This window comes from Mauremys reevesii, linkage group 1, assembly GCF_016161935.1.
Source record: "Mauremys reevesii isolate NIE-2019 linkage group 1, ASM1616193v1, whole genome shotgun sequence".
Lineage (NCBI taxonomy): Eukaryota > Metazoa > Chordata > Testudines > Geoemydidae > Mauremys > Mauremys reevesii.
The window spans coordinates 356,167,183-356,308,489 of record NC_052623.1 but is presented as its reverse complement, the minus strand read 5'-3'; the positions used below and the strand labels follow the sequence as shown (position 1 = coordinate 356,308,489).

General features: G+C 51.2%; 5 protein-coding genes across 9 annotated transcripts; 3 read left to right on the top strand and 2 right to left on the bottom strand.

Annotated features, from left to right (window-relative positions):
* Nucleotides 1–7,750: 7,750 nt before the first annotated feature.
* Nucleotides 7,751–10,058, bottom strand: LOC120380477 (interferon-induced protein with tetratricopeptide repeats 5-like). Its single transcript, XM_039498227.1, has 2 exons — nucleotides 10,054–10,058; nucleotides 7,751–9,113 (listed from the first exon to the last, which is right to left on the bottom strand). Exons 1-2 carry the CDS (start codon nucleotides 10,056–10,058, stop codon nucleotides 7,751–7,753), a joined length of 1,368 nt encoding a protein of 455 aa, XP_039354161.1.
* A 21,750-nt stretch (nucleotides 10,059–31,808) lies between these two features.
* LOC120396485 (regenerating islet-derived protein 4-like) lies at nucleotides 31,809–44,241 on the bottom strand. Of its 2 annotated transcripts, XM_039521419.1 has the most exons (6): nucleotides 44,024–44,241; nucleotides 42,803–42,882; nucleotides 38,718–38,851; nucleotides 38,296–38,433; nucleotides 34,791–34,905; nucleotides 31,809–32,154 (listed from the first exon to the last, which is right to left on the bottom strand). In XM_039521419.1, the coding sequence occupies exons 2-5, from the start codon at nucleotides 42,867–42,869 to the stop codon at nucleotides 34,870–34,872; spliced, it is 375 nt and encodes a 124-aa protein (XP_039377353.1). In that variant the 5' UTR covers nucleotides 42,870–42,882; nucleotides 44,024–44,241; the 3' UTR covers nucleotides 31,809–32,154; nucleotides 34,791–34,869. The 2 variants fall into 2 exon arrangements, with proteins under 2 accessions (XP_039377353.1, XP_039377360.1); XM_039521426.1 differs by lacking the exons at nucleotides 31,809–32,154; nucleotides 34,791–34,905 and adding an exon at nucleotides 36,239–37,044.
* A 21,173-nt stretch (nucleotides 44,242–65,414) lies between these two features.
* LOC120396474 (C-type lectin-like) lies at nucleotides 65,415–84,448 on the top strand. Of its 2 annotated transcripts, XM_039521410.1 has the most exons (6): nucleotides 65,415–65,537; nucleotides 66,851–66,929; nucleotides 80,843–80,937; nucleotides 81,222–81,359; nucleotides 82,836–82,950; nucleotides 84,103–84,448. In XM_039521410.1, the coding sequence occupies exons 2-6, from the start codon at nucleotides 66,863–66,865 to the stop codon at nucleotides 84,168–84,170; spliced, it is 483 nt and encodes a 160-aa protein (XP_039377344.1). In that variant the 5' UTR covers nucleotides 65,415–65,537; nucleotides 66,851–66,862; the 3' UTR covers nucleotides 84,171–84,448. The 2 variants fall into 2 exon arrangements, with proteins under 2 accessions (XP_039377344.1, XP_039377336.1); XM_039521402.1 differs by lacking the exons at nucleotides 65,415–65,537; nucleotides 66,851–66,929 and having other exon boundaries at nucleotides 80,749–80,937.
* An 8,053-nt stretch (nucleotides 84,449–92,501) lies between these two features.
* LOC120395538 (interferon-induced protein with tetratricopeptide repeats 5-like) lies at nucleotides 92,502–140,888 on the top strand. 3 transcript variants are annotated; one of them, XM_039520008.1, is made up of 3 exons: nucleotides 92,502–92,586; nucleotides 106,003–106,070; nucleotides 138,473–140,888. In XM_039520008.1, the coding sequence occupies exons 2-3, from the start codon at nucleotides 106,066–106,068 to the stop codon at nucleotides 139,776–139,778; spliced, it is 1,311 nt and encodes a 436-aa protein (XP_039375942.1). In that variant the 5' UTR covers nucleotides 92,502–92,586; nucleotides 106,003–106,065; the 3' UTR covers nucleotides 139,779–140,888. The 3 variants fall into 3 exon arrangements, with proteins under 3 accessions (XP_039375942.1, XP_039375941.1, XP_039375940.1); XM_039520007.1 differs by lacking the exon at nucleotides 92,502–92,586 and having other exon boundaries at nucleotides 105,864–106,070; XM_039520006.1 differs by lacking the exons at nucleotides 92,502–92,586; nucleotides 106,003–106,070 and adding an exon at nucleotides 137,309–137,512.
* Nucleotides 92,524–95,651, top strand: LOC120395539 (interferon-induced protein with tetratricopeptide repeats 2-like). Its single transcript, XM_039520009.1, has 2 exons — nucleotides 92,524–92,654; nucleotides 93,578–95,651. The coding sequence occupies exons 1-2, from the start codon at nucleotides 92,650–92,652 to the stop codon at nucleotides 94,938–94,940; spliced, it is 1,368 nt and encodes a 455-aa protein (XP_039375943.1). The 5' UTR covers nucleotides 92,524–92,649; the 3' UTR covers nucleotides 94,941–95,651.
* Nucleotides 140,889–141,307: the final 419 nt, after the last annotated feature.

Sequence of the window (141,307 nt, the reverse complement as noted above, 5' to 3'; positions counted from 1 at the left end):
GTGCGTTAGCTGGTATGTTGTGAGGTCCATGGTAGATCAGGGCTCTCTGGATAGACAAAGGCTAAAGGTGCCACCACAGGGATTCTGGTTGTACCGGCTGGCTCTGAACTCCTCCTGGACCATCAGGAGTCAAAGGTTATTGCCATGGCCATGGGAATGGTAACTAGGTGCCTTGGTACCATGGTGATGGATACTAGAGAGAGATTCTTCCCTTAGTGTCTGCCCAGAAGCACTCTGGTCCTGTGGTGACACTGGCTGTATAAATACCTGCTTAGGTACAGGTTAGTATAATAAGGATTTGTCCAGCAACCTCTAGGTCATGGGATGTTCCAGATCTCCCTCTGCAAACATACAACCTTGAGTACATTTTCTGGAATATCCGATGTAAGTGGTGACAGTTCTGTTCCTGGGATCGGGGATGGATCCGGTGGCCAAATAGGTCTTTGTCATCCATCATGTAATGAGTTAAGGTTTGTCAGCCCCATCTGAAATGTACAACACACAAGTGCCAAGCATTGTGATTATTGTTACTGGATAAAACGCAGAGAGTGCCCATCTCCTATATTTCCTGCAGAGACTCCCGTTTCAAAACAATAGTGTCAGTTCCCCCCTCTTTTTTTGAGTGACTAAGGAACATCTCCTCTGACACCAGTGGAATTTGACTAGTGTAAATTGGTGCAAGCAAAAGGAGAACCAGGCCCTCCATTCCCTCTGTCAGTCAGTAGGTGGCGCTGTGCCCCCAAGTGCTCATGGTTCATCTTATGCTGCGAAGGGCCCCAGGACGATCAGAGCTGTAGCAATCTGCTGGCTCTGGGCACCCCACTGTATTGTGATGTTTCTTGTGCCTTTAAAGTTTACCAGCTGTCCCAGAAATCGAAGCAACCCCTGGAGGTCATGGAAGTGGAAAATATAGTTCTGTCAGACACCGTGGAGCAGCTGATGACTGGCCTGGGGTAAAGAACCACAGCTAGAGCCTCTGAGGGTGTGTTATAATAACCATGGGGGGGGGGGGGAAGACTCCACCCACCCATTCATGCCCCTCTCCATCAGAGCCTTAGCTAAGCTCTCTCCCTGTATCCTTATCTGTTTCTGTCAATCCATCTATCCATCCCTAGCTGCTTAGCTAATCTCTCACTCTCTCCATATCCTTCTCTTTGTTTCCATCCATCCATCCCTAGCTTCCTACCTATTCATCCATCCCTAGCTTCCTACCTGTTCTCTTTATTCCAGATCTTTAGCTGATCTGTCTGCCTTTCTTCCTTGTACTGTGCTCATCCCTGTGACATCTCAGTGCCTACTATTCTTGTCTCCATCTTCCTATAACTCCTGTTCTCCCAGATGGGCTATAACTGTCCCTCACTCCCTGACTCGCCCTCCCCACTGAGATGAGAACTCAGGGTACCAATTTACTGTGCATCCTACTTGTTGCTTGAAGAAAGGAACTGGTGGTCAAAGGCAGTAGGGCCAGCCACAGCTCTCAGTGTGAGCAGAAGGCGGGTTTTGTGCGATCACACAGGGCTGCATCTTGCCAGAGCCCACGGTCCTCCTGAAACCCCTCACCACTCTTGGCTCACCCAGGCGCCATTTCAGATTTTGGGGGGCGGGAGGAAACTTTAACCGTGATTCCAGGGACTACTTAGGTACCTGAAAACTCTAGGGTTTTTGGCAGATAATAACTTAGGAATTAGCTGACAAGAGCTCTGTATCTAATTGTTATATAAGGAAAGAAAAAATATATTCAAACTCCAGTTAAAGCCATGTTTAAAGTGTGTATGTAAATTTAGAACAATCGGGAGATAATACAGTAAAATATTCCCAATCCCAAACCTTGAGGTATCAGTTCTGGAGCTTTAACACAGATCTCAGAAACACACGTTTGATACTTTGTACACTCTCTTCAGTAGAGATAGATAAAAATAATTAAAATCTTCTTACTTTCTCTAACAGACACACTCTATGTTACTGCCATTATCGACTCTATTTTAGTCAATTGTTTTTCACGCCACATACTTAATTTTAATCATGTGTGATTAAGGTTTTCTCGTTTATGAAGAAGGGAAATGTATTTTTCTAATTATTTTGGCATTTACGTTTACCGATCACAATCATGTATGTCCCTCATTAACATTTGGACTCCACCATTGCTCTTGGTACCACCGTTGGAACGGCATTTATTTTCATGCACATTTTGAGTTATTTTACAGCTATAACTAAAAATACAATTTGACTTTCCTCTGCCCAGCAACTTTCCTCTGCCCAGTGTCTAAAGTTCTGTGTTTAGCTAATGTTTTGTAACTGGCACCGCTATGGTTAGTACAAACTAAAGTTACATTCTAGAAGGATACGATTATTTGATTGTACCGCTTTAAATAATGAATGACAAAGCACAGTATGATAATAAAAGTCATAATGATCATTGCTCCAGTCAGGACAGGCTGGGCATTTTAGAATTCACTACTCAAAGAGTTAAATCTAAGCATAAGAGAGAAATAAAAATTGTGAAATGCACAGACCAGTCAAAAAACTAAAATAACAACACTGTGAAAGAATAAAATTACAGAGAAGATATGTGCACTGCAGGAAGTACCAACCAATAACAACCACAACAATAATACAAGTATGTGTTGGGGGGTGAGTATGAACGAGACAGTGTGTATGTGTGTCTGTGTGTGAGACAGTGAATATATGTGTGTGAGAGAGAGAGAGAGACAGAGTGTATGTGTGAGACCAAGACAGCGTGTGTGTGTATATGTGTGTGGGAGACAGTGTGTGTGTGTGCTGGGGAGTGTATGAGAGACAGCGCACTGCCCCTTCAAGCAGAGTGACACTCACCAGTCTGAAGGCTTGTTCAGACACCGCAGCAGCCGCCAGCAGCTCCATCCCCTTCCTGAACCCCCTTCTCCCCTGCTCTGCGGAGATGGGGTACATGGGCAGGGGGACACTCTGACATCAGTGTCCCCCTACTCTGCACAGCAAACAGGAAGCTCCCGGGAGCAGCTGGCCAGGGGTGGCTCCAGAGGGCAGGAGCTGCCAGTTCGCCCAGTTCACCCACATCTAAGGTCAGCCCTCGAGGGGAGCCAGCCCAGGGGCTGTGCAGAGGGGGAAGCTGGGTAGGAGCCCCCCAAGAAAGGGGAGGCCAGCCAAGGACCCCCCAAGAAAGGAGAACCCAGGCAAGAGGCCCCCAAGATTGAAGAAGCCGGGGGGCCGTTCTGCAAGAAGCCAGACGTCTTTGGCAATACGTGTGCGAGGAGCAGAGGACTGCGTGTCACAGCAGGGGCTCCCACAGTAATGGGAGCAGGTGGGGGGCTGGTCCAGGGGATCCTCAAGCATTAGCCCCAAATACTGTGTTGAGGGGGCTGCGAATGGCCACGTGATTCTGGGGGTCCCAATGAGGAGAGTCGCAGGAACGCGGCGCCGGGTGTTCTTTCAGGGTCCATGTGGTTCACGGAATGGCACCAATGTCTGCGTGTTCCCCTGGTGCGCACTGGGCACACGCGCTGAACCGCCCTGTGTGGAAAAGGGGCCTGGCTCTGATGGTAACAGCTGCCATCCCAGCCCTGGCCTTTCACAGCCAGCAGCCATTCCCCAGCCTCCCAGTGCTCTAGGTAAGCTGGGTGTGAACGAGCTCTCCCCTGACATCTAGTCATGGGCTGGGGCACAAGACTTCAGGAGCAGCAGACATTTGCTTGGAGACACCTACTCTGCCCAGGTGTTCAGCAGACAGAGCTGCGTTGCCAAAGTGATCAGTGTTGTCTGGTTTGTGGTTATAGCTCACGGCCGACACCCTAAGAGTGAAAGGCTACGAGGTGCAGATGGACGCCCAGATCATTGGAGCCCTGGGTGCCTGGGACCCCTGCAACGAGCGTGTGCTGTAGACCTGCGGGATCGGCCGATGCTACGCACGGCTCATGAGGCGCCTCATGGTCTCAGACACCATCCGATGGTCCAGGGACATCTACATCGAACACACCACTGGCCACCGACAGTACCAGGAAGCGTGAGCTGGAGCGACATCGTTCTTCAACTATGAGAAAGGGACCAAGAGACTTTCTCCATTGGATCATACGAACTGGACCCATAAACTCCCTGAATATTAAATCTCACCAAATGAGGGTCAGTCCATCCTCATCATCATATCCACTCATTATACTCCACACCCGAACATAGCGATTCTATGAACATCATTACCTCATATCTCAGTGTCTGCACTTTGACCCATCAACCTTTTACTTCCAATCGGGGATATTGCGGATTATGTATTCTTTATGACACCTGATCTTAAACCGAACTTCGCACCCTCGATAATCTGTATGTTATTCTCTGATAACCAGAAACTTCTATGCTTAACCTCTGTACCGTTCACTTTTTTTAAACATCATCTTAATAAAATTTTGAATGCCGGGGGAATGACAGGTTGTTATCCTGCTTGTACTCCACCATGTCTTCTGGAGAAGTTCGCAGCTCCATCAGGTTCTGTTTTGTATTGTCATCTGCAGCTTCATGAGCAGTACAGGACTAATTACGTGTGTGTGTGTGTGTCTGTGTGTGTGTGTTAGGGTGACCAGACGTCCCGATTTTATCGGGACTATCCCGATATTTACTGCTTGAGACTGTGTTCCTGTCGTCTAATAAACCTTCTGTTTTCCTGGCTGGCTGAGAGTCACGGTGAATCTCAGGAAGAGGGGTGCAGGGCCCTGACTCCCCCACACTCCGTGACACGAGGCTAAGAGACAAGAAGCAGGGTGGGCCTGGAGCGCGAGGTCATGGAAAGGAGCTTGGGGCAATGTGGGGGGGAGACAGTGTGGGCTGGGGCAATGGCGGTGGGGTAGGGAGCCTGGGGAGGCAGCTGGGGACAGGGCCACCAAAATACACATTGGCCCAGGGTGCTGTTTTGGGCCACACCTGGGCAATTTATTGAAAGGGGAAGCAAAGCCACTGTTGGTTTTTGTTTGTCGGTGCCTGAGGCCTGGGCGTGCGAGGGTTAACAGGCCCTGACCAGCTCCCAGCTGAGAGCCCCTTGCTGGAGATGCACAAAAGGCTCCTTAAAGGCACAAATCCCATCATGTCCCGTGTGCTCCCCAGCCGGGGTCACGTGAGGCTCTCAGAGCAGCCTGAGGCTTTCATTTCTCTGAGTTTCAGCTTCCTGATCCACTGCAAGAAGAGCTGGCAGGAGCCCAGGATGGGGAAGGGGGGGCAGCAGCAGAGGCATCAGCCCCCTCCCCCACTGAACACCCTTCCGCCCCCCCCACACCCTGCGAACACTTGCACAACTCACATGCATGCCCCTGTGAACACATCCCCCCCGCCCCCCTCCCCACACACACTGCTGTGGTGGGGCTGGTCCTGGCTCTGTGGGGCCCTGCAGAGGGTTGCAGGGGTTTGGGGGGATAGAGGCAGGGCTGCGTCTGCCCCTCATGCCTGGTCTCTGCAGGCTCCTGCAGGGTTCAGTCACTGGGGGCCTGGCTGGTGGGAGGGAGCCGCGTTCCCCACAGGCCTGTTAACCCTCCGAACCCCTCCCTGTTGTCCCGGGGGTGGGGGGTGCTGGAGCCGGAGCAGCCAGAGGGGCCAGGGGTGCTGGAGCCGGAGCAGCCTGGGGGGGGGGCGCTGGAGCCGGAGCAGCCAGAGGGGCCGGGGGCGCTGGAGCCGGAGCAGCCCGGGGGTGGGGGCACTTACACAGGGGAGGAGCAGTTAGGGCTGGGAGAGGAATACCCCATAGCTGCTAGGTTGAGGGTCGCTGGACTGGCACCCGGGGCAGAGGGCGGGCCGGGTTCCCCTTCCAGTCCCTGCTGGGGTGACACACTCGGGAGAACCCCTTGGGGCGGCGGGGGCCGTCTGGAGCAGACTGCAGTGACACCTGGCAGGGGGCAGAACGTTAACAGGACGTGGTCGGGGGGCTCAGGGAGAGGGAAGCGCTGCTGCTCCCGGCGCGCCAGAGGCCAGAGCGTGACCCAGGGGCTCGACGGGCGGAGTAACCGCGGGAAGGGGCGTCCGAGCTAATTCCCCAGGTGAGCCAGAAGAAGGTGCCGCCGATGGGTGAGTAGTGCCGACCCCATCACGCCACCTCAGCTCTCCACTGTGCCCACAAAATGGCTCCTTTCCGGCTCTCACTGGCGACACATCCAGCCGCAAACAGCTGCTGGGAGGGGCCCCCAATCCTGGGCAGCCCCAGGGCAGGTGCCTGCTCACTGCCCGTGTTTGCTGTGGAACAGGATTGCGGCTGGAAGCAGGGCACCTGCTCTGCGTGTGAAGCAGCCCCCAACCCGCTAAGAGCTTTCTTCTGTTTTGCCCCTTCCCCCACTCCCTGTGGATGTATGCCTCGTCCCCTCCAGCGCCCCCGACAGGGCAAACCTGCCACTTCCCACCCCTCTCTCACTCCCACCCGGCCCGCCCTGGCTGTCTGCCGATCCCTTCATCGCAGCACAGAGGGGCCGGTGGTGTTTGGCCGTGTCTGGCCAATCGGCAGCGCTGGGGCAAGCGTCTTCCCCTGCACCTGATGGGGTCCCTGTGCCTGAGGGGTTGGAGCACACAGGACCTCTGGGAGGGCTATTGAACATGCCAGGTAAGGAGCATTTACCCACGCCCCTGCCCCACCCCTTTGTCCACTTCACCCACCTGGGAGCTTAGGGTCCTTTATGGTAATCTCTGGAGTGCCCAGCAGACCTCAAAGATACTCCCTTAGCTGTCTAAGCGTCTGTGGCTGCTTTTCAAAAGTGCTAGCAGTGTCCACTGAGCCCAATGGAGACTCTTCCTCACCCCACCTCCATTGAGAACAACAGAGGATTCCACCGCACCCCACTCCCCTGAGAATACTGCAGGCGGCTTGGACCCCAGATGAGAACAACGGGAGCTGCTGGGTGCTGAGCTATCTGGTAAATCTGGACACTCATTTCCACCAAGTGAGCTTCTGAAACGCCAGCCTTGGCTCCTGCTCTATTAGTGACCGTCCTGGTGCTTTACTGTGAGCTCGACGTGCCCGTGGGGTCTTGTGGGGCTGCTCACCCCGATGCAATCGAAGGGCAGGGAAAGGAACGTTCCAAGATGGTGTCATTGATTTATTTCTGTTTTCTCAGTTACTTCTATTGTAAATGAAATAAAAAACATAGCAGATCCCTGACAAGCTGGGGGTGAAGGTGCCATGTAAATGTGAGTCATTGTCAGTGAGAGGTGCTGAAAGCAAAGATGGGAATCATGATATAGACACACTACAGGCACTCGGCTATACAAATACAAAAGTGCAACGCTGCTGGAAGAAACTCCACACCTATTTGCTGTGTGGATGTTAGAAGGCAGCAGAGCTGGGAGGTAGGTTTGCTTAGAGACAAGGATGGTCGCACTGTCCCCTCTGAGTAGAAACAGCTGCTCAGTATCAGAAGCTAAACTCTCCTCTGCGGTGTTGCTTACAAAACACTTGACAGTGGCTGGGTAGCTGGTGGGCTGGGACCAGTGTCCATTTTGCTGACCAGTATTGTCTGCTTGTGCTCCCCCGTCTGTCTGCTGGTTCCCTCCTGTTCTCTCATGTCACAGACTGTAGACTCGTTGAGGCCAGACACAATGGGGTCCTGCTCCATGTCTGGGTTTCTAGGCACTATCACAATACAGGTAGCTAATAATAATTCTAAGAAGCAGCAGCAGCATATGCCGTGGTCTGAACTATTCAGGGGACCCAGAATCATTTGCAACATGAATGTCATTGTTACACACGTGAGGAAAGTGACTCGCTTCACAAAGTGTGTCCAGGGAAGGGAAAGGATCACACATTTTCTCTACGTCTCCAGTCTCCTGCTCTGTTGCTGCTACCAGTGGATCTCCTCATGTACTGTGATGTTTCATTCTGTTGAATGAAGTCATGTATGTCCTCAGCCTCGGTGGTCTGGGAGCTCTGCTGGAATTCTCCTGCCACCTCTTCCAACCTTTTTTTCAGTTGTTGCCTCTCCAGGTAGTTGTCTGGAATGGCGAAACCTGCTCTGTACATCTGAGCTGCCTCCCACGGTGACTTCTGCTTGTAGAAGAGGAAATCCCCCCAGTGAAGGGAGACTGCCTGCTGACACTTCTTGCTGAGGCTGGGCATTTCACTCACGAGATTGAGATAAATCTCTTCTTGGTAGTGAGGTGTATTTTCTCCATACATTTCAGCTAAAGCCAGTTTTGAAAATACAGACACTGGATCTTTCTGCACAGCTTTTTTGAAGGCCTCAATAGCTGCTGCCACTATTTCTTCTCTTCTGCCTGATTTGGCCTCCTCCAGTTGTTTCTTGTAGCAGACGCCAAGGTCGTAGTGAAGGAGATGATAATTGGGGTTCAGAGCTATTGCTCGCTCTAGAATAGAAACTGCTTTTTCTAGGAATTCTGGTAGAAAGAACTTGGCTGCATATCTCAGGACCTCAGGGTCCAGGCTATTCTGGACAACATCTTCTAGGAGGGCTTCGGCTTGCTGTCTATCCGTCCTCTTAAGGATCTTGGCTAAATACACCTTAGCTTCATAGTTTTGCTGCTGTTCATGGACAATGGCGCCCAACTTCTTTTTGGCTGCTTCCCAAAATACAGGCTTGTGTGAGTGAGTCCATGCTGCAAAGACCGCGATTGCCAACCCAGCAAGAAATTCCCCATTTGCTTCATCTTCTCTTAATGCCATTTGGAAACACTTTGTGGCTTCTCCGCCATTGCGGAAGCCTGCTGCCAGGAGAGACCAGCCTTTCTGTGCATGTATCTCAGGGATCTGAGCTGCATATGGAGAGCGGCTCTTCAGGGAGCTGCAGATCTTTCTAACCTTCTCCAGGTAAAGCTCAACCAAATCATAGTGGGCCAAGTGATAATAGATCCAGGCGTAGTTTCCGTAAATGACCAGGACCTGCCGGGGGAAGTTATCTGGGTGATCTCTTTGCAGAATCTCCTCGGCTTCTCTAAGGCTTTGCAGAGCGTCTTCATATTGCCCTTGAAGGTGGCAGAGATAAGCCTGCATGGCAAGGAGCGTGGCCTGGTTCTGGTAGTGAGTGTGGGCAATCCTGAGAGCCAGAGTTTGGAGGATGTGAGCTGCATCTACCTTGTCTTTGATTTCAAAGTTCCAGGTGAAGTGGCACTGGAGGGCCTGCAGGTTCTCCTTCAGGGACAGGGGGCTGCAAAGAGAGGGGGAAATGAGACTCCATCTGGGCTGAATGAATTTCCACTGCACACTACAATCATCCTCACCACCCTGACAGGGAGCGACACTGCCCCCACCTCCAGTGAGTACCCCGCTGCAGGTACCCCTCCAGCCCCACTATACCCCCCCGGTTCCTCCCCCTCCCCACCCGGCAGTGTCCTCTTTCTGGGAACAAGCACCGCACTGAACAATAGAACAACCCCCCCCCCGCGCCTTGCTAGACACACCGACCCCCCCCCGCTCCCTCCCTCCCTCCAAGCTGCCCCGCTCTCTGGTCTGGGGCCCTGCGCTGGGGGGGAGGGGTTACGTGGTCTCAGTCCAGGCTGAGCGTTCACAAGAGCCCCCCCCTTCTGCAAACAGCTGGTTCCCCTCCCTGCAGGCTCCCCCGCGCTGTCGCTACGGGCTCCTGCTCCTGCTGCTGCCTTTTCTCTCTGCATGTCCCGGGCAGGTCCCGTCCTGTCCCCCGGCTGCCCCTTGGCTCCAGCTCCCCGGGGACCGGAGTTAATCCCCCCCCCCGGGTTTGTGCGGAGGGGAGCCGGGGTTAAGGCCAGTGACTAGTCTGGTCACAGCCACAGGGAGAGGGGGCGGGGCGGGGGCGGGGCTCTCTCGCGGCTCCTGGGTTGATGCGGAGTGAAGCCGGAGTGACAGCTGGCCCGAGTGGGGAGTTCTCCGGAAAGTGGCGGCCAGGTGAGCCCGCAGGGTGAGGTGTAAACAGTGACATGCTCTAGCCCTGTGAGTCACCAGCCTGGAGCGTCAACGGGATGCAAAATTACCGCAGATTCACCCCGCCCCGGAGGTCTAAACGCTGGAGATTCACAGCCCCAGAAACGCGCAGAGGGGGTGGGAAGGTGTCTGGACTGAGCCCTTGCTGGAAATGCCCCCCCACCCCCGCCCTGCGACCCCAAAACTCCTACCTCATTGCGCTCCGCTGAGTCCCCGGCCCAGCCAGGGGGGTGACGGCTCCTTTCCCCGCACTGGTTTCCTGCCCAAGCTGGAGAAGTGCCCGGTTCTGGGAGAGACCCGAGTTCTGTCGGGGGCCAGAACGGACTGTGTCTGCTGGGACCCGCCTGCCCCTTTATAGCCAGCCTGGGCTGCGAGCCGGGGAGCCCCCCGGGCTGGCTGGGGAACTGCATTGCCACAGAAAGGGGGGGAGAGCCGGAGAAAAGGAAACTGAAACTTAACTTTCACTTCCACTTGTCATCTGCAGCCTGCACTCTGCCTGAACTGCTATCTGCAGCCCCATGGGTGATATGGGACTAGTTACGGGGTGTGTGTGTGTCTATGCACACACACGTTTGCACATGTACAATCCTGGAAATTTATATGATGAGGTATTGAAACAAGGATTAGTTTTTAATTAAAAGCAATCTTTCTGGCTTTTTTGGCTGCAAAATCAGTAATAATGTCATCGTATGACAAAGACAAAGTGTTGTCTTGTTTGATTGCAAGAATAGCAAGACCAGTCAAGTGTTCCTGACTCCTTGTAGAGCAGAGATAGTTTTTAATGAGCTTTAGTTTTGAGAAACTCCATTCCCCTGATGCTACTGTTACAGGAATTTGTCCCTGCCAGCAGGTAGGCGATCTTGGGGGACAGTTACTGCACTGGTGGGGTGCAAAATAAACTTTATTAAGCAAATGCAAAAACAGAGAAAATTCAATAGTGGGGGGTATGGGGTTTGTTAAGGTAGACAATTGGGGAGGGGTTTCTTTTGGTGAACAGTAAGGGGGTTTCAATAGTGGGGTACAATATAGTGGAGTACAATGCAGTTGGTAACCAATTAACACTGAAGTATAAATGCAACAGGTAGCTAACAATTTCTATGTAAAGGGTGTGTCACAGCAGCATATAACCAACTAACAGTTATGGATAAAATATGTTAAATAGCAAACAGTTTTAGGTAAAAATGTGTCACAGTGGTGTAAATGTAGAATGTGGGGAGTGTCAGAGAGGAAGAGAGTAACCAATGGGGTTTTATGCTAAACTTTAGCAATACAATTGAGGTTTGGCATCTGGGGCTGACAGTGGGAAGACAGACTTAATCACAATTATACAGAACACAGCAAAATCTTATCTATGATCTAACTTAACCAAGACTACACAAATTAGCAAGTAACAAAACACAATGCACCAATTCTCTAAGCCTAACTTACAGAGTACAATGCTAAACCTAACCATAGGCGGCAGGTTCGTATAATTTTTGGTGGGGCCCAAAATGGTGCCCCCCCCCCGGCTCTCACCCTGTAAGCCGATATAAAATGAAGCTACAATGCATCAGCACCACAAGATTACAAGGGTCAATTAAAAGTGGAAAGTCAGAAGCAGCACTTGCCTGCTTCAATATACGGTATTATATTTTGTTGCACCTGTTGTGACAAAGTGGGACTGTTCTTAATGTTTTCTCTGAATACTGTCTGGGTGCCTCAGTTTCCCCTGCAAGGTGCCAACTGACGGTGTTGGGGACAAAGAGATCAGGTGGCCTCCTTGTCCGGAAGAGACACAAAGGCCAGATGAGGGAGTGTCAGTTTGGAGCTGGCTGGGGAAATGGGGAGAGGCCCAGAACTTGGGTCTGGGCTCCCCACCCCCCAAGATGGACTTGACTGAGGGGTCCTGTTTTCTGTACCTACAAGCTCTGTTTTAGACTGTGATCCTGTCGTCTAATAAACCTTCTGTTTTACCAGCTGGCTGAGAGTCAGGTTTACTGCAGAGTTGGGGTGCAGGGACCTCTGGTTGCCCCAGGACCCGCCTGGGCAGACTCGCTGTGGAAAGTGCATGATGTGGAAGGGCTGAATGCTCCGAGGTCAGACCCAGGAAGGTGTAAGCTTCTTGCCCTGGAGACAGTCTGCTCCAAGAGAGGAGGCTCCCCCAGAGTCCTGACTGGCTTTGTATGGAGTTGTTCCAAAGCATCCCAGCATCCCCTTCCACACCATGCGCTTCCCGGAAGTCCGCACAGGCACCGACACTCCCTCCTCTGGCCTTTGTCTCTTTTCCAGGCATTAGAAGGCCACCCGATCTCTTTGTTCTCCAACACCTTCAGTTGGCAGCTTGCAGGAGAGTGGCCCAGGCTATCAGTTGCCTGGAGACAGGGTTTCGGCCATTCTCTGTGCAGACGGCATCACACTGGCCCCCTAGGGCTCTACAACAATCACACCCCCTTATCCCACCATCTAGATCCTTGAGAAATGCATAGGGGAAACTGAGGCACCCACACAGTATTCAGAGAAGAACATTCCCACTTTGTAACACCTGTATACGACTAGTTATATACTTTAAAGGGGTGTAAAATAATCAAGTATTGTGCTAAACACAATGATACTCCAAACTGACCACCAAATGTAAGTTGCACGTTTTTCCCCTCAGGTGAGGGCTCTGGGGTGGGGCTGTGGATGAGGGGTTCACAGTGCAGGAGGGTGCTCAGGGTTAGGGTGCTGGGGGCACAAGGCTGGGGATAAGGAATTTGGGATGCAGACAGGCTGCCCCAGGGCTAGGGCCAGAGAGGACTCCCCCCCACCCCACCCCGTACCCGGCAGCAGCAAGCTCCAGGGGAGGGACCCCTCCTCTCCCCCCTCCCTGCAGCACACTCAGGGTACGTCTACACTACGGGACTATTCCGAATTTGCATAAACCGGTTTTGTAAAACAGATTTTATAAAATCGATTGCGCGCGGCCACACTAAGCCCATTAATTCGGTGGTGTGCGTCCATGGTCCGTGGCTAGCGTCGATTTCTGGAGCGTTGCACTGTGGGTAGCTATTCCCTAGCTATCCCATAGTTCCCGCAGCCTCCCCCACCCCTTGGAACTTCCGGGTTGAGATCCCAGTGCCTGATGGGGCAAAAATCATTGTCGCGGGTGGTTCTGGGTAAATGTCGTCAGTCACTCCTTCGTCTGGGAAAGCAACGGCAGACAAGCATTTCGCGCCTTTTTCCCCTGGATTGCCCTGGCAGATGCCATAGCATGGCAATCATGGAGCTTGTTTTGCCGTTTGTGACTCTCACCGTATGTGTACTAGATGCCGCTCACAGAGGCGATTCAGCAGCGCTACACAGAAGCATGCTTTTGCTTTTGCATGACAGCAGAGATAGTTACTAGCCATATTGCACCATCCAAACCCTTCTATAAATTGGAACTGAGGATGATCATGGCTACCAGTCCTTTTGTACCATTTGCTGCTAGTGCCCCTGGCTGATCAGCCAGGGGCGCAAAAGCCAAGATTGGTTACTAGCCATATTGCACCTTCCATCGCTTTGTACCATTTGCTGCTGTCATAAGTGCCCCTGGCCGATCATCCAGGGGCGCAAAAGCAAAAATTGGGAATGACTCCCTGAGTCAATCCCTCCTTTTTGGTATCTAAAAATAGAATCAGTGCTGCCTAATATAGGCAAGTGTACTAGAGAACCACCGTATCATAGAACCAGAGAGCACAGCTGCTCTGTGTCAGAGCCTGCAGAAATTATGATCTGTATGCTATTCACAGGGGGTGCTCCTGTAACAACCCCACCTGTTGATTCCGTTCTTCCCAGCCTTTCTTGGCTACTGTAGCATTGTCCCCACTTGTGTGATGAATTAATAAAGAATGCAGGAATAAGACACACTGACTTGTTAGTGAGAAATGAGTGGAAGGCAGCCTCCAGCTGCTATGATAGTCCAGACAGGACATTAAGCAGTGTGTAGGAGAGAAGCCCAGCATCCCACTGCTAGTCCAGGGACAACTGAATCTTTTCTTTACACATGAAGGGTGGGGGCTGATGGAGCTCAGCCCCCTGTTGCTATGATGAGGATGGTTACCAGCCATATTGCACCATCCATCCACCAGAAAAAATTAGGGCCAATAGGCTGATGACGAGGACGGCTACCAGTCCTTTTGTACCATCAGCTGAGGCTGATGATGAGGATGGATTTCCATCATATTGTACCATCAGCCACCCATGGCGGGGGGGGGGAGCAAGGATGTTGGTGTTGAGTGCTGCACTATCGCGTCTATCTGCAGCATTCAGTAAAGATAGGGTGACATGTAAAAGAGTCAGAGGATTGTTTTACCTTTCGCTTCTGGGGGTGGGTGGGGGGTGGGTGAGTAGATTGCCAAGCTATGCCCTGACCCGCGGACACTGTGTTTGACCCTAGAAGCCAAGAGTGCAAATACTTTTCGGAGGCTGCAGGAACTGTGGGATAGCTTCAGTCCTCCAGTCCATGAGCATCCATTTGATTCTTTGGCTTTCCGTTACGCTTGTCACGCTGCAGTGCGCTGAGTCCCTGCTATGGCGTCTGTCTGGAGATTTTTAAAAAAGGATTCTGAATTTCATCTTCTGTAACGGAGCGCTGATAGAACGGATTTGCCTGCCCTTACAGCGATCACATCCGCATGGTCCATGCGGGAGCTCTTTTTTTATTTTGATTTCGGACTGCATCGCCACCCGTGCTGATCGGAGCTCCACGCTGGGCAAACAGGAAATATTCAAAAGTTCGCGGGGCTTTTCCTGTTTACCTGACCACTGCATCCGAGTTCAGATTGCGGTCCAGAGCGGTCACTGGTGCACTGTGGGATAGCTCCCGGAGGCCAATACCGTCGATCAGCGTCCACACTAACCCTAATCCGATATGTTAATACCGATACTAGCGTTACTCCTCTCGTTAGGGAGGAGTACAGAAACCGGTTTAAAGAGCCATTAAAATCGATATAAGGTGCCTCCTAGTGTGGACGGTTTTGGCGTTAAATCGGTTTTACGCTCCTAAAACCGATTTAAACGCCTAGTGTAGACCAGGCCTCACTCTGCACCACAGTCACTGCACATGCTCCTAGGGACTCTCTCAGGTCCAGAAAGCCCACTCACCTCTCCTACGGTGGGAACCGGGTGTCACGGAGTCCCTGGGCGATGCTCTGGAACTGCTCCCCACAAAGCCAGGCAGGACTCTGGGGAGCCTCCTCTCCCTCGGAGCAGCCTGTCTCCAGGGCAAGAAGCTCACACGGCTTCACCTCCTGGGTCTCTCCTTGGAGCATTCAGCATCCTCTGCCCCTCCGTGCGCTTCCCACAGCGAGCCCGCCCCAGCGGGGTCCTGGGGAAGCCACAGGGTCCTGCCCCCCCACTGCGCAGCCAGACGTGACTCTCAGCCAGCCAGTAACACAGAGGTTTATTCAATGACAGGAACAGGGTCTAAAACAGAGCTTATAGGTACAGCGAACCAGACCCCTCGGCCGGGTCCATTCTGGGGGGCAGTGAGGCAGGACCCCCCCCATCTGCACTTCACTCCTCGTCCCCAGCCAGCTCCAGACTAACCACCCCCTCCAGCCCCTCCTCCTCTGCTCAGCCCCTTTCTGGGCCAGGAGGTCACCTGACCTCTTTGTCTACACCATCTTCCGCTGGCACCATTGCAGAGGAGAGGCCCAGGCCATCAGTTGCTAGGATACAGAGTGCCAGGCATTTAGGTGCACTGGCCTTTTGCTCTGCAGCAAAGAACTGCATAGGGGACACTGAGGCACCAACACAGTATTCAGAGAAAACATTAAGAACATTCCCAGTTCATCACACCGGGGCGGGGGCGGGGGTTGCCATCATGTGTGGCCTCCCCACCCCTGCTGCTGCCCCGGGGGAGCAGGGGAGAGAGCTCCCAAGTACCTGTGTGCCTCCTTCCTTCTCCTCTCTCCCTCTTCCCCTCCCCCGGTGCTCCAAGGGGCTGCCGGCTGCTGATCTCTATAGCCTTAGGCAGAAGCAGCACAAAGAAAGGAGAGAGTCACTGGCTGTTTTCTTTCAGGCAGGGAAGCTCTGAGGTGGGGCAGGGGAGAAAGCCAGCTCCAAATATTGGTGGAGCAGAGCCCTCAGCCTTGAATATTCCTGGGGCTTAAGCCCCTTGAGCCCATATAAGTTGGCACCCCTGATACCTAACTTAACCACAGCTGTGCAAAATTAAATTACAATTTATCTAGACTAAAGGCTAAACCTAACCTAATGGGTGCACCTTATACTAGGGGTAGTTCCAGAGGGCAGAGTGGTGTGTGCCCAGGATAGAGTTCAGGGAGTTACAGCTTAGCAGCGGCACAGGCTTATTTTTAGCAGCACAGACCACGGAGTTAGCTTAGGTCTGTCTGCTGGGGAAACAGAGCCAGCAGCCAGGACAGGGGGAGTTTGCAAGAGGGAGTTCTTACCAATCCCCAAAGCAGCAGCAGCAGGAAGAGCAGTTTCAGCATCAGAGGACGCAGAGAGGACTCGATTCACTCACAATAATCAGGAGATCTCCAGGCAAAATTTGTTGTTCGTGGGAGGGGAGTTTAAAAACGGGGGTACGCTCAAAAACAAACAAGAGCGGAGAAAGGACCCCCCAGAACCCCTGGCTGATCAGAGCAGGCAGCCATGCAGGAACCTTTCTGAGGTCTGATCAGAAAATGTCTGGTTATAAAGGCAAACTTAGGCAGTTTCCCGCCAGTAAGTTTGATTGGTTCCCCTTCTTACAGGGGAGGAGAGAAGACTTCAGGTGAGCACAGACATGTCCGGGCAAGTTCTAAGCCACAGGCATGACTCATATGCTCAGCTATTTGGCCATTTTAGGTCTTGCATACCTGGGCAGAGCACCCTACACCGAGCCCAGGTCTGAACAAAGGAGCCAAAAGCCCCCCTCCCTGAGCAGAGCAATGGCTCCAGTTAGTCTGCACAAGCCATTTCCATGAACAGCAGGGCCAGGCTGTGACTTTTGTTAGCCCATGGCCGGGAGGGGCAGCCACACAGAACAACAGAAAGGAGAGGAAAAAAAGGGAATGCAGCACGGGGGACAGCTGTAACAGACAGAATTGTCGGTAGAATACGAGTGGCAAGGTACACATTAGGATATATGTCAACACATTTGCTGGTATGAGTAAACTGTACAATGTCTATTATCGATTTTGCATGTGGCAACATTGATGACAGTGTACTTAATTCTTCGTACAGTTCAAGTCCATTTAAATCAAAACAATCGCCGTGCTTCAGGAGGCTCTCTAGGTCAGGGGTCCACAATGCGCGCCCGCAGGGGCCTCTCAGTGCACCTGCGTACTGGCTGGCGGACGAGCATCCGCCGAAATGCTGCCAAAATTCGATGGCATTTTGGCGGCGACGCCTCTGGATGACGCCGTTTGCCACCGATAAGCAGCATCATCCAGAGGCATCGCCGCTGAAATGCCGCCGAATTTCGGCGGATGCTCATCCACTGCCACGGTAAAAGGTTGGGGATCACTGCTCTAGGTTCTTGCACTTTGTCATTAGTTGCTCTTGTTTTCCTATTTCGTTGAATTTAGTCCTGCTCAGCCCGCTACCAGCTAAGTGAATGGAACCCCAGGCCGACAGCGGGTTGAGTGGCTCAGCCAGGGTCTCAGCTGCCGGCCTGCTCAGCCTGCTGCCAGCCTGGGGTTCCTTGGGGGTCCCCAGGCCAGCAGTGGGTGCTGAGTGGGGCCGGCGGCCGGGACCCCAGGTGGCAATGGGGCAGCAGCCAGAACCCCAGAGCAGCGGCGGGCTGAGCCACTCAGCCCGCCGCTGCGTGCCATCGAAAATCAGCTCGTGTGGCACCTTTGGCACGTGTGCCATAGGTTGCCGACCCCTGCTCTATACATTAGTAAGGAGATGAGAATATTACAGTTGTTGGAGGGCTCTATTTAGGAGTAACAGGGCTATAGGAAAGTCAGTCAACATTTTTTGTTTCTCTGATGAAAACTGGCCCACTCCCTGCCCCATACCAAACTTGTCACTAATAATTGTCAACAACTTAATTTTCTGTTTTTGGCTAAGATATTGATTTTTTTTTTAAATTGAAATTTAATTCAGGATTGTTAGCAAGCTCTTTTGGCAAACAAAGTTGTTAAATGACAATCTAAATGGCAACTCAGTACTGCTTTCATGCTTGGCTCACCCCCCAGCCTGCTGGTCCAACAGCTGCAGTAGAGGAGGAGATAAGTGGAAAACTGCAGGACCCCAAAATCCACCTCTTGGGGTGCAGAGTGGCAACAGCAGCAGCAAACCCTCATCTCTGATCACACGCAAATGGGCACCACCGCCAGCGCAACGACCATGGTGAAGTTAGCACAGCATCTCATCTCAGGGATGGAGCACCCATGGTGCCACAGCAGCGCATCCTGCCCTGTGCAGCTCCCCCTGGATGAGATGGATCGCTGCCAGCCTGGGGGATAGACGCGCTCCCCAGCTAGGGTGACCAGACAGCAAATGTGAAACATCGGGATGGGGGTGGGGGGGAATAGGAGCCTATATAAGAAAAAGACCCAAAAACCGGGACTGTCCCTATAAAATCGGGACATCTGGTCACCCTACAGGTAAGTTCCTTCCCCCACCCCTTCCCAGAGACCCCAGCAGCCAATCCCCTCCCTCAGACTGTGCTGCATTCGGCTCTCTCTAGGACCCAGCAGCCCTGCTCTTACATGCTCCACTGCTTCGCGTCTGTCCGGGCTCCCGGCAGAGCGGTGCCCCCAGACCTAGTGGTGCCCTAGGCGGCTGCCTGTTCTGCCTATGGCTAAGGACGGCCCTGCTGGCTGGGTGCATTCGCCCCAGAGTGAGGCAGGCTGGCAGAGGACGTGGGCTCACCACGGCCTGCTGCATTTCCCAGCCCGGCTCTTTCTGTTTCCCCGCGGTCCCTTTAGGTTTCATTTCTCTGAGTTTCAGCTTCCTGATCCACTGCAAGAAGAGCTGGCAGGCGCCCAGGCTGGGGAAGGGGGGGGAGCAGCAGAGACGTCACCCCCCTCCCCTCTGTGAACTCCCCCCGCCCCCTGTGAATTCTCACCACGCACACGCATGCTCCCTCCCCCCCCCCCCCACACTGCTGTGGTGGGGCTGACCCTGGCTCTGTGGGGCCCTGCAGAGGGTTGCAGGGGTTTGGGGGGATAGAGGCAGGGCTGCATCTGCCCCTCATGCCTGGTCTCTGCAGGCTCCTGCAGGGTTCAGTCACTGGGGGCCTGGCTGGTGGGAGGGAGCCGCGTTCCCCACAGGCCTGTTAACCCTCCGAACCCCTCCCTGTTGGCAGCGCCCAGGGGTTATGTAAGCAGGGAGTGAAGGAGCTCTCCCCTGACATCTAGTGATGGGCGTCGGGAAAAGACTCCTGTGTTTACATGAGACAGAAAAGGTTGTTACAAGGAGGAGGGAGAACATTTTTTTTTCTTAACCTCCGAGGACAGGACAAGAAGCAATGGGCTTAAATTGCAGCAAGGGCGGTTTAGGCTGGACATGAGGAAAAACTTCCTAACTGTCAGGGTGGTTAAGCACTGGAATAAATTGCCCAGGGAGGTTGTGGAATCCCTGTCGTTGGAGATTTTTCAGAGCAGGTTGGACAAACACCTGTCAGGGATGAGCTAGATGATACTTAATCCTGCCCTGAGTGCAGGGGACTGGACTAGAGACCTCTCAAGGTCCCTTCCAGTTCTGTGATTCTATGAACTCACCTTCTCTGCCTCGGTATCCAGCAGACAGAGCTGTGGTGCCAAAGGGAGCGCCTCTGGCTGGTGCTGGGTTACAAATCACTTTGGTAACTTTTAAACCAAACTTTGTGCTTTTGGATACTTTAAGCATTGTACCCAGGTGTACAGACACTCTCTGTAACCTGTGCATTAGAACATTTTAACACTGGCTTTAATACAAATATTTAAATTTGAATGCAGGTTAATGACAGGTGGTTACCTTGTGCGAGTAAAGGGCAGCAGAAGTGGGCTTTGCCTGCCCTGCTTGAGGGGGACACCCTCCAGTGGAGTGCACTTACTGAGCAGGGGGTTGGATGTCAATGCCCAGTGGGGGTAGGTGTGTCTGTGTGGGGTTTGCTTAGGGAGTCCTAGACACCATATGAGGAGGTTTCTCTGCATGGTTTAAAGGCAGAGCTAATTAGGCTCAGTTGAGAGCAGTTGTTCTGTTAAGGGGTCACTAGGGCTGAACTCACGGATAATGAGCTCTAGCTGCCGAGCCATTGACCTGGTGCCAGACGGTGGTGCAGGGAAAGAGAGTGCCTGAGCAGTGAGGTTTCCTGCTACCCACTGAGCGCTGGGTGGAACCTCAGGCCGTGGCATCGCAGAGAGCGGCGGGCGGCAGCAGAAGTGTTCAGAGACCTCACCCTGCTTAGCGCCGTGGCAAATACATTATAAAATTCCTAGCAGAGCTTAGAAATGGATGGACTGAAACAGAAAAACGAGAAAAAACAAAACAGGGCCCGGAGCATTGAAATGTGAAGTGTTCAGAGAGGCTTTTATCTTCACAACATCCCTTCTTCCCTTTCCTCTTAGCTGGAGAGAGGGTTTAAAAGGTCCCTTCTCCCCTTGTGTGACAGTCTCTGCGGCGGGATGAAAGATGGTAATAACTGTCCTTTTGGGGAAGAAGTCGTTAGTTACAATGGGTTGGAGCTGGCATTGGTGCTGTTGTCAAAGTCTGATCCTGTTTCAAATCCAGGTGGTATTTGGGATTCAGCTGAAGCCCGTGAAGGTGGCGATGTCACCTGGGTCCCTCTCTCCTACCAACTCTGGCCAGAACATCGCTCAGGATCAAGATAACGAAGGTCCAGGGTCTGGTGATTTGCAGTTACAGAGCACACTCTTAATTACCTTATCACACAGGGTACAGAGATGATAAGTGAGATTAACGCAGGCAGCAATTTACAAGCATTTCACAGAGACCAAAACACTAACCACATTCTTAATTCTAATCCCCATTGTAAACATACCAACACACGGGTGACCAGATTGGCTCCAGCTCTGTATCACCAGTGTTCAGCTGAGACCTAGGGGCCTTGGCATGAGCTGGCGCCTGGCCTGCCGGTCGCACAAGGTTGTTGACATAGTCCCATATTCTCACAAAGAAACTAGAAAAATTTGGGTGAGATGAAATTACTATAAGGTGCGGGGTGCACTGGTTGAAAGACTGTATTCCCAGTGTAGTTATCAATGGTTCGCCGTCAAACTGGGAGGGTGTATTTAGTGGGGCCAATTGGGGGTAGTCCTGGATCCAGTCAATATTTTCCTTTATGACCTGGATAATGGAGGTGGGGGATACTTAGAAAACTAGCAGATGAAACCAAGCTGGGAAGGGCTGCAAGCACTTGGGAGGGCGGGATTAGAATTCAAAACGATCTTGACCAATTGGAGGATTGGTCTGAAGTCAGCAAGATGAAATTCAGCAAAGACAAGTACAAAGTAGAGCACTTAGGAAGGAAAAATAAAATGTGTGACTATAAAAGGGGGGAGAGCAGCGAGGTGGCGGTGCTGCTGACAAAGATCTGAGGGTTTTAGTGGATCTCAAATAGAACGTGATATACTTGTGAAAAAGGCTGTCGTTGTGGGGTTTATTGTGACAACCGGGCCTATAACTTTTTGCCTGCTTGGAAATTAACCACGAAGAGCATGTGCTTCTGTTCCCATCGACAGTTGTTGTCAGAGGTTACTGCAGGGGCAACCTATGGCACGGGTGCCGAAGGCGGCACGCGAGCTGATTTTCAGTGGCACTCACACTGCCCGGGTCCTGGCCACTGGTCTGGGGGGCTCTGCATTTTAATTTCATTTTAAAGGAAGCTTCTTAAATATTTTTAAAACCTTATTTACTTTACATACATAGTTTAGTTCTATATTATAGACTTATAGAAAGAGACCTTCTAAAAACATTAAAATGTATGACCGGCACATGAAACCTTAAATCAGAGTGAATAAATGAAGACTTGGCACAGCACTTCTGAAAGGCTGCCGACCCCTGGGTTATTGTGACACTTTACGAGCTCACCCTCACTTTTCACAGTGGAGCTGACAATGAGGGTAAAGGTGGAGGCCCAGTTATCACACCAGGCCCCACGGTGCTCAGTGCCGTGCAGACCCTGTGACAGTGTCAGCCCCGAAGACACAAGCGGGGCCGGGGTGTGGGCTCCGCACTCACCCTCGTTGTCTGGGGAAGGAGCGGAGGGCAGGCCAGGATGTGATGAACGCACAGCTGGGAGGAGCTGGTGTGAAGTGCTCCCGGAGAAGGGCCAGGCTCTGAGCCCTGTGTGTGTCCGTGGGCAGAGGGGGTTAGTGCCCACAGGAGGCTGGGACTCTCAGCAGCCATTTCACTGGTACAGGTGCCCATGCCCACCTAAGCCCCTTCAGACAGGGATGAGCACAAGACCCTCAGCCTCTCCCTGCTCAGGGGGTCAGTCCCCCAGGGACAGGGACCACTCCCACACCCCCTAGGGCACAGCTGGCTAAAGCCCCCTCCAACCAGTGAGCTCCAGGGCCTGCGTATCACCAACGCTTGCTGGTGGCTGCTCTGACACATTTTCCTAAAATACTTAATTAACTTTGGGAAAAACAAATAAACATGCGTATAGCTACATCCAAGTGTCCTCCCGTTTCTCTGCCTCTGCCTCCTATGGCCCTTCAGCGAGAGCTCACCCTGGGGAAGGTGGGTTGGAAACTCACCTGCTACCTGCGGAGTCCCAGGGTCCCCATGCCCTGGCCAGAAGGGAGCGGGGGTGCTGCCCAGGGCAGCGAATAGCACAGCTGCCTCCGCTGACGAGCTGCCTCTGGCGCCATGCACCACGTTTCTCCAGAAGTTGTGCCCGGAGCCCCGCGGGGGTTGCGCGGTGCAGGCTGCTGACCCCTGCTGGCAGCGCCAGTGCAAAACACTATGGCAGCTCTCCCTGCCCTTGGGAACAGCTATTCAGGAGCAACAGGTGGGCACCGCAGGGAGGGGGCCGCTGCTTTCTGGGAGGGGAGACAGGGTAAGGGAGGGGACTGCCCGCGGGGGGCACCGTAACTCAAGCTGCTCGGGGGCAGACAAACCTTTAAACTGTGCCCCTCCCACTATGAACATATACAGTTTGTGGGGCAACCCCCCTCCCCCCCATGCTCCCCAATCTCTGCCCATTCTTTGGTGGCAGTCGTGGCTGCAAAAAATCCACTGGTGGCTGCATTTGAGAAATCCTGCCCTGGCCTAGGGCACCATCCCGTGACGTTGCACTCCATAGGATTTTATGAAAATATGCTAATGTAACTGGAATATATATGTAATATATAAAAGCAACAAAGAATCCTGTGGCACCTTATAGACTAACAGACGTTCTGCAGCATGAGCTTTCGTGGGTGAATACCCACTTCATCAGATGCAGTTCTTTTGCATCCCAGGCGCTGAGCTCCCCCTTCAGACACAGGCGAGTGACTCCCCTCAGTAGAGTTCATACTTGCAAACATAGGTGTTTTTCGATGCTCAGCTAACATCGTTCCATTCCTTGAAACCTAGAAGGTAAAACAGAAATCACTGGGGTGGGGGAAGGGCGATTGGGGCCATTCCTGCCCTTACAGTGACCCCCCCAATGCACCCTGCTGAGAGAAGACCCCCCCCCCAGCTCCTGGGCATGAGGCTGTGAGGATGAGGAGGCTGGAGACGAAGCCCCATGTGCCTCAGACAGGGACAGGCTCCATCGCTCTCTGAGGGACGCTGTGTCAGCGGGAAACCCTCTTCTATTGTGCTGGAATATGTCTGATGAGAGCACGACGGGGCCCCTTGGTGCTAGATGTGGTGCATGCACACACTGACAGACAGTCCCTGCCCCAGAGAATGCACAGTCTAAACAGACAAGAGGTGTGTAGGGAAACTGAGGCCCAGAGCGGGGAAGGTCACCCAGCAGATCAATGGCAGGTCCAGGAATAGAAGCCAGGTCTCTAGAGTCACAGCCCCGTACCTGTCCACTGGACCAGGCTGCCCCTTGATCTGCGACTGCTGTTACCTCCCCTCCCTGCCAACGCCCCTCAAAAGGCACCACTTGCATCTGAAGAAGTGGGTATTCACCCACAAAAGCTCATGCTGCAGAACGTCTGTTAGTCTATAAGGTGCCACAGGATTCTTTGTTGCTTTTACAGATCCAGACTAACACGGCTACCCCTCTGATACTATGTAATATATAATGTCACTGGAATATGCTTTATACAAAAGGTCTCTTGTAAGGTATCATTGCAAAGCTTATAATCTACTGAGTGTGACCATCCTATTTCTATAAATGTACCACGCTTGTATATGAAACCAGGAATATGAAATATAACTCTGAGGGCCTATTGTAGTTATGCAAAATGTGGGCCATTAATGGTGGTTTGGAAACTTGATGGCTCCCATTAACCAGGACAAGTGACTGCGGATGGCTCTGTTTGCAGGCAGCCTTCCTGTGGGTCAGGCAGGGAGACTGGAGGCTTGGGGGTATCGCAGGACATGTGACCATTGTTGGAAAAATCATAGTGCTAATGAAGCCTTTCCGTATTAGGCCTGAGTAAACCAAAGTTATGTTATGCTTGTCCAAACTGTGTTGGAAAGCTTACAGAACTCATTAGACTGAAGGCCGTGTATCTACCTAAGTCAGCTATTTCGCTTATCAGTTTTGTTTGGCTCCCCAAGTATATGTTGGCTCCCCAAGTGTATGCAGCTGCGTTCACATGTATGCATCCAAAGTATCTAGTACAAAGGGTCAACGGATGTATCTTGTGTCCCCTTCATAATGACAAATGTATCCTCAACAGATGTATCTTGTAGCCCCCACAAAATGATATATATATCCTGCATATCCAATTATCCCCTAACAGATGCATGTACAGGTTCTACAGGTCAACCAAATGACGTAGACAAACGTAGGCTAAGTTGTTTGTTTCGGGGTATAAAGGTAAGCCCATCTGGCCATGTAAGGTGTGTCTCTTTCTCTGGCACTAGCCGAGAGGAACACCCGCTCAGCTGACCGATCAATAAAGGGTGTGGTACTCGTCTTCCTGTCTCCGTGCCTCCTTGGTGTAATTAGGTAAGCTCCAGGGGGAAACGAGGCCCTTTGGCTAACAAATGGCGACTCCACGCCGACTTCTCTCCCTGTTGGGGGCGCTGACCGGCGGCCGAGGACGGCTCAGGAGAGTGGCCACCTTGAGCTATTGGTTTGCTCGAGCTCCGGGTCGCCGCAATCGGCCGGGACGGCTACGCCCCCTCCATAGAGAACTCCAAACGACACGGAGGCAAGACAGTACCAGAAGAGGGGAGTCCACCTGCCAGACGTGGCCACTCCGGGCGTGGTAAGTGCGTTACCTCCTGGGTTTGAGGATTAACGCCCCCGAAGAGTGAGGGTTGGGACCTTGGGCCCCTAATGGTAAAGGAACCCACAAATAGGAAGGTGTGTGTGGGTAAAAGCTTTCTGGTTAAGGTACCTAGGTTCAGACACGGCTAATGAATAATTCCATTAACTCCACAAGTCCGTGGGCTGTGCTGAACAATTACTGGGACTTAGAGCAGCCCCAGGGCTGGCTTTTCTTTTTGGTAGGGGTACTTTTGTTTCTTGTTCTATTGGTATGCTGGAAGCCAAAACTGTAACCGGGTCTAGGAGCGTGTGAACCCATATTCTCTCCCCCCCCCCTTCTTTTCCATGTGGGTAAGGGACAGTCTAAACATTCCACCTCACCCCCTAAGGGTACCCCAGCATATTATATGTACGTACATTATGGTTCTAAAACCTGCAGGTATTTAGAGAATTGGAATCTTTATACGCGTGAAGATCCATCTAAACAATGCCCATTAAAAGGTACCTTTAATCTAGATAGGATCATATATCTCAGAGGAGCTTTTAATCACCAAAGAAAAGCCTCTGACACAGTGTGAGCAATTTGTCTAGAAACGGGTTAATTTAAAACTCAGCTTCGCCCAGAGATAAAAAGAGAAAGTTGTTTTATGCTCAAGGTCAAGCAAACCAAAGGCAGTACAAGTTACAGAACTGAGATTACATTTGCAAAGCTTAACTGTTTGGTGAGATCCAACAGTCTGACTTTGTGACGGATGCCGGTGCTGGTGTGGCTTGGTGACACTGGAGAAGCCACAGGTAGCTGACCTGGACTAGAATCTCTGAAAGAGACACCGCAGGAGATTCCAGGGTGTAAAAGAACAGCCTTCCCAAGAGCGAAAGCATGTTGGAAATTCTGAACAAGCTGTATACAGGATAATCTCCGTCCACCTATTCCCTTTTCTGAATGTTATATACAGACGTGGCCAGTCTGGATATGTGTAAGTATGGGGCATTTATATCTTTCTTGAGTGATGTGGGAGCATTCCCAACACTCTCCATTGTTGTTTTATCATTTTAATGAAGCTTTAAAATTTGGTTATATGGTGTATTTTCTCTATCCTCCTGCAACGTCCTGCAGTGTCAGTTTGATCACCTGACATGAGGCATAAATTGGTAACAGAAATTTGTCACAGTTTGGTGAGCAATAGAGAATGGGGGAACCCTGTAGAATTTACACCATCTATTTGTTTTACCCTTGTTGTTTTATGTTTGTTTTATTTGGTTCTGTTGGTGTTATATGTTGAGGATTGCATAATTAAAGATGTGCCCATTCTCAGCTGCAGTAAGTCTGAGAACTGGAGAAGGGTTTAGCATTCCTCTCTCCACCCTGGTTGACCAGGAAGGGTGGCAGGTGAAAGGATCTACCCCAGTCGTAGCAGGACTGGGCAATAGAGTAGTTGGAGAAAAGGAAGCCTGGCTAAGCAAGTACCAGTCCTTCAGGGACTTGTTAAAATGTAACCATTCGTGCTCAGCATACGCTGTAACAGCAGTGTGTTTGCTACAAGAGGCAATTAAATAGTTAACGCCAGTGGGCCATGCGTTTTGCCCAGGTGGCAAGCCTCACGAGGGAGGACTCGGGTGGTCTTGTGAATAAAATGTTTTAGGAAAAAAAACCAGAAGGGTGGGGGCAGAAGCCCATGAAAGAAACGGTTCAGTGCAAAAAAAAAAAAAAAAAAGGATCGGGCCCAGGCGGGCGGGCAACAGACAGAGAGCTTGGAGAACAGGTTGGAAACTTTTGAGGGTCTCGTGGAAGGAAGAAGTAAGTGAGTATAAGCATGGGGATTTCAAATACTCAGGAGGATATTTGGAATGGCGATTTGAATTGGTAAGTGGCTGTTGAAAGACAAAGCAAGTGATATAAGGAAAGAGCAAGTGATTTGAAGGAGAGTGAAGAGTTAACTCTGTAGTTGCTGGAAGGAATAGTAGTTGAACTTTGTAAAAATGCTAAAGAGAAAAGTTCTTGGTGTTTTTTTAAAATGTTTGTAAATAAATTCAGGCAAAGAAATTATTAGATTGCAATCATTTGGCTATGAACAATTTTGTTGAATTAGCTGAAGAATGTATACAGTGCTATGTAAATGAAAATTTATTAGGCTCTAAGGCACTATAAGTGGTGATGTTTTCTTTCAGTGTTTAAAAGCAGGAGTTAAAAGTAAAAAGCAAGCCAGAAAGCATCTGTATTAATGCAAATTATCTAACTGATAAGGTAAAAGCCACTGAAACCTGGGCTGCCTATAAAACATATACAAGAAAATATGGGGTAATTCCCTTGTTTTGCCTGAAATTAACAAGGGTATTTGTATATTTTAAGCAATAATTGACTGCCCAGAAGGGGGAGACCTCTGTTTTGGTCTTTCAGATAATCAAAGAAAACTAATGCCAGCTGAACAGCATTCAACGTATCGTGATTTACTGGCAGAGTAAAAATTAAGTTTTGTGTTCTATGTTCTGTCTTGTGGTCAAATTGTTGTGATTAATATTTTCATGGGATGGTCTGGTTTGAAATAAAGCAGAAAGCTTGAATTGAAATGCAGATATTTGTTTTGTTCAACTTAAAATACAAAGTGTTTGGATACATCAGAAAAATGTGATATACTAAAGTCTTATGTATTTTCTTAAGTAAAAGAAAAAAACTGCATTGGCCAAATTGCATACTAACAGTCTTTGGAAGCAAGGACATAAAAAGTTAACCCACTCCCCATATTGTACATGGGATCCTTCTGGCTACCTCAGATTTCTAGCCAGAGGGCTGGGGAGGGTGGGAAGCTATTGAACTAGAGCTTGTATTAAATGAACTCATCAAAGTGGGTGTGCTTGTCCTGGCTTGTTGTTCCAAAGCTCTCTAATAAGGTTATTTTAGTAGAAGGGTATATGTGGCATACATTAAATAATAAGACTAATGTACTGTATAACAGCAATGTGTATGTGTTCATTGTTAACAAAAGGTGTATAAGTAAAAAGTAAAAGTTTCCTTTGTAGGTTAAAAAGGAAGCCAAAAAGGGGAAAAGGAAAAAGAACGAGTTAAATGAGAAAAACTTTAACTAGCAAGCTTAGTCCAAAAAAAAAAAAAAAAAAAAAGAAAAAGAAAAATACACTGTCTTCGTTCAAGGACACTTGGCTAACAACCAGAAAAGGGGGGCTGTACAATCTGCAAAGACACTAATGCAATGTGTTAGGTTTCCTTTTTACACAGGTAAAGACGCACTACCCGAAGACCCTAGCAGCCCTGCCACTCCATGGAACCTGGAGACCGGATCAATGTACAGGTCCACCAATGAAAGACTGCTTTGGCTCCACGCTGGAAAGGCCCTTATTGAGTCCTGCTGATTACCAACACCGCTGTGAAGTGCCAAAGACTGACTGCTTGGACACATGATTCTCACTGCAAAAAGACCCGTCCACATAAGGAGAACTCTCCTATATGATTAGCCTATTCCTTCTTCTAGCTCCACTGTGCCTTCTGGACAGCAGGGAAAAGGACAAGGTGACGTGCTAGCTAACCTCTCCCTTGTCCGCTGACAGACCTACTGTGCCTTTGAACTTTCTAGAAGAATCAAAAACCATTACAGGCTGGTGTATTCCTAATCCCTCCCCTGTAGAATGCTGAACTACAACTGTTTGGGGAAAGAAGAAAAAACACTCACTCCACTGACATTGCCAAAGTCCAGGAATTCCTGACTAAAAAGGACATTGAGAACTGACCCTGGTGAAGAAACCCGAGGAATTATACACTGGCAGAAAAAAAACTTGTGGGAACCATGTTTGGGAATGTGGAATTACTTGGATTTTGGGGTTTATTCTACAGGCTGCGCCCTGTGTTTTGGATAAATCCTTTAGTATGTATTGCCCTTCCTAATTGGATTTTAAATGACATTGTCTTTATCCAGTTTTCAGATCACTTTTACATACCCAGATTGCTCACAAGGGGCTGCCATTAGCTTAGCACAACAAAGAGCCTGGGTTATTTCCTCTGGAGAAAGGGGAATTGACCAGATCCCTGTGGGCTGGGGCCAATAGTGTTGCAGTCATCTGAATTATTTTTCAAAGCCAAGAATATGCTAAGAAATTGGGCCAACTAGAAAAGGCCACTAGCCTTATTTTTGAAGACAGAGATGGTATTAAATATCACTAAGACTGGGAAGGCATTGCAGTGGGATCTAGTATGTTTAGAAATCCAGGATTTCCTGAATGACCAGCTGATGGCCATTTGGAGTAATCTTGAGTACCAGACTTGGCCCACTGCCCTTACAGACACATCTGAAGTACCATCTGATCTGTGGTCATGGAAACATATTCGGACACTTTCTGGATGAAAGTGTGTACATTTACAGTGCTCCTTCCAAGCATATGGACCGGTTAGGGTGGGTGTGGCTCCCACATACCGAATCCTGCCGGGTCCATGGGGAGGATGCATATGGGACTAAATTATTCACTGAGACATCTGGGAAATTAAACCATTAGGTATACCTACCTGAGTTATAGTCAGTGCCCCAATCCCTTAGTTGTTCAATGAACAAGGTTCCACTCTTTTGTCCATGCATTCATTCCTGGGTTGGGGTGACTAAGCTTAAAAGAGCAGTTGTAAATATTTCTGCAGAGCTTCATTGCTTTTTGGCCTCAAAGTGTGAGAAAACTCAGCCAAAAGGTTTGGTGAGTATTCTCAAAGGGGAGTTGTTGGAAAAATCATAGTGCTAATGAAGCCTTTCCGTATTAGGCCTGAGTAAACCAAAGTTATGTTATGCTTGTCCAAACTGTGTTGGAAAGCTTACAGAACTCATTAGACTGAAGGCCGTGTATCTACCTAAGTCAGCTATTTCGCTTATCAGTTTTGTTTGGCTCCCCAAGTATATGTTGGCTCCCCAAGTGTATGCAGCTGCGTTCACATGTATGCATCCAAAGTATCTAGTACAAAGGGTCAACGGATGTATCTTGTGTCCCCTTCATAATGACAAATGTATCCTCAACAGATGTATCTTGTAGCCCCCACAAAATGATATATATATCCTGCATATCCAATTATCCCCTAACAGATGCATGTACAGGTTCTACAGGTCAACCAAATGACGTAGACAAACGTAGGCTAAGTTGTTTGTTTCGGGGTATAAAGGTAAGCCCATCTGGCCATGTAAGGTGTGTCTCTTTCTCTGGCACTAGCCGAGAGGAACACCCGCTCAGCTGACCGATCAATAAAGGGTGTGGTACTCGTCTTCCTGTCTCCGTGCCTCCTTGGTGTAATTAGGTAAGCTCCAGGGGGAAACGAGCCCTTTTGGCTAACACCATGTCACCCGGTGCTGGAATCCAGCTTAAACCTGGGGCTTTTCCATTCAGAAGGAGGGGTGGGGACCCAGAGAGAGACAAAGGATTCCTGCCTTGCGCCAAAGGTATATAAGGGGGTGGACCAGAGCAAAGGGGGCTGCGGTCATAAGAAATCCCCGAGCTACCACCTGAGCTGGAACAAGGGCTGGACGGGGAAGGGTTGGGCCCAGACTAGGGAGGAGGCTAGTCTGGGAAAGAAGCTCATTGGAACATCTCTGGGGTGAGATTTACCTGGAACCAGTTTCTTCATGTATTAGGCTTAGATTTGCGTGTTTTTGTTTTATTTTGCTTGGTAATTTACTTTGCTCTGTCTGTTATTACTTATAAATTAAACCAGAGGAAGTGATTAATACCTGGGGGAGCAAACAGCTGTGCATCTCTCTCATGCAGTGTTATAGAGGGTGGACAATTTATGACTTTACCCTGCATAAGCTTTGTACAGGGCAAAACGGATTCATTAGGGGTTTGGACCCCATTGGGAGCTGGTTCAGACCCTGGGTCTGTGTTGCAGCAGATTGGTGGGTCTGGCTCAACAAGGCAGGGTTCTGAAGTCTCAAGCTGGCAGAGAAAACAGGCTCAGAGGTAGTCTCAGCACATCAGGTGACAGTCCCAAGGGGATCTCTGTGACCGAACTCATCACACGTCCATCCAACGATCCCCAAGTGCATCACAGACACTCCTGGTGTTACCCTCTCCCCCTCCCTTAGCGGCAGGTCAGGGTCATTAGCTCCATTGCATAGTTTGAGATGGAGAAGGGCTTTCCCCAGGGATGCTTACACAGGAAGCCAATGGTGGCCAAGCCAGGAATGGAACCCAGGAGTCCTGACTCAGTCTCTTGCTCTATTCATGAAGTTTGATTTCTGTAGCACCATACGGTAGATGGAGCCCGTGTACCCACTGGTACGTGTGGGCTGGCTGATCCCAGGAGTCTGCTACAGCTCTCAGCTACGGGCGCTGAGTCCTTTAGCTCCGGCGGTGCAGGGTCACGCTCCCAGCTCTGAAGGACAATGATGTTTACACAACAGCTAGTCACGTCCCTGCTTTGAGGAGCTCAGGGTCTGAGTGGAGATGAGACCAGGAGGAGATGGGTGGCCAGAAGAGAGAGGAAACTCTGGGTATTGCAGATATCTGGAGGGAAACCATGTCCTGTCCCTTAGCCAAAAGGTCTGACCCATCCTGCCTCTCTCTGGGGGTCCCAGTCCTCTCCTCCACTGGGATCTGGGCGGGTCAGGACACAGTCGGGGGTGGCCGGATGGACGCCTCTACCTGGGGCCAGGAATGGGACAGAGGAGACACACACAGAACTGCATGCTCAGGAGAGTTTATTCTTGTCGTGGGCTGCAGCCACTGAGGGGAAGGGAGAAAAGGGGCAGGCATGTAACTAGAACAGAGACACTTGGGGGAAGAGGGTTTGCAGGTGGGGAAGTGAGATCTGGTCTCTCAGGGAGGGAGGGGACTGGCCCTCCATGCAGCAAAGGCATCGGAAAGTCTGGGACGTTGCCTGATCATGCCCAAGGAGCCCAGTTCTCTTGCATCCCAGGCGCTGAGCTCCCCCTTCAGACACAGGCGAGTGACTCCCCTCAGTAGAGTTCATACTTGCAAACATAGGTGTTTTTCGATGCACAGCTAACATCGTTCCATTCCTTAAAACCTAGAAGGTAAAACAGAAATCACTGGGGTGGGGGAAGGGCAATTGGGGCCATTCCTGCCCTTACAGCGACCCCTCCCATGCACCCTGCTGAGAGAAGACTGCCCCCCAGCTCCTGGGCATGAGGCTGTGAGGATGAGGAGGCTGGAGACGAAGCCCCATGTGCCTCAGACAGGGACAGGCTCCATCGCTCTCTGAGGGACGCTGTGTCAGCGGGAGACCCTCTTCTATTGTGCTGGAATATGTCTGATGAGAGCACGACGGGGCCCCTTGGTGCTAGATGTGGTGCATGCACACACTGACAGACAGTCCCTGCCCCAGAGAATGCACAGTCTAAACAGACAAGAGGTGTGTAGGGAAACTGAGGCCCAGAGCGGGGAAGGTCACCCAGCAGATCAATGGCAGGTCCAGGAATAGAAGCCAGGTCTCTAGAGTCACAGCCCCGTACCTGTCCACTGGACCAGGCTGCCCCTTGATCTGCGACTGCTGTTACCTCCCCTCCCTGCCAACGCCCCTCAAAAGGCCAGAAAGGAGAGCACAGAGCCCTGGCTAGGTGCCCGCGGGGAGACAAGCTCAGGAAGAGGGAAGCCGGCTCGCTCTGTGCTGAATGAGCCGGCCCCACCTCCAGCTCCTACACATCAGGGTTTGGGCAGGGCCCAGAGGCAGCATCTCCCCCCAGGGGACAGCACTACGGATTCGGGTTGATGAATTGCTGTGAATTTCACCCTCTTTCCCATTCGCAGAGCCACACAGCCCCAGGAGCATTGTTCAGAAACGGTTTCCGTACTTGTCTGGCAAATTTTTCACTTCAACTATTAGCTGTGGGTGTGATTGGTCGTGCAGGTCACATGGCATTGTTCCCGCTCCAGGATTGGATGAGTGACACTTTTAAGTAGTCAAGTATCAGAGGGGTAGCCGTGTTAGTCTGGATCTGTAAAAGCAGCAAAGAATCCTGTGGCACCTTATAGACTAACAGACGTATTGGAGCACGAGCTATCGTGGATGGATGCATCCGACGAAGTGGGTATTCACCCACGAAAGCTCATGCTCCAAAACATCTGTTAGTCTATAAGGTGCCACAGGACTCTCTGCTGCTTTTAAGTAGGAGACAGTGGAGGGAAATCTCCTGCCCAGTGTGAGTTTGTGAGGGAAGGAGCATTCGTGCCAACGCTGCTGAACACTCAGACTCAGGAGCGTCGGAGGGTGGGCGAGGCCGTGTGACTAGCATGGCCCATGAAGAATGAGTCACTCATGAAATAGCGAGTGAGCTTTCCCTGTTCACCCAGCTCCATGTCCTATTGCCAGCCAAGGGGATGAGGCCTTCAGCCCCGCTCCACCCCCCTACACCACTCCAGCAACACGGACAGCAGGAAGCTGGCTTAATGGCCAGCTGGGGGTTCCTCTTGCATAGAGGAACCCAGCAGAGACAGCTGCCCTGCCCAGTCCTGGTTCCCCAGCATAGGGGACAGGCTGGGATGTGGCTGAAGCCCTGTGCTCTGGCTGTCCAGTTTGTTACTGCCACTGTCAGAACAGCCCTGAGGTTGCTCTAAATTGCCCTGGGAGCCAAAATAGCCCCCTGACTGCCTCCAGTGCATCAACCAAAGAATCCATACCCCGCCTGCATATCAACAAAGTGGGCAATAGTTATAGAATCATAGAACTGGAAGGGACCTTGAGAGGTCTCTAGTCCAGTCCCCTGCATTCAAGGCAGGACTAAGTATTATCTAGATCATCCCTGACAGGTGTTTGTCTAATCTGCACTTAAAAAACTCTACTGATGGAGATTCCACCACCTCCCTGGGCAATTTATTCCAGTCCTTAACCACCTGACAGTGAGGAAGTTTTTCTTAATGTCCAACCTAAACCTCCCTTGCTCAATTTAAGCCCATTGCTTCTTGTCCTGTCCTCAGAGGTTAATGAGAACAATTTTTGTCTCTCCACCTTGTAACAACATTTTATGTACTTGAAAACTGCTATCATGTCCCCACTCAGTCTTCTCTTCTCCAGACTAAACAAATTCAATTTTTTCAATCTTCCCTCAGGTTATATTTTCTAGGCCTTTAATAATTTTTGTTGCTCTTCTCTGGACTTTCTCCAATTTGTCCATAACCTTCCTGAAATGTGGCTCCCAGACCTGGACACGATACTCCAGTTGAGACTGTATCAGAGCGGAGTAGAGCGGAAGAATTACTTCTTGTGTCTTGCTCACAACACTCCTGCTAATACATCCCAGAGTGATGTTTGCTTTTTTTGCAATGGTGTTACACTTGTTGACTCTTATTTAGCTTGTGATGCACTCTGACCCCCAAGATCCCTTTCCCCAGTACTCCTGCCCAGGCAGTCATTGCCCATTTTGTGTGTGTGTCTGTGTTCTGGTCTTTCCCTTTAACTGATCATCTGAGGCCTAATGTACTCTGTGGCCTGCCTCTGACTGCAGCTGAGCCTCAAAATTGCAGGTACAGGAGAGGAGTTACCAGGTGAGATCAGGGGATTATCTCTGGAGAGCAGCAGTGTGAGCTGAGGGAGCGAGACAGGGTGACAGGACAGGAGGCCATCTCCATAGAGAGAGCTGGAGTGTGTAGCCAGGGTCCTGTCTTGCCTCCTTTGTTGGTGCATGTGTGTCTGAGCCGTCTGCTTACCCCTGTAGTTCAGCAGCTCAATGCAGTACTCGTTGTTGTTCAGGTTGTGTGGTTCTCCAGCTTTCCAAGCATTGTAGCGCTACAGGGAGCCATCTGTCCATGTCCAGGTTCTGTTCTGCAGAGACAGGGGAGAAAGGTCGTGGGGTCCCAGGGAGAAGAGACCTTGGTGACAAGGCACCGTAGAAACACCTAAACCCAACACAGAAGTGCCCCACTTCCCCTTCAGGGAAGGGCCGTGGGGCAGTTGGTGGGGAGAGGCCAGCTCAGGGGGATGGGACCTGGAGACGCTGATCTAATAGTAACACTTAGCACATGAACTTCACCTTCTCCCTTCCATGCCCTTTGCCTGAATTAACAAATCTCTGCACCCTGAAGCAGTCACTCTGGAGTGTGTTCTAGTCCCTAGTGGGCACAGCCCCTGGGGGGCACTGGTGGTTTAATGTGGGTGATCTCGTCCTGTTTAAGCAAAATAAAAGTGCGTCTGTGATGGAGCTGCCGGATGGATCAGTGAATGGGACACGGGGCCTTTTCCCCTCCAGTGGGCTCAGCACCAGTCTGACCCCAGTTAGCAGGACTGGGTAGCGCAGTAGAATCAGAGAATGGGACATGGGGTGTTTCACCTCTAAGGGTGCTGGCTCTGGCCTGGCCTCAGCTCATGGGGGGACTAGCTGGCTTTGGGGGTCAGAGAACTAGTGCCCATCCATTGCCAGGGCCGGTTAAGGTGGATAGTTGAGGACACTAGAGAAAGGGATACAGAGCCTCTCACCCCTCCCGCACTGGGTCCAGCCCAGCCTCCAGTCTGGGCAGGGGATCCTTGGGCTGAGTCTGTGTGAGCTGTTCGGGGAGCCTCCTGACCCCACGTGCTGTTACCCAGGGTATAATCTGGACTGATGGAGGGCTGTGTCCCCTCAACTCTCCAGCCTGGGGTGCCTTTTACCCTGCTTTTCTGTGAGAGCAACTGCTCCCGATCCGTTCACACACAGCCCCTCGCACGGAGGATCTCCCAACACATGTTTGGTGGCTGCTCTGACAATACTTCATTAATTTTAGGAAAAACAAATAAATATGCACAGATCCATGCCCAAATCATTGTCATCTATTTATGTAGGGTTTGGGGGGGTGGGTTGGCAGACTCAGTAATAAAAGTAATGTACAGTTGTCTCTATTCTTTACTGGACCGCAACAGAATAGAAACACAAAGAAGGTGCTTCGCATGATTTGCTTTATTTGGTTGATTTAGTTTTTTAGACATGCGCGCTAGTAAATATGCTACTATGAAAAGGATTGTTTGTATATTTGTTAATATCACTTTTCACAGCAGACTTACTCAGCCCTGGCAAGCAGGGGGACAAATTAAGCCCTAGATGGGGAGGAAGGGAGGCAGGGAGGGCCAGGAGCAATGGGAGGGTTGAGTCCAGGGCTGGAGCCTGAAGCTCTGCGGCTGGGGGATGGAGTCCGCGGCCACACAGCCAGAGCCCGTTACCCAGCACCCCGGTGCCGAAGCCCGAGCCTCACTGCCCTCAGGAAGGTGGGGAAATCACACTGGTCCCCTGTTCATACTGTGGCCATATTTGAGATTTGCTGCTCTAGCATGTAAATCACTCCCAGGTATACTGTATGAATGCTATAGCCAGCCACTCCTGAATTATATAACAGAGCCACACCAGCAAATTCCCAGTCCCAGACGTGTCCCCAGAAATGTGCATCCTGCACTGCCCAGCTCTCTCCTTCTGGGCAATATGAGCTCACAGAAAGTCCATCATTTCATTACATTCCGAGCTTTACCAGGCAGTTTCGCAAGCCATGTGGGGACCTTGTTTTCCTCAGGAATATTATGCTCTTCGCATAGCTTTTCAAAGGTGGTGTTCAGTGCAGTCTGTCTCTTTGTATGCAGGACACAGCTGGTCCATGTTGGGGATTCTTTGAATGGAGGGAGATGTTGGTGACTGGGAGCCATCCATGCTTTTCTAGCAGTTCTAGATTATTATTTCTGCTCCTTCTCCTTCTTCTCAGCTTCTTCTTGTTTTAGCTCCATGGCTCTTTTATGGGCGTCAGCTTCCAGCACAACGACTGCCTCTTTCTCCTTCAGCTCCATCTCATTTTCTTTCAGTCTAATATCTGCTTTTTTCTGTCTCATTTCTGCTTCCCACATCTGGAACTAGCGTTCTCGCTCTCTTTTTCTGATGCCTGCACTCCCCCCAGGTCTCACTTTACAACTGTTTCACTGTCACTCATTTTTACCCTTTACCCTTACCTGAAATAAGCAAGCAGAAAGCAACAAACCGTAACCGTCCGCAATCACCACACTTGAGTGTCACTTAAAATCACTACACCGGTGCTTAGAATGTAAACCTCACTTAAAACAACAAGCTGTGCATATTCCCTGCTACTCACTGCGTCGCTCGGACATTACCCCGGGTATCGTCTGGATGGATGGGCAGCTGTGTCCCCTCAACTCTCCAACCTGTGGTGCCCTTTATACGGCTTCACTTTGAGAGCAACCACTCCTGATCCGCTCACACACAGCCATCAGCATGTAAATCACTACCAGCTATACTGGATGAGTGCTATAGCCAGCCACTCCCGAATTACATTACAGAGCCACACCAGCAAATTCCCAGTCCCCGACGTGTCCCCAGAAATGCGCATCTTTTACTGCCCTGCTCTTTCCTTCTAGGCAATACAAGCTCATATAAAATCCACCATTTCATTACTAGAAAATGATACGCACAACCCCTGTTATCTCAGATAGAGGTTCCCAAACACTTCAATCCAAACACACTGGTTTACATAAAACAATAGAACAAGTTTATTAACTACACAAAGGAAGATTTAAGTGATCGCAAGTAATGAGGCATAAAGATCAGAACTGGTTACAAAGAAAATAAAAGGTAAAATGCAACTAACATATAACTTAACAAGCTAAATGAATTCAAAGCAAAACAATTTCTCACCACATGCTTTTTTTTGCTGTCTGTACCGGCAGTGTACTGATGTGTGACACATCACCTCCATATTGGTGCAATGACAAAATTCATGTGATGGGGGTGGGGCCGAGGGGATTGCAATGTGGGAGAGGCTCATGGCTGGGGCGAAGGGTTGGGGTACAGGGTGTGAGGGGTCCAGCTGGGGGTGCGGTCTCTGGGGTGGGGCCAGGGATGAGGGGTTTGGGGTGCAGTGGAGAGAGAGAGGACTCCCCCCAGCTCTCTCTCCCCGCAGCAGCACCTGGGCTGGGTGGGAAAGGTGCCTCTCCCCGTTGCAGCAGCTCTGGGGCTGGAGCTGTGGGATAGGTGCCCTGTCCCCAGCCATGGCAGGTCCTGTCCGGACAGGTTCCCTGAGCACCTGTGTGGCACTTCATAGGCTGCTGCGCAGCTGCGCAGCTTACAGGGAACTTAGCCTGGCAGCCCCTCTGAAGGGCTCATGGGCCAGGGTCTCTACACAGACCCTGGGAAATAACCAATGGGAGACGCAACTGCCAGAGGCAAAGCAGGTGCTGGGCACTCACCTTGTGGGAGTCATGGAGTCCGATCCAGACGTAATCCCTGGAGCCTGACTGGGTGATATAGTTGGCCACTATGTCCCTTTCTGCCTCAGTGAGAATGGAGGCGAGATGGGCCCCCTTGTGGTGATACTGACACTGCACCTGCAGCAGGGACATCAGCGAGGCCTGTTACCCCCCTGCAGGAGGACGCTGTTTGGCACTGGTGTGGGGTCCTGCCCCACCAGGCTGCAGCAGGAGCAGGAATGGCTGTGAGGGGAGAGAGCCCCCATCAGTGCCTCTTCCCGAGCCCCAGGGCCTGGCACCAGCCTTCCCCACCCCACCTTTGCAGGGATACACCCAGGGGCGAGAGGTGATGTCACCAAACCCCGTCAGCCCCTGCCCACTAACCCCCCCTGCCCGGTGGATCCCTGAGAAGAGCCTCGTACCTCAGCCTCCGACCAGGTCTTCTTTTCGGGGAAGAACCTATAGCAGTGGTTGTTGTAGTGCAGCCAGCCACGACAACAGGACGTGGCCACTATTTCTGGTCTGAGATGGAGAGAGAGGACGCTGCGGGGAGAGGCTGTTTTGATGACGAGAATGGGAGCTGAGTTGTCAGTTATCATTCTAGCTTATCTGCATCTCCAAAAATGCTGTGAAATTTTGTCCTCTGTCAAAGTGGCCACTATCTCCTATTACTTTCAATGGGGCTGAAGCCAGTCAGTTAAAACAGCTGCCACTCCCTTGCCGCCTTTGTCCGTGGCAGTGCGGCTGTCCTACTGACAATCACCCCTGTCTTCCTTCCAGGGGACAGGAACTGAGCTGTCCTCAAGGACAATGGTCACCTCCTATCTTCTGTGCAGGAGCACTGGGGAACCTGACGGTATCAAGGGGGTTGAGTCAGAGGACACAGGGGACTATGGGGTGAGGATGGGGAGCACTGGGTGTCCTGGGGACACTGGTGGGACTGGGAGCAGAGGGGAGGTTGGGGGCATTGGAGTGTAGTAGAGGCTGAAGGGACGCCACGCACCCATTTGCCAACCTAGGGAGGAGGGCTTAGAAGAAAATTCAAATGCTGCAGGTGACAAAATCCCACAGGTGACCTCACAGGCGCCAACTTTCTCGGGCACTGGTGGGTGCCCCTGCCCCCCCACCTCTTTCCCTGCCCCTGCCCTGCCCCGCCCCGACTCCACCCCATCCCCACCCCCGACCCCGCCCATTCCAACCCCATCCCCAAAGTCCCCGCTCTAACTCCGCCCCCTCCCTGCCCCTATTGGATCCCTTCCCCAAATCCCCATCTCGGCCCCAACTTTTCCCCCAGCACGCCACATTCCCCCTCTCTCTCTGCTCTGCGAATCAGCTGTTTTGCAGCACAAGCGCTGGGAGGGAGCGGGAGAAGCAGGACACAGTGGCATGCTGTCACAGAGTCCCCGGGTGATGCTCTGGCACTGCTCCCCACAAAGCCAGGCAGGACTTTGGGGAGCCTCCTCTCCCTTGGAGCAGACTTGTTCAGGGCAAGAAGCTCACATGGCTTCACCTCCTGGGTCTCTCCTTGGAGCATTCAGCATATGCCCCTCTGTGCGCTTCCCACAGCGAGTCCGCCCAGGTGGGGTCCTGGGGAAGCCACAGGGTCCTGCCCCCCCACTTTGCAATCAGACGTGACTCTCAGCCAGCCAGTAAAACAGAGGTTTATTCGATGACAGGAACAGGGTCTAAAACAGAGCTTGTAGGTACCCCCTCGGCTGGGTCCATTCTGGGGCCCAGCGAGACAGACCCCCATGTCTGCCCTCACTCCTCATCCCCAGCCAGCTCCAGACTAACAACCCCCTCCAGCCCCTCCTCTCTGCTCAGCTCCTTTCCCGGGCCAGGAGGTCACCTGACCTCTTTGTTCTCCAACACTTTCAGTTGGCACCTTGCAGAGGAGGGCCCAGGCCATCAGTTGCTAGGAGACAGAGTGCCAGGCATTTAGGTGCACTGGCCCCTTCCTCTGCAGCAATCACACCCTTATCCCACCACCTAGATATTAACAACTGCAGAGGGGACACTGAGGCACCAACACAGTATTCAGAGCAAACATTAAGAACATTCCCAGTTCGTCACACATGCTCACAGAGGAGGTGGAGGCAGAGGTGAGCTGAAGCAGGGGGGTGGGGCGGGGCCATGGGGAGCTGCCAGTGGGTGCTGAGCACCCACCAATTTTTTTCTGTGGGTGCTCCAGCCCCGGTGCACCCACAGAGTTGGCACCTATGGGTTACCTTATCAGAAGGCTAAATGTTGGGAGAGAAATGGAGAATTACAATTGAATCATAGAAGCAACAAGAGGGATAACAGTGCGAGAATCTGCTCTGCATCTCAGATGTCTATACACAAATGCAAGGAGTATGGGGAGTAAATGGAAGAACTGGAAGTATTAGTATATAAGCTAAATTATGACTTAATCAGCATCTCAGAGACTTGGTAAGATAAATCTCCTGACTGGAATATTGCTAGAGAGAGGTATAGCTTGTTCAGGAAGGACAGGCAAACATATTAACTGTCTTTTAAAAGGGGAACAGAGAAGACCTGGGAAATTATAAACCAGTAGCTTAACTTCGAAACCTGGAAATATACTGTACCAATTTATGAAACAATGAATTTGTAAGCATCTACAGGATAATTAGGTTAAAAGAAAAAGCCAACATGAAATTGTCAATATCAAATTATGCCACACCAATTTTCTTCTTTAAAAGGGTTACTGGCCCCATGAAGGAGGGGAAGCTGTAGGCTTGCTATCTCTTGATTTTTGTAATGCTCTTGACAGTCCCACATGATGTTCTCATAAGCAAACTATAGAAATGTGATCCAGATGAAATTACTATAAGGTGGTTGCACAACTGGTTGGAAGACCCTGCTCAAAGAGTAATTGGGGAGGTGTACTTGTTTACTGTCAAACTGGGCAAACATGTCTGGTGGGATCCCCCAGGGGTCTGTCCTGGGTCTGATACTGTTCAACATTTCCATGAATGACTTGGATAATGGAGTGGAGAGTACACTTCTAAATACTGAGGATACCCAGCTAGGAGGGGTTGCCAGTCCTTTGGAGGACAGGATTAGAATCCAAAAGGCGTTAAGAAACTGGAGACTCAGTCTGAAATCAATAAGATGAACTTCAATCAAGATGAGTACAAACTACTTCACTTAGAAAGGCAAAATCAAACACAACTACAAAATGGGGAATAACTAGCAAGGCATAGTCCTGCTGAAAAGGATCTAGCGGTTATAGTGGACCACATATTAAATATGAGTAAACAAACTGGCGCAGCTGAGAAAAAGGCTAATATCATTCTGGAGGGTGTTAACAGGAGTGTTGTACGCAAGACACGGACAGTTATTGTCCTGCTCTGCTCGGCTCTGGTGAGGTCTCATTTGGAGTTCTGTGTCCAGCTCTGGGTGATGCACTTTCAGAAAGATGTGGACAAGATGGAGAGATTCCAGAGGACAACAAAAATGCTAAAAGGTTTAGAAACCTGACCTGTGAGGAAAGTTTAAAAAAAATGACATATTCAGTCCATGGAAAAGAAGACTGAGGAGTGACCAGAGAACAGTCTTCACATGTATTACGGGCTGTTATAAAGAAGATTGTGATCAATTGTTCTCTATATCCACTCATGGTAGGATAAGAAGCAATGGGCTTAATCTGCAGCAGGGAGATTTAGGTTAGACTTTAGGAAAAACTTCCTGACACTAAGGGTAGTTAAGCTCTGGAACAGGCTTCCAAGGGCAGTTGTGGGTTCCCTGTCACTGAAGGTTTTTAAGAACAGGTTGGAAAAACAGGGATGATGTAGATTTACTTGGTCCTGCCTCAGTGAGGGGGGCTGGACAAGGTGACCTCTGGAGGTCCCTTCCAGCCCCACATTTCTATGATTCTCTGATAGCTGGGGGCTCAGAGAGGGAAGGGAAGGCAGAGAGCTAGTGACAGATGGGTGGGGGAAGGGATTAGGAGTATGTGGCGTAAGTGCAGAGATTTGTGGGGTTAAGGAAGGGGTGCAGGGGGAGAGAAATACTCTATGGGTCCCAGGATTTTTCTTTGCATGGGGGGAGGGGGTTGGATTGTCCATGGCACAGGGATGAAGCTCACAAAGAGGCGGAATTTTGAGCCCAGTGAAAAGAGATGGATGTCACTCGTTTGGGATGTTACTGGCACATTTTGTTCCCTGGTTGGTATGGGACCCGTCTGCCCCGATGAGGAAAGTCCCCCTCTAAGCAGCAGCTGATGGGGGCGGGTTTAGTTCCCAGCCTGTCTCTCACACTCAGCCCCAGGAGATCTCAGGGATTCCCTCTGCACTCACAGACGGGGGCAGCAGGAAGCAGCCCTTCTCCTTGGGCAGGTGCTGAACTGCTGGCTGGGGTCTGGATTAGTGGGGTTGGGGCTCTGGGGACCCATCTGTGATGGCCACTCCTCCATGATGGGGCTGGCGGCCTCTGAGTGAAATGAATTCACTTCCCACTGTGGGAAAACAGAGCCTGGGGTCTCCAGCTCCGAGCAGGGACTCACCTTCCAGCGAGGGGTTAAAGATCAGGCAGCCGAGGAGGCAGAGGCTGAAGTAGGCGACTGGCCCCATCTTCTCACTTCTCCTGTGGAGAAAACCCACAAGGGAGATGGGGCCATGAGAGCCTCAGACAGCCCCTGGAGCAATCCCGCCCCCATCCCTCGTGGGGCATTTCACTGCTTTGGAGCTGGGGCTGTTCTAAAGGGCCTGGCTGGGCCGGAAGGGCCCCGAGAGGGATCCCGTTCCCCAGCCCGAGGGGATGCAGCTCGGAGCCCATCTACCTGGTTCCAAAGGGCCCTTCTGCCTCTAGCCCTCACTGAGCCATGACCCAGGGACAGAACTGGACACCCGGCAGGGAGCCAGGTCCAGCTCCTCAGTGGCTGGGCTCTGCAAGCAGCAGGGAGGTCGGGGTCACTCAGATGGGACCTGGGTCCCAGGCAACAGGGTCCCATTTGCAGAGCAAAGTGGTTCTCAGAAGGGGCATTTGCCATCTCCCGCTGTCCCTCTCTCCCCAGTGCTGGGGCTGGCAGGTCCCCACGGTAGCCACCTACATGGAATGTGGAGGGAGAGTAGAGGTGGGAGGAAGGAAGAGTTTGGAAGAGGCCCCAGTGCCACCAGGATGGAGACCAGTCTGTGTGCACGTGGCTGGAATGCCAGCTGCAGGTGCAGCACCTCTGTAATCGTTCTCTGACCAGAGACCAGTTTAGTGTTAGAAACCTGGAGCCTCTCAACTTATCACCCAGCACCTGGTACATGAGACACCCACTGACCCCACCCCCGGGCCTTTCCCCCACTAACAGGTGTTTGAATCACACTCATATTTCCAGCTCCAGGGAGACTGAGTGTCTGGAAAGCCAACACTGTGTGTTTGGGATGGGGGGGAGGGGTGATAGTTACTGCACCCTGTGGTGGGGGTTGGGATCCCTGTGGCACCATGCCTGGGAGAAGGGTCCTAATGGGAGAGCTGCCCGGCAGAGTGATGCTCCATGGGGACTGGACACAGGACTGGATGCCGGGCCCAGCTCTGGAGGGGCAGAGCGCTCGGCAGGGCTCTGCCGGGCGTTAGGGTGCTGCATGCAGGGCTGTGCTGGGTGGGAGGAAGGGGTGAGACAGAGATGGCCCCGGATCAGGGGACTCACACAGGGCACCCGCCCCTGTAATGGATCAGCTGCCGCCAGCCACCCGGAGCAGAAGGAGGAAGAAGCTGGAGGAAGCCAGGGTCTCACCTGATTGTCTCTCTGCGTAGCTGCTCTGGTGCAAGGTCGGATCAAGTGCAGCCTGCATGGGACACTGGCCGTGCCTGGGGCATTTATAGACCAGTCCAGGGAAGGGGGGAGGGAACCAGGTGTCAATACTGAACATGCAAATCTGTGCTAATGAAAGATACAATCATTAAATGCCCAGGCAAACAGGTAAGAGGAGCCTTGACACACCCATCTGCTCAGCTGTGAGCATGAGGAAGCGTTTGTCAGGGCTCATGTAACAGATAAAATAAAAGCTGTTCCCTCCCCCTCGTCGGTCATCGCTGAGGTCAGTGTGGCTGTGGGGAGCCATCGTGCCCTGGCCCTGACTGGCCCAACTGCTCACGTCCATCTTGTCCCATAGAAAGTTCCGGGCAGAGCCCCCGGGAGTGTAAATCAGCTGGAGTCCCCCTGAAGTCAGCGGGGGGATCCCCAGCGGGTACAGGCTGCTGTGGAGCTACTGGAGTGCTTGGGGTCAGAGCCCCAGCGGGTGGGTGTTGCTCAGAGCTCCACTGGAATCACCGGGGTAGAACCCCAGCGGGTGTGAACTGCCCAGAGCTCCACGGGGGTCACTGGACTCGCACCAGCTGGGGCCTGGCCCCCATCAGTGCAGGGTAAAATGGCAATTCCCAGCCCTCAAGCCCGGGGAGCCCTCGGCCCATCACGCGCCCTGTGCTTGGCTCCTCAGCGCCCTGCACTGGGTGTTGTTGTTTACACCTGTGCGAAGAGACTGGGAAAAGCACCATCCTCCCTGGGGGGCGATTTACACGTACCGGGCCCTGGTGTAAATGGTGACGTGTGGGGCCAGGGGAAAGTCAGGCCCAGGAGGACTGGAATATAACTTGAGGGCGCTGCCTGTGGCCGAGGTATTGGCCCTGTAATGGGCTCCCCACACTCCCTAGTGTCTGTCTCTCTGCTGTATTTCAAAGGAGCCTGTTACCCTGGTATCTAGGTGCTACGGTGTAAGACTTGCACCCGAAGTGACTGTGTCCTCACATATCTGTGGTTTGGCTGCTTATATTTGGGGATATTTATTGACTCTTTAATATGGTCATCATGGCTCCTGTTCCAGTGGCAGGGGGCAGGGCTTAGGGCTTTCTGGGGCTGGACAAATGACAATTATTAATCTTGTCAGTAAGTACATATTTCACTGAAGAATGGACAGTTTTCAATAACACAGGGGACAATCCCACTAGGTCATCCCACTGCTGCAAAGCCCAACTAGTATCAAAACCTCCTTTAGACAGGGGGTGAATCCTCTCTTACTTAAAATTTGGAGGCATAAGCCACAGGGTGGAGCCCTGTCCCCTGGTTCTGACTCAATACAGCTTCCATCCCCCTTTCAGTAGCCATATGGGGACTGCCCAGAAGAGCGCAAGGGAAAAAGGAAGCTCATGGGGATCATCCCTCTCATCCTCATAATGAGAAAGATACAAGTCAAGATCTTCCTCTGACCCACCACCCTTCCTAGTCTACGACCCCATCAAATCACAACCCCCATTCTCTTCTGTTTTCCCTGCATGGCTATCAGAGCACAAGATTGTCTCTTACGTTCCCCGTGATCTGCCTGGGTCTTATTCTGAGAATCCTTCAGTAAGGCCCTAACAATTCCTTCACTCTCCACTGTCTACTGTTTCAATCCAGACACTTCCTGCTCCAGCCTGTTATTCTCTCGCTCACTGTCACACCCCTGCTTCTGCAGTGCCACTATCTGAGCAGCCCTCAGACTGGGTATTTCTTTGTCTTTCTCAATTTTCTCTTTCTTTAACTCCTCTATTTCTGCCTTTAACTGATTTATCACTTTATCTACTAGTATCACTAACATCTGCTTACAGGGCTGCAGGAATGCTCTGGGACCAGTAAAACTCCCAGGCTTCCAGAGACCATAATCATGCTCCTGCATAAAATCTGCCAAGCAGTTACCCCAAACCATTTCCAGCTTTTCTTTCTTTCCAGATATTCCCTTTCCTTCTGACATATTTTCTTACTCGACTAGGCTGTCAACCTGAGCCCGAATCAATAATGGAATGTAACTGTAAATCAACTCACGGGGTACGATGTGGAAAATTGCAGGTTGCAACCCTGATCCACTGTCCCCTTCCCCTATTGCAATCAAACAAACAATTTATATCCATCGTCCCTTCCTCCATACCACTCCTGGCAAGTGGCTCGCCAGATCTGCTACCCAGGATTTTCAGAACCCAAATCAGTGGTAACTATGGGAACACAGCACTTCCATCTGATAAATAATTGATACAAATAAGTGCTCTTATCTAAAATTACTATTTATTAGATTTAAGCACACACAGACAAGCAATAGGATTAAAACATTCCAAATAATTACTTAGAATCTGAGATGGTATCGAGTAATTAGGAGCAGGTCAATGATGGCCAGTCGCTTCCCCACCGGGGACTAGGGTGTCAGGCAAAAAGTCTCTCAGGAAAGCTTCAGAGAACTACTCCAAAGTACACTCTATTATTACTATCTAGTCTTTTTATATCTAGCTTTCACAAAACACATAGCTCATAATGACCCCCTCATAGAATCATAGAATAGAATATCAGGGTTGGAAGGGACCTCAGGAGGTCATCTAGTCCAGCCCCCCTACTGGGTCATCACTTCTCCTCACTTCAATCAACTACTTATCAATAAAACATTCCTAACAATCTTAGCCATAATAAGCTTCTATATCAAAGGCGTCCAAACGCAAGGTCTCGGTCCACATATTTTCTTTCAGTCTCATAATGCTGTTTACTCTTTTCACCCCTCCTCCCATTCGGATAAGCAGAAATTGCAAGCCTGCAGCTAGTATTTGACCTTGCCGCCAAAAGCCCTGCTTGTCCAAATTAACCCTTAACTACATGGTGTTCTATTTTATTAATTAATGGTGGCTAAATGCACACAATATGGCTGCAATTAGCTTACTCAAGTTCTGGAGTAAGATTGCCCTCAATTCCTCAGTAACAACCCCTGCCATTAGACTTTGAGGGTTTTATTTAACTCTCTCAGGCCTTCGTCCCATCTTTACTAAAAGGCACCGATGCGTAGCCAATGCTTAAATAACAATCAGTCATAATTTGGGGGCCTTAGTCCCTACACCATCATGACAGGAATAAGGGAGATCCAGTCTGAAACAAATGATCCCCACTCTGGGGCTCCGTTCTCTCCTGGTGTGACAGAACCGGGAATGGTCTGTAACGTTTTTATGAACAATGTGCACTTCAGTTGCCCACTGGCCTTTGTATTGTTACTCACTGGGTGCAGAGGCGTTAAAATGCTTCCCCTGGAATGGAGGGAAGGGATGAGGTGTTTGACTCTCGTACCTCTCTGGTTGGAGACCAGAATCATGAACATGAACGGACCAGAACCTACACAGGTGATTGGAGGATCGGGCGATACAAAGGAAGAGCCAAAGACCAGGGCACTAACACTGAGTGACTGGGAAGTCGAGGCAGGCTGAACATGTGAACTCAGCGTGGCTGGCAGCAGAAGGACAATGGACTGCAGGTGTCAGGGGCCTGCGTTAAGAGCGGGGTTCACAGACACACAGCAGCTTCCATTTTGGGTCTCCGAGAGAGGAAGAGAGAAGGAGGAGGTCAGAGACGCAGGGCATGGCGAAGCCGTGGCTTCCACCAAGGTGAATTCTGCCCTAAGCTCACCACTCATGCCGGCCTAAAGACTCTTCCAGCTGCGGTATTTGTGGTGACTAATAAACGTGACCGTGTTTTGAGAAGGCTGCCCAGTGTCGCTGCAAACGCTGACGTGCGTTGCACCCGGAAGGGGTGAAATGTCTCTCTCAGGAGTCTGACTTCAGTTGGACTCGCTGCAGGGAGCCACAGACAGACACGGGCTGCTGGATCCCGAGGGCTCAGACCTGCAGTCATTGAAGTCATGGACCTTCCCTTGTGCAACAGCTGAGACCTTTGGGGTCCAACAGACCAAAGGGGCTGTGCTCCAGAGACTGTTTAAAGGCCGCGCATGGCACAGACCCTGTGAGTTCATGACACGTAGTAACTTCACTCATCTCATTTCCAAGCACCAGCTGACTCCTAACATGAATTTAATGCACAGATTCCAACGCCAGGAGGGACCATTGTGATAATCTAATCTGACTCCCTGAAAAACACAGGCCAGAGACCTGCCCTGCAATAATTCCTAGACCAGATCTTATTTAAAAACATCCAATCTTGATTCTAAAATTGCCAGTGATGGAGAATCTACCAAGACCCTTGGTAAATTGTTCCAATTACCTTCACTGTTAAAAATTCACAGCTCATTTCCAGTCTGAATATGTTTAGCTTCAACTTCCAGCCACTGGAATGTGTTGCACCTTTGTTGGTTAGACTGATGAGCCCATCACTAAATATACGCCATCATATGCCAGCAATGCCCCTCTGCTATGTACATCGGCCAAACTGGACAGTCTCTACGGAAAAGGATAAATGGACATAAATCAGATATTAGGAATGGCAATATACAAAAACCTGTAGGAGAACACTTCAACCTCCCTGGCCACACAATAGCAGATCTTAAGGTGGCCATCCTGCAGCAAAAAAACTTCAGGACCAGACTTCAAAGAGAAACTGCTGAGCTTCAGTTCATCTGCATATTTGACACCATCCGCTCAGGATTAAACGGACTGTGAATGGCTTGCCAACTACAAAACCAGTTTCTCCTCCCTTGGTTTTCACACCTTAGCTGCTAGAAGAGGGCCTCATCCTCCCTGATTGAACTAACCTCATTATCTCTAGCCTGCTTCTTGCTTGCTCATATATATACCTGCCCCTGGAAATTTCCACTACATGCATCCGACAAAGTGGGTATTCACCCACGAAAGCTCATGCTCCCAAACGTCTGTTAGTCTATAAGGTGCCACAAGACTCTTTGCTGCTTCCACTAAATAGTCGTTACCCATGCAGGTACTTATAGACTGATCAAATCATCCCTTAAGCTTCTCTTTGTTAAGCTAAATAGTTTGAGTTCCTTGAGTCTATCATGATACGGCAGGTTTTCTCATCCTTTAATTGTTCTTGTGACTCTTCTCTGAACCTTCTCCAAAGAATGTTTCTTGAACTGTGGGCACCAGAACTGGACACAGGGTTCCAGCAGCCGTTGCATCACTGCCAAACACAGAGGAAAAAATAACCTTTCCACTGCTAAATGAGATTCCCCTGTTTGTGCATCCCAGAATTGCATGACCCTTTTGGCCACAGCATTGTGCTGGGAGCTCATGTTCAGCTGATTATTCACCCCCACCCCCAAATCTTTTACAGAGTCGCTGCTTGCCAGGATAGAGTCCCTAACCCTATCCTGTAAGTCTGGCCGGCCTATGTTCTTTGTTCCTAGATGTCTACATTTACATTTAGCTGTGCTACAGCACAGATCGATGACCTGTCCTCTTCATTATTTGCCAGTTCCTGCAACGGACATCAAATACAATTAACATCCTGGTTTTCAAAGGTTTGCCTCAGAAATGTTTTCCTCAGCAAATATTGATTCACAGTGTACTGCCATTCCTGAACCTTTATTCAGCCCCTGCATGGCTAGCAGCCAGCTTTATTGCTCACCCTGACTATCACATGTTATAGAATAAATATGATCACCCCCCATAAGCCAATAGCTGTGGGGACCAGTTGACCCTCTGGCCCATTCTGCAGCTCTTGAACCCTCCTGAGGGATGGTCAAACACCCAGAAGTTCAGTGAAAGGCACCAACAGGTAGGGCAGAGCCAAAATATCTATACAATTTAGGCCTCACTGTGGGACCCTCGGCCCCCGCAGTCTCAGGCAGCATGAGGATAGCAGGGCTCTACAGGGGTCCTTTTCCTTCTCACACAGAAGGTCTGGCTGAGAGCTGCAGTTTCACTCATTTGCTCCAGTTCTCTTTCAACACTGAGAGTGGGCTTGCTCGGCTGAGCCTTCAGCTCTGCCCCATATCCCACATGGGCACTGCCTGGGAACAGGGGGCAGTAGGAGAGGGTGGGGTGTGGGGCAGCAGCTCTCAGATATCACTATACCAAGGTCTCTTCTTAAGAGGGAGACCCACTCACGAACACCGAACCGCACTACCCCATGGTAACTCTAGCTAGGACCCCGTGTATAGAGCTGGGCGGAATTTTTTATACATATTATTTTTGTGCTGAAAAATGCAGATGCAGGTCGACTGCAACAATTCCTGGTCTCAGGTCAATTCTGGATCATGGTTTTGTTGGATTACAACGAATACATTTTGGAAATGTCGAAATGGTTTGTCTCAGCCTTTCTTAAATGCCACATTTTGACTTTCCATTTGAGAAAGCCATTTTGGCATTTCATTGAGCTTTATTTTACAGAAACTTTAAAAAAGGTTTGAAAACATCAAGAATGAAACGAAACATTTCTTTGACCCGAAACAAAATGTTTTCTTTTTGCCAGAGACTCAATTATTTTCCTTTTGGTTTTTCAGTTCAGTCACTGAACCGAAATACTGATTATTTGGACATCTCTACCCCATCCTCAGGGCCAAGCTGGCAGCAAAATCTGCAGCCCTTGATAGAAAGCAGCTGCTCCCCTGGGCCTCAGGCCGGTCCTGGGGCCCAATCCCTTCCCGACACCGCGCTGCCCCAATGCCAGCTAAATGCAATTATCTGGAGCATGGCGAATGTGTCTGTGAGCTGGCAGGTCCTTCCCTTTGCTTCCCATTGCCTCTCACTGATTCTCCCTATGGGCTGCCCGCAGAGCACCAGTGTCCCCGCAGGGACAAATGCTGATTTGGGGCTGGATCGTGTGCCCCTTAAATCAGCAGGAGCTTTGTTTCCAAGAAATGCTGGTGGCTACTTAATGAGCCCTGAGAAGCAGAGGAATGATAAGAGTCTGTAGGCGAGTGCCCATCTCCAGGTGAAATGCAAAGCAGGTCAATATTTGCTGATGATTGGTGTCTGGGGTTCAGCCTGAGACTCCCCACCTACCTCTCATCCCCCAGTCAAGCCCAAGTCTCCGCTGTCTCTCTGACATCTCTTCCTGCTGCCAGCTCACTGAGCACCCCACCTTTCCTCCATCCCCACCCTTCTCTGGCACCTTTAATAAGGCTAATGAAGAGCTTATGGATAGTAGCAAGGTAGCTAACGTGAACGAGGATATGGATGTAGAAATTACCACATCTAAGGTGGGAGTCAAACTCAAACAGCTTAATGGGACTAAATCAGGGGCCCGGATAGTCTCCATCCATGAATATTAAAGGAACTGGCACACAAAATTGGGAGCCCAATAGCAAGGATTTTTAATGAACTTGTAAACTCATGGGTCATACCCTGTGACTGGAGAATTGCTAACATAGTACCTGGTTTTGAGAAAGGGGGAAAAAAGTGATCCAGGAAACTACAGGCCTGTTAGTTTGACCTCAACTGTGTGCAAATGCTGAGGAGAAAGTAGTTAAGGACACAGAGGTAAATGGTAATTGGGATAGATTATAACATGGGTTTACAAAAGGTAGATTGTGCCAGGAGGACCTAGCGACAGGAGGGGGTTCCCAGGTTCCACGGTATCTGCTACAACACCGTTTCTCAAATGCAGCTACCAGGGGGATTTCCCTGGCAGTTTCCTGGGCAGGGGGTGGGGGAAGCATCAGCCCTTCCAATTTCCCTGTAAGCAGCGCGGTCACACAGCAGCGTAGGTGCTCAGGGTTCCCACCTGGGGAGCACCCAGGGGAGGGAACGCCCCTCATCTGGCCCCAACTCTGCTGCGGCCTGGCTCTGCCGCGGTCGGGGTGGAGAGGACGGAGTGGCCAGGCCCCAGCTGGGGATGTGCGACCCGGCCCCAGGCGCAGCAGCACGGCTCCAGGCATGGCCAGAGTGGCCTGGCCCAAACCCAGCCCCAGCCAGGACCTGCTGGGGCAAAGGGGCACCTATCCTGCTGCAGTGGGGAGAGGCACCTCTCCCTGCCAGCCCAGGTGCTGCTGCTCGGAGAGAGAGAGCTGGGGGGAGTCCTCTCTCCCCACCATAGACCCGGAGCTGTCTCCTGTGCCCGAAACCCTTCATCCCTGGCCCCACCCCAGAGCCTGCACCCCCAGACAGAGCCCTCACAGCCCTGCACCCCAGCCCTCTGCCCCAGCGCTGAGCCCCTCGTCCCCGGCCCCACCCCAGAGCCTGCACCCCCAGACAGAGCCCTCACAGCCCTGCACCCCAACCCTCTGCCCCAGCACTGAGCCCCTCGTCCCCGGCCCCACCCCAGAGCCTGCACCCCCACACAGAGCCCTCACAGCACTGCACCCCCACCCCCTACCCCAGCACTGAGCCCCTCGTCCCCGGCCCCACCCCAGAGCCTGCACCCCCAAACAGAGCCCTCACAGCTCTGCACCCCAGCCCTCTGCCCCAGCGCTGAGCCCCTCGTCCCCAGCCCCACCCCAGAGCCTGCACCCCCAAACAGAGCCCTCACCGCCCTGCACCCCAACCCTCTGCCCCAGTGCTGAGCCCCTCAGCCCCACCCCCGAGTCTGCACCCCCAGACAGAGCCCTCACCGCTCTGCACCCCCGCCCGCAGCCCCAGCGCGGAGCCCCGCCGCCCCCGCCCCACCCCAGAGCCTGCACCCCCAGACAGAGCCCTCACAGCTCTGCACCCCAGCCCTCTGCCCCAGCGCTGAGCTCCCTGCCACACTCTGAACCCCTTAGCCCCACCCCCACGACATGAGTTTTGTTATGTGCCCTGATATGTCAGGGTTCCCTTCCCAATCTGAACTCTGGGGTACAGATGTAAGGCCAGAGCTGTTACCATCAGAGCCAGGCCCCTTTTCCACTCAGGGCGGTTCAGCGCGTGTGCCCAGTGTGCACCGGGGAACACACAGACATTGGTGCCATTCCGTGAACCACACGGACCCTGAAAGAACACCCGGCTGCCACATTCCTGCGACTCTCCTCATTGGGACCCCCAGAATCACGTGGCCATTCGCAGCCCCCCCCAACACAGCATTTGGGGCTAATGCTTGAGGATCCCCTGGACCAGCCCCACACCTGCCCCCGTTACTGTGGGAGCCCCTGCTGTGACACGCAGTCCTCTGCTCCTCGCACACGTACTGCCAAAGGCGTCTGGCTTCTTGCAGAACGGCCCCCCGGCTTCTTCAATCTTGGGGGGGTTCTTGGCTGGCCTCCCCTTTTTTTGTGGGCTCCTACCCAGCTTCCCCCTCTAGGGCAGCCCCTGGGCTGGCTCCCCCATCAGCCACTGGGCAGGTTTGACTTTTGCTTCTTTTCACAACCTCTGCAATGGCAGGAGCTGAAACCAGAGCGACCCAGTGCAGGGGCGCCTCAGAGAGACGGGGACAGTGGGGGTGGGGGTTGGAATTTTAGGTGCTCAGGCTGTGAGCCCCTCAGAGGAGCTGCCAAAGTCTCCTCCCCACCCCAGGCCACTAAGCGCCCCTCACCCTGACACACCCGGTGGGGGAAGATATGACCTCGTTCTCCCCTCACCAGGCCATGCTGCCCCCGCTCCCCCCGACGGGCTGCCTTGCTCTGAGGATGGGGGCCTGGCGAGGCCGGGCAGGGGCAGTGGGGGGCAGCGGCCCTCAGTTCCTATGGCGACCGAGCTGCCCAGAGCTCTCTCAGGCTGTGCCCAGCCAGGAGCCCACAGGCAGTCCCAGTCCCTGGCCCCTTGCTGACTCCAGCCCCTGAGCACGGCTCCGCCTGCTTTCCCTGCACAGATTCTGTCTGGCAGGGCAAGTGAATGGGGCTCTGTGCTCTGGAGCTGCGCTGAAGGGCCAGGGACAGGAAAGAACTCTGTCTGGCCTGGGGGGCTGGGGTGTCAGTACTCCCAGGCAGGGATTTACTTACACCCCCCGAACTCCCTCAGTCCCCGGTGTTGCCAGTGAAGTCATTTTCCAACTAGATCTAGTTGTTTTTAAAAATTTCTAGTTGGAAAAAAATATCCATGTCGTTGTTGGTTGGAAATTTGAACTGAAATTGAAACATTAATACGCACTTTAAAAGCATATATATGATAAAAACAACAAGGAGTCCAGTGGCACTTTAAAAACTAACAGATTTATTTGGGCATAAGCTTTCATGGGTAAAAAACCTCACTTCTTCAGATGCAATGGAGTGGAAGTTACAGACGCAGGCATTATATACCGATACATGAAGAGAAGGGAGTTACCTCACAAGTAGAGAACCAGTGTTGACAGGGCCAATTTGATCACAGTGGATATAGTCCACTCCCAATAATAGATGAGGAGGTGTCAATTCCAGGATTGGGTCCTCTGATGGTGTCGCCAGAGTAGATATGGGGACAGAGTAGGCAATGAGGTTTGCTGCAGGGATTGGTTCCTGGGTTAGTGTTTCTGTGGTGTCGTGTGTAGTTGCTGGTGAGTATTTGCTTCAGGTTGGGGAGTTGTCTGTAAGCCGAGGACTGGTCTGTCTCCCAAGGTCTGTGAGAGTGAGGGATCATTTTCCAGGATAGGTTGTAGATCATTGATAATGCGCTGAAGAGGTTTTAGCTGAGGGCTGTATGTGATGGCCAGTGGTGTTCTGTTATTATCCTTGTTGGGCCTGTCCTGTAGTAGGTGATTTCTGAGTACCTGTCTCGTTCTATCAGTCTGTTTCCCCACTTCCCCAGGTGGGTATTGTAGTTTTAAGAATGCTTGATAAAGATATTGCAGGTGTTTGTCTCTGTCTGAGGGATTGCAGCAAATGTGGTTCTATCTTAGGGCCTGGCTGTAGACAGTGGATCGTGTGATGTGTCCTGGATGGAAGCTGGAGGCATGTAGGTAAGTATAGCGGTCAGTAGGTTTCCAGTATAAGCTGGTGTTTATGTGACCATCACTTATTTGCACTGTAGGGTTCAGGAAGTGGATCTCTTGTGTGGACTGGTCCAGGCTGAGGTTGATGGTGGGATGGAAATTGTTGAAATCCAGGTGGAATTCTTCAAGGGCCTCCTTCCCGTGGGTCCGTATGATGAAGATATCATCAATGTAGCACAAGGAGGGGCACTAGGGGGCGAGAGCTGAGGAAGCATTGTTCTAAGTCAGCCATGAAAATGTTGGCATACTGAGGGACCATGCGGGTACCCATAGCAGTGCCGCTGACTTGAAGGTATAAGTTGTCCCCAAATCTGAAATGGTTGTGGGTGAGGACAGAGTCACAAAGCTCAGCCACCAGGTGTGCCGTGGCCTCATCAGGGATACTGTTCCTGACAGCTTGTAGTCCGTCCTCCTGTGGAATATTGGTGCAAAGCGTTTCTACATCCATGTTGGCCAGGATGGTGTTTTCAGGAAGATCACCAATGCATTGTAGTTTCCTCAGGAAGTCGGTGGTGTCTCGAAGATAGCTGGGAGTGCTGGTAGCGTAGGGACTGAGGAGAGAGTCCAGATAATCCTGCTTGTGAGAGAGCCAGTGCCTGAGATGATGGGGCATCCAGGGTTTCCAGGATCTTATGGATCTTAGGTAGGAGATAGAATACCCCTGGTCAGGGCTCTGGGGTGTGTCCGTGTAGATTTGTTCTCGTGCTATAGCAGGGAGTTTGTTGATGGTATAGTTTCTTTTGGTATCCCTCAGTGAGATCAGAGGATAGTGGCCCGTAGAATGTGGTGTTAGAGAGTTGCCTGGCAGCCTCCTGTTCATAACCCAACCTGTTCATTATGTATCTTTGTCAGCCCCTGTCAGCCCCTGATAAATAAATAAAAAATGAAAAAAGAAAAAAGCTTCATAGGTTTGAAAAGTATGAACAAAGTCTAGCTTCCTCACACAGTTGTGTTTGGGATGAGAATGTCGGTGCATTCGATTCGGCAATGTAGGTTGACCTAATAATATCAAATTATGATTTCTAAACCAGATCTGAAGGAGCTCCTCTCTCTGACAGCTAGTGATGAGCCGGGGGCTGGGGGAGGGGGGCAAGGCTTCAGGACCAGACTCTAGTTACATGAACACACCCACTCTGCTGAGGTATCCAGCAGACAGAGCTGTGTTGCCCACATGATCATTTTTGCCTGGTACTGGGTTACAAAACACTTTAGTATTGAATGCAGAGGTAAAGAAATATTATTTATCATTATTATTATTATTATTATTGTTGTTGTATGAGTAAAGAGCAGCAGAACCTCAAGAGACCGACTCCCAGAGGTCACAGTAGAGGGGCAGGTCATAGCAGAAGGTGATGGCACAGGGCCATCAGCGACGGAGCAGAGGACGGGGTGAATGATGAACGACAGCAGCCAGAGCAAGCAGCCAGCGGAGCAGCAAGCGGAAGGAGGAATGAGCAAGGTGCTTTCTCCCCTCTCCCACTCTGGTTGTAGGTGAACTCCAGCAAAAACATCTCTGAACTCTGCCTCTCCACTGACAGGACAACAATTGTGAGTGGGGTTCGGAGAAGGGAGTGGCACATCAAGGAACATTTGTTTGTTGGAGTATGTTTTAGTGACTTCACTCCAGAATGCTAGATTTGTGATTGGGAAACTTATATAAATATACGTTTCCTACTAGACCAAGATTTAAAAAATGCATTATTTGCCAAGGTCATTATCTCACATCGTCACTATCTCAATAGGTCATTATCTTGGGAAGTTTCTGTACTAAATATTTTTATTATTACATTATAATTAACTTTTAAAATTCAATTTAAATTAAAAACTTTTTTAAAAAATTGATTATTTTGTTTTAGAAATCTAAAACTATTATGTGTTTCGGCATAATCTGCATTATCCTTATGTTAAATGTGCATTATCCTAACAAACATTTAATTTATTAATATCTGTTTTATGTGCTGCAAGTCAAATTGAAAATGAAAAGACAAAAAACAATTCAACAATTTTTCCACTCAGAGACCTCAAAAACCAACCAAGATGAAGAACATACCAAGAATATACGAACTTGTCATCTGAAGTTTCAAGTGATGTATCTACATCCAAATTGCCTAAAGCACAAATACAGCTATCTACCAAAGAAAGAGTGTCTCTACAACCTAAAGGTCGTTCCCAATATTTGTCAGTCAAAGTTTTCTCAGTTATGGAAGTTACAAAAGACAGCTACTGCTGCACCTCTTGAAAAAAAGCTTAGGAAGAAGGAAAGCTTCCCACGGCTACAATTGGTAAAAGTGGAGGATCTTGGTTTGCCAGACAGATCAGCAAACCTAATGTGGACAAACTTCATGAAAAGGCTGCAAAACACCACGCCTCTGGACGGCATCGACATGCAGAAAGCCTTATAAGCCAGTCACTGTCAAAGCCAAATTTAGACATACTTAATGAGGCTGTTAAGAATGCTGGAGATACAACACAGTTTATGTGCACAAACATGGCTTTCTATTTAAGCAAGAGATACCGCACACTACAAGCTGGGTGTCAATGTTAAGTGCGTTGTCACTTGTTAACCCTGAAGTTGGCACTGGTTCCGAACAAGACCGGAAAATGCTCACTATCTTTATGCAAGAAACTCAACTGACTGGCTAGAAGCATGCAGAGCAACAGCCAACACGTCAGCAGTTGAAAAAGTGAAGAACTCTCTCACCACATTCAAAAAAATTTGCATAGATGGCTGATGAATGCACCAAGCCAAATGGGCATCAAATATTAAGTCATTGCATGGGTTATCTTGATGTCAGTGGTACACCAATAGATGCATATCTAGATGTTCAGGTTATAAAAGACACATTGGCTGCATCTGTGACAACCCACATCTTAGAAAAATTAAATGCTTGTAAATTGGATCACGAACAGATGGCTGCTTGTGCGTTTGATGGAGCTGCAAACTTCTCTGGAAGACATGGCGGAGTACAAGCTTTGCTCAGAGAAGAGTGTAACCCTAACCTCTATTATACACAGATGCCATCTATTCCAACTAGCACTAGTACCAGCTGCGGAATCTTCAAAAGACATTTCAAAAGCTACAGCTGTATTGTCTTCATTATACTTTCTTTTTCAGCAAGAGTCCAAAAAAACTAAATGTTTTGGGGAAAATAGAAGATACACTGCGACTGAAATTCATATTAGTCCAATCTGGGAAAAACCACTGGCTTTCTCATGAACGATCCTTGGCTGTTGTCTTAAAATCACTGCAATCATTATTAGTGGCTTTGGAAAGTATCTACCAAGATGGGACGGATCTATGTAATGAGGCTGGTGGAATTGCTTTCGATACTACCTTCAGAAAAGACTATCTCCATTCTCTTTCTTGTGTTTCTACTGTTGAAACCACTTGGGTCATTAAACAATGTCATCCAGGCATCTGCTACACCAGTAGTAGCTATTTGTCCAGCAATGAAAGCTACACTTGGATCAATCAGAGAGAGATCCATTGAAAACATTCTGGAAGAAGCAAAGACTTCACTCAAGACATTGACTAATGAAGGCACTTAGATTGAATCCTTAAGTGAAGAGGACAACAAGCGTTTGTTAAGCCTGCTGGAAAAGTACACAACTTAATTCTTACAAATCTACAACAGCAACTTCTGCATTCTACTCAACCTCTATGTAGCTTTTACAGATGCCTGTCTTCTAAAACACCAGCAGTTGAGTGTAGTGAGGCTCTACCAGCAATGGGGCTGCCACATGCTCAGGACAGAATAGAGAATTTGAACACAGAGTGGAATATCATATGATAAATGAATGAAAATTTGACTTCAACTTATTTTTTATCAGCACTAGTGACTCGACCTGATCTTTGTGCTCTGTTTCCTGGGATAAAAGAAGGAGAAATTCATCTCTTGCTACTCCCAACAGCTTCAATAGAATTTTGTGTTCTGAACGAAGTCGCCTTCTGCCTGATCATGTGAATGAACTAATGAGCATATCAGCTGCAGGACTGGAAGTACCAGACACATGAGAAGCCACCAAAGATGAACGCACCACGTTCGAGCAGTCCATTAGCAGTTGTGCAAAATTACAACAAGGAACCAAGAAGGATGTAGATGTCGTGCTTCACAGAAGGCTTGAGTTGCCAAATTTAATTTGGGTGATGATTTTAAAACATGAGTTAAATCTAATCAAATGGTTGTGAAACATTTTCCAGTTTTTACTGTTGTGCCGTACGGCCCACCTTCCCCCTCATGGTCTCATCCCTCAGCCTCACCCCCTGTACATTCAAACACCCCCCTAATTTCAATTACCGGGGAAAATACTACCTGGGACACCCCAGTTTGTGTGTCTGGCTGGGATGTGGGCAGCTCCAGCGAGTAACTCCAGCCTGTGTCTCAAAGGGGCCGGTCTCCAGTCTTGCGAGGTTCAGCAGGACTCAACCCAATCCCAGCTTCTGGCATTTCCCCAGCCCCGAGCCCCAGCTGCTTCAGACCCTCTGCACACTCGCTCTGGCCAGTCCCCTTTCCCAGCACAGGCTCTTTCGGTCCCAGACTAAGACCAGAAGGGACCAGCTCATCCCATCTGAGCTCCTGTACATGGCAGACCACAGACCCTCACCCACCCACTCCTGCAGCCTCCCCATAACCTCCGGCTGGGCAGAAGCCCTCAAAGCTCGAGTCAGATGTTAAGTCACAGCAACTCCACCTTGTACTCTAGCGGGCAGAGAAAACGCTGCCTGGTTTAGTGATGCTCAAATATACAAACTGACTCCACCGATGGCCCAGAGAGAGAGACCATAACTTCATGAAACTGTTGTAGAACAAATACAACATAACCCACCAACCTCCCACCTTCTGCTCTGCAGCGGCACCTACTGAAATTCAGTGGTGCCACATTTTAGACCCTATTCAAGTGTCACTTCACCCACCACTGGAAAGCAGCCACCTCTGCAGTGGAACGTGGCAGCTGTTTAAAAGAGAACAGCAACCACAGCTGCATACAAACATGCAGACCCCTTAACAGTCACAGAGGGGGAGCCCCCTTTGCGGCGAGCCAGTAGAAAGCCGTTTTACTGAAAGGAGGCAAGACACTTGCACCTGGACGAAAGCCAGCGCATGCCAACCACAGGGCAGTGGCGGACAGGGAGAGAAGATGACTGCAACATCCAGCGTGAAGCCGCCCGGGGACTTGGGGGGGTGCAATGGAATTGCCCAGGCTGGAAAGTGGCCAGAGCAGGGAGACTAACAACCCAACTTGCAAATTAACATAATGGGATTAGTCAACCCAAGACTGGGCAGGAGGGCCGGGCAGGCGGAGCAGGTCAGGGTGTGGGGGTGCCCATTTTTATGGGGCCCGCAAATTGCCCGGGGCCCCTGGGCACGGGCCCCGTTGGCCCAGTGGCTAATTCACCACTGGGGAGAGGGCCTGGGGCTGTGACGGGTCGCAGAGACAAGCTCACCCAGTGCTGCGGTGCTGGAGCCGTTCACACGCATGGGCCAGGATGATCAATATCCATTTTCCAGGACCCCATCACTGCCCCCATCCCAACTGCACCTGCTCCTCCCAATCCTGCCCTCAAACGAGTGTGCCCTACCCCCACCAGTTCGGGCTCCAGTTCCTCCCCTGTGTGACCTGGGGCCAGCAGGCAGGGAGGAGGCACCAAGCCAGCTGGGCCGCAGTGCGGCAGCAGCAGCACTGTGAGGTGGCAGAGCAGCGCAGCCCAGATCCACGGCCTTTCTGCTCAGCCGCCAGCCAGCTCCCTGCGACCGCCCAAGCCTATGTGGTGCTGCCACTGCTCCCTGGCCCGTCACTTCAGGTGAATCCCAACTGGTGGGGTTGGAGCTAGCAGCAGGGCCACTGGAGAGCCGGTCTGTGGGGCACAGCGGCTCCCCACCCCCGTGCAGGAACAGCACGCTGAGCCCCACTGCTGGCACACAGAGAGGCCGGCGGGCATGGGGCCCAAATACCAGAGAGGATGGAAGGGACTTCCCCAAGAGGTTCAAGTCAAGATTTGGGGACATCTGAGCTCTGACCTGTATTTTTTAAATACAATGTTGGCAACCCTAGCTGGCTGGGAGGCCCCCACACCATGGTTGGCTGGCTGGGGAAGGACCCCACGGCTCCATCCACACACCCTAGTCCTCGGGGGGATCCCCCGGCCCTTGGGTGCTGAACGCACAGGCCCCAGCTACACAGCTGAGCTCAAGGGACCTGGCTCCACCAGCCGTACACCCCCGGTACCGCCTGGGCGTGTGCTACCATAACCCACGGCAGCGAGTCCACCTCTGCCCGCCCCCTGATAGCCATGGGGTGCCACCGGGCTGTGCCCCCGCTGCTGGGGGCTGCCAGGGGGTGGCACCAGGTGTGTCCCTGCTCTGAGGCCCTGGCTAAGGGCCGTGGTTCTAGCACAGGGGTTCTTGCAACAAATTTTTTGGTGGCCTCAGAGTGTGGCCACCAACTCTTGCTGCGGGGGGGTTCCAGGCTTCACCCAGCCTGATGCTTCCCCCACCCCCTGCCCAGGAAACTGCTGTCACCACAGGGAAAGCCCCTGGTGGCTGCATTTGAGAAATGGTGTTTTAGCAGATACCGTGGAACCTGGGAACCCCCTCCTGTCGCTAGGTTCTCCTGGCACAATCTACCTTCTGTAAACCCATGTTATAATCTATCCCAATTACCATTTACCTCTGTGTCCTTAACTACTTTCTCCTCAGCATTTGCACACAGCTGAGGTCAAACTAACAGGCCTGTAGTTTCCTGGATCACTTTTTTTTCCCTTTTTCAAAAATAGATCCTATGTTAGCAATCCTGTTAGCTAGTCAGTCATAGGGTACGACCAATGAATTTACAGATACATTAAAAAATCCTTGTTATTGGGCTCCCAGTTTCGTGTGCCAGTTCCTTTAATATTCGTGGATGGAGACTATCCGGGCCCCTGATTTAGTCCCATTAAGCTGTTTGAGTTTGAGTCCCACCTTAGATGTGGTAATTTCTACATCCATATCCTCATTCACATTAGCTACCCTGCTACTATCCATAAGCTCTTCATTAGCCTTATTAAAGGTGCCAGAGAAGGGTGGGGATGGAGGAAAGGGGGGTGCTCAGTGAGCTGGCAGCAGGAAGAGATGTCAGAGACAGCGGAGACTTGGGCTTGACTGGGGGAGGAGACGTAGGTGGGGAGTCTCAGGCTGAACCCCAGACACCAATCATCAGCAAATATTGACCTGCTTTGCATTTCACCTGGAAATGGGCATTTGCATACAGACTCTTATCATTCCTCTGCTTCTCAGGGCTCATTAAGTAGCCACCAGCATTTCTTGGAAACAAAGCTCATGTTGATTTAAGGGGCACATGATCCAGCCCCAAATCAGCATTTGTCCCTGCGGGGACACTGGTGCTCTGCGGGCAGCCCATGGGGAGAATCAGTGAGAGGCAATGGGGTGCAAAGGGAAGGACCTGCCAGCTCACAGACACATTCCCCATGCTCCAGATAATTGCATTTAGCTGGCATTGGGGCAGCGCAGTGTTGGGGAGGGATTGGGCCCCAGGACCGGCCTGAGGCCCAGGGGAGCAGCTGCTTTCTATCAAGGGCTGCCAGAGTGGGGAAACAGGAGTTCAAGCCTCCCCAAAGTATCGTCACCCCGACCCTGCCCACAAACGGGAGGGAGAGCTGCATCGTCAGCTGCCTCAGAGCCCAGACGCCCTCTCACCCCTTCCGGCTGGGCAATGGCCACCTCTGCTGCCAAATGGGCCAGAGGGTCAACTGGTCCCTACAGCTGTGGGCTTCTGAGGGTTGATCATCGTTATTCTGTGATATGTGATAGTCGGGCTGAGCAATGAAGTTGGCTGCTAGCTGTGAATAAAGGATCATTGACTAGCAGTAAACTGTGAGTCAGTGTTTGCTGACTCACTCACTCACTCATTTCTGAGGCAAACCTTTGAAGACCAGGATGTTAATTGTATTTGATGTCTGTGCCAGGAACTGGCAAATAATGAAGTGGCCACCTCATTGATAGAGAGTGACCTGGATCTCCTGGGAAACTGGATGCAGGCAATCGATATGTGCTGTAGCACAGCTAAATGTGAATATAGACATCTAGGAAGAAAGCACATAGCCCAGACTTACCGGATGGGGTCTCTATCCTGGGAAGCAGCGACTCTGTAAAAGATTTGGGGGTGGGGATGGCTAATCAGTTGAACATGAGCTCCCAGCACAACGCTGTGGCCAAAAGGGCTCATGCAATCCTGGGATGCACAAACAGGGGAATCTCGTTTAGCAACGGAGAGGGTTTTTTCCCCTGTGTTTGGCAGTGGTGCAAGGGCTGCTGGAACTCTGTGTCCAGTTCTGGTGCCCACAGTTCAAGAAGGATGTTCCTACATTGGAGAGGGCTCAGAGAAGAGCCACGAGAACAATTAAAGGATGAGAAAACATCCCTTGTAGTGATAGAATCAAGGAGCTCAGTCTATTTAGCTTAACAAGAAGAAGATTAAGGGGTGACTTGATCATTCTATAAGTATCTACATGGGTTACGTATCAGAGGGGTAGCCGTGTTAGTCTGGATCTGTAAAAGCAGCAGAGTCCTGTGGCACCTTATAGACTAACAGACGTATTGGAGCATGAGCTTTCGTGGGTGAATACCCACTTCGTCGGATGACATGCACCTAACCCCACGACTTCAATGACTGCAGGTCTGAGCCCTCAGGATCCAGCAGCCCGTGTCTGTCTGTGGCTCCCTGCAGCGAGTCCAACTGAAGTCAGACTCCTGAGAGAGACATTTCACCCCTTACGGAGACCCAAAATGGAAGCTGCTGTGTGTCTGTGAACCCCGCTCTTAACGCTGGCCCCTGACACCTGCAGTCCATTGTCCTTCTGCTGCCAGCCACGCTGAGTTCACATGTTCAGCCTGCCTCCACTTCCCAGTCACTCAGTGTTAGTGCCCTGGTCTTTGGCTCTCCCTTTGTATCGCCCGATCCTCCAATCACCTGTGTAGGTTCTGGTCCATTCATGTTCATGATTCTGGTCTCCAACCAGAGAGGTACGAGAGTCAAACACCTCATCCCTTCCCTCCATTCCAGGGGAAGCATTTTAACCCCTCTGCACCCAGTGAGTAACAATACAAAGGCCAGAGGGCAACTGAAGTGCACATTGATCATAAAAACGTTACAGACCATTCCCGGTTCTGTCACACCAGGAGAGAACGGAGCCCCAGAGTGGGGATCATTTGTTTCAGACTGGATCTCCCTTAATCCTGTCATGATGCTGTAGGGACGAAGGCCCCCAAATTGTGACTGATTGTTATTGAAGCATTGGCTACGCATCGGTGCCTTTAGTAAAGATGGGACGAAGGCCTGAGAGAGTTAAATAAAACCCTCAAAGTCTAATGGCAGGGTCTTCAGATTTCCCAAACAGTTTGAGGAAACTATGATTTTCTGCAGCTTTTCACTAGAGTGTGACCCAGCCCAGAACTATCTTGTCAAACTAACCTGAGATATTTTTTGATGCACTCACAACCTTTGGTTGATAACGGTAACAGGGTTGATGTCATCTACCTGACTTCTGCAAGGCATTTCAATTGGTACCACACGGCAACCTAGGACAATACAAACTCCACATGCCAAACCCTGCGTCAGGGCACAGTAAAAACCTGAACTGTGGCAAAAGCCCCCCACTGTAACAGGAGCCATGACCACCATATTAAAGAGACAATAAATATCCCCAGATATAAGCAGCCAAAGCACAGACATGTGAGAATAGAGTCACTTCAGGTGCTTTCATTGGGCCATCATCAGCACCTACATACCAGGGTAATGGGCTCCCTTGAAATGCAGCAGAGAGACAGACACGAGGGAGCGTGGGCAGCCCAGAACAGGGCCAACCCCTCAGCCACAGGCAGCACCCTCAAGTTATCATCCAGTCCTCGTGGGCCTGATTGTCCCCAGCACCATACATGACCATTTACACCAGGGCCCGGTACATGTAAATCACCACCCAGGGAGGATGGTGCTTTTCCCAGTCTCTTCGCACAGGTGTAAATGACAACACCCAGTGCAGGGTGCTGATGAGCCAAGCACAGGGCATGTGATGGGCCGAGGGCTCCCCAGGCTTGAGGGCCAGGAATAGCCATTTTACCCTGCACTGATGGGGGCCAGGCCCCAGCTGGTGCGAGTCCAGTGACCCCTGTGGAGCTCTGGCCAGTTCACACCCACTGGGGTTCTAGCCCCGGTGATTCCAGCGGAGCTCTGAGCAACGCCCCCACGCTGGGGCTCTGACCCCAAGGACTCCAGTAGCCCCACACCAGCCTGTACCCGCTGGGGATCCCCCGCTGACTTCAGGGGGGCTCCAGCTGATTTACACTCCCTGGGGCTCTGCCCGGAACTTTCCATGGGACAAGATGGACGTGAGCAGTTGGGCCAGTCAGGGCCAGGGCAGGAGAGCTCCCTACAGCCACACTGACCTCAGCGCTGACCGACGAGGGGGGAGGGAACAGCTTTTATTTTATCTGTTCTCTCAGCCCTGACAAGCACTTTCTCCTGCTCACAGCCGAGTGGATGGGTGTGTCAAGGTTCCTCTTATCTCTGTTTGCCTGGGCATTAAATGGTGGTACCTGCCATCTGGACAGATTTGCATGTTCAGTATTGACACCTAGTCCCCTCCCCACACTGGTCTATAAATGCCCCAGGCGCAGCCAGTGTCCCATGCAGGCTGCACTTGATCCGACCTTGCACCAGAGCAGCTACACAGAGAGACAATCAGGTGAGACCCTGGCTTCCTCCAGCTTTTTCCTCCTTCTGCTCCGGGTGGCTGGCGGCAGCTGATCCATTACAGGGGCGGGTGCCTGGATGAGTCCCCTGATCCGGGGCCGTCTCTGTCTCACCCCTTCCTCCCACCCAGCACAGCCCTGCATGCAGCACCCTAACGCCCTTCTGAGCCCTGCCGAGCGCTCTGCCCCTCCAGAGCTGGGCCCGGCATCCAGTCCTGTGTCCAGTCCCCATGGAGCATCACTCTGCAGGGCAGCTCTCCCACTGGGACCCTTCTCCCAGGCATGGTGCCACAGGGATCCCAACCCCCACCACAGGGTGCAGTAACTATTACCCCTCCCCACCATCCCAAACACACAGTGTTGGCTTTCCAGACACTCAGTCTCCCTGGAGCTGGAAATATGAGTGTGATTCAAACACCTGTTAGTGGGGGAAAGGCCCCAGGCTGGGGTCAGTGGGTGTCTCATGTATCAGGTGCTGGGTGATAAGTTGAGAGGCTCCAGGTTTCTAACACTAAACTGGTCTCTAGTCAGAGAACATTGCAGAGGTGCTGCAGCTGCAGCTGGCATTCCAGCCATGTGCACACAGACTGGCCTCCATCCTGGTGGCACTGGGGCCTCTTCCAAACTTTTCCTTCCTCCCACCTCTGCTCTCCCTCCACGTTCCATGTAGGTGGCTACCGTGGGGACCTGCCAGCCCCAGCACTGGTGAGAGAGGGACAGCGGGAGATGGCAAATGCTCCTTCTGAGAACTGTTTTTCTCTGCAATGGGACCCTGTTGCCTAGAACCCAGCCCCATCTGAGTGACCCCAACCTCCCAGCTGCCCCCCCATCTCCTCCCCACCTGCAGCCCTGGTTCGGGGAGTCCCTGGCGGTGTGCCTTGCAGAGCCCAGTCACTGAGCAGCTGAGACGTGGCTCTCAGCTGGGTGTCCAGTTCTGTCCTGCAGCGCGGCTCGGTGAGGGCGAGGGGCGGAAGGGCCCTTCAGAAGCAGGAAGCTGGGCTCTGAGCTGGGTCCGCCACGGCTGGGGTTAGGGTTTCCAACCCTCCAGGACTGGCCTGGAGTCTGCAGGAATTAAAGATTATGTGATGTGATTAAATCTCCAGGAATACGTCCAACCAACATCGGCAACCCTAGCTAGGCGACGGGATCCCTCTCGGGGCCCTTCCATCCCAACCAGGCCCATTAGCAAACAGCCCCAGCTCTGAAGCGCCTCCTCCTGTGAAATGCCACACAGCGGAGGGGGGTCGCTCCAGGGCGCGTCTCAGGCTCTCATGGCCCCATCTCCCTTGTGTGTTTTCTCCCCAAGGGAAGCGAGAAGATGGGGCCAGTCGCCTACTTCAGCCTCTGCCTCCTCGGCTGCCTGATCTTTAACCCCTCGCTGGAAGGTGAGTCCCCTGCCCGGCCCCTCGGAGCTGGAGACCCCAGGCTCTGTTTGCCCTTGATGGGAAGTGAATTCATTTCACTCAGGGGCCCCAGCACCACCATGTGGCAACAGCCAACACAGCTGGGTCCCCAGAGCCCCTACCCCACTAAGCCAGACCCCAGCCAGTGGTTCAGCACCTGTCCAAGGAGAGAAGCTGCTTCCTGCTCCCCCAGCTCTGGGTGCAGAGGGAATCCCTGAGACCTGGGGCTGAGTGTGAGAGACAGACTAGGAGCTAAACCCGCCCCCATCTCCTGCTGCTGCTTAGGGGGTGTCTTTCTGCAGCAGAAAGGGGAGGTCCCATCCCAACCAGGAAACAGAGTGTGGTGATAACATCCCAAATGAGTGACATCCGTTTCTTTCATTGGGCTCAGAATGGCGCCTCTTCGTAAACTTGATCCTTCTGATTTGGGATAATCCAAACTCTTCCCTCCTCCTCCTCCACTCAAAATAAAAATGCTGGGACCCATAGACTATTTCTCCCCTCTCCTTCCCTACTTAGCCCCACAAATCTCTGCACTTACTCCACACACTGCTAATCCCTCCCCCCACCACCACCCATCTGTCACTAGCTCTCTGCCTTCCCTTCCCTCTCTGGGCCCTCAGCTATCAGAGAATCATAGAAATGTGGGGCTGGAAGGGACCTCCAGAGGTCACCTTGTCCAGCCCCCCACACTGAGGCAGGATCAAGTAAACCTAGATCATCCTTGACAACCTGTTTTTAAAACCCTCCATTGACAGGGAACCCACAGCGTCCCTTGGAAGCCTGTTTCAGAGCTTCATTACCCTGAGAGTTAGCAAGTTTTTCCTAATATCAAACTTAAATCTCTCTGGCTGCAGATTAAGCCCATTACTGCTCATCCTACCATCAGTGGACATAGAGAACAATTAATCACAATCCTCTTTATAACAGCCCTTAACAGATGTCAAGACTGTTCTCTGGTCACCCCTCAGTCTTCTTTTCTATAGACTGAATTTGCCCAGTTTTCTGAACATTCCTCACAGATCAGGTTTCCAAGCCTTTTAGTGTTTTTGTTGTTGTCCTCTGGAATCTCTCCATCTTGTCCACCTCTTTCTGAAAGTGCAGCACCCAGAGCTGGACACAGAACTCCAGCTGAGACCTCACCAGAGCCAAGCAGAGCAGGACAATAACCGTCCGTGTCTTGCGTACAACACTCCTGTTAACATGAGCCAGAATGATTGTAGCCTTTGTCTGAACTGTATCACATGGTTGACTCTCATTCAATTTGTGGTCCACTATAACCCCCAGATCCTTTTCAGCAGGACTACAGCCGAGCCGGTTATTCCCCATTTTGTAGTTGTGTGTTTGATTTTTCCTTCCTAAGTGAAGTACTTTGCACCTGTCTTTACTGAATTTCAGTTGGTTGATTTCAGACCAAATATGCAATTTCTTAAGGCCACCTGGCTTCTAATCCTGTCCTCCAAAGTGCTAGCAATCCCTCCCAGCTGGAATTTTGTCATCCACAAAATTTATAAGCGTACTCTCCGCTCCATTATCCAAGGCATTCACAGAAATGTTGAACAGTACCAGACCCAGGACAGACCCCCCAAGGGACCCACTAGATGTGTTCCACCCATTTGAAAGAAAATAAGCAAACCTCCCCAACTACACCCACCTAATAGTGATTTTACCTAGATCACATCTCCATAGTTTCCTTATGAGAAGATCATGTGGGACTGTGTCAAAAGCATTTCTAAATCAAGATCTATCAAGTCCACAGCTTCCCCCTCTTCTCGGGGTCAGTAACCCTGTTAAAGAAGGAAATGAGGTTGGCTTGGCATGGTTTGATCTTGACAATGCCATGTTTGCCATTACTTATAACCCAATGATCCTCTAGACGCTTACACACTGATTGTTTCATCATTTGATCCAGTATCTTTCCAGGGATCAAACTCAGGCTACTGGTCTATAATTTCCCAGATACTCTTTGTTCCCTTTTAAAAGCCATGTGGTGCTTGCCTGTCCCCCCTGAACAAGCTCTACCTCTCTCTAGCGCTATTCCAGGCGTGAGATTTAGAACACTAAATCTCTGGGATGCTGATCAAGTCATAGTTTAGTTTATATACTAACACTTCCAGTTCCTCCATGTATTCCCCATTCTCCTTGCATTTGTGTAGAGACATCTGAGATGTACAGCAGATTCCCGCACTGTTATCCCTCTTGTTGCTGCTTTCACCTGTTGTGTTTGGTTGTCATGGTTTTTGTTGCTATGGCAACTGAATTAGATTATTAGGGGATAGCCCAGCCGGTTTCGGCCGGTTGGGTGAGCTCTGTGTCTGTAAATAAAATGGTAGTTTTCTTAGCTGTCTGCTGTCTGGCCTCAAGTGGTTTCTTCCTAAACCGGCTGCCCCCAAGGATACAACAAGTGGCGACGAGGATGGGATTCCGGTGCTGCTCCAGTAACAGAAGGAAGTAGAAGTCAAGGTAAAGAACAAACAAACAAAAAAGCTGCTTGTTTGCACTGACTGTGAAAGTGAAACTAAAAATCATGGCTACTCTGACCAGGTCACTGGAACCTTTTGATGAGAATATAGAGCAGTGGCATGTGTATACTGAGCGTTTTGAGCTTTTTGTTATTGCAAATGACATTACAGAAGCGAAGAAGGTGCCAATATTCTTAAGTATTGTAGGGGCTAAAACCTACTCCCTGCTACGCAGCTTACTACACCCTGTTAAGCCAGCAACTAAATCTTACAGTGACATTGTGGAAATCCTGGGGTCCCATTTTTCCCCAAAACCACTGGTAATTGCTGAAAGATATAGGTTCCACAAAAGAGACCAAAAGGAAGATGAAACAGTTGTACAATTTGTAGCCATTTTAAAAAAGCTAGCAGAACACTGTGAATTTAAAGAAATGTTAAATGATGCCCTGCATGACAGGTTAGTGTGTGGCCTCTACAGTGAAGCTATACGGAAGCGCCTACTGACAGAGGCTCAGCTTACCTTACAGAAGGCTGTTGATATTGCTGTCTCCATGGAACTGGCTACAAGGGAGGTGCAATACATCGGTGCATCCCCTAGGGTGAAAAAAGTGTCACAAGAACTGACCCACAAAACGGTGCAGAGTCAAGAATGTTACCGCTGTGGTAAGCCGGGTCACCAGGCATCGGAATGCTGGTGTAAGGACCTGGTGTGTCGACACTGTGGCAAAAAGGGACACATTGAGTGTGCCTGTAAACAAAAGAAAAGGAGGCCTGTGGTCTGGCCGACAAAAAGAGGAACCCTGCATATCCTACAGCAGACCCAGGATGATCAAGGTGACACCTCAGCGCAAGAGAAAGTGCCACTGCATGTTTTGTCTTTGGCAGTGGGCTCACATGAATACTGGGTAACCCCGTTATTGGATGGCAAACGTATACGCATTGAACTGGACACCGGTGCAGCCGTCTCACTGATCTCCGAGACTGTGTATAAAGAAAAGCTACAGCATCTTCTGCTTAAGGCAACAAAAACTGTTCTGAAGACATATACGGGAGAAGCTGTGCCTATGCTGGGCACTATTGATGTTAAGGTGGAGCTCAATGGACAGGTGGCTAAATTGCCACTGTTTGTGGTGAGAGGTGACTACCCAGCCTTAATGGGTAGGTCTTGGCTTGGGAAGATTCAACTGAACTGGGCAGAAGTGCACCGGATGACTAAAGAAGAAACCAGTGTAACCCCTATACTAAGGAAACATGCTGCTGTTTTTGAAGATGATTTGGGAAGTATGAAGGGAATCACTGTGACATTGAACATTAACCCTGACAGTCCACCAAAATATCTGAAAGCCCGAACTGTGCCATATGCCATCAGGCCAAAAGTTGAAGCAGACCTGGAGCGCCTGGTCACCAATGGAGTCCTAATACCAGTTACCCATAGCTCATGGGCCACTCCTATCATTCCAATAGTGAAGAAAGATGGCTCTCTCTGGATTTGCAGTGATTTTAAAGTCACTGTCAACCCAGTGTTGTGTGCAGAGCAATACCCGCTTCCCCGCATCGATGATCTCTTCGCAGGCCTGGCTGGGGGACAAAAGTTCAGTAAGATTGATCTGAGTCAAGCATATTTACAGATGCACGTCGATGAAAAGTCCCAAGAGCTGTTGACTATTGTGACTCATAAGGGGCTTTATCGATACTGTCGCCTACCCTTCGGAATAACATCGGCTCCCGCCCTGTTCCAGAGAGCTATGGACCAGATCTTGTGTGGCTTGTCAGGAGTTCAGTGCTATCTGGATGATATCCTGGTCACTGGAAGAAATGAAGAGGATCACTTAAAGAATTTAGAGGCTACCCTACAAAGACTGGAAGAGTATGGCCTACGAGTTCGCAAAGACAAGTGTGAATTCTTCAAGCCCTCTGTTGAATATTTGGGACACATCATCGATTCTGCAGGTCTTCATAAGGCCCCTGCAAAAGTTAAAGCTATTGTGGAGGCTCCCCCACCACAAAATGTAAGCCAGCTGCGCTTGTTTCTAGGACTACTGAACTATTATGGAAAGTTCATCTCACAGTTAGCCACACTGCTAAAACCACTTCACGAGCTCCTTGGGCAGAACAAGGCCTGGAAGTGGACTGAAGCTTGTGATGTTGCATTTAACAAAGCTAAGGATGCATTGCTAAATTCTGAAGTTCTAACGCACTTTGATCCATCCTTACCCCTGCAATTGGCCTGCGATGCCTCCCCTTATGGAGTGGGAGCAGTCGTGTCACATATTATGCCTTCGGGAGAAGAGAGACCTATTGCTTTTGCTTCACGCACTCTAAGCAAAGCAGAAACTAACTACGCCCAAATCGAACGTGAGGCATTAGGAATTGGTTTTGGAATTCGGAAGTTTCATCAGTACCTGTTTGGGCGAAAGTTTACTCTTCTTACAGACCATCGACCTCTGACATCAATTTTTGGACCCTACACAGGCATTCCCCCATTAGCTGCTAGTCGTATGCAACGTTGGGCATTGTTACTTTCAGCACACACATATGAAATCAAATATCGGAAATCCACTCTGCACGGCAATGCAGATGGCCTCTCAAGGTTGCCTTTGCCGGTCAAACATCAAGATAGTGCCCAAAAGGAAATCTTCTACTTTGAACAGGTAGAGAATACACCCATCACTGCTACTCAGATAAAGAAGGCAACTCGCGTTGACCCAGTATTGTCCCAAGTTATGGACCTGGTGATGCATGGAAAATCTCGACAAACCTCTCCGGTCTCATCCGACCTTGTTCCCTACATGTCCAAGCGGACGGAGTTATCAGTCCAATCTGGTTGTTTGTTGTGGGGGAGACATGTCATTATTCCACCACCACTGAGATCACAGATGTTAGAACAGCTACATTCCGGTCACTGTGGAATAGTGCGCATGAAGGAAATTGCACGAAGCTATTTTTGGTGGCCTGGATTGGACAGCGTTATTGAAGAGAAGGCAAAAGCTTGTATGTCATGTCAGGGTGTGAGGAATGCACCCCAGTGGGCACCCCTACACCCATGGGACTGGCCTGAAAACCCGTGGCAACGTATTCACGTTGACTTTGCTGGCCCCCTTGAAGGAAGCATGTTCTTGATGGCAATAGATGCCCATTCTAAATGGCCAGAAGTCTCTATAATGCAGTCCACTTCTGCAGAGAGTACTATCCAAAAACTACGAGGACTCTTTAGTCGTTTTGGTCTGCCAGAACAACTTGTGAGCGACAACGGACCGCAGTTCATTTCTCAGGAGTTTCAAAATTTTATGAAGGCAAATGGGATACACCACATCACGTCAGCACCATATCATCCATCCACCAACGGATTAGCTGAAAGATTTGTGCAGACAATGAAAAACGCTTTGAAATCAGCAAGGGGACAACACTCCATTCAAAAGCGTCTGGATACCTTCTTACTTTCCTACAGAAACACACCTCATGCTACGACCCAGGCATCCCCAGCCTTTCTAATGTTGGGACGACAGCTGCGCACTTGCTTTGATCTGCTGAAACCTTCTGAACCCCGACAAACTGTGCAACATCAGCAGCAATATCAAGTCATCAGACAGGCACCCAGAGCAAAAGACCGAACCTTTAGCCCGGGTCAGCCAGTTTTGGCTCGGAATTATACTTCCAGAGCTAAATGGGTCCCGGACACAGTCATCACTCAAACAGGACCTGTTTCCTACACAGTCCGGACTGCAGAGAATCTTACCTGGCGGCGACATGTAGATCAGCTGTTGCCAGGTCATGCCAGTCCTCAGGACCCATCTGCAGTTGAGGGGTCTGACTTCACCTCTTCTGGTGAGGCACCGAATCACGAGTCACCTGTTCCTGACTGTTCTCCTCCATTACTGCCGGCGGCTGAGATACCCCTTTGCCCAGCACGAGCTGATACCACCTCCTCACCCATTCGTGCTGCGGACCCTGAGCCCCTAGTGCTTTCGGGTGCAATAACACCAGAAGTTCGCCGTAATCCACCTAGAGACAGAAGGCCTCCTCATCGGCTGGATCTTTAGCTAGGGCGAACCCACGGTTATGGGGCAAAATCATCCCCAGGGTTTAGCCGGGAATGGAGGCAGTCTACCTTCCTTCTCTAGTCTAGTGTGTGTTTTATTTAGGGGATGTTCTTATTAGGGGGGGAGGAATATGTTGTGTATTTGGTTGTCATGGTTTTTGTTGCTATGGCAACTGAGTTAGATTATTATGGGTTAGCTCAGCCAGCTTCAGCCGGCTGGGTGTGTTCTCTGAGTCTGTAAATAAAATGGTGGTTTGTTAGCTGTCTGCTGTCTGGCCTCAAGTGATTTCTTCCTAAACCGGCTGCCCGCAAGGATACAACATCACCCTTTTGTAATTTTCCACCTCCTCCCCCCAACCACATCTAACCTTCTGTTAAAATCCTACAGGTGACTTTGTCACCCACCCCTTTTGAATCTAGTTCAAAGCCCTCCTCACTCAGTTGGCAAATCAGTATGTGGTGTCCCTTCAGCCTCTACTAAACTCCAGTGCCCCCAACCTCCCCTCTGCTCCCAGTCCCACTGACATCCAGTGCTCCCCATCCTCACCCCATAGTCCCCTCTGACTAGGGTGACCAGATGTCCTGATTTTATAGGGACAGTCCCAATTTTTGGCTCTTTTTCTTATATAGGCTCCTATTACCCCCCAGCCCCATCCCGATTTTTCACATTTGCTGTCTGGTCACCCTACCTCTGACTCAACCCCCTTGATACTCCTTCCCGTCAGGTTCCCCAGAGCTCCTGCGCAGAAGATAGGAGGCGACCATTTTCCTTTAGAACAGCCCAGCTCCTGTCCCCTTGGAGAGGAGACAGGTGTTGCCGGCCCAAAGGGCCCGAGGAGGAGCAACAGCGGGGTTCGTTGCCTGGTGTGCGTTGCACTAATTAACACACGAGGGTGGAGAAGCAAACCAAGTTTATTTGAGCTCAAATAAGGTGCAAGGGAGAAATTACAATCTCAAATCCTGCACACCCGCACGCAGGTGGGGTCCCAGCATTTATACCCCCCTTGTTTTTCCCCCTTTCTCCCTCCCCCTTGCAACAGTTACACTTAACACTATAATGTAGCTTGTTAGAACTGTTCTCATTCGCATATTTATCTATGGCCTTCACAGCACAGACGCATGCAGACTTTCCTCCCCCTTCTCCCTCCCCGTCTTACTGCCGCTTTTTGCTGTTTTGAGCTATCCTGCAACTGCAAGCTAAGACAGCTGACAGTTACACATTTTGCTTGCTGTTTATTAGCATCTTAGGCTGGTTAAAGTTTACAGCATGGAAGAACTTTGGTTCACTCAGGCCCAGAGTCACAACTTTGGTTCACTTAGGCCTAGGGACACCAACAACTCCCCCCTTTGAGAATACTCAACAAATTTTTGGCTGAGTTTTCTCAAACTTTGAGGACAAAAAGCAAGGAAGCTCTGCAGAAATATTCACAACTGCTCTTTTGAGCTTAGTCACCCCCAACCCAGGAATGAATGCATGGACAAAAGAGTGGAATCTTGTTCATTTAACAACTAAGGGATCGGGGCACTGACTATAAATCAGGTAGGTATACCAAGTGGTTTAATTTCCCAGATGTCTCAGTGAATAATTTAGTCCCATATGCATCCTCCCCATGGACCCGGCAGGATTCGGTATGTGGGAGCCCACACCCACCCTAACCCGTCCCTATGCTTGGAAGGAGCACTGTGAATGTCCACACTTCCATTCAGAAAGTGTCCAAGTATGTTTCCATGACCACAGATCAGATGGTACTCCTAATGTGTCTGTAAGGGCAGTGGGCCAAGTCTGGTGCTCAAGATCACTCAGAATGGCCATCAGCTGGTTTTTCAGGAAATCCTGAATTTTTAAACATACTAGATCCCACTGCAATGCCTTCCCAGCCTCAGTGATATTCAATACCATCTCTGTCAGTAACTTCTGGGTCACAGAACTAAGGGTGGAAATGACATGTAACTCACCAACTCCAGCCTGTACTTGGGTTAGTTGAGCTCCAGAAATAAGGCTAGTGGCCTTTTCTAGTTGGCCCAATTTCTCATCATGTTCTTGGCTTTTAAGAATATTCCAAATGGCTGCTGCACTATTGGCCCCAGCCCACAGGGATCTGGTTAATTCCCTCTTCTTCCAGAGGAAATAATCCAGGCTCTCGGTTGTGCTAATCTAATGGCAGCCCCTTGTGAGCAATTTGAGTATGTAGAAGCGATCTGGAAACTGGATAAGGGCAATGTCATTTAAAATCCAATTAGGGAGGGCAATACATGCTGAAGGATTTATCCAAAACACAGGGCGCAGCCTGTAGAATAAACCCCAAAATCCAATCAATACCACATTCCCAAGCAGGGGTCCCACAGATTTCTTCCTGCCAGTGTATAATTCTTTGTTTCTTCACCAGGGTCAGTTCTTAATGTCCTTTTTGGTCAGGAATTCCTGGACTTTGGCAATGTCAGTGGAGTGAGTGTTTCTTCTTCTTTCCCAAAACAGTTGTGGTTCAGCATTCTACAGGGGAGAGGCTGCCAGCACATCACCCTGTAATGGTTTTGCTTTTTCTAGAAAAGTTTAAAGGCACAATAGATCTGTCAGTGGACAAGGGAGAGGTTAACGAGCACTTCACCTTGTCCTTTTTCCCTGCTGCCCAGAAAGCACAGTAGAACTAGAAGAAGGAGTACGCTGATCATCAGTAGAAGTGTCCTCCCGAGGTGGAGGGGTCTTTTTTTGCAGTGAGATGCATGGGTCCAGGCAGGTAGTCCTTGACACTTCACAGCAGTGTTGGTGGTTAACAGGACTTGGAAAGGGCCTTTCCAGCGTGTAGCCAAGGCAGTCTTTCATTGATGGATCTTCATGTAGACCCAGTCTCCTGGTTCCAAGGAGTGGCAGGGCTGCTAGGGTCTTTGGGTAGCGCTTCTTTACCTGTGACAAAAGAAACCTAACACATTTCATTAGTGCCTGGCAATGTTTTACAAATTTCATAGCTGCGTGGGCAAATTTAAGTCCCCCCCTTTTTCTGGTTATCAGCCAAGTTTTAACTGTGAGCAGTGTCCTTGAATGGGGCCAGTGCCTTATCCTTAGACTGAGCATGTTAGCTTTTTTTTTTCTCAGTTAACTCGTTCTTTTTCCTTTTCCCATTTTTGGCTTTTTTTTTAACCTTTAAAGAAAACTTTTACCTTTTTACATATACACCTTTTGTTAACAATGAACACATACACATTGCCTTATACAGTACATTAGTCTTATTATTTAATGTATGCCACATATACCCTTTCACTAAAATAACCTTATTACAGAGCTTTGGAACAACAAGCCAGGACAAGCACACCCACTTTGAGAAGTTCACTCAATATAACCTCTAGTCCAATAGCTTCCCACCATCCCCAGTCCTCTGGCTAGAAGTCTGAGGTAGCCAGAAGGATCCCATGTACAATATGGGGAGTGGGTTAACTTTCCATGTCCTTGCTTCCAAAGACTGTTGGTATGCAAATTTTAATAACAATTTTCAATTAAAAGATTTGGCCAATGAAGTTTCTTTCTCTTACTTAAGAAAATGTATTAGACTTTAGTATATCACATTTTTCTGATGTATCCAAACACTTTGTATTCTAAGTTGAACAAAACAAGTATCTGCATTTCAATCCAACACTTCCACTTGATTTCAAATCAGACCATCCCATGAAAATATTAAACACAACAATTCTGGCCACAAGACAAACACCACAAGACAGAACATAGAACACAAAACATAATTTCTATTGTGCCAGCAAATGCATGGTACGTTGAATGCTGTTCAGCTGGCATCAGTTCTCTCTGATTATCTGAAAGACAAAAACAGAGGTCTACCTCTTCTGGGCAGTCAATCATTACTTAAAATATACAAATACCCTTGTTGATTTTAGGTAAAACAGGGGAATTACCCCATATTTTCTTGTATGTGTTTTATAGGCAGCCCAGGTTTCAGTGGCTTCTACCTTATCAGTTAGATAATTTGCATTAATACAGATGCTTTCCGGCTTGCTTTTTACTTTTAACTCCTGCTTTTAAACACTGAAAGAAACACTGAAAGAAAACATCACCACTTATAGTGCCCTTAGAGCCTAATACAACTTTAATTACATAGCACTGAGGAATTACGAACGAGAAGTTCAGTTCCGCCCACACACCTGATGCCCAAATGAACAGAGCAGAAAAACAACAGTAACCGGTTAAACAGAACAGAACCAGAACCAGATAGTGCACCAAAACCAGATAGTGTTTCCTTATCTTATTAGGACTCACCTTTAATCATGCAATTCTTAACATATAACATCAACAGTACCAAACAAAGCAAACATAAAATAACAAGGGTAAAACAGATAGACTCATAGACTCATAGACTTTAAGGTCAGAAGGGACCATTATGATCATCTAGTCTGACCTCCTGCACAATGCAGGCCACAGAATACCACCCATCCACTTCTATAATGAACCCCTAGCCTATGTCTGAGTTATCGAAGTCCCCAAATTGCGGTTTGAAGACCTCAAGCTGCAGAGAATCCTCCAGAAAGTGACCCGTGCCCCATGCTGCAGAGGAAGGCGAAAAACCTCCAGGGCCCCTGCCAATCTGCCCTGGAGGAAAATTCCTTCCCGACCCCAAATATGGTGATCAGTTAAACCCTGAGCATGTGGGCAAGACTCACCAGCCAGCACCCAGGAAAGAATTCTCTGTAGTAACTCAGATCCCACCCCATCTAACATCCCATCACAGACCACTTAGCTGCTGATAATCAAAGATCAATTGCCAAATTAATTGCCAAAATTAGGCTATCCCATCATAACATCCCCTCCATAAATTTATCAAGCTTAGTCTTAAAGCCAGATATGTCTTTCCCCCCACTACTCCCCTTGGACTGATAGATGGTGTAAATTCTGCAGGGCTCCCCCATTCTTAATTGCTCACCAAACTGTGACAAATTTCTGTTACCAATTTATCCCTCATGTCAGGTGATCAGGCTGACACTGCAGGACGTTGGGGGAGGATAAAGAAAACACACCATATAACCAAATTTTAAAGCTTCATTGAAAATAATAAAACAACAATGGAGAGTGTTGGGAACGCTCCCACATCACTCAGGAAAAATATGAATGCCCCAAGCCTTAAGCCACTTTAATACTCACACATGTCCAGACTGGCCACGTCTGTGTATAACGTTCAGAGAAGGGGAATAGGTGGACGGGAGATTATCCTGTATACAGCTTGTCCAGAATTTTCAACATGCTTCCGCCCTTGGGAGGGCTGTTCTTTTACACCCTGGAATCTCCTGCGGTGTCTTTTTCAGAGATTCCAGTCCAGGTCAGCTGCCTGTGGCTTCTCCAGTGTCACCAAGCCACACCAGCTTCGGGGTTGCAGACTGTTGGATCTCACTGGACAGTTAAGCTTTGCAAATGCAATCTCAGTTCTGTAACTTGTATAGCCTTTGGTTTGCCTGTCTCTATCTTTCCACAGCCAGCTGGGGCCGAAAGCAGTTTTTCTTTGTACTTAGCATAGTCTGCATTGATTCTTGACCTTGAACGCAGAGCAACATTCTCTTTATCTCTGGGCCAAGCTGAATTTCAAATTAACCCGTTCCTAGACAAATTGCTCACACTGTGTCAGAGGCTTTTCTTTGATGATTAAAAGCTCCTCTGAGATGTATGATCTTATCTAGATTGAAGGTACCTTCTAATGGGCATTGTTTAGATGGATCTTCACGCGTGTGAAGATTCCAATTCTCTAAATACCTGCAGGTTTTAGGACCATAATGTACGTTCATGTAATATGCTGGGGTACCCTTAGGGGGTGAGGTGGAATGTTTAGACTGTCCCTTACCCATTTTCCACTCACACACACAGAGAGGGTGCCCTGTCCGCGCTAGCGGCTCATAAACTAAGGATCTCTCCCTACAGGGCACTCACACAGGAGAGACTAATGAGGATGACCACAACTCTCCTACACCTCCCTTCCGCAAAGAGCGTCGGCTAATCTCTGGGAGACGGCGCCGGTTATTCTGATTGCATCCAGTGAGATGATCAGACTGTCAGTAGCCCACACAGAAAGGAAAGGGGGGGAGAGGGAAGATGGGTTCACACACTCCTAGACCCAGGTAGCTTCCTCGCCGGATGATGCCAGGCCGAGTCAGCCCACCGTGGGTCGGATCTCCTAAAGATCCACTAGTTACCGGGCTTGCGTTAGAGTAGTCCTGGTCACGAGCTTTTGCTTCACAGGGTACTCTGGGCATCTTCCGGTAACAGTCACTCACACTGGTATACACACACACACACACACCAAGGCCATTATTTCCTATTGCCATGATGCATTTTATCTTGCTGCACAGTCAATAAGTTCAGATGGCATGAGCCCAACAGAGACAGACGTCCCCGCGGACAGTCCTCCTCCCAGTGCAGCTCTGGGGCATATGATGGGGGATTTTTTTACAAGAGCTCTCCATACAAACTAGAATGCATTCTAAGGGCATACACCCTACCCTGCCTGCCCCATACTTTAGGGATACGGAGACACTCGGCGTCCCCAGGTCATAACAGGCAAAAGTCCACACCACTGGACTGTTCCTACCTTATCCACAGGACCGGTTCCTCACCGTCGCCCGCAACAGCTTCTCCACTATCTGAGTGCGTTGCACCGTTGTGTCCTCCAAGGTCGGCCCGACGCGTCTCTGCCGAGGCCACCGGTAAAGGCACCGGTGCGCGCTGGGCGTCGGCTGTGACCGTCGTCCACCGGCCACTGGAGGAGTCCGGGCAAGGCACAATTTTGCCTCGAGCCCAACGTTGGGCGCCAAAACTGTTGCCGGCCCAAAGGGCCCGAGGAGGGGCAACAGCGGGGTTCATTGCCCGGTGTGCGTTGCACTAATTAACACACCAGGGTGGAGAAGCAAACCTTCACAGCACAGATGCATGCAGACTTTCCTCCCCCTTTTCCCTCGTCTTACTGACGCTTTTTGCTGTTTCAAGCTATCCTGCAGCTGCAAGCTAAGACAGCTGACAGTTACACATTTTGCTTGCTATTTATTAGCATCTTAGGCTGGTTAAAGTTCACAGCATGGAAGAACTTTGGTTCACTCAGGCCCAGAGTCACAACTTTGGTTCACTTAGGCCTAGGGACACCAACAAAGGGGTAATTTTCAGTAGGACAGCCGTACTGCTACGGACAAAGGGGGCAAGGGAGTGGCAGCTGTTTTAACTGACTGGCTTCAGCCCCATTGAAAGTAATAGGAGATAGTGGCCATTTTGAGAGAGGGCAAATGTTCACAGGATTTGGGGAGATCTGGAGAAGCTGGAAGGATGACAGCCGGCAGCTCTGCTCCCATTCTCTTCTCCGAAACAGCCTTTCACCACACTGTTCTCTCTCCCCATCCCATCCCCTCTCTCGGATCAGGAATAGGGGCCACATCCTGTCCCAGTGACTGGCTGCTCTACCAAGATCGATGCTATGCGTTCTTCCCTGAAAAGGTGTCCTGGTCAGAGGCTGAGGTACGAGGCTCTTCTCAGGGATCCACCGGGTTGGGGGGTTAGTGGGCAGGGGCTGAAGGGGTTTGGTGACATCACCTCTTGGCCCTGGGTATATCCCTGCAGAGGTGTGGTGGGGAGGCTGCAGAAGTGATGTGGCCCTGGGGCTCGGGAGCACTGATGGGGGCTCTCTCCCCCCACAGCCATCCCTGCTCTTGCTGCAGCCTGGTGGGGCAGGACCCCACACCAGTGCCAAACAGTGTCCTCCGGCAGGAAGGTAACAGGCCTCGCTGATGTCCCTGCTGCAGGTGCAGTGTCAGTATCACCACAATGGGGCCCATCTCGCCTCCATTATCACTGCTGCAGAAGGGACCGTGGTGGCCAGATACATCACCGAGTCAGGCTTCAAGGATAACGTCTGGATCGGACTCCACGATCCCCGGAAGGTGAGTGCCCAGAGCCTGCTTTGCCTCTGGCAGCTGCTCCCTCCCCGCCCCAGGACTCTGTTTCCCAGGGACTGTGCAGAGACCATGAGCCCTTCATAGAGTCTGCCAGGTTCTCCCTCCCCCACTCTCAGGGTCTCCCATCTGCACTCCACCTTTAACCCCTGCCCTCCTGCACCCCTTCCATCTCCATCCCTCCGTAAGCTCCGACTCCCCTTTGGCTTTTCCTTCTAAATACAGCCAGGCCCTGCTCGCCCCATCATCAAACTGTCCTTTAACCTGCACCTGCCTCCCCAGCTACTGCCCCGTCTCCCTTCCCCCTCCCAGCTCATGCAATGTGCCGTGTCCTCCCCCTGCACCCCACATCCCGGCTCCACTCCACCCTCAACAAGTTTTCTAGACACTTTTTCCTGCCCAAGATTTGAGCCTCTGCTCCCGCTTGGGGATCCTGTCCTTGCCTGGTTCTCCTTAGGAGAGCCCCCAGCTCCTTGGGGCAGGGAGACGAAGGGGGAGCAGCCACAGGCTGGGAAGGACGTCCCAGAGGGGGAAGGAGCCGTTATGAACATAGAACTAGAAAGAACCTCCAGGGTCACTGAGTCCAGCCCGTGCTACGGCCGGCAACCCCCTCACACCACCCCCTGCGTAAACCTATCAAGCTCCCTCTGAAGCTTTGTCTCCATCAGTTTCCTTTCCCTCCCCCCTGCACAGGGAGGTGCTGGGGTCAGGAGGCTCCCTGAACAGCACACACAGACTGAGCCCCTGGATCCCCTGCCCCAGACTGTAGGCTGGGCTGGACCCAGAGCGATAGATGTGAGAGGCTCCGTATCCCTTTCTCTAGTGTCCTCAACTATCCACCTTAACCGGCCCTGGCAATGGATGGGCACTAGTTCTCTGACCCCCGAAGCCAGCTAGTCCCCCCAGGGAGCTGAGGCCAGGCCAGAGCCAGCACCTCTAGAGGTGAAACACCCCATGTCCCATTCTCTGATTCTACTGCGCTACCCAGTCCTGCTAACTGGGGTCAGACTGACGCTGAGCCCACTGGAGGGGAAAAGGCCTCGTGTCCCATTCACTGATCCATCCGGCAGCTCCATCACAGACACACTTTTATTTTGCTTAAGCAGGATGAGATCATCCACCTTAAAACCACCAGTGCCCCCCGGAGGCCCGTTCCCATGGGGTTTAGGGACTAGAACACACTCCAGAGTAACTGCTTCATGGTGCAGAGATTTGTTAATACAGGCAAAGGGCATGGAAGGAAGAAGGTGAAATTCATGTGCTAAGTGTTACTATTAGATCAGCGACTCCAGGTCCGATCCCCCTGAGCTGGCCTCTCCCCACCGACTGCCCCACGGCCCTTCCCCGACTCTCCCACTGCCTGAGTGGGGCACTTCTGTGTTGGGTTTAGGTGTTTCTATGGTGCCTTGTCACCAAGATCTCTTCTTTTGGGGACCCTAAGACTTTTCTCCCCTGTCTCTGCAGTACAGACGCTGGAGGTGGACTGATGGCTCCCGGTATTACTACAAAGCTTGGAACGCCGGGGAACCAAACAATGATTATGGTGTCGAGTACTGTGTTGAGCTGGCGAACCACACAGGTAAGCAGACATTCAAATACACATGCACCAATGAAGGAGCCACACACTCCAGCTCTCTCTGCAGGCATGGCCTCCTGTCCTGTCACCCTGCCTTCTCCCTCAGCCCACATTGCTGCTCTCTCTCCCCTGATCTCACCCGAAAATTCCTCCCCATGTGTCCCAGTTTGAGGCTCAGCTCCAGCCAGAGACAGGCCATCCTGTACATTTGGCCACAGACGATCAGTTAAAGGGAAAGACCCAAGCAGAGCTATTGCCCACTAGGTGATATGCAGGCGGGGTTCTTCCATTGGTGCCTTTGGCACCCTGATTCTGGAGGCAGCCAGGGGCTATTTTGGCCCCAGGGCAATTTAGAGCAGCCTCAGGGCTGTTCTGACAGTGGCAGTAACAACCTGGACAGCCAGAGCACAGGGGCTTCAGCCACACCCCAGCCTGTCCCCTATGCTGGGGAACCAGGACTGGGCAGGGCAGCTTTCTGTGCTGGGTTCCCCTAAGCAAGAGGAACCCCCAGCTGGCCATTTCAGCCATTTTCCTGCTGTCCGTGTTGCTGGAGTGGCATGCGGGATGGAGCAGAGCTGAAGGTCTCACCCCATTCACTGACAATAGGACGGAAAGCTGGACGAACAGGGAAAGCTCACTCGCTAATTCATGAGGGACTCATTCTTCACGGACCATGCTAGTCACACAGCTCGCCCAGCCCCAGATGCTCACGAGTCTGAATGTTCTGTTCCCAGCCCTACCACTGATCTTCTGGTGACCTTGGGCAAGTCACTTCCCCACTAAGGGCCTCAGTTTCCCCTCCCACCTCTTGTCTCCTTAGACTGTGCTCTCTCTGGGGCAGGGACTGCCTGTCGGTGTGTGTATGGACACAGCACCTAGCACCAAGAGGCCCCGTCGTGCTCTCATCAGACACATTCCAACACAATAGAAGAGGGTTTCCCGCTGACACAGCGTCCCTCAGGGAGCAATGGAGCCTGTCCCTGTCTGAGGCACATGGGGCTTCATCTCCAGCCTCCTCATCCTCACAGCCTCATGCCCAGCAGCTGGGGCGGGGCTTCTCTCAGCAGGGTGCAACGAGGAGGGATGTCACTGTAAGGGCAGGAATGGCCCCACTCGCCCTTCTCCTGCCCCAGTGATTTCTGTTTTACCTTCTAGGATTTAACGAATGGAACGATAAAGAGTGTCATGTGAAAAACGCCTACGTTTGCAAGTATCGACCCTAGCCAGGGGAATCGCTCGCTTGCACCTGAAGTGGGAGCTCAGCGCCTGGGATGCAAAAGAACTGGGCTCCTTGGGCATGATCAGGCAACGTCCCAGACTTTCCGATGCCTTTGCTGCATGGAGGGCCTGTCCCCTCCCTCCCTGAGAGACCAGATCTCACTTCCCCAGCTGCAAACCCTCTTCCCCCAGGTGTCTCTGTTCTAGTTACACGCCTGCCCCTTCCCTCCCTTCCCCTCAGTGCCTGCAGCCCACGACAAGAATAAACTCTCCTGAGTGTGCAGGTCTGTGTGTGTCTCCTCTGTCCCATTCCTGGCCCCAGGTAGCGGTGCCCATCCAGCCCCCTCTGACTGTGTCCTGACCCGCCCAGATCCCAGGGGAGGAGAGGACTGGGACCCCCAGAGGGAGGCAGGATGGGTCAGACCTTTTGGCTAAGGAACAGGACTTGGTTTCCCTCCCGATATCTGCAATACCCAGAGTTTCCTCTCTCTTCTGGCCACCCATCTCCTCCTGGTCTCATCTCCACTCAGACCCTGAGCTCCTCAAAGCAGGGACGTGACTAGCTGTTGTGTAAACATCAGGCCCCACCAGAGCTGGAAGCATTTGCCACCAGGGTACTAAGCAGTGTGAGGTCCCTGAATACCAGCCCCTGGGCCTTGTTTCCAGCTGGTCAGTGTTGGACAGTGACGGGGTTATGTTACCACTCCTGGGGGAATTCTGCACCACTGTGTGTGCAGAAAACATGCCCCCGTCCCCTTCCCCCACACCCACCCCGCCATACACAAAATGTCTTTGCTTCCCTGCAAAAAGTGATGAGGAAACAGTTGGAAGCCATGGGGGGAGGAGGAGTTGCTGGGGAGGGGTGAAATTTGGGGGCATTTCCCCCCAAACAGAGGTGAGGTGTGGGGCACATGGGGTTACATGCCACGCCCACCCCCCATGTCTGTGAGCGAGCGCAGAGCTGCGGGTCTGAAAGAGGCTGTCCCTGGGCTCTGCTGCCTTTGCAGCTGGACGCCTCTTCCTGGGTCCTAGTGCCACTTGGGAGCTGGGAGCCAGCCTGTGTTCTGTACAGTGCTGAGTGCCCACCGTGGGGCAGGGCAAGGGGGGCGAGGTGGTGTGGTGTGGGAAAGAGACAGTGGGGAAGGAAGGGTGTTGGGAGGGGGAGGGGGCAGTGGGAAAGAGAAGAGGAGAGGGGAAGCAGGGGTGGGGGGGCAGCAGGAGCCCGGCAATGAGCCCCACCTCCTCTGCACCTCACCCAAACGAGCCCCCCGGACACCCACCCCACTGAGCCCCAACCAGCTGCACCTGGATCCCCTCTGACGAGCCCCCCCTCCCCTGCACCCAGCCCCCCACCGCTGAGCCTCCCACACCCAGCCCCCTCTGCTGAACCCCTGACCACCCCGTAGAGTCCCATTAACCCTGCGCCTGGAACCCACCAATGAGCCCCTGTGCATCCAGATTCCCCCACTGAGCCACCCACACCCAGACTGCCCCACACAAAACTCTCTTGCCCCACAGCTGGATCCTCCCACACTAAACTCCTCCACACTTGGATCCTGCTGGGCTGAGCCTGCCTGCCCACACCTGGTGTGTCTGGTGCAGAGGGGCAGGGCCCTGGGGTGTTCTGGGGTGGCCCAGCCCTTGTGGTGTATCGGGGTCCGGAGCAACGTCACTGCTGAGTCCTGTCCTGGGGGGTAGAGCTGCAGTGTGATCTCCCACTTCTGTGCAGCCAGTGGCCTGTGCTCCCCACTGCCACACTGGAGCAGCCACGTTTATCTATTGACAAATAACATTTGCAGAGTTTTGAATTCCCTCAGGAGTAACTAACATCTTTGGCCCAGTTATTCCATCCAAATTAATAAAACAGGCCCTGACCTGAGTGGGGCCTCTAGGCGTGGCCTACCACAATGTAACTTCACCCTTCTGCCAGGGGGAGTCGGCAGCACCAGGGGTCGGGTTCAGTATCTAGGGGTCCCTCTTAACACTGCCACAAACAACCAGCTCGAGCCCCCACCCAGTAATCTGGGAAAATTTAACACCGTCCCAGGCACCTCCAAGAGGCTTCCCCACTCACAGGCACAGAGTCTGTGTGTAACCAAAGAGCACTGCTATTGGAAGGGACAGGGAACCCAGCATTAGTTTGGGGAAACACCACAACCACATTCAAACACATATGATCCTCAGCCAACCGGACCCCACAGCACGCTGGGCAGTGCCCTTTGCCTCAGTTTCCCACCTGCTGAGGAATAAATGTCCCATTAGCACATCGCTCCCCTCTCCCTCCACTGCACCCCACTCACAGTTGGCCAACAAAGACCCAGAGCTCAGAGGGGCCTTCTTGTGGGTTCACCTCCCACCCCCGGAACGTGCATCCAGCACAACTGACCCTGCTGCCACCATTCGCTCTGCCACCATCGGTCACTCCAGCATTGCTACTGCTTCTCTGCTGCCGCCCGCCGCTCTCTGTGATGCCACAGCCTGAGGTTCCACCACTTAACCCAGCGCTTGGTGGGTAGCGGGAAACCTCACTGCTCGGGCGCTCTCTTTCCCTGCACCACCGTCCCGCACCAGGTCGATGGCTCGGCTCATTATCCGTGAGTTCAGCCCTAGTGACCCCTTAACAGAACAACTACTCTCAACTGAGCCTAATTAGCTCTGTCTTTAAACCAGGGCTTCTCACAACAAAAGTTTTGGTGGCCTCTGTGCACTTGCTGGTGGCCGTTTTGACAATTTTTTCTAAGAGACTTCATTAACTTTAGGAAAAACAAACCAATATGCACATAGACACGTCCAAGCCATTGTAATTTATGTCAATGTAGGGTTTGTATTTTGCAGACTCAATAATAAAAATAACGTACAGGAGTCTCTATTGTTTACTGGACTCAAATGCAATAGAAACACAAATAAGGTGCTTTGAATTTTCTTGTCTTTTTTGTTGTTTCTTTGGCTTTTTGGAAAAAGGTGGATGTCTGAACAACTATTCGACCCAGGCTTTGCTCCTGTTCTTGTGCTCCGGGCAGGAGCTCCTCACCATGCCAGGGAGCTGCCAAGCCCTGCAACAGCCCACACCTGTTGAGCTGCAGCAGTAGCTACAGCATCTGTAAAGAGCGAGTGCAGCCCTTCAGCAAAAGCCCAGCCTGGGGAAGGTGGGCTGGGACCTCACCTGTGGCGTGTGGAGTCCCAGGCTCCCCGTGCCCCGGCCAGGCAGGAGTGGGGGAGCTGCACAGGAGAGTGACCCAATGCCTCAGCTGCCCCCACTGACAAGAGCTGCTCCAGCACCACGTGTCTCCAGAGGTGCTGCCTACACCCTGCTTCACGAGTGCCCTTCACTGGAGGGTGACGGCCTGCGCCAGGACAGGCTAAGCCCACTTCTGCTGCCCTTTACTCACTTAACATGGTAACAATCTGTCAGTCCCCTGCACTCAGTAGAAAAGTGACTTGTAACCCAGCACCAGCAGCCAACAGTTTTCCTTTGGCACCGCAGCTCTGTCTGCTGGATATCAGGACAAAGGTGAGTTCATAGAATCACAGAACTGGAAGGGACCTCGAGAGGTCTCTAGTCCAGTCCCCTGCACTCAGGGCAGGACTAAGTATTATCTAGACCAGTGCTTCTCAAAGTGGGGGTCTGCGGACTGGTGCCGGTCCACGAGTCATCGGCTGCCGGTCCGTGGCGAGTTTCCTCATAAGAGCATCAAATAGGATAATAATATGGCACCGGTCTCTGGCACATTGGGAAAAAAATTGCCGCTCCCCCACATCAGGTAGCTTGAGAAGCACTGACCTAGCTCATCCCTGACAGGTGTTTGTCCAACCTGCTCTGAAAAATCTCCAACGACAGGGATTCCACAACCTCCCTGGGCAATTTATTCCAGTGCTTAACCACCCTGACAGTTAGGAAGTTTTTCCTCATGTCCAACCTAAACCTCCCTTGCTGCAATTTAAGCCCATTGCTTCTTGTCCTGTCCTCGGAGGTTAAGAAAAAAAAATGTTCTCCCTCCCCCTTGTAACAACCTTTTCTGTCTCATGTAAATACAGGAGTCTTTTCCCGCAGCCCATCACTAGATGTCAGGGGAGAGCTCGTTCACTCCCTGCTTACATAACCCCTGGGCGCTGCCAACAGGGAGGGGTTCGGAGGGTTAACAGGCCTGTGGGGAACGCGGCTCCCTCCCACCAGCCAGGCCCCCAGTGACTGAACCCTGCAGGAGCCTGCAGAGACCAGGCATGAGGGGCAGACGCAGCCCTGCCTCTATCCCCCCAAACCCCTGCAACCCTCTGCAGGGCCCCTCAGAGCCAGGGTCAGCCCCACCACAGCAGTGTGTGGGGGGGAGGGAGCATGCGTGTGAGTGGTGAGAATTCACAGGGGGCGGGGGGAGTTCACAGAGGGGAGGGGGGTGACGTCTCTGCTGCTCCCCCCCCTTCCCCAGCCTGGGCGCCTGCCAGCTCTTCTTGCAGTGGATCAGGAAACTGAAACTCAGAGAAATGAAACCTAAAGGGACCGCGGGGAAACAGAAAGAGCCGGGCTGGGAAACGCAGCAGGCCGTGGTGAGCCCACGTCCCCTGCCAGCCTGCCTCACTCTGGGGCGAATGCGCCCAGCCAGCAGGGCTGTCCTTAGCCATAGGCAGAACAGGCAGCCGCCTAGGGCACCACTAGGTCTGGGGGCACCGCTCTGCCGGGAGCCCGGACACAAGCGAAGCAGTGGAGCATGTAAGAGCAGGGCTGCTGGGTCCTAGAGAGAGCCGAATGCAGCACAGTCTGAGGGAGGGGATTGGCTGCTGGGGTCTCTGGGAAGGGGTGGGGGAAGGAACTTACCTGTAGGGTGACCAGATGTCCCGATTTTATAGGGACAGTCCCGATTTTTGGGTCTTTTTCTTATATAGGCTCCTATTCTCCCCCACCCCCGTCCCAATGTTTCACATTTGCTATCTGGGCACCCTTGCTGGGGAGTGCGTCTATCCCCCAGGCTGGCAGCGATCCATCTCATCCAGGGGGAGCTGCACAGGGCAGGATGAGCTGCTGTGGCACCATGGGTGCTCCGTCCCTGAGATCAGATGCTGTGCTAACTTCACCATGGTCGTTGCGCTGGCGGTGGTGCCCATTGGCGTGTGATCAGAGATGAGGGTTTGCTGCTGCTGTTGCCACTCTGCACCCCAAGAGGTGGATTTTGGGGTCCTGCAGTTTTCCACCTATCTCCTCCTCTACTGCAGCTGTTGGACCAGCAGGCTGGGGGGTGAGCCAAGCATGAAAGCAGTACTGAGTTGCCATTTAGATTGTCATTTAACAACTTTGTTTGCCAAAAGAGCTTGCTAACAATCCTGAATTAAATTTCAATTAAAAAAAAAATCAATATCTTAGCCAAAAACAGAAAATTAAGTTGTTGACAATTATTTGTGACAAGTTTGGTATGGGGAAGGGAGTGGGACAGTTTTCATCAGAGAAACAAAAAATGTTGATTGACTTTCCTAAAGCCCTATTACTCCTAAATAGAGCCCTCCAACAACTGTAATATGCTCATCTCCTTACTAATGTATAGAGCAGGGGTCGGCAACCTATGGCACACGTGCCAAAGGTGCCACACGAGCTGATTTTCGATGGCATGCAGCGGCGGGCTGAGCAGCTCAGCCCGCCGCTGCTCTGGGGTTCTGGCTGCTGCCCCATTGCCACCCGGGGTCCCAGCCGCCGGCCCCACTCAGCACCCACTGCTGTTGACATATATCCTAATGCGTACATTGCCACTCGTATTCTACTGACAATTCCTGTAACATTAGCATCAGGAGAACGGTGTTTCTCAAAACTAAAGCTCATTAAAAACTATCTCCGTTCTACAAGGAGTCAGGAACACTTGACTGGTCTTGCTATTCTTGCAATCAAACAAGACAACACTTTGTCTTTGTCATACGATGACATTATTACTGATTTTGCAGCCAAAAAAGCCAGAAAGATTGCTTTTAATTAAAAACTAATCCTTGTTTCAATACCTCGTCATATAAATTTCCAATAAAATGTTGACAAATTTAAAAAATTACATTATTTGCATCATTCTGTCAAATCAGAATTTTTTCTATAGTGCTACTTCTTTAGTGCTAGTCCATCAGCACTACAGTGTGCTTAATTAAGTTAAACTGGTTTTAATAACCTGCATGTGGCAAGTTTTCCAACAGTGTAAGCTTATGTTTGTGTTGCTAAGAGCAAGACAGGCACGGGGCACCAGTTTAATAATCCTGTCTAGGGCACCATAAATCCTAAGGATGGCCCTGCCAGCCAGCAAGGCCTCAGGCTGCTCTGAGAGCCTCGCGTGATCCCAGCTGGGGAGCACACGGGACATGATGGGATTTGTGCCTTTAAGGAGCGTTTTGTGCATCTCCAGCAAGGGGCTCTCAGCTGGGAGCTGGTCAGGGCCCGTTAACCCTCGCATGCCCAGGCCTCAGGCACTGACACCCCCCAACAAAAAGAAATCGCGGCTTTGCTTCCCCTTTAAATAAATTGCTCTAGATGTGGCCCTAGGGTGCTGGCTGTTCCCCCCTCAATGATGGGACAGTCCCCCCTTCCCCCACTGATCGAGGGCAGAGAACCAGGCAAACGATTCCCCGAGTTTGTTGAAATCGGCTTTTTAAGTGTATTGTCTTTATGCTGCTGCTCCCCCTCCTTCCTTCCCCTAGGATCACAACTCTGTCCTCACTTTCCCCCAAGTTGCCTTCCACCTTCAGATTCACAGCCAGCTCCTCCCTATTCATCAGAAGGAAATTGCAACTAGCCAGCGGCCGTCCCCCCTCACACCCCCCACCTTCAAACAAAACAAAATGTATCTTTAAAAAACCCTATGGAAACAAGACGCTTAGTTCTCCCTCTGGGGAGAGGGGAACCCAAGCACATACCAGGTGTTAGTCATGGTGGTTAATGCACAGCCGGACAGGGCCCAGACACTGCAGGGAGAGGCAGAGGATCAGAACCTACATAGGACTGAGCAGAAGAGACCCCACTGTCCCCACAGCGCAGTGAACCAGGCAGGGCCCCATGGAGACAGAACGCGATCGTGTAATTGAAGAGTGCACCTGCCTGCATCAGTGCAAAGGGCAGAGATGAGGCTGCACAGGGAGCCTGACTATAATTTCCTCACTTCAGAGGGTTTCATTTTTATGTGGGGGAGGCATTTTCAGAAGCACCAAAGTGATTGAGGAGCATGGATCACGCTGGCAGCCAATGGGGCCTGGGCGTCTAAATCAGGGGGGCACCTCTGAAAATCGCCCCCTGCAGGGGTAAAGCTGGGGAAGGGTTCGGGGAGGGGGAGGAGACCTGGGGGAGCAGGTACAAAGCGCTCACATTTTCCTAATTGCCCTGCCCCAGTCATTTCCCTCTGCTCCTCACTGCTAAGTGCCCCGTGCCGGGGGCGGGGGCAGGCTGCCAGCTGTGCCGCACAGTCCCCGTGTGTAGCACAAGGCCGGGCTGCCCACTGCCCTGTGCAGGCACCTTGGAGTGAGCGAGGGAGAGCTCCTCTGTGCTATGGGCCCAGCCTCTGCACACAACCGCAGCCCCTGTGCTCAGGGCAGCGCAGGCTGTTCCCACCCGGGCGACACGAACACCCCAAGGTGGCGGGGAAGGGCTGGACGGAGGCCGGGACACGGCCGACCTGTTCACTGCCCGGGGCTGTGGAGCTGTGGGGTGCGGTAATGGTGAGTGACCCCATCTGTGTGCTGGGAAACCCAGGCCAGGATTGTACATGTGCAAACGTGTGTGTGCATAGACACACACACACACACCCCGTAACTAGTCCCATGTCACCAGGGGCGGCTCTAGAAATTAGGCTGCCCCAGGCAGCGCGGAGCGCTGCGCCGCCCTTCCTCGGTCCCGCGGCGGGTCCCCTCTTCCCGCGGCTCCGGTTGAGCTCCCACGGCAGGTCCACCGGAGCCGCGGGAACAGCGGACCTCCCGCGGGCACGGCTGCGAGCGCCACGAGCCGCGGAACAGCGGAGCTGCCGCAGTCATGCCTGCGGGAGGTCCAGCGGCCGCTGAGCGCCGCAGTCATGCCTGCAGCAGGTCCGTCGTCTCGCGCCCGTGTGGACCTCCCGCAGGCATGACTGCGGCAGCTCCACCGGCCCAGCCTGCCGCCCCCTAGATTTGGCCGCCCTAGGCAACAGCTTGGTTTGCTGGTGCCTAGAGCCGCCCCTGCATGTCACCCATGGGGCTGCAGATAGCAGTTCAGGCAGAGTGCAAGCTGCAGATGACAAGTGGAAGTGAAAGTTAAGTTTCAGTTTCCTTTTCTCCAGCTCTCTCTCGCTTTCTGTGGCAACGCAGTTCCCCAGCCAGCCCGGGGGGCTCCCCGGCTCGCTATAAAGGGGCAGGCGGGTCCCAGCAGACACAGTCCGTTCTGGCCCCCGACAGAACTCGGGTCTCTCCCAGAACCGGGCACTTCTCCAGCTTGGGCAGGAAACCAGTGCGGGGAAAGGAGCCGTCACCCCCCTGGCTGGGCCGGGGACTCAGCGGAGCGCAATGAGGTAGGAGCTTTGGGGTCGCGGGGGCGGGGGGCATTTCCAGCAAGGGCTCAGTCCAGACACCTTCCCACCCCCTCTGCGCGTTTCTGGGGCTGTGAATCTCCAGCGTTTAGACCTCCGGGGCGGGGTGAATCTGCGGTAATTTTGCATCCCGTTGACGCTCCAGGCTGGTGACTCACAGGGCTAGAGCAGGTCACTGTTTGCACCTCACCCTGCGGGCTCACCTGGCCGCCACTTTCCGGAGAACTCCCCGCTCGGGCCAGCTGTCACTCCGGCTTCACTCCGCATCAACCCAGGAGCCGCGAGAGAGCCCCGCCCCCGCCCCCTCTCCCTGTGGCTGTGACCGGACTAGTCACTGGCCTTAACTCCGGCTCCCCTCCGCACAAACCCGGGGGGTGGGGGATTAACTCCGGTCCCCGGGGAGCTGGAGCCAAGGGGCAGCCGGGGGGCGGGACGGGACCAGCCCGGGAGATGCAGAGAGAAAAGGCAGCAGCAGCAGCAGGAGCCCGTAGCTACAGCGCGGGGGAGGCTGCAGGGAGGGGAACCAGCTGTTTGCAGAAGGGCGGGGGGGGCTCTTGTGAACGCTCAGCCTGGACTGAGACCACGTAACCCCTCCCCCCCCAGCGCAGGGCCCCAGACCAGAGAGCGGGGACAGCTTGGGGTCGGTGTGTCTAGCAAGGCGCGGGGGGGGGGTTGTTCTATTGTTCAGTGCGGTGCTTGTTCCCAGAAAGAGGACACTGCCGGGTGGGGAGGGGGAGGGAACCGGGGGGGTACAGTGGGGGGGGCTGGAGGGGGGACCTGCAGCGGGGGTACTCACTGGAGGTGGGGGGCAGTGTCGCTCCCTGTCAGGGTGGTGAGGATGATTGTAGGGTGCAGTGGAAATTCATTCAGCCCAGATGGAGTCTCATTTCCCCCTCTCTTTGCAGCCCCCTGTGTCTGAAGGAGAAGCTGCAGGCCCTCCAGTGCCACTTCACCTGGAACTTTGAAATCAGAGACAAGGTAGATGCAGCTCACATCCTCCAAACTCTGGCTCTCAGGATTGCCCACACTCACTACCAGAACCAGCCTACGCTCCTTGCCATGCAGGCTTATCTCTGCCACCTGCAAGGGCAATATGAAGATGCTCTGCAAAGCCTTAGAGAAGCCGAGGAGATTCTGCAAAGAGATCACCCAGATAACTTCCCCCGGCAGGTCCTGGTCATTTACGGAAACTACGCCTGGATCTATTATCACTTGGCCCACTATGATTTGGTTGAGCTTTTCCTGGAGAAGGTTAGAAAGATCTGCAGCTCCCTGAACAGCCGCTCTCCATATGCAGCTCAGATCCCTGAGATACATGCACAGAAGGGCTGGTGTCTCCTGGCAGCAGGCTTCCGCAATGGCGGAGAAGCCACAGAGTGTTTCCAAATGGCATTAAAAGAAGACAAAGCAAATGGGGAATTTCTTGCTGGGTCGGCAATCGCAGCCTTCGCATCATGGATTCACTCATACAATCCTGTATCTTGGAATGCTGCCAGAGAGAAGTTGGGCGCCATTATCCATGAACAGCAGCAAAACTATGAAGCTAAGGTGTATTTAGCCAAGATCCTTAAGAGGACGGATAGACAGCAAGCCGAAGCCCTCTTAGAAGATGTTGTTCAGAATAGCCTGGACCCTGAGGTCCTGAGACATGCAGCCACGTTCTTTCTACCAGAATTCCTAGAAAAAGCAGTTTCTATCCTACAGCGAGCAATATCTCTGAACCCCAATTATCATCTCCTTCACTATGACCTTGGCGTCTGCTACAAGAAACAACTGGAGGAGGCCAAATCAGGCAGAAGAGAAGAAATAGTGGCAGCAGCTATTGAGGCCTTCAAAAAAGCTGTGCAGAAAGATCCAGTGTCTGTATTTTCAAAACTGGCTTTAGCTGAAATGTATGGAGAAAATACACCTCACTACCAAGAAGAGATTTATCTCAATCTCATGAGTGAAATGCCCAGCCTCAGCAAGAAGTGTCAGCAGGCGGTCTACCTTCACTGGGGGGATTTCCTCTTCTACAAGCAGAAGTCACTGTGGGAGGCAGCTCAGATGTACAGAGCAGGTTTCGCCATTCCAGACAACTACCTGGAGAGGCGACAACTGAAAAAAAGGTTGGAAGAGGTGGCAGGAGAATTCCAGCAGAGCTCTCAGACCACTGAGGCTGAGGACATACATGACTTCATTCAACAGAATGGAACATCACAGTACATGAGGAGATCCACTGGTGGCAGCAACAGAGCAGGAGACTGGAGACGTAGAGAAAATGTGTGATCCTTTCCCTTCCCTGGACACACTTTGTGAAGCGAGTCACTTTCCTCACCTGTGTAACAATGACATTCATGTTGCAAATGATTCTGGGTCCCCTGAATAGTTCAGACCACGGCACATGCTGCTGCTGCTTCTTAGAATTATTATTAGCTACCTGTATTGTGATAGTGCCTAGAAACCCAGACATGGAGCAGGACCCCATTGTGTCTGGCCTCAACGAGTCTACAGTCTGTGACATGAGAGAACAGGAGGGAACCAGCAGACAGACGGGGGAGCACAAGCAGACAATACTGGTCAGCAAAATGGACACTGGTCCCAGCCCACCAGCTACCCAGCCATTGTCAAGTGTTTTGTAAGCAACACCGCAGAGGGGAGTTTAGCTTCTGATACTGAGCAGCTGTTTCTACTCAGAGGGGACAGTGCGACCATCCTTGTCTCTAAGCAAACCTACCTCCCAGCTCTGCTGCCTTCTAACATCCACGCAGCAAATAGGTGTGGAGTTTCTTCCAGCAGCGTTGCACTTTTGTATTTGTATAGCCGAGTGCCTGTAGTGTGTCTATATCATGATTCCCATCTTTGCTTTCCGCACCTCTCACTGACAATGACTCACATTTACATGGCACCTTCACCCCCAGCTTGTCAGGGATCTGCTATGTTTTTTATTTCATTTACAATAGAAGTAACTGAGAAAACAGAAATAAATCAATGACACCATCTTGGAACGTTCCTTTCCCTGCCCTTCGATTGCATCGGGGTGAGCAGCCCCACAGGACCCCACGGGCACATCGAGCTCACAGTAAAGCACCAGGACGGTCACTAATAGAGCAGGAGCCAAGGCTGGCGTTTCAGAAGCTCACTTGGTGGAAATGAGTGTCCAGATTTACCAGATAGCTCAGCACCCAGCAGCTCCCGTTGTTCTCATCTGGGGTCCAAGCCGCCTGCAGTATTCTCAGGGGAGTGGGGTGCGGTGGAATCCTCTGTTGTTCTCAATGGAGGTGGGGTGAGGAAGAGTCTCCATTGGGCTCAGTGGACACTGCTAGCACTTTTGAAAAGCAGCCACAGACGCTTAGACAGCTAAGGGAGTATCTTTGAGGTCTGCTGGGCACTCCAGAGATTACCATAAAGGACCCTAAGCTCCCAGGTGGGTGAAGTGGACAAAGGGGTGGGGCAGGGGCGTGGGTAAATGCTCCTTACCTGGCATGTTCCAAAGCCCTCCCAGAGGTCCTGTGCGCTCCAACCCCTCAAGCACAGGGACCCCATCAGGTGCAGGGGAAGACGCTTGCCCCAGCGCTGCCGATTGGCCAGACACGGCCAAACATCACGGGCCCCTCAGTGCTGCGATGAAGGGATCGGCAGACAGCCAGGGCGGGCCGGGTGGGAGTGAGAGAGGAGTGGGAAGTGGCAGGTTTGCCCTGTCGGGGGCGCTGGAGGGGACGAGGCGTACATCCACAGGGAGTGGGGGAAGGGGCAAAACAGAAGAAAGCTCTTAGTGGGTTGGGGGCTGCTTCACACGCAGAGCAGGTGCCCTGCTTCCAGCCGCAATCCTGTTCCACAGCAAACACGGGCAGTGAGCAGGCACCTGCCCTGGGGCTGCCCAGGATTGGGGGCCCCTCCCAGCAGCTGTTTGCGGCTGGATGTGTCGCCAGTGAGAGCTGGAAAGGAGCCATTCTGTGGGCACAGTGGAGAGCTGAGGTGGTGTGATGGGGTCGGCACTACTCACCCATCGGCGGCACCTTCTTCTGGCTCACCCGGGGAATTAGCTCGGACGCCCCTTCCCGCGGTTACTACGCCCGTCGAGCCCCTGGGTCACGCTCTGGCCTCTGGCGCGCCGGGAGCAGCAGCGCTTCCCTCTCCCTGAGCCCCCCGACCACGTCCTGTTAACGTTCTGCCCCCTGCCAGGTGTCACTGCAGTCTGCTCCAGACGGCCCCGCCGCCCCAAGGGGTTCTCCCGAGTGTGTCACCCCAGCAGGGACTGGAAGGGGAACCCGGCCCGCCCTCTGCCCCGGGTGCCAGTCCAGTGACCCTTAACCTAGAGCTATGGGGTATTCCTCTCCCAGCCCTAACTGCTCCTCCCCTGTGTAAGTGCCCCCACCCCCGGGCTGCTCCGGCTCCAGCGCCCCCCACCCCCAGGCTGCTCCGGCTCCAGCGCTCCCCACCCCCGGGCTGCTCCAGCTCCCCAACTCCAGCCCCTCTGGCTGCTCCAGCTCTGGCGGCTGCTCTCCCCTTAGCTCAGCCCTGCCCTGGCTCAGGCAGCTCCCACTCACAGGGAGGACGGGACCCCGGGCTCCTGACTCCCTCATTGGCCTGCCTGCCCTGTCAATCAGCCCGACCTGGAGTATTGGCCCCTCCCCATTGGCCCCAGGCACTGTCAGTCTCAGGATTCTGATTTCTCCGTGGCCCTTCCCCCGTATTGGCAGAGGGCAGCTAAACAGCCCCACTCAGTTTCCGTGAGGGGCCAGCAGCCCCCTTACACCGAGACGGCTCTGCCTCCGTCCCCACAGCTTCCTGCCCTTCCCCCTCGCACCCGGGAGCAGGACTGCTGCTTTCCTCCTTGCAGCCGACCAACTTCCTCCCTTCAGAGAGCCGGACAGCTTCTCCCCCAATCAGCAACTAGCCCCTAGCTGTGCCTGGGTTTCCTCCGGGGGCAGCCTACGAGTCATTACCTAATTGACCGCTTCAGGCCTTGTCTGGGGTGGACACCCCATCACAGGCAGCTTCAAGAAACTTTTCTGCAGGTCCACTGGGACTGGCTGAGTTTTCAAGACCCTACACAACTCCCTGCTGCGGGAGGAAAGGGGAGAAATCGGGGGGAGTACCCAGTGACCTTGGCATGCGAGGAAATGGAGTCCCCATTTTCTCCACCACTACCCAAGTGCCTGATCCTGCTGAAATCAGGGCAGCGGGTGGGGTTGCCACTGACGACAGCGGGAGCAGAAAGGACCCTGTGTCAGACACACTCAGTCCATCGGACGAGGGTCCCAGCGCAAGGAGGAGCCGAGCTCTCGCTGCGAACGGGATGGACGCAGAGAGGCTTCCTGGAGGTCAGAGTGAGGGATTTGCAGGGGGAAAGGGAGCGCACTCAGCATGCAGGGAGGGGCAGCAGGATGTCCCTCAGTCCCCCCAGTCAGGAATCCTCCTGTCTGCTCTCTTGTCGGAGCAGATTGGGCTCTCCCCCCACCCCACCCCCTCAGCTAAGGCATGGGTGGCAGGTAATGAAGACTGAGGGAGGCTAAGTCTCCCCAAACCTCTGCTAATGTCCCCTGCTGCAACCCCGGGATGAAGGATCAGGTCGCCGGCCGGGGCTCAGGACTCCTCCAGACTGCTCCAGGGGCCAGCCGGGCTTTGAGGCTGCTCCAGGCACCGGTTGGGGTTCCAGATTTTACTGGCCCTGGCCAGAGAGAGCGGGGGGGTGGGGGCAGAAGTGGCACAGTGGGGACAGGGCCTCGGGCAGCAGAGGCAGGGCAGGGGGTGCACCTGTCGCCCATGAGCTAAGGAATATCGCTCACCTCTCTTCTGCATCACCCTGCAATCCCCCAAAACCTGCTTAGCGTCTCCTCCCTTCCTGCCTCCTTCCCCACCCCTCCTCGGTTCCCAGCACCAATGGACGCGCACAGGGCGCTCACAGCATAGCTGCAGGTTTTACCCAGACTGGCTTGTAAGCAAAGCAGTCCTTGGCCCGAGCAGCTGGCTCTTCACTGCACTCTTGCAGAACGGGCCCGACTGTTCCAAATACATCGACGGGCCTGGGAGGCAAGTGGAGAGAGGCGGGGCTTCCCCGGTTAGCCAAGCTGGGGGACTCAACCACCTGCAAGGAAACTCCACGTCTGAAGTGACTGGTGCATTATTCCCAGCCCCGACCCCCTGTGCAAAAATCATGAAGCCAGGGCCCCCCAACCCCAGCAAATCAGGAGATGGGTGTAAAAGTCATGAGGTTTCCTAAATCTATGGATGTTGGGGGGGGCTATTGGCCTTCTGATGTTGATGCTTTAGGGGGAAGCCCCGTGCCCCTGAAGTGTGTGCGCTCTCTGAAGGGTCAAAATCCAGCCTTAACACGCAGGCAAAAATGTGTCCTTCCCCACAGCTCCTCGCATGGGCTTTCCTGCCCCTCCATGCCTCCAGGGTAGGGGACATGCCAGCTGATCACCTCCATCTCTCTCCCATCCCATCCCTAGTCTTTCACCCCCACCACCAGCCCCTTTCCTGTCCCGCTCCTGCCTCCTACCCACTTTCCCTGCAAACCTTAAATCTGCCCCCACCCCTTAGCCTCGCCAGCCTCCCTTTACAGGGCTCTGCTGCTCCTCACACCCCCTGAGACCTAACAGTGTCCTGGCTAGCCCCAAGCCCACCCTCATGGAGTGCCAAACATTTTGCCTCTGAGCATCAGAGTGACCACCCATTCTTTATTTTATAGGACTGTCCCTTATTTCATTGATTTGGCCCTTATGGTGACCACCCATAACTTAATTCTCCTGTGGTTTTCCCCCCTTTCTTCCATCCAACATAGGTGGTCACATTACTACGCGGGGCTTCGGTCTTACTGAACACAGTCGGAGATGGCTGCCCTCTTCATTACAGGCACCTTCCCTGCCACATGCAGACAGCCTGTAGGGAAATGGCAGCCATCTTGCTGGCTTCCGCCCCACTGAGAGTAATGGGAGATAGCAGCCAAAATGGCTGCGGAAAACTTCACTCCTTGGCAGCGTGGCTGGTGAGGGCAGGGCAATGCAGGCCTGAGCGACCCTCTGTGTCAGGGATGGAGGCTGTGCCAGTCACATGGGTGGCTTTGCAGGGCTATGGAGAACTGTGTCCATCGGAGCCCCAAGCCCCCATGTGCCATGGTGTTGCCGGCCCAGAGGGCCCAAGGGGGCAACAGCGGGGTTCGTTGCCCGGTGTGCGTGGCACTAATTAACACACCAGGGTGGAGAAGCAAACCAAGTTTATTCGAGATCTCGAAATAGGCACCAGGAGAAGCAGTATTTCAAATCAAGTTTACCGATACAAGCAAGTTCCCCTTTTTATATTCCAAGTTGTCTGTATTAGCCTTGGGTTTTTTCCTTTTTTCCCTTCCTCCCTTCCCTTGCAGCAGATACATTAGGCAATAAATTGTAGCTTGTTAGAAACTTTCCCGTCTGCATGTTTATCTCTGGCCTTCACGACACAGACACATGCAGACTTCCTCCCCTTCTCACTACCGCTTTTTGCTGGTTCGAGCTGTACTGCAGCTGCTAGCTAAAGAGCTGGCGGTTACAAATTTTCGCTTTCTGGCTGTTAGCATTTTAGGTTGGTTAAAGTTCACAACATGGAAGAACTTTGGTTCACTCAGGCCTCGAGACACCAACAACGGGAGCCCAGAGGTGGCTCCCCAGGGCCACGGGGAAGCGTATTTATTGTCACACCGGCTGGATGGCTCACGAGTGAGAATACCGGCTTAGGGCAGACTTTTAAGACCCACAGCACAAACCCCAAACTGGCTGGGAATTCTATACTTCGATTTCACCAACCAAGTGACAAGTTTGAACCCCTCAGCCTCTAGGCAGCTTTACCGTGGGGCCACAGACACTCCCCTGGGGCATTCCGCTCTATCTCACAATCCAGGCAAGCTTGCTCTGTGGTACATGGTCGCTTTACAGCAAAGATCACAAAATATTCAGGTTAGTCTTACTCACAAAGGACCAGGCACTGACACCCAGCTCAATTTGCACCTTAGATCTCCCACCCAAGACACCACTTGTAGACATTTCTCTAGTAAACTAGAATTTATTAACCAGGAAAAAGAAATAAGAGCATTATTTACAAGGTAAAAACAAATTTACATTTAAATGAATGGAGATATCCTATCTCCTAGAACTGGAAGGGACCTTGAAAGGTCATCAAATCGAGCCCCCTGCCTTCACTAGCAGGACCAAATAACCATACACACAGAACATGGTGCAGTCTTAGGATTCACATGGTGCTAGAGCTGCTGAAATATGCCAGCTCGATATGTCCATTAGGGCTAACCCCGGTTAGTCCTGCGCATCTCTTGCTTGTGTTTAGAAATCTTTGCCCCTGAGAATCCACACAGGATAAAAGGGCCAGAATTCCTTCTGCTCCGAGATTTTTATCCCCAGCTCCCTAGAGTCTGGGATGAGTGCTTCTACATGCTTGATTTAGTTCTAAACGGAGCACGGGATCCGGTCCAAGAGGTGAATATCACTCAACTGCTTTGTAATAGCATCCATAAAATAATTACATTTAACATCTCTGGGGGGAGGGGACCACCAAAGAAATCCAACACAGGAGCATTTAATTTCAGAAAGGGGAACTACACAAAAATGAGGATGCTAGTTAAACAGAAATTAAAAGGTACAGTTCTAAAACCTACGTCTGTATCTATTGGGTTCCGGGAAGTGGGCGGGCGGAAGCCCGCCCACTGCTAAAGGATTCCCCACCCCACCCTCCAGCCTAAGGGGAGGATCTACAGGACCAGAAAACCCAACTGAGTTCGGGGGAGAACTAATAAAAGAACAGGGACAGGAGTGCAGTCAGAGGGTCAAAAGAAGGGAGCCTGATGGGAACACCGAGCACAGAACCCCGGACAGCGCCCACTGCTCCTCGAAGGCGTCAAGGGAGCCAGTGGACGCCACCCAGAGGAACTCTGCCCAGATACGTGAACAGACAGAGGATCAGAAACAAGCCCCACAGTCACAGGAGTCTCCATTGGCCAGCCTCCTCTCCCTGGTCGCGTAGATGGCAATTTTAGCCAGGGCGAGGAGGAGGTTGACCAGGAGGTCCCGTGACTTTGTGGGGCCACAGATAGGGAGTGCATAGAGAAGGAGGTGAGGGGAAAAGTGCAGCCAGAAACGCAACAGTATATTCGTGAGGAGCCGATATAGGGGCTGCAACCTAGCGCACTCTAAGTAAACGTGAGCCAGGGTCTCCCTCGCGCCGCAGAAGGGGCAGGTGTCTGGGACAGGGGTGAACCACGCCAAATACACGCCCGTGCTCACAGCCCCATGAAGGAGCTGCTAACTGATATCCCCGGCGGGCCTTGGGACCAGGGTGGAGTATAGGCTGGCCCACCGGGGCTCCTCACCCTCCAGAGGTGGCAGGAGGTCCCGCCACTTTGTGTCAGGGCAGGACACGAGGGTGAGGAAGTGAAGGGTGTGGAGCACGAGCGTGTAGAGATGTTTCCTTGGCGCAGTTTGGAAGCGGACTGGCTGCAGATTGTGCAGCCGGCTTACGGAGAAGGGGCGGGGGGCCGGTTGGGTCCACGGTCAGGGGCCCTCAGTCATTTAAACCAGCCTCTGTGCAAGATGAGCGGAGGATAGCTAATGTGGCACCAATTTCTAAAAAAGCTCCAGAGGCAATCCTGGCAATTCCAGTCTGGTAAGCCTCACTTCACTACCATGCAAAGTCTTTGAAACTATAATGAGGAACAGAATTATCACATATAGAAGAAAATGATTTTGTAGAATCATAGAACTGGAAGGGACCTTGAAAGATCTTCTAGTTCAGTGCCCTGCACTCAAGGCAGGACTAAGTATTATCTAGGTCATCCCTGACAGGGGATTGTCTAACCTGCTCTTTGATGGAGATTTCACAACCTCCCTGTGACGGGATGGGATTCACTACTCTAGTGCCTCCTACTGGCTGTCATGGGAATTAGCTCTACTCACTAGGGCACCCTCCTCTGGTGGTGTCTTGTCGCCATCACTTTTGTTCCAGGACCCATGTCACTCCCAGAACTGCAGAGTCCTCTTCAGTGACACTGCCCTCTGGCTGTTCCACACCCTGTGTTCCCCCCTTCCGGGGGACCCACAGTCTTTGTCCAGCCACTCCTCCAGTGGCAGCTGCAGTCCATTGTCCCAGGGCCACTTCCCATGCAGCTGCAACACCCTTTTCTGCCCATATCTCAGGTCCTCAGCCTGCAGGCCGTAGCAGCCAGCCCGGCCCCTGCTTGCAGCACTGCTCTATCCCAGGTGCTGGCGCTCCTTCGCCCGGCTCAGAGCCTGGTCTTCTCCCCTCAAGCTCTGTTCAGCTACTGAACTCTGCTATGCCTTGCAGCCTTTCTTATATGAGCCTACTGGGCCATGATTGGCTGCTGCTCTCAGCCCCTTTCTAATTGGCTGCCTACGGCGCACCCTCTGTAGGGCTGCTTTTAACCCCATTTCTGTCAGTGAGAGGTGACCGCCCCATCACACTCCCTAGGCAATTTATTCCAGTGCATAACCACGTGGACAGTTAGGAAGTTTTTTCTAATATCCAACCTAAATCACCCTTGCTGCAATTTAAGTCCTTTGATTCTTATCCTATCCTCAGAGGTTAACAAGAACAATTTTTCTCCCTCCTCCTTGCAACAATCTTTTATGTACTTGAAAACTGTGATAATGTCCCCTCTCAGTCTTCTCTTCTCCAGATTAAACCCAGTTTTTCATGTCATGTTTTATAGACCTTTAATCATTTTTGTTGCCTCCTCTGGACTTTCTCCAATTTGTCCACATCTTTCCTGAAATGTGGTGCCCAGAACTGGACACAATGCTCCATTTGAAGCTGTATCAATGTGGAGTAGAGCAGAGAAATTACTTCTTGTGTCTTGCTTACAACACTCCTGCTAATACATCCTATTTCTTGGGGAAGAGTCAACATGGGTTTTGTAAAGGGAAAATCATGCCTCACCAATCTATTAGAATTCTTGGAGGAGGTCAACAAAGACAAGGCTGATCCAGGGGATCTGACAGAAAGCCTTTGACAAGGTCCCTTACCAAAGGCTCTTAAGCAAACTAAGTTGTCATGGGATAAGAAGGAAGATCCTCTCATGGATCAATAACTGATTAAAAGACAGGAAACAAATGGTAGGAATAAATGGTCAGTTTTTAGAATGGAGAGAGGCAAATAGTTGTTTTCCCCAGGGGTCAGTACTGGGACCAGTACTCTTCTGCATATTCATAAAAGATCTGGAAAAAGAGGTAAACAGTGATGTGGTAAAGTTTGCAGATGATACAAAATTACTCAAGATAGTTAAGTCCAAAGCTGACTGAGAAGAGTTAAAGGGATCTCACAAAATGGGGTGACTGGGCAACAAAATGGCAGATGAAATTCAATGTTGATAAATGCAAAGTCATGCAAATTGGAAAACATAATCTCAACTACACATACAAAATGATGGGCTCTAAGTTAACTGTTACCACTCAAGAAAGACTTTGGAGTCATTGTAGATACTTCTCTGAAAGTATCTGCTCAATGTGCAATGGCAGTCAAAAAAAAGCTGACAGAATGTTAGGAACCATTAGGACAGGGATGGATCAAATAGAAAATACGATAATGCCTCTATATAAATCCATGGCACGCCCACATCTTAAATACTGCCTGCAGATCTGGTTGCCCCAGCTCAAAATAGATACAAGGGCAACAACAATGCTTAGGGACATGAAACAGCTTCCATATGAGGAGAGATTAAAAAAACTGGGAGTTTTCAGCTTGGAAAAGAGATGGCTAAGGGAGGAATATGAAAAAGGTCTATAAAATCTTGACTGCTGTGGAGAAAGTGAATAAGGAAGTGTTATTTAGTCCTTTACATAACACAAAAACTAGGGCTCACCCAATGAAATTAATAGGCATCAGGAAGTACTTTATATAAGGTACAGTCAACCTGTGGAACTGGTTGCCAGGGGATGTTGTGAGGCCAAAACAATAACAGGGTTCCAGAAAGAACTAGGTAAGTTCATGGAGGTCAAGTCCATCAAGGGCTATTAGCCAGGATGGGCAGGGATGCAACACCAAGCTCTGAGTCTAACTTGCCTCTGTTTGCCAGAAGCTGGGACTGGACGACAGGGGATGGACCTTATGATGATTCCCTGTTCTGTCCATTCCCTCTGAAGCACCTGGCATTGGCTGCTATCAGAAGACAGGATACTGGGCTGGATGGACCATTGGTCTCACCCAATATGGCTGTTCTTCTGTAACCTGTTCATGCTCCATGTAACCCCCTCATGCATCCTTGATCCCCATCTCCTTGTGCCCCGAACTAGACTATATAGCACTGCACAGACAAACCACCCTCAGTTCCTCCTCCGCCACAGAGTCCCATACGGGAACCCCGAAACAGTGGAAAGCAGGGCGGGTGGTGGGGCACGCACAGGGGGACACATCTCGAAGATCTCCAGTTACTGCACAGGGGGAATTACCTCTCCTTCTTTGATTGAGGAGCATGGATCACGCTGGCAGCCAATGGGGCCTCGGTGTCTAAATCAGGGGGGCACTTATGAAAATTGCCCCCTGCAGGGATAAAGCTGGGGGAGGGTTCGGGGAGGAGGAGGAGACCTGGGGGAGCAGGTACAAAGTGCTCACATTTTCCTAATTGCCCTGTCCCAGTCATTTCCCTCTGCTCCTCACTGCTAAGTGCCCCGTGCCGGGGGCGGGGGCGGGGGCAGGCTGCCAGCTGTGCCGCACAGTCCCCGTGTGTAGCACAAGGCCGGGCTGCTCACTGCCCTGTGCAGGCACCTTGAAGTGAGCGAGGGAGAGCTCCTCTGTGCTATGGGCCCCATCCTCTGCACACAACCGCAGCCCCTGTGCTCAGGGCAGCGCAGGCTGTTCCCACCCGGGCGACACGAACACCCCAAGGTGGCGGGGAAGGGCTGGCCGGAGGCCGGGACACGGCCGACCTGTTCACTGCCCGGGGCTGTGGCGCTGTGGGGTGTGTAGCAGGGAGCGCACTGGGGTGTGATAATGGAGAGACACCCCATCTGTGTGCTGGGAAACCCAGGGCAGGATTGTACATGTGCAAACGTGTGTGTGCATAGACACACACTCACACACACACCCCGTAACTAGTCCCATGTCACCCATGGGGCTGCAGATAGCAGTTCAGGCAGAGTGCAGGCTGCAGATGACAAGTGGAAGTGAAAGTTAAGTTTCAGTTTCCTTTTCTCCGGCTCTCCCCCCCTTTCTGTGGCAATGCAGTTCCCCAGCCAGCCCGGGGGGCTCCCCGGCTCGCAGCCCAGGCTGGCTATAAAGGGGCAGGCGGGTCCCAGCAGACACAGTCCGTTCTGGCCCCCAGAACCGGGCACTTCTCCAGCTTGGGCAGGAAACCAGTGCGGGGAAAGGAGCCGTCACCCCCCTGGCTGGGCCGGGGACTCAGCGGAGCGCAATGAGGTAGGAGCTTTGGGGTCGCGGGGGCGGGGGGCATTTCCAGCAAGGGCTCAATCCAGACACCTTCCCACCCCCTCTGCGCGTTTCTGGGGCTGTGAATCTCCGGCGTTTAGACCTCCGGGGCGGGGTGAATCTGCGGTAATTTTGCATCCCGTTGACGCTCCAGGCTGGTGACTCACAGGGCTAGAGCAGGTCACTGTTTGCACCTCACCCTGCGGGCTCACCTGGCCGCCACTTTCCGGAGAACTCCCCGCTCGGGCCAGCTGTCACTCCGGCTTCACTCCGCATCAACCCAGGAGCCGCGAGAGAGCCCCGCCCCCGCCCCCTCTCCCTGTGGCTGTGACCGGACTAGTCACTGGCCTTAACTCCTGCTCCCCTCCGCACAAACCGGGGGGGGGGATTAACTCCGGTCCCCGGGGAGCTGGAGCCAAAGGGCAGCCGGGGGGCGGGACGGGACCAGCCCGGGAGAAGCAGAGAGAAAAGGCGGCGGCGGCGGCGGCAGCAGCAGCAGCAGCAGCACGTAGCTACAGCGCGGGGGAGGCTGCAGGGAGGGGAACCAGCTGTTTGCAGAAGGGCGGGGGGGGCTCTTGTGAACGCTCAGCCTGGACTGAGACCACGTAACCCCTCCCCCCCCCAGCGCAGGGCCCCAGACCAGAGAGCGGGGCAGCTTGGAGGGAGGGAGGGCGGGGTCGGTGTGTCTAGCAAGGCGCGGGGGGGGGGTTGTTCTATTGTTCAGTGCGGTGCTTGTTCCCAGAAAGAGGACACTGCCGGGTGGGGAGGGGAGGAAACGGGGGTACAGTGGGGGCTGAAGGGGGTACCTGCAGCGGGGGTACTCACTGGAGGTGGGGGGCAGTGTCGCTCCCTGTCAGGGTGATGAGGATGATTGTAGCGTGCAGTGAAAATTCATTCAGCCCAGATGGAGTCCCATTTTCCCCCTCTCTTTGCAGCTCCCTGCCCCTGAAGGAGAAGCTGCAGGCCCTCCAGTGCCACTTCACCTGGAACTTTGAAATCAGAGACAAGGTACATGCAGCTCACATCCTCCAAACTCTGGCTCTCAGGATTGCCCACACTCACTACCAGAACCAGCCTACGCTCCTTGCCATGCAGGCTTATCTCTGCCACCTGCAAGGGCAATATGAAGATGCTCTGCAAAGCCTTAGAGAAGCCGAGGAGATTCTGCAAAGAGATCACCCAGATAACTTCCCCCGGCAGGTCCTGGTCATTTACGGAAACTACGCCTGGATCTATTATCACTTGGCCCACTATGATTTGGTTGAGCTTTACCTGGAGAAGGTTAGAAAGATCTGCAGCTCCCTGAAGAGCCGCTCTCCATATGCAGCTCAGATCCCTGAGATACATGCACAGAAGGGCTGGTCTCTCCTGGCAGCAGGCTTCCGCAATGGCAGAGAAGCCACAGAGTGTTTCCAAATGGCATTAAAAGAAGACGAAGCAAATGGGGAATTTCTTGCTGGATCGGCAATCGCAGCCTTCGCATCATGGAGTCACTCACCCAATTCTGTATCTTGGAATGCTGCCAGAGAGAAGTTGGGTGCCATTATCCAAGAACAGCAGCAAAACTATGAAGCTAAGGTGTATTTAGCCAAGATCCTTAAGAAGAGGGATACGCAGCAAGCCGAAGCCCTCTTAGAAGATGTTGTCCAGAATAGCCTGGACCCTGAGGTCCTGAGACATGCAGCCAAATTCTTTCTACGAGAATTCCTAGAAAAAGCAATTTCTATTCTAGAGCGAGCGATATATCTGAACCCCAATTATCATCTCCTTCACTACGACCTTGGCGTCTGCTACAAGAAACAACTGGAGGAGGCCAAATCAGGCAGAAGAGAAGAAATATTGGCAGCAGCTATTGAGGCCTTCAAAAAGGCTGTGCAGAAAGATCCAGTGTCTGTGTTTTCAAAGCTGGCTTTAGCTGAAATGTATGGGGAAAATACACCTCACTACCAAGAAGAGATTTATCTCAATCTCATGAGTGAAATGCCCAGCCTCAGCAAGAGGTGTCAGCAGGCAGTCTCCCTTCACTGGGGGGATTTCCTCTTCTACAAGCAGAAGTCACTGTGGGAGGCAGCTCAGATGTACAGAGCAGGTTTCGCCATTCCAGACAACTACCCGGAGAGGCAACAACTGAAAAAAAGGTTGGAAGAGGTGGCAGGAGAATTCCAGCAGAGCTCTCAGACCACCGAGGCTGAGGACATACATGAGTTCATTCAACAGAATGAAACTCCACAGTACATGGGGAGATCCACTGGTGGCAGCAACAGAGCAGGAGACTGGAGACGTAGAGAAAATGTGTGATCCTTTCCCTTCCCTGGACACATTGGTTACCCTCTTCCTCTCTGACACCCCTCACATTCTACATTTACACCACTGTGACACATTTTTACCTAAAATTGTTTGCTATTTAACATATTTTATCCATAACTGTTAGTTGGTTATATGCTGCTGTGACACCCCCTTTACACAGAAATTGTTAGCTACCTGTTGCATTTATACTTCAGTGTTCATTGGTTACCAACTGTATTGTACCCCACTGTATTGTACCCCACTATTGAAACCCCCTTACTGTTCACCAAAAGAAACCCCTCCCCAATTGTCCAAACCCCATACCCCCCACTATTGAATTTTCTCTGTTTTTGCATTTGCTTAATAAAGTTTATTTTGCACCCCACCAGTACAGTAATTGTCCCCCAAGATCCCCTACCTGCTGGCAGGGACAAATTCCTGTAACAGTAGCATCAGGGGAACGGACTTTCTCAAAACTAAAGCTCATTAAAAACTATCTCTGCTCTACAAGGAGTCAGGAGCAGGAGCCAAGGCTGGCATTTCAGAAGCTCACTTGGTGGAAATGAGTGTCCAGATTTACCAGATAGCTCAGCACCCAGCAGCTCCCGTTGTTCTCATCTGGGGTCCAAGCCGCCTGCAGTATTCTCAGGGGAGTGGGGTGCAGTGGAATCCTCTATTCTCAATGGAGGTGGGGTGAGGAAGAGTCTCCATTGGGCTCAGTGGACACTGCTAGCACTTTTGAAAAGCAGCCATAGACGCTTAGACAGCTAAGGGAGTATCTTTGAGGTCTGCTGGGCACTCCAGAGATTACCATAAAGGACCCTAAGCTCCCAGGTGGGTGAGGTGGACAAAGGGGTGGGGCAGGGGCGTGGGTAAATGCTCCTTACCTGGCATGTTCCAAAGCCCTCCCAGAGGTCCTGTGTGCTCCAACCCTTCAGGCACAGGGACCCCATCAGGTGCAGGGGAAGACGCTTGCCCCAGCGCTGCCGATTGGCCAGGCATGGCCAAACACCACGGCCCCGCTGCGCTGCGATGAAGGGATCGGCAGACAGCCAGGGCGGGCCGGGTGGGAGTGAGAGAGGGGTGGGAAGTGGCAGGTTTGCCCTGTCGGGGGCGCTGGAGGGGACGAGGCGTACATCCGCAGGGAGTGGGGGAAGGGGCAAAACAGAAGAAAGCTCTTAGCGGGTTGGGGCTGCTTCCCACGCAGAGCAGGTGCCCTGCTTCCAGCCGCAATCCTGTTCCACAGCAAACACGGGCAGTGAGCAGGCACCTGCCCTGGGGCTGCCCAGGATTGGGGGCCCCTCCCAGCAGCTGTTTGTGGCTGGATGTGTCGCCATTGAGAGCCGGAAAGGAGCCCCGCGGAGCCAGCTAAGGGGGTTCAGGCAGTTTTATGGGGACCAGAGTGACCATTTTGTGGGCACAGTGGAGAGCTGAGGTGGCGTGATGGGGTCGGCACTACTCACCCATCGGCGGCACCTTCTTCTGGCTCATCTGGGGAATTAGCTCGGACGCCCCTTCCCGCGGTTACTCCGCCCGTCGAGCCCCTTGGTCACGCTCTGGCCTCTGGCGCCCCGGGAGCAGCAGCGCTTCCCTCTCCCTTGTAGCCCTGAGGATTAATCTGTTGGTTTGTATAAAATGTCTTTTTGATAAAAGTGTGTAGGCTGCATAGATTATAGAATTATTTGCAATAGAAATGCAAAATGCCTATCGATATCCAGGCCAGACACCCTGGCCAACTTCCTGCGTGATGCTGAAAGCAACCTTTAGGACCCTTACTCGGAAAAGTAATAATAGAATACAAACCTACGTAAATGTTTGGGGACCTTTGAATGTCTGGAGACCTTTCACCCAGTAAAGGGTGGAAAGTGGGGATTTCTGCCCACCAATTTAACAAGTACACCACAAACTGCATACATATCTGTCACTCATATGCATATCTATGTTGGCCTATGAGGGATGGTACCCTAACCTTTCCATGGGGGAAAGACAAATTTGGGCATAGGATTTCCGAATAAGCCCTATAAGACGGGTGTTGATACACCATATGGTAGGCGATACATCCATCTTTCTAGCTTCCATCGTCTCACCCTGTCTCCCCTACGAAGACTGTCAGCTACTGACAAGTCGTGGTGGTATTTCTTTTCAAAGCTGTTAAGTATAAAGGAATTTAATTTCTGCTTTACCTTTAAAGCATCTAGTTTATAGAGGGCTAAAACTTATAACCATTTTATCACTTCCTTGATCAAAGGTGTTAACAACACCCAAGTTCAGAGTGAATTTAGAACTGTGTATTATCATAAATCTCTCTTAAAGAACTGTGATATTTTGTAACTTTGTAATCTCAAACTGCTTTTAACATTTTACATTTACATATTGTTTCAATGATTTTAAATAAAAGGTCTTGGTTGACTATTTCTGTCTCAGTGTAAGTTCCTGTCATATACCCCAATCTCCTTGTATAAATTCTGTGAAGCTTGATTTAAGACGAATTCTTATCTTCTGATTATACATATTGGCAAACCATACCCATATTATTAATATCTATTAATTATTACTAACATTACTAATTGATTAGAAAATTAATTACCAAATAAAACTAAATTAAGTGGATAAATTCCACTGACCCTACTAACCCACCCCAAATCAGGCTACAAGCTGAGCCCCCCGACCACGTCCTGTTAACGTTCTGCCCCCTGCCAGGTGTCACTGCAGTCTGCTCCAGATGGCCCCCGCTGCCCCAAGGGGTTCTCCCTAGTGTGTCACCCCAGCAGTGACTGGAAGGGGAACCCGGTCCGCCCTCTGCCCCTCTAGAGCTATGGGGTATTCCTCTCCCAGCCCTAACTGCTCCTCCCCTGTGTAAGTGCCCCCACCCCCGGGCTGCTCCGGCTCCAGCGCCCCCCACCCCCAGGCTGCTCCGGCTCCAGCGCCCCTGGCCCCTCTGGCTGCTCCGGCCCAGCGCCCCCACCCCGGGCTGCTCCGGCCCAGCGCCCCACCCCGGGCTGCTCCGGATCCAGCTCCCCAACTCCAGCCCCTCTGGCTGCTCCAGCTCCAGCGCTCCCCACCCCCGGGCTGCTCCAGCTCCAGCTCCCCAACTCCAGCCCCTCTGGCTGCTCCAGCTCTGGCGGTTGCTCTCCCCTTAGCTCAGCCCTGCCCTGGCTCTGGCAGCTCCCACTCATAGGGAGGACGGGACCCCGGGCTCCTGACTCCCTCATTGGCCTGCCTGCCCTGTCAATCAGCCCGACCTGGAGTATTGGCCCCTCCCCATTGGCCCCAGGGACTGTCAGTCTCAGGATTCTGATTTCTCCATGGCCCTTCCCCCGTATTGGCAGAGGGCAGCTAAACAGCCCCACTCAGTTTCCGTGAGGGGCCAGCAGCCCCCTTACACCGAGACGGCTCTGGCTCCGTCCCCACAGCTTCCTGCTCTTCCCCCTCGCACCCAGGAGCGGGACTGCTGCTTTCCTCCTTGCAGCCGACCAACTTCCTCCCTTCAGAGAGCCGGACAGCTTCTCCCCCAATCTCCCCCTAGCTGTGCCTGGGTTTCCTCCGGGGGCAGCCTAGGAGTCATTACCTAATTGACCCCTTCAGGCCTTGTCTGGGGTGGACACCCCATCACAGGCAGCTTCAAGAAACTTTTCTGTAGGTCCACTGGGACTGGCTGAGTTTTCAAGACCCTACACAACTCCCTGCTGCAGGAGGAAAGGGGAGAAATCAGGAGGGGGGGGGAAGTACCCAGTGACCTTGGCATGCGAGGAAATGGAGTCCCCACTTTCTCCACCACTACATAGGCGTCAGGTTCGTATAATTTTTGGTGGGGCCCAAAATGGTGCCCCCCCCCCCCGCTCTCACCCTGTAAGCCGATATAAAATGAAGCTACAATGCATCAGCACCACAAGATTACAAGGGTCAATTAAAAGTGGAAAGTCAGAAGCAGCACTTGCCTGCTTTAATATACAGTATTAAATTTTGTTGCACCTGTTGTGACAAAGTGGGAATGTTCTTAATGTTTTCTCTGAATACTGTGTGGGTGCCTCAGTTTCCCCTGCAAGATGCCAACTGACGGTGTTGGGGACAAAGAGATCAGGTGGCCTCCTTGTCCGGAAGAGACACAAAGGCCAGATGAGGGAGTGTCAGTTTGGAGCAGGCTGGGGAAATGGGGAGAGGCCCAGAACTTGGGTCTGGGCTCCCCACCCCCCAAGATGGACCTGACTGAGGGGTCCTGTTTTCTGTACCTACAAGCTCTGTTTTAGACTGTGATCCTGTCGTCTAATAAACCTTCTGTTTTACCGGCTGGCTGAGAGTCACATCTGACGGCGGAGTTGGGGTGCAGGGACCTCTGGTTGCCCCAGGACCCGCCTGGGCAGACTCGCTGTGGAAAGTGCATGATGTGGAAGGGCTGAATGCTCCGAGGTCAGACCCAGGAAGGTGTAAGCTTCTTGCCCTGGAGACAGTATGCTCCAAGAGAGGAGGCTCCCCCAGAGTCCTGACTGGCTTTGTATGGAGTTGTTCCAAAGCATCCCAGCATCCCCTTCCACACCATGCGCTTCCCGGAAGTCTGCACAGGCACTGCCACTCCCTCCTCTGGCCTTTGTCTCTTTTCCAGGAATTAGAAGGCCACCCGATCTCTTTGTTCTCCAACACCTTCAGTTGGCAGCTTGCAGGAGAGTGGCCCAGGCTATCAGTTGCCTGGAGACTGGGTTTCGGCCATTCTCTGTGCAGACGGCATCACACAGGCCCCCTAGGGCTCTACAACAGTCACACCCCCTTATCCCACCATCTAGATCCTTGAGAAATGCATAGGGGAAACTGAGGCACCCACACAGTATTCAGAGAAGAACATTCCCACTTTGTAACACCTGTATACGACTAGTTATATACTTTAAAGGGGTGTAAAATAATCAAGTATTGTGCTAAACACAATGATACTCCAAACTGACCACCAAATTTAAGTTGCACGTTTTTCCCCTCAGGTGAGGGCTCTGGGGTGGGGCTGGGGATGAGGGGTTCACAGTGCAGGAGGGTGCTCAGGGTTGGGGTGCTGGGGGCACAGGGCTGGGGATAAGGAACTTGGGATGCAGACAGGCTGCCCCAGGGCTAGGGCCAGAGAGGACTCCCCCCCCCACCCCGTTACCGGCAGCAGCAAGCTCCAGGGGAGGGACCCCTCCTCTCCCCGCTCCCTGCAGCACACTCACTCTGCACCACAGTCACTGCACATGCTCCTAGGGACTCTCTCAGGTCCAGAAAGCCCACTCACCTCTCCTACGGTGGGAACCGGGTGTCACGGAGTCCCTGGGCAATGCTCTGGAACTGCTCCCCACAAAGCCAGGCAGGACTCTGGGGAGCCTCCTCTCCCTCGGAGCAGACTGTCTCCAGGGCAAGAAGCTCACACGGCTTCACCTCCTGGGTCTCTCCTTGGAGCATTCAGCATCCTCTGCCCCTCCATGCGCTTCCCACAGCGAGCCCACCCCAGCGGGGTCCTGGGGAAGCCGCAGGGTCCTGCACCCCCACTGCACAGTCAGACGTGACTCTCAGCCAGCCAGTAACACAGAGGTTTATTCAATGACAGGAACAGGGTCTAAACCAGAGTTTATAAGTACAGCGAACCAGACCCCTCGGCCGGGTCCATCCTGGGGGGCAGTGAGGCAGGACCTGCCCCCCCCCATCTGCACTTCACTCCTCGTCTCCAGCCAGCTCCAGACTAACCGCCCCCTCCAGCCCCTCCTCCTCTGCTCAGCCCCTTTCTGGGCCAGGAGGTCACCTGACCTCTTTGTCTACAACACCTTCAGCTGGCACCTTTGCAGAGGAGAGGCCCAGGCCATCAGTTGCTAGGATAGAGTGCCAGGCATTTAGGTGCACTGGCCTTTTGCTCTGCAGCAAAGAACTGCATAGGGGACACTGAGGCACCAACACAGTATTCAGAGAAAACATTAAGAACATTCCCAGTTCATCACACTGGGGCCGGGGTTGCCATCATGTGTGGCCTCCCCACCCCTGCTGCTGCCCCAGGGGAGCAGGGGAGAGAGCTCCCAAGTACCTGTGTGCCTCCTTCCTTCTCCTCTCTCCCTCTTCCCCTCCCCCGGTGCTCCAAGAGGCTGCCGGCTGCTGATCTCTATAGCCTTAGGCAGAAGCAGCACAAACAAAGGAGAGAGTCACTGGCTGTTTTCTTTCAGGCAGGGAAGCTCTGAGGTGGGGCAGGGGAGAAAGCCAGCTCCAAATATTGGTGGAGCAGAGCCCTCAGCCTTGAATATTCCTGGGGCTTAAGCCCCTTGAGCCCATATAAGTTGGTGCCCCTGCCACTACCCAAGTTCCTGATCCTGCTGAAATCAGGGCAGTGGGTGGGGTTGCCAATGACGACAGCGGGAGCAGAAAGGACCCTGTGTCAGACACACTCAGTCCATCGGACGAGGGTCCCAGCGCAAGGAGGAGCCGAGCTCTCGCTGCGAACGGGATGGACGCAGAGAGGCTTCCTGGAGGTCGGAGAGAGGGATTTGCAGGGGGAAAGGGAGCGCACTCAGCATGCAGGGAAGGGCAGCAGGTTGTCCCCCAGTCAGGAATCCTCCTGTCTGCTCTCTTGTCGGAGCAGATTGGGCTCTCCCCCCACCCCACCCCCTCAGCTAAGGCATGGGTGGCAGGTAATGAAGACTGAGGGAGGCTAAGTCTCCCCAAACCTCTGCTAATGTCCCCTGCTGCAACCCCGGGACGAAGGATCAGCTCGCCGGCCAGGGCTCAGGACTCCTCCAGACTGCTCCAGGGGCCGGCCGGGCTTTGAGGTTGCTCCAGGCACTGGTCGGGGTTCCAGATTTTAGTGGCCCTGGCCAGAGAGAGCGGGGGGGTGGGGGCAGAAGTGGCACAGTGGGGACAGGGCCTCGGGCAGCAGAGGCGGGGCAGGGGGTGCACCTGTCGCCCATGAGCTAAGGAATATTGCTCACCTCCAAAACCTGCTTAGCGTCTCCTCCCTTCCTGCCTCCTTCCCCACCCCTTCTCGGCTCCCAGCACCAATGGACACACACAGGGCGCTCACAGCATAGCTGCAGGTTTTACCCAGACTGGCTTGTAAGCAAAGCAGTCCTTGGCCCGAGCAGCTGGCTCTTCACTGCACTCTTGCAGAACGGGCCTGACTGCTCCAAATACATCGACCTGGGAGGCTTCCCCGGTTAGCCGAGCTGGGGGACTCAACCACCTGCAAGGAAACTCCACGTCTGAAATGACTGGTGCATTATTCCCAGCCCCGACCCCCTGTGCAAAAATCATGAAGCCAGGGCCCCCCAACCCCAGCAAATCATGAGATGGGTGTAAAAGTCATGAGGTTTCCTAAATCTATGGATGTTGCGGGGGGGCTATTGGCCTTCTGATGTTGATGCTTTAGGGGGAAGCCCCGTGCCCCTGAAGTGTGTGCGCTCTCTGAAGGGTCAAAATCCAGCCTTAACACGCAGGCAAAAATGTGTCCTTCCCCACAGCTGCTCGCATGGGCTTCCCTGCCCCTCCATGCCTCCAGGGTAGGGGACATGCCAGCTGATCCCCTCCATCTCTCTCCCATCCCTAGCCTTTCACCCGCACCACCGGCCCCTTTCCTGTCCCGCTCCTGCCTCCTACCCCCTTTCCCTTAAATCTGCCCCCACCCCTTAGCCTCGCCAGCCTCCCTTTACAGGGCTCTGCTGCTCCTCACACCCCCTGAGACCTAACAGTATCCTGGCTAGCCCCAAGCCCAGCCTCATGGAGTGCCAAACATTTTGCCTCTGAGCATCAGGGTGACCACCCATTCTTTATTTTATAGGACTGTCCCTTATTTCATTGATTTGGCCCTTATGGTGACCACCCATAACTTAATTCTCCTGTGGTTTTTCCCCCTTTCTTCCATCCAACATAGGTGGTCACTTTACTACGCGAGGCTTCGGTCTCACTGAACACAGTCGGAGATGGCTGCTGTCTTCATTACAGGCAACTTCCCTGCCACATGCAGACAGCCTGTAGGGAAATGGCAGCCATCTTGCTGGCTTCCGCCCCACTGAGAGTAATGGGAGATAGCAGCCAAAATGGCTGCTGAAAACTTCACTCCTTGGCAGCGTGGCTGGTGAGGGCAGGGCAATGCAGGCCTGAGCGACCCTCTGTGTCAGGGATGGAGGCTGTGCCAGTCACATGGGTGGCTCTGCAGGGCTATGGAAAACTGTGTCCATCGGAGCATCAAGCCCCCATGTGCCATGGTGTTGCCGGCCCAGAGGGCCCGAGGGGGCAACAGCGGGGTTCGTTGCCCGGTGTGCGTCGCACTAATTCACACACCAGGGTGGAGAAGCAAACCAAGTTTATTCGAGATCTCGAAAAAGGCACCAGGAGAAGCAGTATTTCAAATCAAGCGCACCGATACAAGCAAGTTCCCCTTTTTATATTCCAAGTTGTCTGTATTAGCCTTGGTTTTTTCCTTTTTTTCCCCTTCCTCCCTTCCCTTGCAGCAGATACATTAGGCAATAAATTGTAGCTTGTTAGAAACTTTCCCGTCTGCATGTTTATCTCTGGCCTTCACGACACAGACGCATGCAGACTTCCCCCCCCTTCTCCCCTTTATCACTACCGCTTTTTGCTGGTTCGAGCTGTACTGCAGCTGCTAGCTAAAGAGCTGACAGTTACAAATTTTTGCTTTCTGGCTGTTAGCATTTTAGGTTGGTTAAAGTTCACAACATGGAAGAACTTTGGTTCACTCAGGCCTCGAGACACCAACAACTCCCTCCTTTGAGAACACTCACCAAACCTTTGGCTGAGTTTTCTCATATTCTAAGGACAAAATGTGATTAAGCTCCATGCAGTCGGGGTCATCAATGAGAGGGTATAAAGGGAATTTCTGGGGAATGGGAGGTACAAATTTTGCGTAAAAGCACTTTACAGCAAGCGAGCAAAAGAAGAGCAACAAAACATATTACAACACCTGTGAGCAGGAGGTGAACAATGCCTCCCCCTAGATCCCACAGACCAGATAGCCAACCCCAGAGGGAATCAAAATAGTGGGTTCCCCTTTCTGGGCCTTCCACTGGTTAAAGGCCTGTTCAGCTGACAGGATGTGCTTGTTAATATCCTGTGAAGACTTTGGGACATAGGTACAGCATTTTTTCCTCAATAAGGGCACAGACCCCGCCCCATGAGGCCAGAACATAATCTAGGGCCTGGCGGTTTTGCAGGGCTAATAACCGGAGTTGGTAAAGCTCAGAGCTTATGCTTTTTTCTATGGCCAGGGTGTCATTGGCAAACTGGGTGAGGAATACAGAAAGTTTCTGGTAGAGTTGGGCTAGCCATCCCACTCCATACGTAGGGATGAATATCATTCCAAACCTGTCTCCTTCACCGATGGGCTCAATGGTAGCTCTCAGGTACCTGGGGCGACCTGAGGGAGCTTCCATGCCACCCATGAGGGAGTCACTTATAGGCATTGCGGCCACATATAAAAAATGCCTGACCATTAGCAACCAGTCCATTAATCCCCTGCTGGCGCTGGGCAGCAATATGAGGGGGCCAGTACTGGAGCCCTTCTCCAGTATCCTGGCCGGTACTGTTGAGGGAGGGGATGGTAACATTAGTTGTCGGGGATAAGTAATAGTGACAGGAACTATTACCCGCAAACCAGAGTGCGTTAGGTGAAGAAGGTTCCCTAAAACAAAGCAGACCTTGGGGTACAACCCGAAGTCTGATGGGGGTAGGTTTATGTGTGAAGTTGCCAAAGGGTCGCCAGGAGCAGTTGGTTAAACTATAAAAGCACTCCTGAGAACAATTATGGCTCAGGTTTCCTCCAACCCTGCTCGACATAAAAGGCTGCCGCATATTATAAGAAGTTACCTATATTTCCTGGCAGATATTAGACCAATTTTGGGGAATGGCACGCCAGGGCAGCCCTGCTGAATGGTGGGGAATCTGGGCACATATTCAACAGTTGGAGAGATTAAACTCACGGGCAAAGGCAATTTTCAGGGCCTCATATGTGTTGGTAGCCACGTCTGCAGGGATTGCTCCCCATCCTGCATGCGCTGCGGGTGAAACAGGAGCTAACAGAAGGATTGCTCCTGTGACAAAAAGTAATGGTGTGACAGACCCTGGACCTAAACTCATGCTGTAATTACAATTTTTCAAATGCCCACAAAATAAAAATGATTAACAATAAACAAATCAGAAAATAAAGGGACCAAGCCCACAGGCTAGGCCGGCCTTCTAAAAAGCAATAAAACCAATGCCCAAAGTCCTTGTGGGAAGTGCGCTGTGGCTGTTCAGAGAGATCACAGGGCATTCCCAGCAAACCTTATTGTCTCTTGAACAACAGTCTGAGTCCCAAATCGTCGCGGGAAGTTTTCTCAGCAGGCTGGACGGTCCATTGCTCAGGAGCGGGCACTGCTTTTAGGCGAGAGTGATGAATCCAGTTCTTGTGTCCTTCAACCTTTGCCGCCGTGTGGGAAACAAGCAGGACGGGGTGGGGTCCCTTCCACTTCTCTTGGAGAGGCTCGTCCTTCCAGGTCCGAACAAGCACAGAATCGCCTGGCTGCAAGGAGTGGACCGGGGCATCCAGCGGAAGAGGCTGTGAATCTTTGGTGTACCTGTGAAGAGAAGAAAGAACAGCAGACAGAGAGCACATGTACTGAGATAAGAAACCACACCCCATCTCCCACTCCCCTGCCAGAACCGGAGCACCGTTCAGAGGCCATGCCCTTCCAAACATAATCTCAAAGGGACTGAGCCCTAACCTGCCCTTTGGGAGAGCGCGAATGCGGAGTAAAACAAGGGGCAAAGCATCAGGCCACCTAAGAGAGGCCTCCTGGCAGACCTTTGAGAGGTGTCGCTTGAGTGTCTGGTTTCTGCGTTCCACTACTCCACTGGCTTGTGGTCGCCATGGCGTGTGGAGCTTCCAGGGGATTTGTAGGGCATCCGATATCTTTTGAACAACTTGAGACGTGAAGTGTGTTCCGTTGTTAGATTCCATCCACTGGGGAAGTCCGAAGCGGGGAATGATCTTCCTAACAAATTTGAGAGCCACCCTTTTGGCAGTGTTGTTATGACATGGAAAGGCTTTGGGCCATCCACTGAATTGATCCACTAAGACAAGGAGGTATCTGAACCCTTGGGTTCGGGGGAACTCAGTAAAGTTTATTTGCCACACCAATCCTGGGCCTGGGGTAGGTTCCAGAGTGGCTGGCAGCACTGATGCTCCTGGTCGAGGGTTATTCTTTTGGCAGATTAAACATTCAGCCTGTACCTGGGATGCTAGGGGTTTAAGTTCAGAGGTTAGAAAATACTTATTCATAAGATGGGTTAAAGCCTCCCTCCCTGCGTGGGTGGGTTGATGTAGTTTCTGCAGCACCGACCGGATTGGGCCCTTAGGTAGGAGGATTTTTCCCTCCGTGGTGTGAAGCCATCCCTCCTTTTCCTGGAGACCGAGCCTGTCAGCCAGGTTTCTGTCCTCCTGGGAATACTGAGGGGCTGCAAGCTCACCTACTGATGGGATGAGGGCATGCATTTGGGCATTCTCCTCTCTTGGTAGTTTCAGGGTGGCAGCACGCTTGGCTTCCCTGTCCGCTCTGGCATTGCCCTTGGTCACATCCTGATCTTCCCTTTGATGGGCTTTGCAATGCACCACCGCTACTGCTGAGGGGAGTTGTACCGCTTTTAAAAGCCGGAGAATCTAAGGCCCATGCTTGACCGGGGAGCCTTGGGCTGTTAGCATTCCCCCTTGCTTCCACAGGCCAGCGTGAGCATGCAGCACCCCAAAAGCATATTTTGAGTCAGTAAAGATATTAACCCGTTTGTCTTTTGCCAGCTTAAGTGCACGGGTCAGGGCCACCGGATCAGCAAGCTGGGCAGATGTCCCAGCAGGCAAACCCTCGGCTTCCACGGTATCGTGGAGGGTCACGAGAGCATAACCCGCCCTCCTTTGCCCATCTATAACAGCACTACTGCCGTCGGTGTACCACTCACAGTCTGCATTTGGGAGCGGTTGATCTTTTAAATCTGGGCAGCTGGAGTATTGGGCATTTATGACATTCAAACAATCATGTTCCTGCTTCTCTGTCTCCGGTAACAGGGTAGCTGGGTTAAGAGAGGGACAGGTTTGCAGGGAAACTTTGGGGTTTTCTAAAAGCTTTGCCTGATACCGAGCAACCCGAGCCTGGGTGAGCCACAGACCACCCTTAATGTCCAGCAGAGCTTGGACCATATGGGGAGTATACACTTGCACAATTCCCCCAGTATCAGTTTTTCAGCTTCCCCAAGTACTAGGGCAGTTGCTGCTGTAGCCCTGAGGATTAATCTGTTGGTCTGTATAAAATGTCTTTTTGATAAAAGTGTGTAGGCTGCATAGATTAATAGAATTTGCAATAAGCTGTAATACAAGATACCTAGAAACTTCTAGGCCAGACATCCTGGCCTATTTCCTCTGTGATGCTGAAAGCAACCTTTAAGACCCTTACTCAGAAAAGTAATAATAGGAGACAAACCTACGCAAATTGTCTAGGGACTTTTCGAATATCTGCTAACCTTTCACCTAGTTAGGTGCAAAAGGAGAGTATTTCTGCCCACAAAATCTAACAAGTACACCACAAGATACGTAGATAGTTGTCATTTAATACGTACACAAAGGTCAGCCTATGAAAACAGGTACCCTCACCTTTCCATGGGGGAAAGACAAATTTGGGCATAGGAGGAAGGATTTCTCCCTATAAAAAGGGTGACAATCCTCCATTAGGGCAGGCGATCCATCTCTCTGTTTCCTTGTCGTCTCAACCTGCTTCGAAGCCTCTTTCTCCTACGAAAGCTGTCAATACTAAGTCGTAGTATTAATTCTTTTCAAAGTTGTGAGTATGAACAAATTCTTATTTCTGCTGGAGCATTTAGGTTAAAAAGAGAGTTTCACTCATAACCAGTCTCTTTATAACTTCCTCTATCAATAGGTGTGAACAACACCCTCTTTGCTGCAGAGTGCATTCAGAACTGTGTAATAGCATCTCATATCTCTTAAAGAACTGTGATATTTTGTAACTTTGTAATCAAACTGCTTTTAACATTTTACATTTACTTCTTGTTTTATTGGTTTTAAATAAAAGGTCTTGTTTGACTAAACTTCGTCTCAGTGTAATTTCCTGTTATATACCCCAATCTCCTTGTATTAAATTCTGTGAAGCCTGATTCAAGACAAACTTTATCTTCTGATCACACATATTGGCGAGCCATATCCATATTATTAATATTTATCACTTATTATTAACATTCTTAATTAATTAGAAAATTAATTATTAAATAAAACTAAATTAAGTGGACAAATTCCACTGTCCCTACTAACCCTCCCCAAATCAGGCTACAGGCTGGCAAGCCAGCCAGGAGGAGATTTAAGGAGTGTGTGACAGGAATTTCAGGTATCCAGATATTCCTGGACCCTTTGAAACGCAAGTAAATAGTTAACTTCAGTAAACTCTGAAACTCTTAAACCAGAGTCAACTTCCTGTGATTATTGTTGCTGGCAGTACACCCAGTATTTCCGTTTTGTATTGTGGTTAAGCATCTTAAGGTCTTTATTTTCACTTTTGCCTAAAGGTTTTAACTGTATTGATAACTGAATATTAAAGTAATATTGTTTAAAAGTGATACGCGCGTAAGAAAGGGGTTTTATAAGTTGAAGAAAGAAATGAATGGTACCGAATAAAATATTTGCAGTAGCACGGGATCCAGTGACCCACACTAGTGGTGGCGGGGAGTTAATAAAGCAAGGTATTCATAGCCGCCAGAAAGGCCGCAATCAGTCAGAACTTGAACAGTTCAAAGATACCTTATCTTAGTCCCATTAACTCTTCCGGACTGCACCTCTGATCCGTCTGCCTCAGTATTCCCTGATATTTGGCAGGTCCCGACAGAGGGGAAAGACCTCTCGATCTGCTATAAGCCATCGAGAGAAGAGAGGGAACGTATCCCCACTCCCTCTATTTACTTGGGACTTTTATGATACAGTGTTTAAACCGGTTAAGGGGTATTATTCCACACAGTTGTTTTCTGTAAAAGGGACGCCTTTTTGGATCAGAATTAAATCAACAGAGGATTGATTCTAGTGAATATACTAGACTATACTAGATTCTAGTGAATATACTAGAAGAAGAAAGATGAATTCTCTATTTCGTATTAAGAGTATGAAAAGTGAAGATAGAACAGGAGTGGAGTGTGTTGGAATTTCTAGCAGTCTGGCTTTGGAAAACTTTGCTAGGAAATATATTCAGGAACATGGTGGAGGTTTGGAGCAGCTGAGAAATAGTGGAATGATTTCTGAGCAGAGAAACCCGTGGGGTTTTGTGAGTAATGTATTTGAGGAAGAAACAGAGCAGAAAAAGAAAAGAGCTAAGGTGGTGAAGGGAATAGCTGTTGAATGCTTGTTTGTAGCTTGTAGTGCATTGGGAAAGAAATTGGATAAAAAGATGGAGTTACTCAGGGAAGTTCAGCAGATGCTGGTAGCCTATAGAGTAGACCGTGGTCGGCTGTTGGAAAAGATTAAAGAACTAGAAAAGGGAGAAAATAGAGCAGAGGAGGTTGTAGAATTGATTCCCATCCCTATTGGTATGGTGGAACCAACAGAGGTAGAAAATCCTATTGGACCAGTGACTAGAAGTAAAACAAGAGAATTAGCTCAAGCAAACACAGTACCTTCAGAAGCAAAGTCGCAGATTGAATCTGTAGAGTCAGAAGAGGAAATTGGCAGTGCAGACGGTACTGACAGTCTGCCGACAAGAGACGGAAGTTCTGAAGTGACAGTTCAGGAGGCAGAGACAAGTGTCACAGTCAGTGAAGCAGTTAGTGACACAAACAGAGAAGCAGAGAAAGAGGAAAAGATCTCTACTTCTGTAGAGACAGCTTCTGTGAGTGAAGAAGCAGTGCCTTTAGAATCGGTCATTGTTCAAGGATTAGAAGAGGCCGTATCACAGGTAACACTTGTAGCTAATGCATGTGATGTAGTGATCTCTAAGTTACAAAGAGAGCTACAACAACAAGCAGGGAATAGAATTCCTGCTCCTCCACCCAATGTTACATTAGCACCATATAGAGTAGAAAATCCAGTCCCTTTGGGTGGACATTTATTGGCATTCGGGCAATCAACATTGCCTAGACCCCAGGAATTTTGTGGGGCCTCTACACCCCCGTGGTATATGCTGGTATCACCTAGTGTATCGGTAGAACGCCCTACCACACCAGATTTCAGTGGACTAAGGGATGTCCTGCGTCAGTGTGGAGACACTTTGAATGTAAGCCATAGACATTTCATGGAAAATTATCCTAGATACCCAGGATTATCTCCAGTGGAAAGTTTTGATGGTTCAGATGAGGAAAATGTGAATCCAGGTAGAAGGAGTCAAGGAATAGAAATTGTAGATTTAAGTTCAAATGAAAGCTCAGACTCAGATCCAGAAGAAGGAATTGCAGGTTCCAATTCTGATTGTCCTGTAGCAGTTGTTACAGATATTAAAACTTTAGACCTGGTGGCTAAGCAAGTAGGAATGATGGAGGATTCTTCAGTTGCTATGCATGCACAACGTGTGCAGGAGACAGCAAAAGTGTTTGGCTTACCAAGGGAAGATTGGGTTAAAATCTTACAACTCACAGTGAATCGAGCATTGTGGAGTACTTTGCCACTTAAGTTTAGGGTAGGAGAGAAAACTTTTCAAGAGACAATAGCCCTATTGGAACATAATCAGCACCCAGGGCAAGCTGGAGTAGCAATTCTGTCTAATTTAAAGCAGAAACCTAATGAAACTCCACATCAGTTTCATTTGCGGTTAAGTGCAGCTTGGCGAAGTCATATCAAAGAAGAAACAGATGAACTGCCATACATCAGTTTGCTAGTTAATAATTCTCTTCCTCAGTTAAGAGAAATGGTTAATATGCATATCACTGATGATATTTCTTTAAAAAGAACATTAGCCTTATTGGCTAAAGCATATGCACAGGGAGGCTCTAAATTAGGTCGGCGTGGAGCCCCGGTTGCAGTACTTCAGGAACCACAAACTAATCCTACGGTGAGGATTGAGGGACCTCAACCTCAGCCAGGATTAGGACGAGGAGTTCCTAAATTCCCTAAGTATCAACGTTGGCAAAATGACCCTAACCCACGTAATAACCCTGGACCTTCGAGTGGCCAGGCCCCTCGACAGGGTTATGCGTTTGGATCCTATGCAGGAGCCCGGGATCATGTTCCTTTCTTTTCAGATGCTGCACAGAACAGTTCACGTTTGCAGAGACCTAAATCACCGCCTTTGCACAAAACTGAGGACTCAGTTGTGAAAATGTTTAAAACAGTGCAACAGACGCTTGAGGCTCAACGACGGGCTATCCAAGAACTTCATGCCCGTGTGAATGAGCTAATGATGATGGAAGGCCAAGGCTCAGCAACCTTGAACCGTCCAGTGGCCTCCGTTGATCCATCCCCTTTTCCCCAGTGGACAGCCACTCCTCCAGAATTGGCTGCCTCTGAGGAGATAGAGGAGGAACCCCTAGATTATCTGACAGCATATGCTGCATGACTACAAACAACCCCGAGTGTAGTCATAACCCCTTTAGGCAGAGATACAAGTGGAAGACCCACAATATCTGCAGTGATAGAGGGACTAGACAGGAATCTCATTATAGATACTGGAGCAGCAATCAGTATTCTCCATGTCGAGGATCCTAGATCCTCTCCTCTATCATCAGGATGTACCAAGACACTTGCAACCTTTGCAAGTAATCAGGTTACTACCACACTTTCTATACCCCTTGAAGTACAGATAGGTCACCTAAGAAAGAATCATACTTTTGCATTAATGAAGTTAGCAGACCCAAAGAATTCCTTATTGGGAACTGATTTCTTATACAAACAGGGATGTGTTCTTGATTTGTGTAACCAATTATTGTGTCTTTCAGTAGAACAGGAAAAGGATGACTCTCCAGTAGTCATACCTGAGTGTGGCATGGTATCTCCAGTGGAGGACTTTGAACCTGAAGGGTATGATTTGGACGAAATAGTGGCTAAACATGCAGACCAACCTGAGTTACAGGCATTACTGTACAAACATGCAGATGCCTTTGCTAAACACAAACATGACTGTGGGATGCATGGCTGTCACTATTGTTGTGGAAGGAGGAGAAATTTCAGCCCAAAAACAGTATCCTTACCCAGAACAAGCAAATCCATACATAGAAAAGACTATTAAGTCCTTGCTGACACAGGGAGTACTACGAAAATGTACTTCCACTGCAAATTCACCTATTTGGCCTGTTAAGAAACCGGATGGTTCGTGGCGTCTCACAATAAATTACAGACGCCTAAACCAGGTCACACCAACTTGTGCCCCCACAGTGGCCAAAATGCCAGATCTAATCAAATCCTTTGATCCAGAGGCTGTATGGTTTACTGTATTAGACATCAGTAACAGCTTTTGGACATTACCATTGGCACACATTTCACAGTACCGTTTTGCATTTAGTTTTCAGGGAGTGCAATATTCTTGGACACGTTTGCTCCAGGGATATAAAAACTCTCCAGCTTTATTTCATGCACAAATGAGACGAATACTGTCATCATTTTCTAAACCAAATGTTCTATTTCAATATGTAGATGACCTGTGTTTAGCAACACAGACGAAAAAGGAGCATTTAGAAAGACTTGACGAGCTCCTGCAAATTCTAAAAGCAGCAGGGTTAAAGTGCAATCCAGCCAAAGCCCAGCTAATGGCTAATTGTGTCTCTTTCTTGGGCCTCACCCTGACAAAATGGGGTAGAACCAGGGGTGAGCTGCAGCGGGTTCGCACGGGTTCGCGCGAACCCGTTGTTAAATTTTAGCAGCCATTTTAGAACCGCTTGTTAAGGGCTGCTAAATTTAACAAAAGTTCCCGCCCACTCCTCTCCTGCTCCGCCCCCTTCTCCTCCCCCTCCCCTGCTTCCCGCGAATCAGATGTTCGCGGGAAGCCTGAACAAGCAGCATGGAGGCAGCCAGCAGGTAAGCTGGGGCGCGGAGGGGGAGGGGAGGTGCGGCTGGCTCAGCAGCTCCCGGTCCCAGACCGCGGCTCCCTCCAGCCCAGCGCCGGCCCGGGGAGTCGGGTCGAGCGGCTCGGCGAGTCGGTCCCCGGTGCCGGCCCTGAGCGTGGTGTCGGGCCGAGCGTCTCGGCGAGTCGGGGCCCGGTGCCGGCCCGGCCCGGGAGTCGGGCTCGCGGCGCCGGTCGTGGTCCTGGCAGAGTGGACCCGGTCCCAGGCAGTGTGGTAAGGGGGCAGGGAGGGGGTGGGTTGTGGGGGGGTGGATAGGGGTCAGGGCAGTCAGAGGGCAGGGAACAGGGGGATTGAATGGGGCAAGGGTCCCGGGAGCAGTCAGGAAAGAGCAGGGTTGGATGAGGTGGTGGGGGCACTCAGGGACAGAGAGAAGGGGTAGTTGTATGGGGTAGGGGTTCTGGGGGGCCATTGAGAATGAGAGGAGGGGTTGGGTGGGGCGGCAAGGGGCAGTCAGGGGACAGGGAAGGGGGGGATGGGTCAGGGGTCTCGGAGTGTGTGTGTTAAGGAACATGAGGGGTTGGATGGGGCACGACCCCCCCCCACGGAGGGGGGGAAGGAGGGAACCCGTTGTTAAAATTTTGGAGGGAGGAGGGAACCCGTTGTTAAAAATTTGGCAGCTCATCACTGGGTAGAACCCCAGCGCAACAGAAGGTGGATGCAATCCAAACATTGCCTTTACCACAGGAACCTACAGCTTTAAGAGCTTTCCTAGGTTTAACTGGGTACCACAGGGATTTCATCCCTAATTTTGCTTCTATTGCAGGTCCTTTGTACCAACTTCTAAAGAAAGGTGTACAGTGGGAATGGTCTGAGCAACACACGGAGGCAGTATCCCAACTAAAACAGGCCATTATCAAGGCTCCGGTGTTGATCACACCAAATCCTGAAATACCCTATCATCTGGAGGTAGCGGTGAGTGTTAATGCGTTGGCGGCTGTGGCCTCACAAGAAAGGCATGGGAAAATCAGACCTGTGGCCTATGCCTCACGTTTAATGTCATCAATTGAACTCAAATATGACAATTGTGAAAAGTATCTATTGGCAACCAGTTGGGCCATACAACACTTTTCTTTTCTAATTGGCCTCTGCCCGATCATATTACACTCATCGCACACTCCTCTTCAGTTTTTACTGTCCAACAGGGTAAAAGATGGGCAAGTTTCAAATGCTCGCCTTGCTCACTGGGCATTATTACTGCAAGGGAAAGATATCGCAGTCAAACCTATTAGGACACCATCCTTGTTACCAACCGCTCTATTGTATCAGGGAGAGCCACACAAGTGTCCCAACTTCGATCAATTGGATCTAAGGGGGGAGGAAAAACAAAAGCTCTTTCAACCTTTAATCCAGGAGACAGATCCCATTAATAGGTATAAATTCTTTGTTGATGGTTCTAGTTATTACCATCAAGGCAAACCCTATACTGGGTTCGGAATCTATGCAGTTCCCCCTGAGGGGAAAGGAGAGCCTTGGGAAAAGGCATATTCATGCACTCCACATTCGGCTCAATATGCAGAATTAGCTGCAGTGGCTTGTGTGTTGGAGTACTGTGTACAGTTCTCCATCACCACCACATACCAAGATATCTGTCTGTTTTCAGACTCTGCATGGGTATGCAATTCTCTCACAGAGTTCCTACCATATTGGGAAACAAATGGTTTTACATCTTCTGATGGCACACCTATTAGGTATGCATCACTGATGAGATATATCCATTGGTTAACAGTAATAGTTACTGTTTCAGAGCGGCCAATCAAAATAAAAAAAGTAAAAGCTCACTGGAAATTAGACCCTTATGCTATGGAAAATGAGAAAGCTGATAAATTGGCCCGTGAAGGAGCCCAATCAGGAGAATTTTGGGAAGGTAAGGATCAGGAGTATTCTGTTATTACCCCTAATCCTAAATGTCCTATAGCTGCAACTAAATTGGTACAACCCAATATACCAGATCTAAAAGATATGCAAAAATTGGATAAGGACATAATAAAAGTAATTTTAGAGCTTTCCAAAATAGACAAAGAGGGATCACTAACAATACACCCTTTGTACAAACGACATGAACAGCAGTTACAAGTCGTAGATGGAGTTCTCATGTATACAGGAGGTCCTTTCCCTGTGTGGGTAGTTCCAGCTCACCTACGAAGGGAAATGATGTACATGGTCCATGACACTCCTACAGGAGGACATCAGGGAGTGGACAAAACTGTCCAACGTCTTGCATCTGTAGGGTGGTGGCCACTTCTTAGGATGGATGTGCAACAATATTGTGAAAATTGTCTGGCATGTGCTCAAGCTAATCCTACTCCATCCAAAAGAAATGCGCCACTAAAATCCCAGGTGTATGAAGGTCCGTGGATGGCTTTGCAGATTGACTTTGTAGGTCCTTTGCCAAGGACCCAAAGAGGTAACCAATATCTATTGGTGATTATCGATCCTTTCTCAAAGTGGATAGAGGCATTTCCTCTTAAAGCCAATACTGCAAAAGCCACTGCCAAGGTCTTGGTAGAACAAGTCTTCTCTCACTGGGGGATCCCTGCAAAGGTAGAATCAGACCAGGAATCACATTTTACAGGACAGTTCTTTAGGGATTGTCTTAAATTGATGGGAGTCCCGCAGAGACTACACGTCCCATACAGACCACAGTCATCTGGGATGGTGGAACGAACCAATCGGACTATAAAAGTGATGTTGAGGAAACTGGTTGATGCCAATGGACGTAACTGGGACACCCTCATGCCTTTAATTTTAATGGCATTGAGGGCGACACCGGCTGCATCTACTGATAAAACACCTTTTGAAGTGATGACAGGCCGAACAATGAGATTACCAGAACATTTAATTTGGCAAGCTAGTGGCACTCAATTAGAGGGAATAAAAATGGATACCTACCTGCAAAATCTGCAAAAACATTTAAATCACATTCACTTGCAGGTAGCTGCTAAATTGGGAAAATCCAGACGTAAGGCAAAGGCTTACTTTGACAAAAACCAGAGAGAGAATACTTGGGAGGTAGGAGATCAAGTAATGTTATTGTCATATAAGTCACCAGAACATGGGTTGTGTAATCGATGGATTGGACCTTTCCAAATCATTGATAAACTCAGTTCAGCAGTATATAAGATCAGAATAACAGGAGGAAAGCATAATAGAGACAAGATTTATCATGCTAACCAGTTAAAGCTGTATCGATCGTCCAGGTCACAGGAGCAACTTCCTCCTCAGGACTTAAGTGATCAGACGAAATCGCAACAACTGGAGCCCAGCAGTTTGCAACCATGAAATTGACATTGACATTTTTGACTTATTACACCCTTATTGTTGCTCTAAGGGTAGGACTATGCCAAAATCTTAAGTCTGAAACTGAACTATTGCAACCCCAGGAAACCAGACGACCGGATCGTACTCCGTTGTCTGAGCCCAAGCAACAGACCATACCAACAAAGAAGGAACGGACTATTATACTTAATCCAGAACTGGTCAACAACCCGATTCAACAGGTTAAGGGAATTCGGGGGGAGGATGTTACTTTTGAATATCAATTGGAAAAAGTAACTGCACTACCCTCTAGTGGCTGGAAAAAGATGTGGCCCTTGGATGAGAATTCAAAGGGTGGTGGTTGCAAGACATTTATAAATTCAACTTCCCTAAAACATGGTATAGCTTATGGAACTTGGAAAAATAAAGCTAGCTGTAATAATTTGATAACAGGGGGAAGTTTAACCTTGTATAAGCTTGAATATGAGGATCAAGGGCGATATGAGGTGCTCATCATAGCTACCTTTCAAACCAAAACAGGAAACAAAAAATATGTCCAAAATATGACATTTGAACTTAGAGTTCAGGACCCAGTTATTGACTATGATGTTGATCAGTCAAAAATAAATGATGTAAATTGTCCAGTATTAAACCCAGAACCTGTTAGTGGTCTTATCACAACACCCATGATGGGGAAAATAATTAATCAAGTTCAATTTATGCATATTCCTGTAGTGCTAAATTTGTCTAATTGGTACTTGGGAGAATTTAGCTATTGTCAGCATACTAAAGTAGCTTCCTTTTTCTCAGTATGACTTGTGGGGGTGTTGGAGCTGAAGGGGACACCGATTCTGCCATTACAACTGTGGGGGGGTTTTGGGGACTAGCAGCAGTTACTACCGAATCTGTCGGAGTCAAATGTCACTTCTGCAAAATATCAGTACTATTTCATAAAACCATAAACGGATACGCATAGAGATGTTCATTCCATTTACCCGTTCGCTGACAAAACAGGAGTAATTGAAGGATTGTGTTGTAATTAAGTGATCCTTCCGGTAGCCACCTTTCCTGGCTCTCTAGCTGATACTGAGGCCAGTCAACTGTACAGAACCTCTTTAGTTTACTCTTAGTCATCGGATCCGAACCAAACACCTTCCAATTTGCTAGAATGCATTCTAAGGGCGTACACCTTGCCCTGCCGGCCGTACTCTGTCCCTGCCCCATACCATGCCCTTGACCCATTATATGACGCTCTATCGTCTAATGGGAATTACAACGACTGGGCGTCCCCAGCCTCGGGCAAAAGTCCACACCACTGGACTGTTCCTACCGTATCCACGGGACCGGTTCCTCACCGTCGCCCGCAACAGCTTCTCCACTATCCATGTGTGTTGCATTGTTGTGCCCTCCGGGGTCGATCAAACCACGTCTCTACCGAGGCCCCCGATGAAGTCACCGGTGCGCGCTGGGCGTCGGTCGTCATCGCAATCCGTCGGCCGCCGGGAGGGATCTGGGCAAGGCTAAATTTCAGCCTCGAGCCCCACGTTGGGCACCAAAACTGTTGCCGGCACAGAGGGCCCGAGGGGGCAACAGCGGGGTTCGTTGCCCGGTGTGCGTCGCACTAATTAACACACCAGGGTGGAGAAGCAAACCAAGTTTATTCGAGATCTCGAAAAAGGCACCAGGAGAAGCAGTATCTCAAATCAAGTGCACCGATACAAGCAAGTTCCCCTTTTTATATTCCAAGTTGTCTGTATTAGCCTTGGGTTTTTTCCTTTTTTCCCCTTCCTCCCTTCCCTTGCAGCAGATACATTAGGCAATAAATTGTAGCTTGTTAGAAACTTTCCCGTCTGCATGTTTATCTCTGGCCTTCACGACACAGACGCATGCAGACTTCCCCCCACTTCTCCCCCTTATCAGTACCGCTTTTTGCTGGTTCGAGCTGTACTGCAGCTGCTAGCTAAAGAGCTGGCGATTACAAATATTTGCTTTCTGGCTGTTAGCATTTTAGGTTGGTTAAAGTTCACAACATGGAAGAACTTTGGTTCACTCAGGCCTTGAGACACCAACAACGGGAGCCCGGAGGTGGCTCCCCAGGGCCACGGGGAAGCGTATTTATTGTCACACCGGCTGGATGGCTCACGAGTGAGAATACCAGCCTAGGGCAGACTTTTAAGACCCACAGCACAAACCCCAAACTGGCTGGGAATTCTATACTTCGATTTCACCAACCAAGTGACAAGTTTGAACCCCTCAGCCTCTAGGCAGCTTTACCGTGGGGCCACAGACACTCCCCTGGGCCATTCCGCTCTATCTCGCAATCCAGGCAAGCTTGCTCTGTGGTACATGGTCGCTTTACAGCAAAGATCACAAAATATTCAGGTTAGTCCTACTCACAAAGGACCAGGCACTGACACCCAGCTCAATTTGCACCTTAGATCTCCCACCCAAGACACCACTTGTAGACATTTCTCTAGTAAACTAGAATTTATTAACCAGGAAAAAGAAATAAGAGCATTATTTACAAGGTAAAAACAAATTTACATTTAAATGAATGGAGATATCCTATCTCCTAGAACTGGAAGGGACCTTGAAAGGTCATCGAGTCCAGCCCCCTGCCTTCACTAGCAGGACCAAATAACCATACACACAGAACATGGTGCAGTCTTAGGATTCACATGGTGCTAGAGCTGCTGAAATATGCCAGCTCGATATGTCCATTAGGGCTAACCCCGGTTAGTCCTGCGCATCTCTTGCTTGTGTTTAGGAATCTTTGCCCCTGAGAATCCACACAGGATAAAAGGGCCAGAATTCCTTCTGCTCCGAGATTTTTATCCCCAGCTCCCTAGAGTCTGGGATGAGTGCTTCTACATGCTTGATTTAGTTCTAAATGGAGCACAGGATCCGGTCCAAGAGGTGAATATCGCTCAACTGCTTTGTAATAGCATCCATAAAATAATTACATTTAACATCTCTGGGGGGAGGGGACCACCAAAGAAATCCAACACAGGAGCATTTAATTTCAGAAAGGGGAACTACACAAAAATGAGGATGCTAGTTAAACAGAAATTAAAAGGTACAGTTCTAAAACCTACGTCTGTATCTATTGGGTTCCGGGAAGTGGGCGGGCGGAAGCCCACCCACTGCTAAAGGATCCCCCCCTCCAGCCTAAGGGGAGGATCTACAGGACCAGAAAACCCAACTGAGTTCGGGGGAAAACTAATAAAAGAACAGGGACAGGAGTGCAGTCAGAGGGTCAAAAGAAAGGACCCTGATGGGGACACCGAGCAGAGAACCCTGGACAGCGCCCACTGCTCCTCGAAGGCGTCAAGGGAGCCAGTGGACGCCACCCAGAGGAACTCTGCCCGGATACGTGAACGGACAGAGGATCGGAACCAAGCCCCACAGTCACAGGAGTCTCCATTGGCCAACCTCCTCTCCCTGGTCGCGTAGATGGCCATTTTAGCCAGGGCTAGGAGGAGGTTGACCAGGAGGTCCCGTGACTTTGTGGGGCCACAGATAGGGAGTGCATAGAGAAGGAGGTGAGGGGAAAAGTGCAGCCAGAAACGCAACAGTATATTCGTGAGGAGCCGATATAGGGGCTGCAACCTGGCGCACTCTAAGTAAACGTGAGCCAGGGTCTCCCTCGCGCCGCAGAAGGGGCAGGTGTCTGGGACAGGGGTGAACCGTGCCAAATACACGCCCGTGCTCACAGCCCCATGAAGGAGCGGCTAACTTATATCCCCGGTGGGCCTTGGGACCAGGGTGGAGTATAGGCTGGCCCACCGGGGCTCCTCACCCTCCAGAGGTGGCAGGAGGTCCTGCCGCTTTGTGTCGGGGCAGGACACGAGGGTGAGGAAGTGAAGGGTGTGGAGCACGAGCGTGTAGAGATGTTTCCTTGGCGCAGTTTGGAAGCGGACTGGCTGCAGATTGTGCAGCTGGCTTACGGAGGAGAGACGGGGGGCCGGTTGGGTCCACGGGGCACGGGCCCTCAGTCATTTAAACCAGCCTCTGTGCAAGATGAGAGGAGGATAGCTACTGTGGCACCAATTTCTAAAAAAGCTCCAGAGGCAATCCTGGCAATTACAGTCCGGTAAGCCTCACTTCACTACCAGGCAAAGTGGTTGAAACTATAATGAGGAATTATCACATATAGAAGAAAACGATTTTGTAGAATCATAGAACTGGAAGGGACCTTGAATGTTCTTCTAGTTCAGTGCCCTGCACTCAAGGCAGGACTAAGTATTATCTAGGTCATCCCTGACAGGGGATTGTCTAACCTGCTCTTTGACGGAGATTTCACAACCTCCCTGTGACGGGATGGGATTCACCACTCTAGTGCCTCCTACTGGCTGTCATGGGAATTAGCTCTACTCACTAGGGCACCTTCCTCTGGTGGTGTCTTGTCGCCATCACTTTTGTTCCAGGACCCATGCCACTCCCAGAACTGCAGAGTCCTCTTCAGTGACACTGCCCTCTGGCTGTTCCACACTCTGTGTTCCCCCCTTCCGGGGGACCCACAGTCTTTGTCCAGCCACTCCTCCAGTGGCAATTGCAGTCCATTGTCCCAAGGCCACTTCCCATGCAGCTGCAATACCCTTTTCTGCCCATATCTCAGGTCCTCAGCCTGCAGGCCGTAGCAGCCAGCCCGGAGCTCTCTCTAGCTCCCCCGGCCCCTGCTTGCAGCACTGCTCTATCCCAGGTGCTGGCGCTCCTTCGCCCGGCTCAGAGCCTGGTCTTCTCCCCTCAAGCTCTGTTCAGCTACTGAATTCTGCTATGCCTTGCAGCCTTTCTTATATGAGCCTGCTGGGCCATGATTGGCTGCTGCTCTCAGCCCCTTTCTAATTGGCTGCCTACGGCACACCCTCTGTAGGCCTGCTTTTAACCCCATTTCTGTCAGTGAGAGGTGACCGCCCCATCACACTCCCTAGGCAATTTATTCCAGTGCATAACCACATGGACAGTTAGGAAGTTTTTTCTAATATCCAACCTAAATCACCCTTGCTGCAATTTAAGTCCTTTGATTCTTATCCTATCCTCAGAGGTTAACAAGAACAATTTTTCTCCCTCCTCCTTGCAACAATCTTTTATGTACTTGAAAACTGTTATAATGTCCCCTCTCAGTCTTCTCTTCTCCAGATTAAACCCAGTTTTTCATATCATGGTTTATAGACCTTTAATCATTTTTGTTACCTCCTCTGGACTTTCTCCAATTTGTCCACATCTTTCCTGAAATGTGGTGCCCAGAACTGGACACAATGCTCCATTTGAAGCTGTATCAATGTGGAGTAGAGCAGAGAAATTACTTCTTGTGTCTTGCTTACAACACTCCTGCTAATACATCCTATTTCTTGGGGAAGAGTCAACATGGGTTTTGTAAAGGGAAAATCATGCCTCACCAATCTATTAGAATTCTTGGAGGAGGTCAACAAAGACAAGGCTGATCCAGGGGATCTGACAGAAAGCCTTTGACAAGGTCCCTTACCAAAGGCTCTTAAGCAAAGTAAGTTGTCATGGGATAAGAAGGAAGATCCTCTCATGGATCAATAACTGATTAAAAGACAGGAAACAAATGGTAGGAATAAATGGTCAGTTTTTAGAATGGAGAGAGGCAAATAGTTGTTTTCCCCAGGGGTCAGTACTGGGACCAGTACTCTTCTGCATATTCATAAAAGATCTGGAAAAAGAGGTAAACAGTGATGTGGTAAAGTTTGCAGATGATACAAAATTACTCAAGATAGTTAAGTCCAAAGCTGACTGAGAAGAGTTACAAAGGAATCTCACAAAATGGGGTGACTGGGCAACAAAATGGCAGATGAAATTCAATGTTGATAAATGCAAAGTCATGCAAATTGGAAAACATAATCTCAACTACACATACAAAATGATGGGCTCTAAGTTAACTGTTACCACTCAAGAAAGACTTTGGAGTCATTGTGGATACTTCTCTGAAAGTATCTGCTCAATGTGCAATGGCAGTCAAAAAAAAGCTGACAGAAGGTTAGGAACCATTAGGACAGGGATGGATCAAATAGAAAATACGATAATGCCTCTATATAAATCCATGGCACGCCCACATCTTAAATACTGCCTGCAGATCTGGTTGCCCCAGCTCAAAATAGATATAAGGGCAACAACAATGCTTAGGGATATGAAACAGCTTCCATATGAGGAGAGATTAAAAAAACTGGGAGTTTTCAGCTTGGAAAAGAGATGGCTAAGGGAGGAATATGAAAAAGGTCTATAAAATCTTGACTGCTGTGGAGAAAGTGAATAAGGAAGTGTTATTTAGTCCTTTACATAACACAAAAACTAGGGCTCACCCAATGAAATTAATAGGCATCAGGAAGTACTTTATATAAGGTACAGTCAACCTGTGGAACTGGTTGCCAGGGGATGTTGTGAGGCCAAAACAATAACAGGGTTCCAGAAAGAACTAGGTAAGTTCATGGAGGTCAAGTCCATCAAGGGCTATTAGCCAGGATGGGCAGGGATGCAACACCAAGCTCTGAGTCTAACTTGCCTCTGTTTGCCAGAAGCTGGGACTGGACGACAGGGGATGGACCTTGCGATGATTCCCTGTTCTGTCCATTCCCTCTGAAGCACCTGGCATTGGCTGCTATCAGAAGACAGGATACTGGGCTGGATGGACCATTGGTCTCACCCAATATGGCTGTTCTTCTGTAACCTGTTCATGCTCCATGTAACCCCCTCATGCATCCTTGACCCCCATCTCCTTCTGCCCCGAACTAGACTATATAGCACTGCACAGACAAACCACCCTCAGTTCCTCCTCCGCCACAAAGTCCCATACGGGAACCCCGAAACAGTGGAAAGCAGGGCGGGTGGTGGGGCACGCACAGGGGGACACATCTCGAAGATCTCCAGTTACTGCACAGGGGGAATTACCTCTCCTTCTTTGATTGAGGAGCATGGATCACGCTGGCAGCCAATGGGGCCTCGGTGTCTAAATCAGGGGGGCACTTATGAAAATTGCCCCCTGCAGGGATAAAGCTGGGGGAGGGTTCGGGGAGGAGGAGGAGGAGGAGGAAGAGACCTGGGGGAGCAGGTACAAAGCGCTCACATTTTCCTAATTGCCCTGCCCCAGTCATTTCCCTCTGCTAAGTGCCCCGTGCAGGGGGCGGGGGCAGGCTGCCAGCTGTGCCGCACAGTCCCCGTGTGTAGCACAAGGCCGGGCTGCCCACTGCCCTGTGCAAGCACCTTGGAGTGAGCGAGGGAGAGCTCCTCTGTGCTATCGGCCCATCCTCTGCACACAACCGCAGCCCCTGTGCTCAGGGCAGCGCAGGTTGTTCCTACCCGGGCGACACGAACACCCCAAGGTGGCGGGGAAGGGCTGGCCGGAGGCCGGGACACGCCGACCTGTTCACTGCCCGGGGCTGTGGAGCTGTGGGGTGCGTAGCAGGGAGCGCACTGGGGTGTGATAATGGAGAGTGACCCCATCTGTGTGCTGGGAAACCCAAGGCAGGATTGTACATGTGCAAACGTGTGTGTGCATAGACACACACACACACACACACACCCCGTAACTAGTCCCATGTCACCCATGGGGCTGCAGATAGCAGTTCAGGCAGAGTGCAGGCTGCAGATAACAAGTGGAAGTGAAAGTTAAGTTTCAGTTTCCTTTTCTCCGGCTCTCTCTCGCTTTCTGTGGCAATGCAGTTCCCCAGCCAGCCCGGGGGGCTCCCCGGCTCGCAGCCCAGGCTGGCTATAAAGGGGCAGGCGGGTCCCAGCAGACACAGTCCGTTCTGGCCCCCAGAACCGGGCACTTCTCCAGCTTGGGTAGGAAACCAGTGCAGTGAAAGGAGCCGTCACCCCCCCCCGGCTGGGCCGGGGACTCAGCGGAGCGCAATGAGGTAGGAGCTTTGGGGTCGCGGGGGTGGGGGGGGCATTTCCAGCAAGGGCTCAGTCCAGACACCTTCCCACCCCCTCTGCGCATTTCTGGGGCTGTGAATCTCCGGCGTTTAGACCTATGGGGCGGGGTGAATCTGGGCTCATTTTGCATCCCGTTGACGCTCCAGGCTGGTGACTCACAGGGCTAGAGCAGGTCACTGTTTACACCTCACCCTGCGGGCTCACCTGGCCGCCACTTTCCGGAGAACTCCCCGCTCGGGCCAGCTGTCACTCCGGCTTCACTCCGCATCAACCCAGGAGCCGCGAGAGAGCCCCGCCCCCGCCCCGCCCCCTCTCCCTGTGGCTGTTACCAGACTAGTCACTGGCCTTAACTCCTGCTCCCCTCCGCAAAAACCCGGGGGGGGGGATTAACTCCGGTCCCCGGGGAGCTGGAGCCAAGGGGCAGCCGGGGAGCGGGACGGAACCACCCCGGGAGATACAGAGAGAAAAGGCAGCAGCAGCAGCAGCAGGAGCCCGTAGCTACAGCGCAGGGGAGGCTGCAGGGAGGGGAACCAGGTGTTTGCAGAAGGGGGGGGGGGTCTTGTGAACGCTCAGCCTGGACTAAGACCACGTTACCCCGCCCTTCCCCCCCCCCAACGCAGGGCCCCAGACCAGAGAGCGGGGCAGCTTGGAGGGAGGGAGGGAGGGCAGGGGGGGTCAGTGTGTCTAGCAAGGCGCGGGGGGGGGGGTTGTTCTATTGGTCAGTGCGGTGCTTGTTCCCAGAAAGAGGACACTGCCGGGTGGGGAGGGGGAGGGAAGCGGGGGGGTACAGTGGCGGGGGGCTGGAGGGGGAACCTGCAGCGGGGGTACTCACTGGAGGTGGGGGGCAGTGTCGCTCCCTGTCAGGGTGGTGAGGATGATTGTAGCGTGCAGTGGAAATTCATTCAGCCCAGATGGAGTCTCATTTCCCCCTCTCTTTGCAGCCCCCTGCGTCTGAAGGAGAAGCTGCAGGCCCTCCAGTGCCACTTCACCTGGAACTTTGAAATCAGAGACAAGGTAGATGCAGCTCACATCCTCCAAACTCTGGCTCTCAGGATTGCCCACACTCACTACCAGAACCAGGCCACATTCCTTGCCATGCAGGCTTATCTCTGCCACCTGCAAGGGCAATATGAAGATGCTCTGCAAAGCCTTAGAGAAGCCGAGGAGATTCTGCAAAGAGATCACCCAGATAACTTCCCCCGGCAGGTCCTGGTCATTTACGGAAACTACGCCTGGGTCTATTATCACTTGGCCCACTATGATTTGGTTGAGCTTTTCCTGGAGAAGGTTAGAAAGATCTGCAGCTCCCTGAAGAGCCGCTCTCCATATGCAGCTCAGATCCCTGAGATACATGCACAGAAAGGCTGGTGTCTCCTGGCAGCAGGCTTCCGCAATGGCGGAGAAGCCACAGAGTGTTTCCAAATGGCATTAAAAGACGACGAAGCAAATGGGGAATTTCTTGCTGGATCGGCAATCGCAGCCTTTGCATCATGGAGTCACTCTCACAATTCTGTATCTTGGAATGAAGCCAGAGAGAAGTTGGGCGCCATTATCCATGAACAGCAGCAAAACTATGAAGCTAAGGTGTATTTAGCCAAGATCCTTAAGACGACGGATAGACAGCAAGCCAAAGCCCTCATTGAAGATGTTGTCCAGAATAGCCTGGACCCTCAGGTCCTGAGATATGCAGCCATGTTCTTTCAGCCAGAATTCCTAAAAAAATCAATTTCTATTCTAGAGCGAGCAATAGCTCTGAACCCCAATTATCATCTCCTTCACTACGACCTTGGTTATTGCTACAAGATACAGTTGAGAGGGGACAACTCCAGCAGAAGAGAAGAAATATTGGCAGCAGCTATTGAGGCCTTCAAAAAGGCTGTGCAGAAAGATCCAGCCTCTGTGTTTGCAAAGCTGGCTTTAGCTGAAATGTATGGGGAAAATACACCTCACTACCAAGAAGAGATTTATCTCAATCTCATGAGTGAAATGCCCAGCCTCAGCAAGAAGTGTCAGCAGGCAGTCTACCTTCACTGGGGAAATTTCCTCTTTTACAAGAAAAGATCACTGCGGGAGGCAGCTGAGATGTACAAAGCAGGTTTCGCCATTCCAGACAACTACCTGGAGAGGCAACAACTGAAAAGGAAGTTGGAAAAGCTGGCAGAAATATTCCAGCAGCACTCCCAAATCACTGAGGCTAAGGCCATTCATGACTTCATTCAAGAGACTGAAAGTCATTCTCTTGAATAAAGGAGGAAGTCCACTGGTGGCAACAACAGAGCAGGAGACTGGAGATGTGGAGACAATGCAGGATCCTTTCCCTTCCCTGGACACACCAAGACCTCCTTCTGAAGTGAGTCACTTTCCCCACTTGTGTAACAATGACATTTGTGTTGCAAATGATTCTGGGTCCCCTGAATAGTTCAGACCACAGCACGTGCTGCTGCTGCTTCTTAGAATTATTATTAGCTACCTGTATTGTGATAGCGCCTAGATACCCAGACATGGAGCAGGACCCCTGTGTGTCTGGCTTCAACGAGTCTACAGTCTGCGACACGAGACAACAGGAGGGAATCAGCAGACAGACGGGGGAGCACAGGCAGACAGTACTGGTCAGCAAAATGGACAGTGTTCTCAGCCCACCACCTACTCAGCCATTGTCAAGTGTTTTGTAAGCATCACTGCAGAGGAGAGTTTAGCTTCTGATACTGAGCAGCTGTTTCTACTCAGAGGGGACAGTGTGACCATCCTTGTCTCTAAGCAAATCTACCTCCCAGCTCTGCTGTCTTCTAACATCCACACAGCAAATACGTGTGGACTTTCTTGTGTTGTGTTTTTGTATTTGCACAGGTGAGTGCCTATAGTGTGTCTATATAATTATTCCCATCTTTGCTTTCTGCACCTCACCCTGACCATGACTCACATTTATATGGCACCACTTCCCCCAGCTTGTCATGGATCTGATTTATTGTAAATGAAGTAAAAACATAAGTAACAGAGAAAACAGAAATAAATCAGTCTCTGTGTTGGAACATTGCTTCTCCTGCCTCTAGATTGCATTGGGATGAACAGCACACACAGAAACCCACTGACCTGTTGAGCTCACAGTAAAGCACCATGACAGTCACTAACAGAACATGAACTGTCCCAGACTGAGGTATCATTACAGGAGGTTTTGGAACAAATCAATAAACTAAAAAGTAATAAGTCACCAGGACCAGACGGTATCACCCAAGAGTTCTGAAGGAACTCAAATGTGAAATTGCAGGACTAGTAACTGTCATCTGACTGTAACCTACCATTTAAATCAGCTTCTGTACCCAGTGACTGGAAGATAGTTAATGTGACGCCAACTTATTTCTTTTTTAAAAAGGCTCCAGAAGTGATTCTGGCAATTACAGACTGGTAAGCCTGACTTCAGTACTAGGCAAACTGGTTGAAACTATAGTAAAGAACAGAATTATCAGACACGTAGATGAACATGATTTGCTGGAGAAGAGTCAACGTGTACTTAGATTTTAAGTAAGCCTTTGACAAGGTCCCTCGCCAAAGGCTCTTAAGCAAGTAAGCAGTCATGGGATAAGGAGGAAGGTCCTCTCCTGGATCAGTAACTGGTTAAAAGGCAGGAAACAAAGGGCAGGAATAAATGGTCAGTTTTCAGAATGGAGAGAGGTAAATAGTGGTGTCCCCCAGGGGTCTGTTCTGGGACCGGTGCTGTTCAACATATTCCTAAATGATCTGGAAAAAGGGTTAAGCAGCAAGGTGGCAAAATTTGCAGA

What these genes read in the sequence shown, in the direction of transcription:
- LOC120396485 (XM_039521419.1), bottom strand. Translation starts at nt 42,869, where the DNA reads ATGGGGCCAGTCGCCTACTTCAGCCTCTGCCTCCTCGGCTGCCTGATC. An exon ending in AGACCTGGTCGGAGGCTGAG is followed by an intron (nt 38,434 to 38,717) that starts GTACGAGGCTCT and finishes TCCCTGCTGCAG; the next exon opens with GTGCAGTGTCAGTATCACCA. An exon ending in GACTCCATGACTCCCACAAG is followed by an intron (nt 34,906 to 38,295) that starts GTGAGTGCCCAG and finishes CTGTCTCTGCAG; the next exon opens with AACAGAACCTGGACATGGAC.
- LOC120395538 (XM_039520006.1), top strand. Translation starts at nt 137,313, where the DNA reads ATGCAGTTCCCCAGCCAGCCCGGGGGGCTCCCCGGCTCGCAGCCCAGG. An exon ending in ACTCAGCGGAGCGCAATGAG is followed by an intron (nt 137,513 to 138,472) that starts GTAGGAGCTTTG and finishes CTCTCTTTGCAG; the next exon opens with CCCCCTGCGTCTGAAGGAGA.
- LOC120396474 (XM_039521402.1), top strand. Translation starts at nt 80,749, where the DNA reads ATGACAGCCGGCAGCTCTGCTCCCATTCTCTTCTCCGAAACAGCCTTT. An exon ending in GACTCCACGATCCCCGGAAG is followed by an intron (nt 81,360 to 82,835) that starts GTGAGTGCCCAG and finishes CTGTCTCTGCAG; the next exon opens with TACAGACGCTGGAGGTGGAC. An exon ending in TGAGCTGGCGAACCACACAG is followed by an intron (nt 82,951 to 84,102) that starts GTAAGCAGACAT and finishes TTTACCTTCTAG; the next exon opens with GATTTAACGAATGGAACGAT.